Here is a 139,404-nt window from a genome sequence, read left to right as displayed (position 1 = left end):
AGCGTAGGTGACTGGGGAAGGCAATGGCAAACCACCCTGTAAAAAGTCTGCCGTGAAAACATTGTGAAAGCATCGTCACCCCCAGAGTTGAAAATGACTGGTGCTTGCACAGGGGACCTTTCCTTTCCTTGATCTGGGTATCATGAATGTAAGAAAGCAATAAAACAGTAATATGTCAAAATGTGAGAATGTTAATCACTCTATTGTATAGGAAAGGAAAGGTCCCCTGTGCAAGCACCAGTCGTTTTCAACTCTGGGGTGACGTTGATTTCACAACGTTTTCACAGCAGACCTTTTTATGGGGTGGCGCAGAGTGGTAAAGCAGCAGTACTGCAGTACTGTGATCTGAACTCTCTGCTCACGACCTGAGTTCTGTCCCAGCAAAAGCTGGTTCAGGGAGCCGGCCCAAGGTTTGACTCAGCCTTCCATCCTTCCGAGGTGGTCAAATGAGTCCCCCAGCTTGCTGGGCGGGGGGGGGGGGGGGGGAGTGTAGATGACTTGGGGAAGGCAATGGCAAACCACCCCGTCAAAAGTCTGCCGTGAAAACGTTGTGAAAGCGACGTCACCCCAGAGTCGGAAACGACTGGTGCTTGCACAGGGGACCTTTCCTTTCCTCCTCCAGCTTGGTGTAGCTGAGAGCAGCAAACTCTAATCTGGAGAACTGGGTTTGATTCTCCACACCTCCTCCACATGAAGCCTGTCAGGTGTCCCTGGGCCAATCACGGCTCTCGCAAGCAGGCCTGGGGCTACAGTTTCCTGTGCCCCGGGCCGAAGCCTGCTCCTCCGCCTCCCAGTATATTTGCACGTGCCCCCGATGACATCGCTGATGATGTCATGTCACGCCGCCCTGACTTCGCCGAGGCCTCGGCAAAGTCCAGAAGAGCAGCCCGCACCCTTGGAGCCCGGGTCTGAGCACGCACGCTGCCATGCCCCTCGACTGCGCCGAGGTCTCTGGAGCCTGGGGGGGCCTGGGCAAAGTCTGCTGATGCAGGGTGTGAGGAGAGGGAGCACCTCGTGTCGCTGGCCCTGCTCACAAGGGGCCTTTTGGGGAGGGGGGGAGGGGACGAAGGGAAGGTGACTGTCAGCCACTCGGAGATTCCTTTGGGTAGTGAAGAGCAGGGCATAAAAACCAGCTCTTCTTCCATCCAAGCCCGAGGCTCTTCCCCTGCACCGGCATTCAATTCACCCACCACCCTCTCTTGCCCGTGTTTTAAGCCTTGGTCTGGAAAAGAGGAGAGGAGGGCCTGTCTCCAGTTGCCTAAAACCCCAGCAGTCTTGCCACTCGCCTCTCCTGGCCAGACACAAAGAGACGCGCAGAGTCACGGGTGTTTGTCTGCCCCGGATCCTCTGTCTGTGTGCATCAGGGCACGGGAGGGGGGTGCTCCCTCTGCCCAGGAACTCCTGCCCCCCCCCCCCCGCTGGCCGGGCTGTCTGGCTACCTCCAGCTGCTCTCCCCTCCTGAGCTAATCAGCAAACAGGATTAGGTTTCTCCCTTTGCATCCTCCGCTGAGGCTTATTAGCTGCCTTCGCCTCGTCACACATAATCTTATTGCTACGGCTGCAGAGGAGGAGATAAGACAGGGCTTCCCCTGCCCGCCTTGGCCCAGCCCAGGAGAGCCGTGCCCCACGGGGGGGGGGGGGGATGCACTGCGGATAGGGTTGCCAGCTCTGGGTTGGGAAATTCCTGGAGATTTTGGAGGGTGGTGCCTGGGGACGGGGGGATCTCAGCTGGGCATAGTGCAACACAGCCCACCCTCCGCAGCACCCCCTTTCTCCCCTGGGGAACAAGGCTCCCTCTAAGCTGCAGAGTCTTGCGAGCACAAATTCTACTTTGTGAGCCACTGGCATTCAAGCGGTGAGCTACTACCCTTCACCCTGACTCGGAAACTACAGCTAGTGCAGAACGCTACTGCTAGGGGAGGGACAGTGGCTCAGTGGAAGAGCATCTGCTTGGTAAGCAGAAGGTCCCAGGTTCAATCCCCGGCATCTCCAAAAAAAGGGGTCCAGGCAAATAGGTGTGAAAAACCTCAGCTTGAGACCCTGGAGAGCCGTTGGCCAGTCTGAGTAGACAATGCTGACTTGGATGGACCCAGGGGGGTCTGATTCAGTATAAGGCAGCTTCATATGTTCACGGCTGCTAATGGGGTTCCCTCGATTGGAGCACATTCAGCCAGTGCTGAAAGAGCTGCACTGGCTACCTATTGTGTTCCGAGTCCATTTCAAGGTGTTGGTATTGACCTTTAAAGCCCTTTATATTCAGGGACCTGCCTATCTACGGGGCCACCTTTCTCCGCATGTTCCCCAGAGAGCACTGCGCTCAGGGACACAAAATCTACTGTCCATTCCTGGACCAAAGGAGGCCAGGTTATGCTCCACAAGGGCCAGGGCCTTCTCGGTGGCAGCACCAGGAATGTGGAATGCCCTAAGACCATAAGGGCCCTGCGGGATCTCTCTACCTTCCGCAGGGCCTGCAAGACTGAACTGTTCCAACAGGCCTTTACCATCTAAGCCGGGAGGGGACAGCCAACCCACATCGCTAAAGAGCTACGATCACTAGACGATCACCATTAGGAAAGGAGAGCCCACCGATATTGAAGTGGTACGGTGCCATGGGATGTTTTAATTGTAATTGTATTTTATTGGTTTTAAATTGTAAATATAAACGTCTGAACTTACTGTTAGCCACCCTGAGTCCACTTGCGGAGAGGGCAGGATAGAAATTTACTGTTAGCCACCCTGAGTCCACTTGCGGAGAGGGCAGGATAGAAATTTTAGGTAATAAACAAACAAGTGTGCTCTGGGGCCATTTTTCCTGAGCTGACAAAAATGTGTGAACTGGAGGCTAAAAAACTGAGCTAGCTCATGCTAACTCGGCTGAGAGGGAACACTGCTGGGGAACGGATCTTTGTTACCTGAGCATCAATTGTAATCTCAGCTCTCCGGGCCTCACCTGGAGGTTGGCAGCCCCTGCCAAGGAGACCTAAGTAGGGTATGAGCCAGCAATGGCATTGCACAGATGCATCGTGGGATGTTGCCTCGGAGGGACAGAGACTTCCTGGTCCAGCTTCAAACGACCTCTCCTTGCTCTCTGGAGGTCTGTGACGGCAGGACGCCCCATCCCCTTTTAACTCTCTAGCCAGCTGTGCTCCTGGAGAGAGCATGCCCCATCTAGCAACAACCCCCTGGGAGTGCCAGAAACCCTGCGTCGTCAAGGGAGAGCTGAGGCTGGGCGGGGACAAGGCAGCGAGCCCGAAGACTTCTCATCACACAATAGGAGCCTCCCAGCCCGAGGCTGCCAACTTAGTTTCCTGGCGGTGCTCCTCTGCTTTTAAGCCCAGCTAGGCACACTGACGCTTCGCAAATGGAAGCGCCTCCCTTTATCTTGACGTCTGTGCAGAGGACGCCTCATCTGCTTGATCGCGGCCCTTTAGGTGGCCGCTGAAGCCTCAGGACCTAAGGCACAAATGTGATGACCCTGCACAACAGCCGTCTCTTCAAGGTCATTCGTGTCAAGCCGCAAGGATGCCTCTGGCCACGAGGTGGCGGTGGTGCCCTACAATACGGCAACGGTGGGAATGAAGCCTTCTTTTTGCTGAAGCAACAGAAAAAAGCATTAATCCTTTCTCAGGCGCCTTGAAGACCAACAAAGTCGAATTCTGGGGATGGTGTGCAGGCATGCAGAATTCAACTTTGTTGCTCTTAAAGGTGCTGGACTGGATTCAAACACTGTTCAATGGATGAAACAAGACTCAGGGCTTCTTTTGTAGCAGGAACTCCTTTGCATATTAGGCCACACACCCCTGATGTAGCCAATTCTCCAAGAACTCACAGGGCTCTTTTTATAGGGCCTACTGTAAGCTCTTGGAGGATTGGCTACATCTGGGGTGTGTGGCCTAATATGCAAAGGAGTTCCTGCGATAAAAAAAGCCCTGAAACAAATTAAAACGAAAATCCAGATGAATTCTATGATACTTGCTGATAGACACAATCCGCATTGCATTGTCTTTCAGGCACTCAGTTGAAGTCTGTGAAATGAGGATTGAGTCCATCAGAAAGTAATATAGAATTGTTTGTGTTGTGTCTACAATATGGAGCAGTTAACTCCTCCACTTGCACCTGCTGAAGTGGCCTTGCGTCAGCCATAGCTCTGGCAGAGGTTGTCCTTGAAAGGGCAGCTGCTATGAGTGCCCTCTCAGCCCCACCCACCTCACAGGGTATCTGTTGTGGGGAGAGAAGATATAAGAGATTGTAAACCGCTCTGAGTCTCTGATTCAGGGAGAAGGGTGGATTATAAATCTGCAATTCTTCTTCTTCTTCTTCTTCTTCTTCTTCTTCTTCTTCTTCTTCTTATTATTATTATTATTATTATTATTATTATTAAAAGCAGACTGCAAGGCATTTTTGTCCAAATTTGGTGAGAGGAGTAACACTTGAATATAGATTGCAGTCCATTATTAGAAGACGATTATACAAAATGAAGAACACATTCTGGAGTGGAAGGAAGGAAGGAAGGAAGGAAGGAAGGAAGGAAGGAAGGAAGGAAGGAAGGAAGGAAGGAAGGAAGGAAGGAAGGAAGGAAGGAAGGAAGGAAGGAAGGAAGGAAGGAAAGTTTACACTTGACTAATCACCTGGTGCTGAAGTTTCCAATTTTTCTCCACGGCAGAAGGCACACTGTTCTTTCAGTTCTCACTTTTGGGACAGGCTGAACCTGGTGAAACGGACAAATTCAGTCGGCTGGGGCAAATGCAGTGTTTAGTTGTTAATGTGTTATATTCAGTGTTCCCTGGAAGCTGAGTTAGTGAGCTAGATCACAATTTTTTAGCCTCCAGCACACACATTTTGGTCCTAGCTCAGGAAAAATGGCCCCAGAGCAAACTAATATATGCAGTAGCTCACAATTTGAATGCCAATAGCTCACAAAGTAGAATTTTTGCTCACAAGACTCTACAGCTTGGAGGGAACATTGGTTGTATGAACCTTTATTTTATCAAATTGCTTTATACTCTTTTTACATTGTTGTCACCGGTCTTAGGTCCTGGGAGAAAGGTGGATGATATATAAATATTCTGAATAAACAAATTTTAAAAGTGGATGTTCTCAAAGTCTCCTTTTTTTACGCAGTCCCAGCCAGCTGGGGTTGGTACAAATCGTTTCAACGCCCGCTGTGAAGACATCGAACGCCACGGAGCTCTGCAGTTCCTGACTGTCACTCGTGGACGATGAATTCCTTGTCAAAATAGAAGCTCCACCTACAAACACATCGATTGTCTTCTGTCAAATGCAGAAGCAGAGTCTGAAGCCTGCCTATTTGTGTAGCTGCCCTTGAGGAGAGGCCGGACTTGGTGTGTGTTTGTGTGTGTGTGTGGTTGTCTTCGAATGGAGGAGCAGAGGGCTCAAGGCCCTGCAGAATAGGAGTTTGGTGCGTGTGCTGCTGCTGAGCAGAGCTGGCTTAACAATTAGGCCAAGTAGGCACTGGCCTATAGGCCCTCACAGCTTTAGGGGCCCTGGGCCAGCTTCCCCCCTTGGTTTCCCCCCTGCTTGCAGCCCTTCCAGCAACTGAGCCGTTCTTTGCCCAGCTTGCCTGGTGTGGCTGCTGCTGGTGTCGTCACCAAGCTTGCCTCTCTCTGCCTCTCCCCCATAGCTTAGGAAAAGGGGCTTTTAAGAAGGTGCTTGCAGGCTGCAGCAGGGGCTGTGGGTGGTGGGGCGGGCCCTCAGACCCTGAGATAATTTGAGAGGGGGGGGCAAGATTTGGGCTGCCTAGGGGCCTCCACAGGGTTTAATCCAGCCCTGCCGCTGGGAAATAAAGTTCAAAGGGAGCCACCTTCGTTTTAGCAAACTCACAGGAGTCCTCTTATTGCAAGGAACTCCATTCCAAGCGGGATCGGGTGGAGACAGCCTCCTGACCAGGGCTTTTTTTTTTTGCAGAAAAGGCCCAGCAGGAACTCATTTGCATATCAGGCCACACCCCCTGATGCCAAGTTGGCCGGAACTGTGTTCCTGTGCGTTCCCGTTAAGAAAAAAAGCCCAGCTCCTGATCTATTCTTCTGATCTATTCTCCTGATGCTAATTTCCTGCCCGCACCCATTTCCCCTCTGCTGTCACCCAGCTGACTACAATACGCAGGGCACCTTGGCATCCTTTTTAGAAGAGAGGAAAGATGTGTTGCAGATGGCCAATCTCCAGTTAATTCAGGATGTGGCATCCCCCATGACGGTGTACTACAACTACAACTAGGATATACATGTCCTTTTGTGATTTATTTAGATTTGCAGAAACACCGTTTGGCAGGGCACTTTATTACCTTTTATGGCTCTCCAGACCAAATGGCCAAGCCACGCTGTTTTATGTGACCATGTGATCGATTAGTTTGCCCTCTTAATCAACAAGCTGCATGTCTTCCAGATGTACAAACTGCATGTATTCCAGCCACAATATCTGATCCCCTCGTCTGATGAAGTGTGCTTAGAGAGCACACGAAAGCTGACGTTCTCAATAAAACTTGGTTGGTCTTAAAGGTGCCACTTGACTCCTGCTTTGTTCAGTTGTGCACTGGAAAGAAAGCTGGGCAATGAAGAAAGTTGGCTCACTGGAAATGTGGCGTCGTAGGAGAGTTTTACAGACCCGGTGGGCTGCCAGAAAGACAAAGAAGCGGGTTCTAGAGCAGATCAAGCTTAAACTCTTCTTGGCAGCTAAAATGACCACACTGAGGCTACAGCACTTTGGTCATGTTATAAGAAGACACTGGAAAGGCCAGTCATGCTGGGGAAAGCGGAAGGCAGTCAGAAAAGAGAAAGACCCAACAGGCAGTGGGTGGACTCAACCAGGGGTGGCCAAACTTGCTTTATGTAAGAGCCACCTAGAATAAACATCAGATGTTTGAGAGCCACAAGACATGAACGTCAGTTGCTACAAGATAAGGAGAGAAGGAGGCAGGAAAATATATGGGAGGAAGGGGGGAAAGGTAGAAAGAAAGCAACTTTAACTTTAAATGCATTCTCCAAGCCACCAGCTCTGTATCTGTGGTTGGTTGCTAGTTCCTGCCTGGCTCACTGGAGCCTTGAGGACTGAGCTTGGGGGGCTTGGAACAATGGGAAACAGGATCTAAATCTCTGCTTCCTCGGACCAATCACCAGCCCCCTGTCAGTTCAAACGACCCAATGGCGTTCTAGCACGGGAACTTTGCAGTGTATATATTTGGCCCCATTGGCCCAGTTGAGCAGTCTCAGTTTAACCGTTACCATGCTATCACCGAATAGAGAGCTTTGATCCCTGCCGCTTGGCCTCTTCATGTATCAAACCCACTATTTGACAAGTAGAAAGGAAGGCTACCGAGGTCCTCTCTGGCTCTCTATAGTCCTCCTCTGAAGTGTGAGACTGGCAGTGCAAAGACCTTCACTTCCAACATGATGAAGAGGTGGCCGTGGGGGAGACGGAAAGATCTGACCCTTGGGGCACAATCCACAGAGAAATCCTTCTGCACAACAGAATGGCTGAACACGAACACGGCAGTTCATTGGAACAAAGCAGGAGACAAGTGGCACCTTGAAGGCCAACTAAGTTTTATTAAGAATGTAAGCTTCCATATGCTCTTAAGCAGTCTTCATCATTTTGATGATCATCTGATGAAGTCTGCTTAAGAGCATACGAAAGCTTACATTCTTCGTGTAAAAACAATTTTATTGTAATGTAATATATTGTCATACAATCATTGGTTATTAAAAATTAAAACAAATACATTATATTTTCTCTACACCTCCCCCCTTTCCGTGACCCCCGGCAGTGCAGATTTTACCCCTTTTACAAACTGTTCCTTATTGCTGTTTTCTTTAACTTGTTATAAGGTAATAAACTCTATCTATTAGAGAATCTTTTTTCGTAAAAAAAAAAAGCATTAAAGGAAAAAAACCCATATTTGTAATCCAATTTGGTAATAATCCTTTTTAGTCCTTCACAAAGAAACAAAAAATATATAATCCAATAATCTCAAACTTTTCTTAATTCATATAAATACTCTGGTTTCTCTTCAGATCGCATAAATCTTTCGCCTTTTACGAAAACGTACATCCTTAATGAAACTTAGTTGGCCTTAAAGGTACGCTTGTCTACTGCTTTGTTCTATTGCTTCAGACCAACCCGGCTGCCTACTGGGATCTAACGACAGTTCATTGTTGACTGTTCCCTGTAGCCGTGCATGCACAGCTGACTTTCCTGGTGGATTGGGTTCCATGCTACTTGGGGAAGGGGGTGGGGAATGCCCCTCAGAGTTTGTTCCCACTGCAGACAACAAAATATGCAGCCCACCCAATGTACAGGCAGCATCTCAAGGCCTTCGGAACCCATTCGTCACCACAAGTGTGTTGGGCAAAGTCTTTCCATGGAGAAATCTATTTTTACTGCCCCCCCCCCGCCTCGGCCTTATCTGAGCGCAGCGTCCATCAAAGAGGCTGCTGTCTTTGGGGGCTCCAGCCCTGGGAGGGCCTTGACATTCTCCGGGCTCAAGGGTGTTACAGGCTGAACGAGATCTCTGCTCACGTCAGACTTCAGCCGCTAAACCCCTCGCTCAGCCGGAAGCACCCAGGCTGGGCTTCGACAAGCTGCTTTCCCTCTCTTCCAACCTCCTGTCCTCGAAAGGAAGATTAGTACAGTCAAGGCCAACCTCACAGGGCTGTTGTAGACATTATGGTGTAGGTTGCCACATCCGGATTCGGCAATTCCTGGCCGTTTGAGAGCGGAGCCTTGAAGGCGGAGTTTGGGGAGGGAAGGGCCTTCCTCCGCAGGGTATCATGCCATGAAGTTATGGTTGCCAAACTTTAGGTGGTGGCTGGAGATCTCCTGGGGTTACAACTGATCTCCAGGCAACAGAGATTGATTCACCTGGAGAAAATGGCTGCTTTGGAAGGAGGACTCTCTATGGTCTTAGACCCCACTTAAGTTGCTGCTCTCCCCAAAACCTGAACTCCCCCAAACCTGCCCTTCCCAGACTCCACCCCCAAAATAAGAACACAAGAAGAGCCCTGCTGGGTCAGACTAGGGAGGGTCCGTTTAGTCCAGCCGTCTGTCTCACACAGTGGCCAACCAGTTCCTCTGGAGGACCAACAGCAGGGAAGAGAGGCCGAGGCCTTCCCCTGAGAAGAGCATCAGAAGAGCCCTGCTGGATCAGACCAGTGAGGGTCCATCTAGTCCAGCCTCCTGTCTCACACAGGGGCCAACTAGTTCCTCTGGAGGGCCAACAGCAGGGCAGAGAGGCCGAGGCCTTCCCCTGAGAAGAACCTGAGAAGAGCCCTGCTGGATCAGGCCAGTGAGGGTCCATCTAGTCCAGCCTCCTGTCTCACAGTGGCCAACCAGTTCCTCTGAAGAGTCAACAACAGGGCAGAGAGGCTGAGGCCTTCCCCTGAGAGGAACATCAGAAAAGTCCTGCCAGATCAGACCAGGGAGGGTCCATCTAGTCCAGCCTCCTGTCTCACAATGACCAACCAGTTCCTCTGAAGAGTCAACAACAGGGCATAGAGGCTGAGGCCTTCCCCTAAGAACATCAGAAGAGCACTGCTGAATCAGACCAGTGAGGGTCCATCTAGTCCAGCCTCCTGCCTCACACAGTGGTCAACCAGTTCTTCTGGAGGGCCAACAACAGGGCAGGGAGGCCAAGGCCTTCCCCTGAGAAGAACATCAGAAGAGCCCTGCTGGGTCAGACCAGTGAGGGTCCATCTAGTCCAGCCTCCTGTCTCACACAGTGGCCAACCAGTTCATCTGGAGGGCCAACAACAGGGCAGAGAGGCCGAGGCCTTCTTCTGAGAAGAACATCAGAAGAGCCCTGCTGGGTCAGACCAGGGAAGGTCCATCTAGTCCAGCCTCCTGTTGCACACAGTGGCCAGCCAGTCCCTCTGGAGGGCCAACAACAGGGCAGAGAGGCCAAGGCCTTCCCCTGAGAAGAACATCAGAAGAGCCCTGCTGGGTCAGACGAGGAAGGGTCCATCTAGTCCAGCCTCCTGCCTCACACAGTGGCCAGCCAGTCCCTCTGGAGGGCCAACAACAGGGCAGAGAGGCTGAGGCCTTCCCCTGAGACAAGAGCCCTGCTGGGTCAGACCAGGGAGGGTCCATCTAGTCCAGCCTCCTGCCTCACACAGTGGTCAACCAGTTCCTCTGGAGGGCCAACAACAGGGCAGAGAGGCCAAGGCCTTCCCCTGAGAAGAACATCAGAAGAGCCCTGCTGGGTCAGACCAGTGAGGGTCCATCTAGTCCAGCCTCCTGTCTCACACAGTGGCCAACCAGTTCATCTGGAGGGCCAACAACAGGGCAGAGAGGCCGAGGCCTTCCCCTGAGAAGAACATCAGAAGAGCCCTGCTGGGTCAGACCAGGGAAGGTCCATCTAGTCCAGCCTCCTGTTGCACACAGTGGCCAACCAGTTCCTCTGGAGGACCAACAACAGGGTTGAGAGGCCAAGGTCTTCATAATACCATCAGAAGAGCCCTGCTGGATCAGACCAATGAAGGTCCATCTATTCCAGCCTTCTGTCTCACACAGTGGCCAGCCAGTTCCTCTGGAGGGCCAACAACAGGGCAGAGAGGCTGAGACCTTCCCCTGAGAAGAGCATCAGAAGAGCCCTGCTGGGTCAGACCAGTGAAGGTCCATCTAGTTCAGCCTCCTGTCTCACACAATGGCCAACCAGTTCCTCTGGAGGACCAACAACAGGGTAGAGGGACGAAGGTCTTCATAATACCATCAGAAGAGCCCTGCTGGATCAGACCAGTGAGGGTCCACCATGTCCAGCATCCTGTCAAAGTCTGGAATCTGTGAATGAAGAAGGCTTCTTCCTGAAGCAATATCCTAGAGGGGAAGAAGAAGAACTGGAGGCAGTTTAATAACTCCAAGGGCTGGGTTAGAAAACACCTGGAGGTTTTGGGGGTGGAGCCGGAAGAGAATGAGGTTTGGGAAGGGGAGGGACATCAGCGTGGTCCAATGCCAGAGTCTGCCCTTTGAAGCAGCCATTTTCTCCAGGGGAGCTGATCTCTGCCAGCTGGAGGTCAGTTGTAAAAGTGGGACATCTCCAGACCCCACCTGGAGGCTGGCAACCCTAGGCAGGGAGAGAAATCCAAACACCAAAGGTCCCGCCCTCTTCCTGGGTCCATGTCCGTGTCCAGCAATCCTGTGCTAAGAAATGCTCACCACTTGGCTCAGCCCCCCCCTTCCGTTATGGTTGCCATCTCTGGGTTGGGGTATTCCTGGAGAACTAGGGGTGGAGCCTAGGGTCGCCATGTCCAATTCAAGAAATATCTGGGGACTTTGGGGGTGGAGCCAGGAGACATTGGGGGTGGAGCCAGGAGCAAGGCTGTGACAAGCATAACTGAACTCCAAAGGGAGTTCCGGCCATCACATTTAAAGGGACAGCACACCTTCTAAATGCCTTCCCTCCATTGGAAATAATGAAAGATAGGGGCACCTTCTTTTGGGGCTCATAGAATTGGACCCCTTGGTCCAACCCTTTTGAAACTTGGAAAGTCTTTTGAGGAGAGGCATCGGATGCTATGTTGCAAATGTGGTGCATTAGCCACAGTGTGTGTGTGTGTGTATTTTCGCCACTGTGTGACACCGAGTGTTGGACTGGATGGCCATTGGCCTGATCCAACATGGCTTCTCTTATGTTCTTATGCCTCTGTCTCAAAACACAGCCTCCCCAGAGCCCCAGATATCCATGGATCAATTCTCCATTATACTCTGCGAATGAGTCTCTATAGGGAATAATGGAATGGCCAGCAGACATCTCCCTCCCCCCACTGCTTTCTGATGACCCTGAAGCGGGGGGGGGGGGAGGGCCTCCAAACCGGGGGTATCCCCCGCCCTCACCTGGGGATTGTGCGATCCAAATAGAGAATCACGGCTGAGAGAAAAAGGAAAGTTTCGATTGACACGTCTTGCCTGTCAATCGAAACTTAACTGTGTACCAAAACTGTGGAATCTCGCCATGCTCTGATATTGTTTGAAAAGCTAGTTAAAGCTTTTATCGAAACGGGGGGAGATAAAAGTACTACCTCGTCGCTGTGTTGCTGTGTTTATGAGACTACTATGCAAGACAGCCAAACGTCGTAAGAAACTTCATTGCCGTATGGTTTCCTGCGTGGAATTGAACGGGGGACTTTTGCTTCGAGTTTAAGGACCTTTCTGCTGCATCCTTGAATTGGACTGTATATATGAGTATTTGGGGTCCTTCTTTTGTGCACAGGTGTTTGAACAGGTGTTTGCACAGGTGTTTGTTGTCAGGATAATGCAGGGGATGGAGAAAGTAGAGAAAGAAGTCCTTTTCTCCCTTTCTCACAACACAAGAACTCATGGGCATTCGATGAAATTGCTGAGCAGTCAGGTTAGAACGGATAAAAGGAAGTCCTTCTTCACCCAAAGGGTGATTAACATGTGGAATTCACTGCCACAGGAGGTGGTGGTGGCGGCTACAAGCATAGGCAGCTTCAAGAGGGGTTTAGATAAAAATATGGAGCAGAGGTCCATCAGTGGCTATTAGCCACAGTGTGTGTGTGTGTATATATATATAAAAATTTTGCCACTGTGTGACACAGAGTGTTGGACTGGATGGGCCATTGGCCTGATCTAACATGGCTTCTCTTTATGTTCTTATGTTCTTATGACTTGTGAAATACATTGTATGTGAGAGTGATTAGATTAAATGCATTTTGATATAAGTACTTGAACCAGTTTTCTTTCTTTAAGAGGTTGGTCGTCACGGAAAACCCCGTGGGGGTTTCTTTCCTTTTACTCACCTGGGATTGGCAACCCTGGTGGAGCCTGGGGAACACAGCATTTGGGGAAGGCAGGGAAATCAGCAGGGATGGAATTTGAGGAAGCCCCCCCCTCCACACTTGCCATTTTCTCCAGGGGTGGGGGGGACGTGATTGCCTGCAGTCTGGATATCTGCTGCAATTTGTGGAGTTCTTCAGGTCCTGCCTGGAGGCTGGCAACCCAACCTCCCACCCCTTCTCAACACCCACGAGAAGCCAGCCCTTGCCTTAGCCCAGCTCTGGGCAGGATCCTGGCACTTCCTGGCATCCAGCTGCCCCCTGCAGTGCTAGAAATAGATAAGAGGGGAAATTCCCCCCCACAGCACCCGCCGTCCTTGCCCTTCTGGGTTTTGGGGCTATTTTTAGTTCAGAGGCAACGAATCGTGTGACTGACGTCACTCCGTGTTCTGCTGTTGGCTGGATTTCACTCTCCCCCCCATGCTGGGTTTCTTCCCAAATGCCCCCCTCTTTACTTTGAGGAGATCCGGGAAATTACAGGCCAGTCAGTCTGACTTCAATACCGGGAAAGTTGGTAGAAAGCATTATCAAAGACAGAATGAGTAGGCACATTGATGAACACGGGTTATTGAGGAAGACTCAGCATGGGTTCTGCAAGGGAAGATCTTGCCTCATTAACCTGTTACATTTCTTTGAGGGGGGTGAACAAACATGTGGACAAAGGAGACCCGATAGATGTTGTTTACCTTGACTTCCAGAAAGCTTTTGATAAAGTTCCTCATCAAAGGCTCCTTAGAAAGCTTGAGAGTCATGGAGTAAAAGGACAGGTCCTCTTGTGGATCAAAAATTGGCTGAGTAATAGGAAGCAGAGAGTGAGTATAAATGGGCAGTCTTCGCAGTGGAGGACGGTAAGCAGTGGGGGTGCCGCAGGGCTCAGTACTGGGTCCCCATGCTCTTTAACTTGTTCATAAATGATTTAGAGTTGGGAGTGAGCAGTGAAGTGGCCAAATTTGTGGATGACACTAAATTGTTCAGGGTGGTGAGAACCAGAGAGGATTGTGAGGAACTCCAAAGGGATCTGTTGAGGCTGGGAGAGTGGGCGTCAACGTGGCAGATGCGGTTCAATGTGGCCAAATGCAAAGTAATGCACATTGGGGCCAAGAATCCCAGCTACAAATACAAGTTGATGGGGTGTGAACTGGCAGAGACTGACCAAGAGAGAGATCTTGGGGTCGTGGTAGAGAACTCACTGAAAATGTCAAGACAGTGTGCGTTTGCAATAAAAAAGGCCAATGCCATGCTGGGAATTATTAGGAAGGGAATTGAAAACAAATCAGCCAGTATCATAATGCCCCTGTATAAAACGATGGTGCGGTCTCATTTGGAGTACTGTGTGCAGTTCTGGTCGCCACACCTCAAAAAGGATATTATAGCATTGGAGAAAGTCCAGAAAAGGGCAACTAGAATGATTAAAGGGCTGGAACACTTTCCCTATGAAGAAAGGTTGAAACGCTTGGGGCTCTTTAGCTTGGAGAAACGTCGACTGCGGGGTGACATGATAGAGATTTACAAGATAATGCATGGGATGGAGAAAGTAGAGAAAGAAGTCCTTTTCTCCCTTTCTCACAATACAAGAACTCGTGGGCATTCGATGAAATTGCTGAGCAGACAGGTTAAAAACGGATAAAAGGAAGTACTTCTTCACCCAAAGGGTGATTAACATGTGGAATTCACTGCCACAGGGAGGTGGCGGCGGCCACAAGCATAGCCACAATCAAGAGGGGGTTAGATAAAAATATGGAGCAGAGGTCCATCAGTGGCTATTAGCCACAGTGTGTGTGTGTGTGTGTGTATTTGGCCGCTGTGTGACACAGAATGTTGGACTGGATGGGCCATTGGCCTGATCTAACATGGCTTCTCTTATGTTCTTATGTTCTTATCCTGTGAGGTAGCTGGGGCTGAGAGAAACTCTCCCAGAAGCTGCCCTTTCAAGGACAACCTCTGCCAGAGCTATGGCTGCCCCAAGGCCATTCCAGCAGGTGCAAGTGGAGGAGTGGGGAATCAAACCTGGTTCTCCCAGATAAGAGTCCGCACACTTAACCACTACACCAAACTGGCTCCCCCCACCCCCAGCAGACACCCTGTGAGGTGGGTGGGGCTGGAGAGGGCTCTCCCAGCAGCTGCCCTTTCAAGGCCAACTCTGCCAGAGCTATGGCTGACCCAAGCCCATGCTAGCAGGTGCAAGTGGAGGAGCGAGGAATCCAAACCGGTTCTCCCAGATAAGAGAGCTCTGGCTGACCCAAGGCCATTCCAGCAGGTGCAAGTGGAAGTGTGGGGAATCAAACCTGGTTCTCCTAGAAAACACTTAACTACCACACCAAACTAATAGAAATAAAGTTCTATTCTTTCTCTACTTTCTCTACTTTCTCCATCCCATGCATTATCTTGTAAACTTCTATCACGTCACCCCTCAGTCGACGTTTCTCCAAGCTAAAGAGCCCTAAGCGTTTCAACCTTTCTTCATAGGGAAGGTGTTCCAGCCCTTTAATCATTTTAGTTGCCCTTTTCTGAACTTTCTCCAATGCTATAATATCCTTTTTGAGGTGCGGTGACCAGAACTGCACACAGTACTCCAAATGAGACCGCACCATCGATTTATACAGAGGCATTATGATACTGGCTGATTTGTTTTCAATTCCCTTCCTAATAATTCCCAGCATGGCGTTGGCCTTTTTTATTGCAAACGCACACTGTCTTGACATTTTCAGTGAATTATCTACCATGACCCCAAGATCTCTCTCTTGGTCTGTCTCTGCCAGTTCACACCCCATCAACTTGTATTTGTAGCTGGGATTCTTGGCCCCAATGTGCATTACTTTGCACTTGGCCACATTGAACCGCATCTGCCACGTTGACGCCCACTCACCCAGCCTCAACAGATCCCTTTGGAGTTCCTCACAATCCTCTCTGGTTCTCACCACCCTGAACAATTTAGTGTCATCCGCAAATTTGGCCACTTCACTGCTCACTCCCAACTCTAAATCATTTATGAACAAGTTAAAGAGGATGGGACCCAGTACCGAGCCCTGCGGCACCCCACTGCTTACCGTCCTCCACTGCGAAGACTGCCCATTTATACTCACTCTCTGCTTCCTATTACTCAGCCAGTTTTTGATCCACAAGAGGACCTGTCCTTTTACTCCATGACTCTCAAGCTTTCTAAGGAGCCTTTGATGAGGAACTTTATCAAAAGCTTTCTGGAAGTCAAGGTAAACAACATCTATCGGGTCTCCTTTGTCCACATGTTTGTTCACCCCCTCAAAGAAATGTAACAGGTTAGTGAGGCAAGATCTTCCCTTGCAGAACCCATGCTGAGTCTTCCTCAATAACCCGTGTTCATCAATGTGCCTACTCATTCTGTCCTTGATAATGGTTTCTACCAACTTTCCCGGTATTGAAGTCAGACTGACTGGCCTGTAATTTCCCGGATCTCCTCTGGAACCCTTTTTAAAGATGGGGGTGACATTTGCTACCTTCCAGTCCTCAGGAATGGAGGCAGATTTCAATGAAAGATTACAGATTTTTTTTTTTTAGAAGATCCACAAGTTCAACTTTGAGTTCTTTCAGAACTCTCGGATGTATGCCATCCGCACCCGGTGACTTATTAGTTTTTAATTTGTCTATTAGTGGTAGGACCTCCTCTTTTGTCACCTCAATCTGACTCAGGTCTTTCAACACCCCTTCCAATATTAGTGGTTCTGGGGCGGGCAAACACTTCTCATCTTCCACGGTGAAGACGGAGGCAAAAAATGCATTCAGCTTCTCAGCCATTTCCCCATCCTCCTTCAGTAATCCTTTTACCCCATGGTCATCCAAGGGCCCCACTGCTTCCCTGGCTGGTTTCCTACTTCTAATATATTTGAAGAAATTTTTATTGTTGGTCTTTATGTTTTTTGCAATATGCTCCTCATAGTCCCTTTTTGCCTGCCTGATCACAGTCTTGCATTTGATTTGCCACTGCCTGTGTTCCCTTTTATTAATCTCACTTGGACTGGTTTTCCACCGCTTAAAGGAGTCCTTCTTACCTTTTACAGCTTCCATTACTTTGTTTGTTAACCATGCTGGCCTCTTCTTATACCTGTTTGTGCCTTTCCTAACTTGTGGTATGTATTTTATCTGAGCTTCTAGGATTATAGTTTTAAATAGTCTCCAAGCTTCCCCAAGGGTTTTGACCGTATTTACCTTTCCTTTCAGTTTCCTCCTCACATGCCTCCTCATCTCAGAGAATTTACCCCTTTTAAAGTTAAATGTGGTTGTGGCGGTCTTTTTGGGCAACTCCCTATTTATACAAATGGTGAAATCAATAACATTATGGTCACTGTTCCCAAGCAGCGCAATCACTTTTACGTCTCTCACCAAGTCTTGGGCATTACTTAGGACCAGATCCAGGATCGCCCCACCCCTGGTAGGTTCTGAGACCATCTGCTCCATAGCACAGTCATTGAGAGCATCAAGAAACTCAATCTCTTTCTCTCGACCAGAACACATATTGACCCAATCAATCTGCGGGTAGTTAAAATCACACACCAACTCTGACTCGCTTTCTTTTCCCGCAGCTGTACAAATGCCAGGTGAAAGGAGGCCCAAGCCGGGGACAGCTCAAGGGTTGCCTCCGATGCCCGCCCTGTTGGAATGGAAGGTCCCGGGCCTGAGGGGCTGTTGGGGTGACCAGATCCCTCCCTGGTCCAGGGCAGTTGCAAAAGACGTGTCTTCCAGACTGGCATTTTATTGCCTGTGCTGTGTGGATTTGGACACCACGCAGACCCAAGGGGGGATCTGCCCCTAGGCTGTCATGCCCCCCCTCCCATTTCTGGGGAGTTCAGCTCCTTCTCTGTTGAGGGGGAGGGGCACAAGCCCTGTCTTGGACTGGGGTCTTCCGGGGGAGGCACGGCTGCTCTGGCTGGCAGGCTGCAGGAGACAGGGGAATGTTTGCTTTGCTTCCCGGAGAGAGGGAGAGAGGGGGAGGGGGGTGCCCTGCGTGCCTGGCCTTGGCAGGGGGGAGCACCAGCAGGGATATAAGAGCTGTCCCCAGTCTCCCCTTGCAGAGGGACAGGCTGAGTCAGGCGCTGGCGAGAGGCTGGGCTGGGCCGCAAGAGAGGGGCAATGGGAGCCAGCAGCCGGCTGAGCCCCCTGGCAGCCCGGGGCACCATCTCCCGCTCCTTCTGGACCGGCCGGGCCTGCCGGGCAGTGGCCCCAGCGGTGGCCGCTGAGCCGAGCCCTTCCAAGGTGCTGCCCTTCGAGGCCATTCCCCACAGCGGCCCCAATGCCTGGCTCAAACTCTATCGCTTCTGGAGGACCAACAGCTTCCAAAACCTCCACTACATCATGCAGAAGAACTTCCAGCGCTTGGGACCCATCTACAGGTGAGGCTGGCTGGCCTGGCTGTAGGGCCTGACTCCCGCCCCCCACCTCCAGTCACTGGGCCCGGGAGGGCTGGGCTGCCTAGGTGGGGCCCTTGACCCTTTGGACTGCCTCCCCCTGCACTCTCACCCCAGCCCATTGGGAGATTCTGCAGGCAGGGCTCCAAATGCAAAGGCTGGCACCTGCACCACACATCCACGGAAGGGGTTGGATCCTGCCAGTTTTTCACCCTTTTCAACTGGACTTGTACATGCAGGTCCTTTTGTTCTCAGCCCTTCAACTGGACCGTGCCGGCGGCTTTATTTGCACCCTCCAGGGGAGGGAGAGAGAGAGAGAGAGTCACCGAGGGCAGCTGTGTTGGTCTGCAGGAGCACAGAGCCGGATTTGAGTCCAGGAGGCTTAAATTCTGAGAAAGGGAAATTTGCTTTATATGGAGACCAGTCTAAACCATTTTTGGGAGACTGACCCTTCTGTAATGATCTGATAAAGCAAAGAGCAAGCAGAAGCCTCAGGGCTGCTTAAAGACGTAATGAGATTTCTCCCGGCGTAAACTGTCCTGTGCTAGAACCCCACTTGGTCCAATGCAGTCCAAGAAAGTGAGTTTCCAGTGGAACAAAACCGTCTTGTTCTTTAGGGCGCTACCAGGCTCCTAATTCTTTCCTGTCGCTGTTTCATCAGTGGGATTGACTTGGCAGGAAATGTCCTCCAAATTGCCGGGAACTGAGTTTCAAAGGGTAGCCATGTTGGGGTGAAGTGGGACCACTAAAGCAGGGGCGGCCAAACTGGAGCTCAGGAGCCGCATGCGACTCTTTCACAAGTATTGTGAGGCTTCCGGAGGTCTCAATGCAGGCTTGCTCTCAAGTTAGCGCTGGGACCTCAGTCGGCCTCTCAGCACTGACCCAGAGGTAGTCGATTATTCCCTCTGTGTCTGAAGTGGGGTTTGGAGGAGAAATAGGCAGGCTTGCAAGCTTTTTTCCTCCACCACAGAGGTCACCTGGAGACCCAGAGCAGGGAAAGAGGGTGCAAGAGCCAAGGGGGCCACTGGAAGGAGGGAAAGAATTAAAGTGCTGTGCAGGATCTCTCCTTCGTTTCATAGCTCTTGTAGGAGCTGTATTTATTAACCTTGGTGTCAAGGCAAATAGAGATGCATAATGATGCAAAGGGTCTTTTGCATTTGGTCTATCATCGGACTCCTGAGGGAGGAGACACTTGGAGTCAGTGATTTATGTGCTGCATTTCTATTTCCTTCTCCCATTGGTGCCAACAAACCATTCCTTAGCCTTTCCCTGTGCTAGTCTTATGGGGACTGTTGCTCCCAGCTTTTTTTTTTTTTTTTTAATTTTAAACAAAGGTCATGTTGTGAAGTGCATACATATGCATCTTTCTGTGCAAAGAAAGTATTAACCCTGTGGTGGAGGAGAAAAGCTTGAAAGCCTGCCTATTTCTCCTCCCAACCCGACTTCAGACACAGCGAATAATCAACTTCCTATGGGCCTTAATCTTTCTGTGCAAAGAAAGTATGAAGAGTTTAAATAAAGGCGTGTGTATAATATCCGTTTATGCCTTGCGGCTCTCAAACATCTGACGTTTATTCTATGCGGTCCTTATGTTGAGCATAACTTAAAGACCAACAACATTTTCATAGTAGGAGCTTTTGAGAGTCAAAGCAAGGGGACCTTGGACTCTTGAAAACTTATATCATGAAGCTTTTGTTGCTCTCAAAAATGCTACTTGGATTCAAACCCAGCAGTTTTTAGGATGTGACACTTGCATGTTTGTGAATTTGAGAAGGTGACACTCCTCAGAGCTCAAGGGAGGGATGAGGATGAGAAATAGTTTGGGAGCTGTGTTGCAAGTTGAACGGGAAGCAATTGGGGGGGGGGGTCTGGAGCTGAGAGGTGGGTGCTGGCAGAACCTCCCCCCCCCTGAATCAGACCCAGGGTTAGTAGATTGGCTCCCTGCTAGAGGAATGCCTCTGCTTCTTTATTCGAAAACAGAAACGCTGTCTCAAAGTCTCTGGTCCTCTGAGGAACCGGGGCTGCCTCGGGCTGTTCTCTCCGGCTGGGAAGCTGGGAGCCCTGAGCATTATTGATAACGGTGTCAGCTCATTCAAAGCTGATGTTCTCTGCCCAGGAATCTTTTTGTAGAAAAAGCCCAGCAGGGGCTCATTTGCGTCTTAGGCCACACCCCCTGACACCAAGCCAGCCGGAACTGTGCTCCTGTGCGTTCCTGCTGAAGAAAAGCCCTGCCTCTCTGCTGATTCCAACCTTTCTTCTCCAGTCTCAAGTCACTGTTGAAAATATCAAATAGAAAGGGCTTGGGAAGTCTGATCCCTACGGGATGCCTCTAAGTTCTTCGCACTTTGAGAGCCAGTTTGGTGTAGTGATGAAGTGCGCGGACTCTTATCTGGGAGAACCGGGTTTGATTCCCCACTCCTTCACTCGCAGCTGCTGGAATGGCCTTGGGTCAGCAATAGCTCTGGCAGAGGTTGTCCTTGAAAGGGCAGCTGCTGTAAGAACTCTCTCAGCTCCACCCACTTCACAGGGTGTCTGTTGTGGGGGAGGGCCTATTTAGTGTAGTGGTTAAGTGTGTGGACTCTTATCTGGGAGAACAAGGTTTGATTCCCCACTCCTCCACTTACAGCTGCTGGAATGGCTTTGGGTCAGCCACAGCTATTGCAGGAGTTGTCCTTGAAAGGGCAGCTTCTGAGAGAGCTCTCTCAGCCCCACCCACCTCACAGGGTGTCTGTTGTGGGTGGGGGGGGAAGGTAAAAGGAGACCGTGACCGCTCTGAGACTCTGAGCTTCAGAGTGTCGGGCAGGATATAAATCCAATATCATCTTCTTCTTTTTCCCAGCCAGTTTGGTTGTAGTGGTTAAGTGTGTGGACTCTTATCTGGGAGAACCGGGTTTGATTCCCCACTCTTCCACTTGCACCTGCTTTGGGTCAGCCAGAGCTCTGGCAGAGGTTGTCCTTGAAAGGGCAGCTGCTGTGAGAGCCCTCTCAGCCCCACCCACCTCACAGGGTGTCTGTTGTGGCGGAAGAAGATATAGGAGATTGTAAGCCACTCTGAGTCTCTGATTCAGAGAGAAGGGCGGGGTATAAATCTGCAATTCTTCTTCTTCTTCAATGGGCAAGTTTTCCGGTCTCAAGTGCCTTTTGGGTGCTGACCTCACTGCAATATATGCTTCGGAGGAGACTATACTAGTTGAGCCAAACCCGCCACATATCCCTGATGCTGTTCAGTTCTGCTCTGTAAAACCCTTAGGAGACTCATTCACGATTTTGGAATTGGGGCTCATCGAAATGCTGACCACGGCCAGCTCTAGTTCTCCTTGCCTCAACCCCCTGGTGATGCCACTGCCTCACCGCTGTGGTCAAGGGCCTAACCATCAATCCACTCAGGAGCTGGACTCTAGGACTGCCAGCCTCTAAGTGAGGTCTGGAGATCTCTTGGAATAGTAGCAGATCTTCAGCCTACAGAGATCTGTCCACCTCCCCCGCCCCCCCAAGGAAAGAGCTGCTTTTAGGGGTGGGGGCAGGGGATCCCCCGGTTTGGAGGCCCTCCCCCCGCTTCAGGGTCATCAGAAAGCGGGGGAGGGGAGAGAAATGTCCGCTGGGAACTCTATTATTGCCTATGGAGGCTTATTTCCATAGAAAATAATGACAAATTGATCCATGGTTATCTGGGAGGCTCGGTGGGGGGGCTGGTTTTTGAGATAGAGGCTCCAAATTTTCAGCATAGCATGCAGTGCCTCTCCCCAAAATGCCCCCCAAGTTTCAGAAAGATTGGACCAGGGGGTCCAATTCTATGAGCCTCCAAAGAAGGTGCCAATCCCTTGGTGGGGGCAGGGGATCTCCCAGTTTGGAGGCCCTCCCCCCACTTCAGGGTCATCAGAAAGCAGGGGGGGAGGGGAGGGAAAAGTCTGTTGAGCACTCCATTATTCCTTATGGAGGCTTATTCCCATAGAAAATCATGGAGAATTGATCCATAGAAAATCATGGAGAATGGTTATCTGGAGGCTCTGGGGGGGCGGGGCGGCTGGTTTTTGAGGTAAAGGCTCCAAATTTTCAGCATAGCATCCAGTGCCTCTCCCCAAAATGCCCCCCAAGTTTCAAAAAGTTTGGACCAGGGGATCCAATCCTATAAGCCCCGAGAGAAGGTGCCCCTATCCTTCATTATTTCCTATGGAAGGAAGGCATTTGAAAGATGTGCGGTCCCTTTCAATGCGATGGCCAGAATTCCCTTTGGAGTTCAATTGTGCTTGTCACACCCTTGCTCCTGGCTGCACCCCCAAAGTCTCCTGGCTCCGCCCCCAAAGTCCCCAGATATTTCTTGAATTGGACTTGGCAACCCTAGCTGCTTTGGGGGTGGGCATTCGACCCTCCCTTCCCTTCTGCCCCCAATTCTCCAGAATTTCCCAACCCAAAGCTGGTAGCTCTAACGGACTCCCCTTTGGCAGGGAGACGGTGGGCACCCACAGCAGCGTGAACGTGCTCCTGCCCCGCGATGCCGCCCAGCTGTTTCAGTCGGAGGGGATCTACCCACGCCGAATGGGCATCGATTCCTGGATTGCCCACCGGGTCCTGCGGAACCACAAATGTGGCGTCTTCCTGTTGTGAGTGAGGGCAAGGCAGGGGCGGTACGGAGGACGACCCACTTCCCCCCTTCACGGCTCAACGCAGGGGCTCATTTTTTTTGCACTTATCTCTTTAGGACAACGCGGACACCCTGCCTTTGGTTTGTGGAGTGCATGGGTTTACAGTCCCAAGATTAAAATCATCCATCATACACTAAAAAAAAACCCCTATTCCTTCCCACTCTCCTTAATAGAGTTCCCAGGTCTATTAGACTTTGGGGGTGGATCTGGGAGAGGGCGGGTTTGGGGAGGGGAGGGGCCTCAGCATGGTCCAATCCCATGGTCCAATCCCTTCATTTTTCCCATGCTGAGGCCCCTCCCCAAACCCCGCCCTCTCCTGGATCCACCCCCAAAGTCTCCAGGTACCTAGTAACCCTACTTTGCACACTTTCTCTTCGCCAGGTGGATGGGAGGAAAGAATAAAAGGCCTAGTTACAGACAGGGAAGTATTCTCTTTAGAAAGGCTGCAACAGGAGCGTTCCCTCAACCAGGGGGTGGTGAGTCTGTAGGCACTAGGGGAAGGGAATGTTTAGTTAGTCATATCAGGGTCTAATTTTCTTTGCACCACCTTTTATTGTTTTTTTTTCCCACTGTCACCCCTTTTACAACTCACTTGTTTGTTTTTGAGCATTCACAATAAATTCGTTATTGTTATCCTGCCTGGGTTCTCGCTCTTCCATCATGGCTGGAAGGTGTTCTGTTAAGAAGGAAGACACAGGTGGGTAGTCTGGGCCCTCCTGGACAGACCCTTGCCAGGGGTGGCAGCCAGAAGAAGGCCTTCCCTGGTCCCCCACTGTGTGACAGAGGAACAGCTCGGTCTCAGTGGTAGCCCCCCCTCACAATAAGAAAGCCCAAGACTCAGCTCCTGGCATTTCCTGTTAAGAAGGTATTTTGGATACCTGGTAGGGTTGCCAATCCCCAGGTGGGGGCGGGGGATCCCCTGGTTTGGAGGCCCTCCCCCCGCTTTAGGGTCGTCAGAAAGCGGGAGGAGGGGAGGGAAATGTCTGCTGGGAACTCTGTTATTCCCTATGGAGATTTATTCCCATAGAAAATCATAGAGAATTGATCCGTGGGTATCTGGGGGGGGCTCTATTTTGGGGTAGAGGCACCAAATTTTCAGTATAGCATCTAGTGCCTCTCCCCAAAATGCCCCCCAAGTTTCAAAAAGATTGGACCAGGGGGCCCAATTCTATGAGCCCCCAAAGAAGGTGCCCCTATCCTTCATTGTTTCCTATGGAAGGAAGGCATTGAAAAGGTGAGCCGTCCCTTTAAATGTGAAGGCCAGAACTCCCTTTGGAGTTCAATTATGCTCATCACGGCCTTGATCTTGGCTCCACCCCCAAGTCCCCAGATATTTCTTGAATGGGATTTGGCAACCCTAATACCTGGGCTTGGGAAAATCCAGGAAGGGAAGCCAAGACAGCACAGGGGATTGAAATGGATGCTGGTGGGGAGGAGTGGGGGGCTTCCCGTTGCATCTTCTGGGCCAGCCTCCCCAGCATCTTCCTCACCTCGATGCTTTCACCCTGCAGGAACGGGGAGGACTGGCGCGCCGACCGGCTGGTCCTCAACAAAGAGGTGATCAGCCCTGCCAGCACCCACAAATTCCTGCCCTTCCTCAACACCGTGGCAGAGGACTTTGTCGACTTCATGCACCGGCGGGTGAGGAAGAACACACGGCGGCTGCTCACGGTCGACCTTTACCATGACCTCTTCCGCTTCACCTTGGAAGGTAGGCCGAGTGCCCCCTCCCACTGTCCCGCAGCCCTCCCAGTGCTGGCCACTTCTCCACCCTGCACTTCTCTCCAAAGCTCTTGCCAGCTTCTCAACCAGACCGGGCAACACACCCACCTCCTGGCATGCCCTTTAACCCCTCTGAGCTGCTCCAGGACGGCTGCCATCTTTGCAGGATAGCCACTTGATGGAGTGCCCCCCGCAAGGGCACCTGCTCCCTCCTCTGCTTCTGTGCCAGTGGCTGGCTGGGGTGAGGTGCCCACTCTTGCTCTAGCTGGCCAGTCTTGATTCCCTACATTTCAGATAGGGTTGCCAAGTCCAATTCAAGCAATATCTGGGGACTTTGGGGGTGGAGCCAGGAGACAGTGGGGGTGGTGTCAGGAGCAAGGTTGTGACAAGCATAATTGAACTCCAATGGGAGTTCTGGCCATCACCTTTAAAGGGACTGCACACCTTTTAAATGCCTTTCCTCCATTGGAAATAATGGATAGGGGCACATTCTTCTGGAGCTCATAGAATTGGACCCCCTGGTCCAATTGTTTTGAAACTTGGGGGGTATTTTGGGGAGAGGCACTGGATACTATACTGAACATTTGGTGCCTCTACCTCAAATAACAGCCCCCCAGATACCCGCAGATCAATTCTCCATGATTTTCTGTGGGAATAAGCCTCCATAAGGAATAATGGAGTGCTCAGCATACATTTCCCTCCCCTCCCTCCCCCTGCTTTCTGATGACCCTGAAGTGGGGGGAGGGCCTCCAAACTGGGGGATCCCCTGCCCCCACCTGGGGATTGGTAACCCTAGTTACAGAGTCTGTTACAATTTTGCTCTGATCTGAATAGTCCAGGCTGGCCTGATCTCCTCAGATCTTGATGGGGGACACCACCAAGGAGGTCTTGGGTTGCTACCCAGAGGAAGGCAGTGGCCAACCACCTCTGGGTGTCTCTGGCCTCAAAAACCCTTTGGGGTTGCCATAGGTGTTCCCTCTAAGCTGAGCTAGTGTGAGCTCGCTCACAGTTTTTTAGCCACCCATTTTTGTCTTCGCTCAGGGAAAATAGGCCCAGAGCAAACTAATTTATGCAGTCACTCAGCACTTGAATGCCAGCAGCTCACAAAGAAGAATTTTTGCTCACAAGACTCCACAGCTTCGAGGGAGTATTGGTTGCCCTAAATGAGCCAGCATGGGTTAACAGCGGCTGACTCTAGTCTGGAGAACTGGGTTTGATGTCTGCCCTCCTCCTCCACATGCAGCCAGCTGGGTGACATTGGGTCATTCCCAGTTCCCTCAGAATTCTCTCAGCCCCACCTAGAATTACAGAGTTGGAAGGGACCTCCAGGGTCATCTAGTCCAACCCCCTGCACAATGCAGGAAACCCACAAATACCTACTCCTAAATTCACAGGATCCTCATTGTTGTTAGATGGCCATCTAGCCTCTATTGAAAAACCTCCAAGGAAGGAGAGCCCACCACCTCCCAAGGAGGAAGCCTGTTCCACTGAGGAACTGCTCTAATGGTCAGGAAGTTCTTCCTAATGTTGAGCCGGAAACTCTTTTAATTTAATTTCAACCCTTTGGTTCTGGTCCTACCTTCTGGGGTCACAGAAAACAATTCCACACCATCCTCTATATGACAACCCTTCAAGTACTTGAAGAGGGTGATCCTATCACCTCTCAGCTGCCTTCTCTCCAGGCTAAACATGCCCAGCTCCTTCAACCTTTCCTAATAGAACTCGGTCTCCAGACCCCTCACCATCTTCATCGCCCTCTTCTGGACCCATTCCAGCTTGTCTAGATCCTTCTTAAAATGTGGTGCCCAATACTCCAGGTGAGGTCTTACCAGAGCAGAGTAGAGCGACACCATCACATCACGTGATCTGGACACTACACTTCTGTTGATACAACCCAAAATTGCATTTGCCTTTTTAGCCGCCACATCACGCTGTTGACTCGTGTTCAGCCTATGATCCACTAAGACCCTTTGATCCTAACTTACAAAGTGCCTTTTGTGGGGGGAGGAAGGGAAGGAGATTGTAAGCCACTTCAAGACTCCATGAGGTACAGAAAAGCTGGGTATAAAATCCTCCTCCTCCATCATCTCCATGGGCTACAGCTCGACAGCAATCCCCTCAGGAAGAAGAGGAAAGGGTGATGGGATCTGTGTTAAGGACTGCAGCGGAAGACTCCACGGTCCACCGCCTGAGCCAAGGCTGACCCCCTGCCATGGCAGGACCAGAACACGGAGGCGCCAGGGCTGTGACCCGACGGAGGGACCCTTCCCCACCCTGCTGGGGGAACATTTGGAAATCCTCTGGGTGGGATCGTGACGCTCTGCAAGTGGCCTGTGGTGCCCACGTTTGGCAGAGCAATGGCCCCAAGGAGTGGCCACCTGTTCAGCCCCACGGCCCTCCTGACTCTGTCCCTCTGCTTCTCCCCACAGCCAGCAACTACACCTTCTACGGGGAGCGCCTAGGCCTTCTGGAGGAGAACTCCAGCCCGGAGTCCCAGCGCTTCATCCATGCCCTGGAGACCATGTTGCAGACCACCTTGCCACTGCTCTTCATCCCGCCAGAAGTCATGCGCTGGGCCAACCACAAGCTCTGGCAAGACCACATGGACGCCTGGGACACCATCTTCCAGCACGGTCAGCCCCAGAGTGGGAGAGCCCCCCTCCTGCCTACAGGCTGCTGAGGGGCTTCGAGGTGCAGAAGGAAGCAGGGGTTCCGGGTCCCCTCGTCCACCAGCAGAAGATGGGGGGTAGGGTTGTGTTACACAGCAGGGGGCCAGCAAGGGCCTTCTACTGGCTGCCACCACTTAAGGGTCTTTCTGGGACGACCCAGAACACCCTCCCGACCCCCGGGTCTTCCTTCTTAACAAAACAAACTGGCTCTCCAGAGCACACTGCAGAGCCAGTTTGGTGTAGTGGTTAAGTGTGCGGGCTCTTATCTGGAAGAACCGGGTTTGATTCCCCACTCCTCCACTTGCACCTGCTGGAATGGCCTTGAGTCAGCCATAGCTCTCTTATCTGGGAGAACCGGGTTTGATTCCCCACTCCTCCACTTGCACCTGCTGGAATGGCCTTGGGTCAGCCACAGCTCTAGCAGAGGTTGTTCTTGAAAGGGCAGCTTCTGTCAGAGTTCTCTCAGCCCCACCCACCTCACAGGGTGTCTGTTGTGGGGGGAGAAGATATAGGAGATTGTAAGCTGCTCTGAGTCTCTGATTCAGAGAGAAGGGCAGGGTATAAATCTGCAGTCTTCTTCTTCCCCACTCCTCCACTTGCACCTGCTGGAATGGCCTTGGGTCAACCAGAGCTCTGGCAGTGGTTGTCCTTGAAAGGGCAGCTTCTGTCAGCGCTCTCTCAGCTCTATCCACCTCACAGGGTGCCTGTTGTGGTGGGGGGGGGGGAGGTAAAGGAGATTGTAAACCGCTCTGAGACTCTGATTCAGAGAGAAAGGCAGGGTATAAATCTACAGTCTTCTTCTTAGGTTCAAAGACAGCATAGTAAACAAAAGAGAGCCAGTTTGGTGTAGTGGTTAAGTGTGCGGACTCTTATCTTCCCCACTCCTCCACTTGCACCTTCTGGAATGGCCTTGGGTCAGCCATAGCTCTGGCAGAGGTTGTCCTTGAAAGGGCAGCTTCTGTATCAGCCCCACCCACCTCACAGGGTGTCTGTTGTGGGGGGAGAAGATATAGGAGTTTATGAGCTGCTCTGAGTCTCTGATTCAGAGAGCAGGGTGGGGTATAAATCTGCAGTCTTCTTCTTCCCCACTCCTCCACTTGCACCTGCTGGAATGGCCTTGAATCAGCCATAGCTCTGGCAGAGGTTGTTCTTGAAAGGGCAGCTTCTATCAGAGCTCTCTCAGCCCCACCCACCTCACAGGGGTCTGTTGTGGGGGGAAGGTAAAGGAGAGGATGAGCCGCTCTGAGACTCTGAGATTCGGAGTGGAGGGCGGGATATAAATCCAATATCTTCATCTTCTTCCTCTGCTATCCATGACTGAAGAGACAGGAGGATCCAGGCATTATACGTAGGGTTGCCAGGTCCAATTCAAGAAATATCTGGGGACTTTGGGGGTGGAGCCAGGAGACATTGGGGGTGGAGTCGGGAGCAAGGGTGTGACAAGCATCATTGAACTCCAAAGGGAGTTCTGGCCATCACATTTATAGCGGCCGCACACCTTTTCAATGCCTTCCCTCTACCGGAAATAATGGATAGGGGCACCTTGTTTTGGGGCTCATAGAATTGGAGCCCCGAAACATTTCCCCCCCCCTCTCGCTTTCTGATGACCCTGAAGCAGGGGGAGGGCCTCCAAAGCGGGGGATCCCCTGCCCCCACCTGGGGTTTGGCAACCCTAAGTATAACAATAATTTTATTGTAAGTGCTCAAGAAGAAGGAGTCTTGCTTCCTTCGGTCCCTCAGCTGCAGAGGTTGCTCAGAGTCATTTTAAGTCCAGACCCACAACAACTTATTCCTGGCCTCCTGTGGTGTTGCAGTTTTGTGGTTGTGTTCTCTGCATTCTTTGACATATGTCAGATCCCTTTTTGCGCTGTTTCGAATTGTTGTAACGCTAGTCTTGCTGCACCCTGACTTGGATATCCTGGGTTAGCCTGATCTCGTCAGATTTCGGAAGCTAAGCAGGGTGGTCCGTGGCGAGTCCTTGGGTGAGAGACCACCAAGGAAGTCCAGGGTTGCAACCTAGAGGCAGGCAATGGCAAGCCACTCCGTTCATCTCTTGCCTTGAAAACCCCGTGGGGTTGCTGTAATTCAGCGGTGAAAGAAAGAAAGTGTAGAATCCTAGCGTTGGGAGGGAGCTCCGAGGTCATCTAGTCCAACCCCCTGCACAGTGCAGGAAACTCACAAATGCCTCCCCCTAACAGGAACCTCACAAACACCTCACAGGATCTTCATTGCTGTCAGATGGCCATCTAGCCTCTGTTTAAAAACCTCCAAGCAAGGATAGTATAGAAAAGTATAGAACTCCAGGCTTTTTGGGGGGCGGGGGAGGGGGGGGGAGAATGAAAAATTGTGAGTTTGTTTTGTTGAAGTTTCAGACATGGGGACATTGATCTGAGATTTATGTGAGCTGAAGACTAAGACTCCTTGAAACTGTACATTATCGATTACCGGTACAGCTCTGCTTTCTTAAGGTGGTCAAATCTGAAGTGGCCAGGGAAGAATACTGTTGGCCGAGCCACAGTTTTGGACTAGCTTGACATCTATTTGTTAAGAGCAACCTGCATTAGCATTGAGTTACTGCACTGTGTCACACTGCGTATTGTATTACTCGGTTGTTTGTACATAAATCCAGGTGGGCAGCCGTGTTGGTCTGAAGCAGTTGAACAAAGCAGGAGTCAAGCGGCACCTTTAAGACCAACCAAGTTTTATTTAGAACCTAAGCTTTCGTGTGCTCTCTAAGCACCCTTCATCAGACGAGGGGCTCAGGTATTGTGGCTGGAACACATGCAGTTTGTACATCTTCCTTGTTAAAATGGGCTTTGCCACTTTACATATTGTTCTCAATTACAGAGGTTAATTACTTTAAAGTTTTGTTAAGTACGTAAGTCTTTTGTCACCCTGGGGCTTTTCTTTCATTCTTTAGCCATATAATTACCCCCTTTGCTTGTTGGTAACTCAGTGGTGACCTGACGATGGGACAAAAAGTACTATTGCATTCATTAGATCTCTCATGCTGTCGTGCTATTGGGTTGCTCTGCTTTATACCCTTCAACCCGCCTTGAATCTCAGGGCAAAACGTAGACTGTAAAGAAGGTTAAAAGAACATGCCATCCAAACCTGGTCTCAAGGCTGGCAGGGACTTCCCCACGGCCTGCTGTGATTTCATCCCCGTCTCCTTGCTTCCACAGCGGACAAGTGCATACAGAACATCTACCAGGAATTCTGCCTGGGGAAGCCCCGCAAGTACTCTGGGATCATGGCCGAGCTGCTGCTGAAAGCCGAACTGCCCCTGGACTCAATCAAGGCCAACATGACGGAGTTCACAGCCGGGGCTGTTGACACAGTGAGTTCAGTGCCTGGCAAAGCTGGCTCCGGAGCCACCATGGCAGAACTAAATAGTTCCTAGGGGCAGGGTGTGGCAAATGGCCACCTAAGCAGTAGGTTTGCCCTCTGCAGGTACCCTTCCAGGTGTGGGAGGGAATCAGAGACGTCCCTGCCGCGGGTACCTTCATGCTCAGAGGAAGAACAACCTCTAAGGACAGCGCTGCTTCCATCTAGAGCCAGTTTCAGGAAAAAAATTCCCTGGGACTTTTCTGTTTAGAAAAGAGACAGCTAAGAACATAAGAGAAGCCCTGTTGGATCAGGCTGATGGCCCATCCAGTCCAACGCTCGGTGTCACATAAGAACATAAGAGAAGCCCTGTTGGATCAAGCCAGTGGCCCATCCAGTCCAACGCTCGGTGTCACATAAGAACATAAGAGAAGCCATGTTGGATCAGGCCAATGGCCCATCCAGTCCAACACTCTGTGTCACATAAGAACATAAGAGAAGCCATGTTGGATCAGGCCAGTGGCCCATCCAGTCCAAAGCTCGGTGTCACATAAGAACATAAGAGAAGCCCTGTTGGATCAGGCCAATGGCCCATCCAGTCCAAAGCTCGGTGTCACATAAGAACATAAGAGAAGCCATGTTGGATCAGGCCAATGGCCCATACAGTCCAACGCTCGGTGTCACATAAGAACATAAGAGAAGCCGTGTTGGATCAGGCCAATGGCCCATCCAGTCCAACGCTCGGTGTCACATAAGAGAAGCACTGCTGGATCAGGCCAGTGGCCCCTCCAGTCCAAAACTCTGTGTCACACAGTGGCCAAAAAACCAGGTGCCATCAGGAGGTCCACCAGTGGGGGAAGGACACTAGAAGCCCTCCCACTGTGCCCCCCAAGCACCAGAAATACAGAGCATCACTTGCCCCAGACATAAGAACCTAAGAGAAGCCATGTTGGACCAGGCCAGTGGCCCCTCCAGTCCAACACTCTGTGTCACATAAGAACATAAGAGAAGCCATGTTGGATCAGGCCAAAGGCTCATCCAGTCCAACACTCTGTGTCGCATAAGAACATAAGAGAAACCGTGTTGGATCAGGCCAATGGCCCATCCAGTCCAACACTCTATGTCACATAAGAACATAAGAGAAGCCCTGTTGGATCAGGCCAATGGCCCATCCAGTCCAACACTGTGTCGCATAAGAACATAAGAGAAACCATGTTGGATCAGGCCAATGGCCCATCCAGTCCAACACTCTTTGTCACATAGGAACATAAGAGAAGCCCTGTTGGATCAGGCCAATGGCCCATCCAGTCCAACACTTTGTGTCACATAAGAACATAAGAGAAGCCATGTTGGATCAGGCCAAAGGCTCATCCAGTCCAATACTCTGTGTCACATAAGAGAAGCCCTGTTGGATCAGGCCAATGGCCTCTCCAGTCCAACACTTTGTGTCACATAAGGACATAAGAGAAGCCACGTTGGATCAGGCCAATGGCCCATCCAGTCCAACACTCTATGTCACATAAGAACATAAGAGAAGCCCTGTTGGATCAGGCCAAGGGCTCATCCAGTCCAATACTCTGTGTCACATAAGAGAAGCCCTGTTGGATCAGGCCAATGGCCCCTCCAGTCCAACACTCTGTGTCACAGAAGAACATAAGAAAAGCCCGGTTGGATCAGGCCAATGGCCCCTCCAGTCCAACACTTTGTGTCACAAAAGAACATAAGAGAAGCCCTGTTGGATCAGGCCAATGGCCCATTCAGTCCAACACTGTGTCACATAAGAACATAAGAGAAACCATGTTGGATCAGGCCAATGGCCCCTCCAGTCCAACACTCTGTGTCACAGAAGAACATAAGAGAAGCCCTGTTGGATCAGGCCAATGGCCCCTCCAGTCCAACACTTTGGTCGTTTTCGCACTCACCTTAATCAGCAGCGATGACCCTCTTCACCGCGCAGGATCTGTGCGGATTTCGCACTAATTGCCGCGGAGCACCCAGAAGAGTCGGAAAGTCCCGGCGCTTTTGCGACGCAAACGGAAACCGGCAAAAACCAGTTTCCGTTTGCGCCGGAAAAGCGCCGGGACTTTCCGGCTCTTCTAGGTGCTCTGCGGCAATTAGTGCGAAATCCGCGCAGATCCTGCGCGGCGAAGAGGGTCGTCGCTGCTGATTAAGGTGAGTGCGAAAACGACCTTTCTGTTACATAAGAACATAAGAGAAGCCATGTTGGATCAGGCCAATGGCCCATCCAGTCCAACACTCTGTGTCACATAAGAACATAAGAGAAGCCACGTTGGATCAGGCCAATGGCCCCTCCAGTCCAACACTCTGTGCCACAGAAGAACATAAGAGAAGCCCTGTTGGATCAGGCCAATGGCCCCTCCAGTCCAACACTCTGTGTCACATAAGAACATAACACAAGCCCTGTTGGATCAGGCCAATGGCCCATCCAGTCCAACACTCTGTGTCACAGAAGAACATAAGAGAAGCCCTGTTGGATCAGGCCAATGGCCCATCCAGTCCAACACTCCGTATCACACAGTGGCCAATATAAGGAAGGAACGTGATAGAGGTTTAAAGAGGGATCAGACAGAGGCACAAAGGGAGGTCTCTCCATGGCTTTGGTGACTGTGGGGAACCTTCATGTTCACAGACAGAAGAGATTGAATTTCTATCCTGCCCTTCGATCGGTGTCTCAGAGCGACTTACAATTTCCTTTCCCTTCATCTTCCCACAACAGACACCCTGTGAGGGAGGTGGAGCTGAGAGAGCTCTTTTGACCTCTGAATCCAAATGCCAGGAATCAGCATCAGGGGAAGGCCTCAGCCTCTTTATGCCCTGTTACTGGTCCTCCAGAGCAACTGAATGGCTGCTGTGTGAGGCAGGAGGCTAGACTAGATGGACCCTCACTGGTCTGATTCAGCAGGGCTCTTCTGATGTTCTTATGAAGGCCTCAGCCTCTCTGCCCTGCTGCTGGTCCTCCAGTGGAACTGGTTGGCCACTGTGTGAGACAAGAGGTTGGACTAGACAGACCCTCCCTGGCCTCATCCAACAGTGCTCTTCTGATGTTCCTATCAGGGGAAGGCCTCATCCTCTCTGCCCTGTTGTTGGCCCTCCAGAGGAACTGGTTGGCCCCTGTGTGAGACAGGAGGCTGGACTAGATGGACCTTTCCTGGTCTGATCCAGCAGGGCTTTTCTAATACTCTTCTCAGGAGAAGGCCTCGGCCTCTCTGCCCTGTTGTTGGCCCTCCAAAGGAACTGGCTGGCCCCTGTGTGAGACAGGAGGCTGGACTAGATGGACCCTCCCTGGTCTGACCCAGCAGAGCTCTTCTGATGTTCTTCTCAGAGGAAGGCCTCGGCCTCTCTGCCCTGTTGTTGGCTCTCCAGAGGAACTGGCTGGCCACTGTGTGAGGCAGGAGGCTGGACTAGGTGGACTCTCCCTGGTCTGACCCAGCAGTGCTTTTCTGATGCTCTTTTCAGAGGAAGGCCTTAGCCTCTCCGCCCTGTTGTTGGCCCTTCAAAGGAACTGGTTGGCCACTGTGTGAGACAGGAGGCTGGACTAGATGAACCCTCCCTGGTCTGATCCAGCAGGGCTCTTCTGATGTTCTTCTCAGAGGAAGGCCTTGGCCTCCATTCCCTATTGTTGGCCCTTCAAAGGAACTGGCTGGCCACTGTGTGAGACAGGAGGCTGGACTAGATGAACCCTCCCTGGTCTGATCAAGCAGGGGTCTTCTGATGTTCTTCTCAGGGGAAGGCCTTGGCCTCTCTGCCCTGTTGTTGGCCCTCCAGAGGAACTGGTTGGCCACTGTGTGAGGCAGGAGGCTGGGCCAGATGGACCCTCCCTGGTCTGATCCAGCAGGGGGAACCCATCAGCCAGCATGGTGGTTCTGACAATGTCTTTTCCTTTCCCTCTCAGACAGCCATGCCTCTGCTCTTCACTCTCTTTGAACTGGCCCGCAACCCATCCGTCCAGACCGCAATTCGGGAAGAGGTCAAGGCTGTGGAGGCCCAGGGGCCCAAGGAGCCCTCCAAGCTCCTGAACTCGGTGCCGCTCCTCAAGGCGGCCATCAAGGAGACTCTCAGGTAAGGGGGACGCATCACACTCCACATCTTCTCCCTCCCGGAAGCTTCAGGGCCTTCGCTCGCACTGGGTCCCACCTTTTGAATCCCATCTTTCCTCCCTTGATTCTGATAATGCAAATCAGACCATTGTGAGTTCTGTTCTTTGAACTAAAACTGGCAAACCAGGCGGAGAACCTTCAGAGACTTTATTTTTAATTGAAAAAAGAAATAATTTGCAAGATGCTGGAAAATACAAGCATGTGAGAATGAACCCTATAGCTCAGGGTTGGCCAAACTGTGGTTCAAGAGCCACATGTGGCTCTTTCACACATATTGTGTGTGAGAGAGCCGGTTTGGTGTAGTGGTTAAGTGTGCGGACTCTTATCTGGGAGAACCGGGTTTGATTCCCCACTCCTGCACTTGCACCTGCTAGCATGGCCTTGGGTCAGCCATCGCTCTGGCAGAGGTTGTCCTTGAAAGGGCAGCTGCTGTGAGAGCCCTCTCCAGCCCCACCCACCTCACAGGGTGACTGTTGTGGGGGAGGAAGGTAAAGGAGATTGCGAGCCGCTCTGAGACTCTTCGGAGTGGAGGGCGGGATATAAATCCAATATCTTCTTCAATTGTGTGGCTCTCGAAGCCCCCACTGCCCTGTCAGCTGGCTTGGAGAAGACATTTTTCTCTAAATCATTTCTCATAGCCAAGCCAGCCAGCGGCTTGGAGAATGCATTTAAAGTTCCTTCCTTCCTTCCTTCCTTCCTTCCTTCCTTCCTTCCTTCCTTCCTTCCTTCCTTCCTTCCTTCCTTCCTTCCTTCCTTCCTTCCTTCCTTCCTTCCTTCCTTCCTTCCTTCCTTCCTGTCTTGCGGTTCTCAAACATCTGATATTCATGTCTTGCAGCTCTCAATCACCTGACATTTATTCTACGTTGCTTTTAGTCTTAGGGGAAGTCTTATTCTACGTTGCTTTTAGTCTTGGGGAAGTCGACGAAGTCCTCTCAACTGTACGCCCTACAACTTGCGACCTTGACCCATGCCCTTCCTGGCTAATTAAATCCTGCCAGAGGGAGCTTAGATATCCTATACGGATATCCTATACGGGATATCATAAATAGATCCCTCTTGGAAGGGCAATTTCCAACATCTTTGAAAGAGGCCATGGTCCGCCCTCTCCTAAAAAAGAGTACAGCAGACCCGGCCGAATTGGCAAATTACCGGCCGGTCTCGAACCTACCATTCTTAGGTAAGGTTATAGAGAGGGCAGTGGCGTTACAGCTGCAGAGTTTTTTGGATGACACTTCCGCCTTAGACCCTCACCAGTCCGGCTTCCGTCCGGGTTATGGGACGGAGACAGTGCTGGTCACCTTGGTGGATGACCTCCAGCGGCATCTGGATCGAGGCGGCGTGGCGGTGCTGATATTGTTAGATCTGTCGGCCGCATTTGATACGGTTGATCATCAGTTACTGGCCCGCCGCCTCGCCGACACGGGGATTGGGGGATTGGCCTTACAGTGGCTTTCCTCCTTCCTCGAAGGACGGGGACAAAGGGTGGCCATTGGGGGGGAACGGTCCCGGAGGCACCCACTAGTATGTGGGGTCCCACAAGGGGCAGTTCTCTCCCCGATGTTATTTAACATCTATATGCGCCCCCTTGCCCAGATTGCCCGGAGGTTTGGACTTGGGTGCCATCAATATGCTGATGACACCCAACTCTATCTGCTAATGGATGGCCGGCCTGGCTCCGTCCCAGAAAGCCTGGACCTAGCATTGCAAGCCGTGGCAGGCTGGCTCAGACTGAGTGGGCTGAAGTTGAATCCAACGAAGACAGAGGTCCTGTGCTTGGGTCGCGGTGCCTTGGGAGGGGAAATCCCCTTGCCAGTCCTTGACGGTGTGCAGCTTAAAGCGGCACACAGGGTCAAGAGCTTGGGGGTTCTTCTGGAGCCTTCATTATCAATGGAGGCACAGATAGCGGCCGCTGCCAAGTCCGCGTTCTTTCATCTTCGTCGGGCGAGGCAGTTGGCCCCCTTCCTGGAGCGCCGTGACCTAGCAACAGTGATCCATGCTACGGTCACCTCGAGACTGGACTACTGCAACGCCCTCTACATGGGGCTGCCCTTGTGCCGAATTCGGCGGCTGCAGCTGGTGCAGAACGCGGCGGCTAGGCTGTTGTTGGGGCTCCCAAGGTGGGAGCACATACAGCCAGGGCTGCGCGGACTGCACTGGTTGCCAGTGGCATACCGAGTTCGCTACAAGGTGCTGGTTATTACCTTTAAAGCCCTATATGGCCGGGGACCTACCTACCTAAGGGACCGTCTCTCCCCATATGAGCCCCAGAGGGCACTGAGGTCATCTGGGAAAAACCAGCTGAATATCCCTGGGCCAAGGGAGGCCAGACTGAAAGCCACCCGGGATCGGGCCTTCTCTATTACTGCTCCACTACTGTGGAACCAACTTCCTGAGGAGGTGAGGGCCATACGATGTTTAGAGGGATTCCGTAGGGCCTGCAAGACCCACCTTTTCAGGATGGCCTTCAACTAGCGAAAATTAGTGGAAAACTGTGACAAAACTAGATATGCTGCTAGAAATGCTTTTACTCTTGAAATGTTTCTACTGCTGAAATTTATTGAAATCTGTTATAACGCCATATTATCATGTGAATTTTAATATTTTGTAATTGTTTTAACCGTGTTTTATAATTGCAACTGATGTAATGTGTGTTTTATGCTGTGAGCCGCCCTGAGCCTGCTTCGGCGGGGAGGGCGGGATAGAAATAAAAAATTATTATTATTATTATTATTTTTATGTTAAGCAAGTTTGGCCACCCCTGCTACAGCTATTGTAGATATGAGTGCTAAAAGTATCAAGAAAATAAAATTACAGTAAGTTATATTTTAAAACAAACCCAGTTTCAGGTTATTGTCTCAAGCTGCTCTTAGCGATAGATTCAGGCGGGCAGGTGTGTTGGTTTGAAGCAGCAGAACAGAATTTGAGTCTAGTGGCCTAACAAAGTTTTATTCCTGGTATAGGCTTTTGTGTGCATGTGAAAGTGTGCATGCACCCAAGAGGGTTATACCGAGGTTATACCAGGAATAACACTTTGTTGGTCTTAAAGTTGCTGATAGACTCAAACTTTGTTCTGCTTTTAGTGATGTTCATATAAGCCCCGGTTCCTCCCCCCCCCCCCCCCACAGAAATGAACTGAGACTTCCATCCAGAGAAATCGGATTTGCTTATGACAGTAATGCGTTTTTGTAGAAAAATATCTTGTCTTACTCTAAATCTCTTCTGTTTCTATAATGTGATTGTTATCTAGATAAGTGCAGGGGGTTGGACTAGATGACCCTGGATGTCCCTTCCAACTCTATGATTCTAGATAACCCTGGAGGTCCCTTCCAACTCTATGATTCTAGATGACCCTGGAGGTCCCTTCCAACTCTATGATTCTAGATGACCCTGGAGGTCCCTTCCAACTCTATGAGTCTAGATAACCCTGGAGGTCCCTTCCAACTCTATGATTCTAGATGACCCTGGAGGTCCCTTCCAACTCTATGATTCTAGATGACCCTGGAGGTCCCTTCCAACTCTATGAGTCTAGATAACCCTGGAGGTCCCTTCCAACTCTATGATTCTAGATGACCCTGGAGGTCCCTTCCAACTCTATGATTCTAGATGACCCTGGAGGTCCCTTCCAACTCTATGATTCTAGATGACCCTGGAGGACCCTTCCAACTCAATGATTCTAAGTGATTGGTTTTCACTATGCATGATATTATCAGTCGCTGCATATGAGATAACCACACAGGTGCATCTAAGAATATATCTGATATGCCCTCATTATCTTTTCTAAAGCAAGATAAGAAGGACAAGCTGAACTCTTCATGCCTATTAAAAGGCAATCAGTCTAATATTTCTGGAACCGTTTTGATTAACTGTCAAAGCTTAAAGTCAACCTTATGCAACCAGAGTTCCCCGATAGCTGAACCTTCCATGAAATCACAGACTTCAGAGAAATATGCCTGAGCAGCAAGAAAGGTGGTGACATCATAAACATACGGCTACAGGATCTTGGAAATTAAGCAGGGACACCAGTGAGGAAGTCTAGAGTTGCTACGCAGAGGCAAGCCACTGCTGAACATCTCTTGCCTTGAGAAGAGTTGCCATAAGTTGGTTGCAACTTACCATCTATTGGTTGATGGCCTCTGCAGGACAGTTACCACAGCAGTCTGGTGCAGAGTTCTCCTGCTTCTTCATGCTTCGGCTCTCCATGTAGTGTTTAAGTGTGCAGACTCTTATCTGGGAGAACCGGGTTTGATTCCCCACTCCCCCACTTGCAGCTGCTGGAATGGCCTTGGGTCAGCCAGAGCTCTCTTATCTGGGAGAACCGGGTTTGATTCCCCACTCCCCCACTTGCAGCTGCTGGAATGGCCTTGGGTCAGCCAGAGCTCTCTTATCTGGGAGAACCGGGTTGGATTCCCCACTCCTCCACTTGCAGCTGCTGGAATGGCCTTGGGTCAGCCAGAGCTCTCTTATCTGGGAGAACTGGGTTGGATTCCCCACTCCTCCACTTGCAGCTGCTGGAATGGCCTTGGGTCAGCCAGAGCTCTGGCAGAGGTTGTCCTTGAAAGGGCAGCTGCTGTAAGAGCCCTCTCAGCCCCACCCACCTCACAGGGTGTCTGTTGAGGGGGGAGGAAGATAAAAGGAGATCATGAGCCACTCTGAGACTCTGATTCAGAGAGAAGGGTGAGGTATAAATCTGCAGTCTTCTTCTTCTTCAATCTCCTTTATCTTCCTCCCTCACAACAGACACCCTGTGAGGTGGGTGGGGGCTGAGAGGGCTCTCACAGCAGCTGCCCTTTCAAGGACAACCTCTGCCAGAGCTATGGCTGACCCAAGGCCATTCCAGCAGGTGCAAGTGGAGGAGTGGTGAATCAAAGCTGGTTCTCCCGGATAAGAGCCCGCACACTTAAGCACTACACCATACTGGTTCTCTTCCTCCCCCACAACAGACACCCTGTGAGGTGGGTGGGGCTGAGTGAGCTCTCCCAGAAGCTGCCCTTTCAAGGACAGCTCTGCCAGAGCTATGGCTGACCTAAGGCCATTCCAGCAGGTGCAAGTGGAGGAGTGCGGAATCAAACCCGGTTCTCCCAGATAAGCGTCTGCACACTTAACCACTACACCAAACTGGCTCTCTTTAACTTCTCTCCCCACCCCAGCTTACAATCTCCTTTCCCTTCCTCCCCCACAACAGACACCCTGTGAGGTGGGTGGGGCTGAAAGAGCTCTCCCAGAAGCTGCCCCTTTCAAGGACAACCTCTGCCAGAGCTCTGGCTGACCCAAGGCCATTCCAGCAGGTGCAAGTGGAGGAGTGGGGAATCAAACCCGGTTCTCCCAGATAAGTGAGCTCTGGCTGACCCAAGGCCATTCCAGCAGCTGCAAGTGGAGGAGTGGTGAATCAAAGCTGGTTCTCCCGGATAAGAGCCCGCACACTTAACCACTACACCAAACTGGTTCTCTTCCTCCCCCACAACAGACACCCTGTGAGGTGGGTGGGGCTGAGTGAGCTCCCCCAGAAGCTGCCCTTTCAAGGACAGCTCTGCCAGAGCTATGGCTGACCTAAGGCCATTCCAGCAGGTGCAAGTGGAGGAGTGTGGAATCAAACCTGGTTCTCCCAGATAAGCGTCTGCACACTTAGCCACTACACCAAACTGGCTCTCTTTAACTTCTCTCCCCACCCCAGCTTACAATCTCCTTTCCCTTCCTCCCCCACAACAGACACCCTGTGAGGTGGGTGGGGCTGAAAGAGCTCTCCCAGAAGCTGCCCTTTCAAGGACAACCTCTGCCAGAGCTCTGGCTGACCCAAGGCCATTCCAGCAGGTGCAAGTGGAGGAGTGGGGAATCAAACCCGGTTCTCCCAGATAAGAGAGCTCTGGCTGACGCAAGGCCATTCCAGCAGCTGCAAGTGGAGGAGTGGGGAATCAAACCCGGTTCTCCCAGATAAGAGTCCGCACACTTAATCACTACACCAAACTGGCTCTCTGGAACACCAGAGCAACACTTCAACTATCAGGAAGGGAATGGGAGGGCTTTGGGCTTGCTGCAGTGAAATGTCTGCCTTTCTCAGGTGCTTCTTGACTGGGGGGGGGGGGGCATCTGTATTACTTGTTGTTGTGAGAAACTCCCCAGATGCTGGCTTCCCTGACTGCCTTCCGTGAAGACTGAGAAGCAGCCAACAGCACTGTTTCTGTTGCAGGCTCTACCCTGTGGGCATCACAGTCCAGCGCTACCCGACACAAGACGTGGTGATTCAGAACTACTGCGTGCCAGCTGGTGTGAGTATTCCCTGGCTTACAGGGCCTGAGCATTTCCCACCAGCCAGAGCTGCTTCTCTTGCATTTGAACATTACACAGAGCTGCCTTGTACTGACTCACGGCAGCCTTGCCCCCTTAGACTGGCAGCGGCTCTCCAGGGTCTCCGGCTGAGGTCTTTCCCATCACCTCCTGCGTGGTCCTTAATCGGAGATGCCGGGGATTGAACCTGGGACCTTCTGCATGCCAAGAAGATGCTCAATCAAGGGGGGGGGGGCAGTTCAGGGACGGTGGCTGGGTGGGCCTTTGAGGCTTCCTCACCTGTCAGTTTGTTTTTAAGCTCTTTAAGTTTTGCACATCATTTTTCAGTTCAAGTTGACAGGGGATAATTCCATCCCTCAGTCACCCTAAGGAACATTCCAGTATAGCAACAGAAGCAGAATTTCCACCCATCAATTGCATGTAGCAAGAACTAGCTAACATACAATGTATTTATACCATAAAACCCATGTTTTGCATAACCTTTATGAACACTTAAGGGTGACCAGGTTAAAATGGGGGATGGGTAATCTCTTAGGAAAGGAAAGGTCCCCTGTGCAAGCACCAGTCGTTTTTGACTCTGGGGTGATGCTGCTTTCACAATGTTTTCACGGCAGACCTTTTTACGGGGTGGTTTGCCATTGCCTTCCCCGGTCGTTACACTTTCCCCCCAGCAAGCTGGGGACTCCTTTTACCGACCTCAGAAAGATGGAAGGCTGAGTCAACCTCGAGCCAGCTTCTGCTGGGATCGAACTCAGGTCGTGAGCAGAGGGCTCTGACTGCCGTACTGCAGCTTTAACACTCTGCGCCACGGGGCTCTTTTTTTCCTCTTAGGGCATGTGCCAAATCTCTTCTGTGAGCCAACAAACTATTAAAAAGAATTTTGTGCAGCTTCAATTTGCATCCTTGCCTTTACCCGGTTAGTATTTGGATGGGAGTACTTATGCAGGGTACTTATGCAGAGAAAGGCAGTGAGAAACCACCTCCCTATGTCTTTTGCCTTGACCTCTGTGACCCGGGCTAGCCCCCCTCCCCATATTTCAGGAGCCAAGCAGGGTCATCACTGGGTGAATACTTGGTCAGGAGACCACCACGGAAATCCCGGGTGGCTACCAGGAGGCTGGCAATGGCAAAATCACCTCAGAATGGCTTTTGCCTTGAAAAACCTATTGGGGGTTGCCAAACGTTGCTGCCACTGGACATCCCTTTCCTCCACCACTGAGTGGCACCCTTCTTTTGTCAGCTGTTGAAATTTCCCCGACATGGGTAAAACGTTGGTCAGCTTTATCTGAAAGGAAAACTCACTTTGCTTTGAAAATAAATTCATGGAGGATAGGTCTACTGCTAGCTCTGGTGACTGAGGGGAATGTCCACTATCAGAGGTACAAAACCTCTGAACCCCAGAACAAGGAGGCAACCTCAGAGGAAGGCCTTGGCCTCTTTATGCCCTGCCGTTGGCCCTCCAAAAGAATTCGGTCACTGTGTGAGACAGGAGGATGCTGGGCTCAATGGCCCCTCTCTGGTCTGATCCAGCAGGGCTCTTCTGGTGTTCTTATGAAGGCTGTGGCCCACGTGCCTTGTTGTTCGCCCTCCAGAGGAACCAGCTGGCCCCTGGGTGAGACAGGAGGCTGGACTAGATGGACCCTCCCTGGTCTGATCCAGCAGGGCTCTTCTGAAGTTCTTCTCAGGGGAAGGCCTCAGCCTCTCTGCCCTGTTGTTGGCCCTCCAGAGAAACTGGTTGGCCTCTGTGTGAGACAGGAGGCTGGACTAGAGGGACCCTCACTGGTCTGATCCAGCAGGGCTGTTCTGATGTTCTTCTCAGGGAAAGGCCTCGACCTCCATGCCCTGTTGTTGGCCCTCCAGAGGAACTGGTTGGCCACTGTGTGAGGCAGGAGGCTGGACTAGAGGGACCTTCACTGGTCTGACCCAGCAGGGCTTTTCTGATGCTCTTCTCAGGAGAAGGCCTCATCCTCTCTGCCCTGTTGTTGGCCCTCCAGAAGAACTGGTTGGCCACTGTGTGAGGCAGGAGGCTGGACTAGAGGGACCCTCACTGGTCTGATCCAGCAGGGCTTTTCTGATGTTCTTCTCAGAGGAAGGCCTCGGACTTTCTGCCCTGTTGTTGGCCACCGTGTGAGACAGGAGGCTGAACAAATAGACCTCCCTGGTCTGATCCAGCAGGGCTGTTCTGATGTTCTTCTCAGGGGAAGGCCTCAGCCTCTCTGCTCTGTTGTTGGCCCTCCAGAGGAACTGGCTGGCCACTGTGTGAGACAGGAGGCTGAACAAGATAGACCCTCCCTGGTCTGATCCAGCAGGGCTGTTCTGACGTTCTTCTCAGGGGAAAGCCCCAGCCTCCATGCCCTGTTGTTGGCCCTCCAGAGGAACTGGTTGGTCACTGTGTGAGGCAGGAGGCTGGACTAGCTGGACCCTCACTGTTCTGATCCAGCAGGGCTCTTCTGAGGTTCTTCTCAGGGAAAGGCCTCAGTCTCTCTGCCCTGTTCTTGGCCCTCCAGAGGAACTGGCTGGCTACTGTGTGAGACAGGAGGCTGAACAAGATAGACCCTCCCTGGTCTGATCCAGCAGGGCTCTTCTGAGGTTCTTCTCAGGGGAAGGCCTCGGCCTCTCTGCCCTGTTGTTGTCCCTCCAGAGAAACTGGTTGGGCCCTATGTGAGGCAGGAGGTTGAACAAGATGGACCCTCACTGGCCTGACCCAGCAGGGGTCTTCTGATGTTCTTCTCGGGGGAAGGCCTCGGCCTCTCTGCCCTGTTGCTGGCCCTCCAGAAGAACTGGGTTGGCCGCTGTGTGAGACAGGAGGCTGGACTAGATGAACCCTCCCTGATCCAATCCAGCAGGGCTCTTCTGATTTTCTTATGAAGGCCTCAGGCTCTCTGCCCTGTTGTTGGCCCTCCAAAGGAACTGGTTGGCCACTGTGTGAGGCAGGAGGCTGGACTAGATGGACCCTCCCTGATCTGATCCATCAGGGCTCTTCTGATGCTCTTCTCAGGGAAGGCCTTGGCCTCTCTGCCCTGTCGTTGACCGTCCAGAGGAACTGGTTGGCCACTGTGTGAGACGAGATGCTGGACTAGATGGACCCTCCCTGGTCTGATCTGTTCTGTTTGGAATACTGTGTGCAATTCTGGTCACCACACCTCAAAAAGGATATTATAGCACTGGAAAAAGTGCAGAAAAGGGCAACTAGAATGATTAAAGGTTTGGAATACTTTCCGTATGAAGAAAGGTGAAAACGTTTGGGGCTCTTTAGCTTGGAGAAACGTCGACTGCGGGGTGACATGAGAGAGGTTTACAAGATTATGCATGGGATGGAGAAAGTAGAGAAAGAAGTGCTTTTCTCCCTTTCTCACAATACAAGAACTCATGGGCATTCAGTGAAATTGCTGAGCAGTCAGGTTAGAACGGATAAAAGGAGGTGCTTCTTCACCTAAAGGGTGATTAACATGTGGAATTCACTGCCACAGGAGGTGGTAGCAGCTACAACCATAGGCAGCTTCTAGAGGGGATTAGATAAAAATATGGAGCAGAGGTCCATATTTATATATATAAAAATTTTGGGGCCACTGTGTGACACAGAGTGTTGGACTGGAGGGGCCATTGGCCTGATCCAACAGGGCTTCTCTTATGTTCTTATGTGTGACTCAGAGTGTTGGACTGGAGGGGCCATTAGCCTGATCCAACATGGCTTCTCTTATGTGACACAGTGTTTGGACTGGAGGGGCCATTGGCCTGATCCAACAGGGCTTCTCTTATGTTCTTATGTGACACAGATTGTTGGACTGGAGGGGCCATTGGCCTGATCCAACAGGGCTTCTCTTATGTTCTTATGTGACACAGAGTGTTGGACTGGATGGGCCACTGGCCTGATCCAACATGGCTTCTCTTATGTTCTTATGTGCCACAGAGTGTTGGACTGGAGGGGCCATTGGCCTGATCCAACAGGGCTTATGTGTGACTCAGAGTGTTGGACTGGAGGGGCCATTGGCCTGATCCAACAGGGCTTCTCTTATGTTCTTATGTGACACAGAGTGTTGGACTGGATGGGTCACTGGCCTGATCCAACATGGCTTCTCTTATGTTCTTATGTGACACAGAGTGTTGGACTGGAGGGGCCATTGGCCTGATCCAACATGGCTTCTCTTATGTGACACAGAGTGTTGGACTGGATGGGCCATTGGCCTGATCCAACATGGCTTCTCTTATGTGACACAGAGTGTTGGACTGGATGGGCCATTGGCCTGATCCAACATGGCTTCTCTTATTTTTATGTGACACAGAGTGTTGGACTGGAGGGGTCATTGGCCTGATCCAACATGGCTTCTCTTATGTTCTTATGTGACACAGAGTGCTGGACTGGATGGGCCATTGGCCTGATCCAACATGCTTCTCTTATGTTCTTATGTGTGACACACACCGATTGTTGGACTGGATGGGCTATTGGCTGATGCAACATGGCTTCTTTGATGTTCTTATGTCTGGGGCAAGTGATGCTCTGTATTCTGGGTGCTTGGAAGGGCAATAGTTGGAGGGCTTCTAGTGTCCTGGCCCCACTGGTGGACCTCCTGGTGGCACCTGGGTTTTTGACCACTATGTGGCGCAGAGTGTTGGACTGGATGGGCCATTGGCCTGATCCAACATGGCTTCTCTGATGTTATGGTCTGGGGCAAGTGATGCTCTGTATTCTGGGTGCTTAAGTGGGCACAGTGGGAGGGCTTCTACCCCCACTGGTCAATCTCCTGGTGGCACCTGAGTTTTTGGCCACTGTGTGGCACAGTGTTCGACTGGAGGGGCCAATGTCCTGATCCAGCATGGCTTCTCTCATGTTCTTTTTCTCTCCTGACAGACGCTGTGCAGGTGGGCTCTACGCGATGGGCCGCAGCCCGGAAGTCTTCCGAGACCCCGAAGTCTACAATCCCAAGCGCTGGCTGGGCAAGGAAGACAACAGCTTCAAGGCCCTGGCCTTTGGCTTTGGCGCACGGCAGTGCATTGGGCGGCGCTTGGCCGAAGCAGAGATGACGCTCTTTCTCTTCCATGTGAGTTCAAGGGAAGAGGGCAGGCACGAGGGATGGGAAAGAGCCCTCTTCTGGACCAACTGGGGCTGGCGGTGAACCAACAAAATCAAGGGGCTTAAACGGCTACATCTCTGCATAGGACCACGCGCATGTGGGCAGTACCATGCCTCAGCTCCCTTGCAATGGTGAAGCGTGCAGACTCTTATCTAGGAGAACCGAGTTTGATTCCCCACACCTCCACGTGCACCTGCTGGTGACCTTGGGTCAGCCACAGGTTCACACAGAGCTGTTCTGCTCAAGAGCAGTTCTCAGAGCTCTCTCAGCCCCACCTACCTCACAGGCAATGTTCCCTCTAAGCTGAGCTAGCGTGAGCTAGCTCACAGATTTTTAGCCTCCAACTCACACATTTTTGTCTTAGGAAGCTAAGGAGGCCCCCCCAGAGTGCAATAATTGATGCAGGAGCTCACAACTTTAATGCCAGCAGCTCACCAGCAGGAGCTTTAACAGCAGTAGCTCACCAAGTAGAATTTTTGCTCACAAGACCCTGCAGCTTAGAGGGAACCTTGCTCCCAGGGCGTCTGTTGTGGGGAGGGGAAGGGAAAGGAGATTGTGAGCCGCTCTGAGACTCCTTTGGGTAGTGAAGGGCGGGATAGAAATCCCATCTCCTCCTCCTCGCTTGGCATGAGGCATCCTGCTCTCTCTGCCTTTGCAGTTTGCAGAACAGGAAGTGCTTTCAGAGCAAGACGGGTGAGGAGGAAGTGCCCCCCCTTCCACCTGAAGCTTCACTCAGCCCAAACTCCTCCAGCCTCACCTCCTTTGTGCTTGTTGTTTCAGATGCTGCGGAACTTCAAAATCGACACAGTTTCCAAGGCGGACATTAAAACCGTTTTTGGCTTCATCCTCATGCCAGAAAAGCCCCCTCTGCTCACCTTCCGGCCCATCGACTAGGCCGGGCCCCCTCTGTCCTCCCGCCTTCCACGTTGTCATGTGACCACCTGGCCTGGCCATTAGCAGATGTCCTCCCCCCCTCCCCCATGCTCAACTGCAGCTTCAAGCCACGCCTCCTGGAGAGGGGAGATGGGGATCGAACCGCCTTTCATTCCCCACATAGTTCTGCAAAGGAAAACAAGCCTTTAAAGAAAGAGCCCCGTGGCACAGAGTGGTAAAGCTGCAGTACTGTAGTCCAAGCTCTCCGCTCACGACCTGAGTTTGATCTCGGTGGAAGCTGGGTTCAGGTAGCCAGCTCAAGGTTGACTCAGCCTTCCATCCTTCCGAGGTCGGTCAAATGAGTCCCCAGCTTGCTGGAGGGAAAGTGCAGGTGACTGGGGAAGACCCCATAACAAAAAGTCTGCCATGACAACGTTGTGAAAGCAACGTCACTCCAGAGTCGGAAATGACTGGTGCTTGCACAGGGGACTGACTACCTTTACCTATTTTTTTTTTTAAAGGGGGCGGGGGACAACTTTATACAGAAGAGGGAGAGATACATTTATGAATGACAACCAGAAATAGGTCAGAGGTATTTATTTCCTGCCGGACAGCTTCCCTTTGCTTCTGCTCCAAGGCCTCCTTCAGCCCAACCAAGGAAGTCTTTCCTTTTGGCCAAGGCAAGAAGCGTGGCTGGGGGGGGCGGGGCGGGACGAGCATTTCAGGCTGGGGAGCTGGCCTCCCCACCCCCCCCCCCCATCGGCACCCCACCACTCCCTCTGGCCACAGTTAAGGGACCTGCTGAAATGTCCCATGGGAGGGAGGGGGGAAACTACCAGTTCAGCAGCTGTGTTCAGAAAGGACAAACTTGGTTTCACTCACACCTTCCAGCCCGCTGGGGCAAACTTGGGGACGCTGGGCTGCTGCTGCAAGTCACCACGTTTCACATTCTTGTGCACGGAAAACCCAACCAGGGCTCGATCCAGATGGTGCCGTAGCGGGCACAAAGGAGCCACCAAGAGACCTCCTTCGAATCCAGGGGCACAGCTCAGAACGGAGCAGACTCGGAAGTCAGCAGAGGAGTCCAACACTGTTCCTCCGGCAGCTTAAGGCGTCCTTAGGCAGCTGAAAGACCAATGCTGTCCATTTCAGATTCCATAGCACTGTGCCTCTCATCTGCCTTTTCCTAATAAATAACGATTTGCAAGCATGTTCTGGTTTTTCTCCTGGGCATTTGGAAGTTCTGTCCCTGCTTTGCCTAAACTGTAAGCGGTTGGGGGTGGGTGGGCTGACATGGAGCTGCTTGTTCAGGGTAACTATCCCTTGGAACCTCTAGCTGCGGCCACTGGCTTGGAGGCTGCACACCGCACGAGTAGGCCAGTGGCAGGCACGGTGGGCATGTCTTGACGGCTCCTGGGCTTGAGCTTCCTTCATTCCTCCAGCCAGTTTGGTGTAGTGGTTAAGTGCGCGGACTCTTATCTGGGAGAATCGGGTTTGATTACCCCCTCCTCCACTTGCAGCTGCTGGAATGGCCTTGGGTCAGCCAGAGCTCTCTTATCTGGGAGAACCGGGTTTGATTCCCCACTCCTCCACCTGCAGCAGCTGGAATGGCCTTGGGTCAGCCAGAGCTCTCTTATCTGGGAGAACGGGGTTTGATTCCCCACTCCTCCACTTGCACCTGCTGGAATGGCCTTGGGTCAGCCAGAGCTCTCTTATCTGGGAGAACCGGGTTTGATTCCCCACTCCTCCACTCGCACCTGCTGGAATGGCCTTGGGTCAGCCAGAGCTCTCTTATCTGGGAGAACCGGGTTTGATTCCCCACTCCTCCACTCGCACCTGCTGGAATGGCCTTGGGTCAGCCAGAGCTCTTTTATCTGGGAGAACCGGGTTTGATTCCCCACTCCTCCACTCGCACCTGCTGGAATGGCCTTGGGTCAGCCAGAGCTCTCTTATCTGGGAGAACCGGGTTTGATTCCCCACTCCTCCACTTGCAGCTGCTGGAATAGCCTTGGGTCAGCCAGAGCTCTCTTATCTGGGAGAACCGGGTTTGATTCCCCACTCCTCCACTTGCAGCTGCTGGAATGGCCTTGGGTTAGCCAGAGCTCTCTTACCTGGGAGAACCGGGTTTGATTCCCCACTCCTCCACTTGCACCTGCTGGAATGGCCTTGGGTCAGCCAGAGCTCTCTTATCTGGGAGAACCGGGTTTGATTCCCCCCTCCTCCACTTGCAGCTGCTGGAATGGCCTTGGGTCAGCCAGAGCTCTGGCAGAGGTTGTCCTTGAAAGGGCAGCTGCTGTGAGAGCCCTCTCAGCCCCACCCACCTCACAGAGTGTCTGTTGTGGGGGGAGAAGACATAGGAGATTGTGAGCTGCTCTGAGACTCTGTCCTTGAAAGGGCAGCTGCTGTGAGAGCCCTCTCAGCCCCACCCACCTCACAGAGTGTCTGTTATGGGGGAGGAAGGTAAAGGAGATTGTGAGCCGCTCTGAGACTCTGAGATTTGGAGTGGGGGGTGGGAAAGAAATCCAGTATCTTCTTCTCTGCTTGCATCCAGCATTGTGCATTGCTAAGAGTGCTGGACTAGGGCCTGGAAGACCCAGGTTCAAAACCTCACTCTGCTTGCTGGGTGACCTTGCCCTCAGTCTAGCCCACTCTGCAGGGCTGTTGTGAGGATAAAAGGGAGCTGAAGAGAAGGAGGTGAACTGCTTTGGGTCCCCTGCGGGGGAGAAAAATGGGGTATATAATTAAGACAGCAAGTGAATATATAAACCTTTGCTCAGGGGAAAGAGAGGGCTGCAGACATTCAGGCAAGAGGCACAGACGGCTGCCCTGTGCTGATAGATGCCCGAAGCGGAAGGTGAAGTTGATGCCACTCCAAGAACACAAGAGGAGACCAAAGGCTGCTTCAGAGGTTCCGGATCTCACCCTCCTGCCTAGCAGCCTCGAGGCGCAGAACACACTCCTGCTCCATACAAAGGGGAGGGTCAGCTCTGGCTGATGCACCCCATAGTCTTATAGTCAGGCACCGGGGTCTACTCACAGACAAGCTGCCCCCCAGACCTCTCCTGCAAGGAAGCTGCCTGTGCAGCTGTGACCTTGGGAGAGGTTAAGTCCTGGTCCTTCTGGACTCTTTTCAGATAAGCAGCGAGAAGCTGGGCAGACAAACACACACGCCCAGGCAGAAGGGCAGGGTCTACAAGTCCAGAGCCCGCAAGGAAGCCAAGCTGCTGGCCTGCCGTCCTCAGTAAGCAGTGCCCAGGCTGGGCCGTGCGCCTGGGTTTCGGCTGCCCTGCGTCCTTCAGAGCATTCCGGTCTCCCTGGCACAGAGCCGCGCTGGTTGCTCCCTGCAGACATTTCAGCCAGCTGCCGCTAGAAGAGCTGCAGGAGGAACTCGGGGGCCCACTCCAAGGCCGTCTGCGTGACAGCCAACGCGGCTGCCCCCAGGGTGGCGGTGAGGCCCCAGACTGCCGCCTTCACCAGGGGGCTGTGCTCAGTGGGGGGAAGGAGCAGCTCCATCTCTGTCCCGCCGGGTGCCAAATGCTCCTGCTGCTGTCTAAGGATGGCATCTGGGCGCTGGCGGGAGGCGGCCTGCTGGAACTCCAAGAAAGAGCCGATGGCGATGCTGGAGGGGAAGAGAGAAAGATGGAAGCCCCTTTGAGTGAAGGTCTGGAAGAGGCATCTAAATCTCAGAGAGCCAGGGCAAAAACGCCTTTCGAGATGGGGTCTTGGGGGGCTGTTCTCAGCCCAGCACTCCCCTACACAGACCACCTCTCCTAACCAGGGGTGGAATTCCACCAGGAGCTCCTTTGCATATTAGGCCACTGTGGAGAAATGCCATTTTAGTCTATAGCTATCTGGGAGTTGGCAGGAAGAGGCCATCAAACTGGAGTCAGGCTTCGGCCTAGTCTCTTCCTCCTCCTCCCCCCCTCCCCTCCGGTCTGGAAGCAGCAATTCTGAGGAGGCCTCCTAGAGAGACAGGAAGTCTTTCAGGCTGGTCTCCCAGAAGGCTGCAGGAGGGAAAACCAGTTCCTGGGTTTTATATTAGTGATTTTTGGTGGAAAGCCTTCAGTTTGAGTTGGGATTAGGGCTGCCAACCCCCCGATCCGGGCTGAGAATCTCCCACCCGGTTCGTTCTCAACCTGCGTCGCTGGCGCAATGACGTCACCCGGAAGTGACTTCATCAAAATGGTGGCGCCCGTACGGGGTCGCTCTAGGCGTTTCCAGAGACACTCTATGGTTTTTCCTGGACGCTCTAGCCATTTGGGAGGTAAAACTCTATGGTACAATAGGTGTCATAGAGTTTTACCTCCCAAATGGCTACAGCATCCGGGGAAAAACCACAGAGTTTTCCCGGAAACACCTAGAGCAGCCCCGCACGGGATTCCGCCATTTTGATGATGTCACTTCCGGGAGACGTCATTTCGTCACGTGGCACACAGCAGAGGACTTGGCAACCCTAGTTGGGCTCTGAGTTCAGTTACTTGGGTTGATGAGTCTGTCTGTGCTGGATGGTATGGTCAGGGCAAGTATTGTACGATAGGGAAAGAAGGAGCGTTTTCCCCTACTTTGATTTATTTCTTCTGCTCACTATTTTAAAATGCCTGCATATAGTTGTAAATTTTAAATAAATGTTTCCCCAACCACCTTAGACCATGCTACTGCAAGGGGGGAGTCCTGGGAAGGGGGAAGGCATGCAGGTGGCAAGGGTGCCAATCCTCCAGGGGTCTCCCAAAGAAGGACTTTGGTCTCTGTCATAACCAGGTGCTGGGTTGGCAGAGGACCTTGAGGCCAGGCCTCAGAACTGGCAGGAAGGAGGATTGGGAGCCCTGTTCCTCTCAGTCAGCAACCCCTAAATTGAGCAGGTGGTGGCAGCGTGCCTTAGTGGGCGGGAAGAAGATAAGCTCCCTTCAGGAATTGGCAACTCAAAAGGGAGTTGACGGGACCAGGTTTGAAGGCAGAATTGGGCCAGTTCCGTCACAGCCACACCCCCTTGCTGTAGCCAATCCTCCAAGGGTTTGCAGGGCTCTTAGTGAAGGCCCTACTGTAAGCTCCAGAAGGACTGGTTACATTAGGGGTGTGTGGCCTAATAGGCAAAGGAGTTCCTGCTATGAAACAAAGCCCTGCTCCTAAATGAGATTTTAAATGGTGGTCTTTTATGTGTTTTTGCAATTGCTTTATTGACAATCTAAGCAATACTCCCTCTAAGCTGTGGCATCTTGTGAGCAAATATTCAACTTTGTGAGCCACTGCCATTAAAGTAATGAGCTCCTGCATAAATAAACAAGCTGGAATGGGTCCAGAGGAGGGCGACAAAGATGGTGAGGGGTCTGGAGACCAAGTCCTATGAGGAAAGGTTGAAGGAGCTGGGGACGTTTAGCCTGGAGAGGAGGCGGCTGAGAGGTGATAGGATCACCATCTTCAAGGACTTGAAGAGCTGTCCTAGAGAGGATGGGGTGGAATTGTTTTCTGTGGCCCCAGAAGGTAGGACCAGAACCAGTGGGTTGAAATTAATTCAAAAGAGTTTCCAGCTCAACATTAGGAAGAACTTCCTGACCCTTAGAGCTGTTTCTCAGTGGAACAGACTTCCTTGGAGGTTTTTAAACAGAGGGTAGATGGTCATCTGACAGCAATGCAGATCCTGTGAATTTAGGGGGGAGGTGTTTGTGAGTTTCCTGCATTGTGCAGGGGGTTGGACTAGATGGCCCTGGAGGCCCCTTCCATATGATTTTGACAGGTTCCTCAGTGGAACAGGCTTCCTCCAGGGGAGGTGGTGGGCTCTCCTTCCTTGGAGGTTTCTAAACAGAGGCTAGGTGGCCATCTGACAGCAATACAGATTCTGTGAATTTAGGGGGAGGGGTTGGTGAGTTTCCTGCACTGTGCAGGGGGTTGGGCTAGATGACCCTGGAGTTCTCTTCCAATTCTATGATTCTATGACTGTTAAGAGCGGTTCCTCAGTGGAACAGGCTTCCTCCTTGGGAGGTGGTGGGCTCTGCTTCCTTGGAGGTTTTTCAACAGAGGCTAGATGGCCATCTGACAGCAATTAAGATCCTGTGAATTTAGGGGGAGGTGTTTGTGAGTTTCCTGCATTGTGCAGGGGGGTTGGACTAGATGGCCCTGGAGGTCCCTTCCAACTCTAGGATTCTATGAAATTCATTTGCTCCAGGGCCATTTTACCCAAGCGAAGACAAAAAAACTGGTGAGCTGGAGACCATAAAACTGAGAGTGGGCTCACACTAACTCAGCTCAGCTTAGAGAAGACACTGCTCCTAACTTCTACCTTGAGTTCTGCAGGTAGAAAGATGGCTCAAAAAGGCTTTGGCTATCTAAAGCAAGGGGACAGAAAAAGCCACCCATGCAGTTGGGAGGGCTCCTGCCCCTCCTCCCCCTCCGCTCTTCTTGGGGCTGCTTCAGCCCACAAAAAGACCACCTGGAGCGAGGTGGCCATGGAGGAGGAGGAAGGGGCCACTCGGAACTTGAAGTGGGTCTCGCCCCCAGAGAAGGGGACCAAGCAGCAGCCTCCAGGATCAATCCCCCCGCCCGTAGCCACAGGGGGGCCTGTGGGGCCACTGCCCCCTGACTCCCAGGAAGGGCCCCAGGGGGCAGCCTGCTTTTTTCTTTGCGCCATGCCTGAGCCGCTGAAGCAGCAGCAGGAGGAACCAGGAGAGCTGAGCAGGGCACAGTGCACTGCAGCAGCAAAAGCAGCAGGCGGAGAGGAGGGAGGCGGAGCAGTGGGAAGTGGAAGAAGCCGTGTGGAATGGGGGGACAGATGGAGCTGCTGGCTGCAAAGTGCCAGGGCGGGAGAGAGGGAGGTGGAAGGAAACCCCCCTGCTAGCATGCAAGCTGCAGTCCCTTCTTGACTCATAGAATCCTAGAGTGGGAAGGGACCTCCAGGGGCATCTAGTCCAACCCCCTGCACAATGCAGGAAACTCACAAACCCCTCCCCCTAAATTCACAGCATCTTCATTGCTATGAGATGGCCATCTAGCCTCTGTTTCAAAACCTCCAAGGAAGGAGAGCCTACCACCTCCCAAGGAGGAAGCCTGTTCCACTGAGGAACTGCTCTAAGTGTCAGGAATCCTAGAGTGGGAAGGGACCTCTAGGATTATCTAGTCCAACCCCCTGCACAAGGCAGGAAACTCACAAACACCTCCCCCTAAATTCACATGATCTTCATTGCTGTCAGATGGCCATCTAGCCTCTGCTTAAAAACTGAGAATCCTAGAGTTGGAAGGGACCTCCAGGGTCATCTATCCAACCCCCTGCACAATGGAGGAAACCCACGAACACCTCCCCCTAAATTCACAGGATCCTCATTGCTGTCAGATGGCCATCCAGCCTCCATTTCAAAACCTCCAAGGAAGGAGAGCCCACCACCTCCTGAGGAAGCCTGTTCCACTGAGGAATCACTCAAACGGTCTGGAAGTTCTTCCTAATCATAGAATTAAAGAGTTGGAAGGGACCTCCAGAGTCATCTAGTCCAACCCCCTACACAGTGCAGGAAACTCACAAACCACTCCCCCTAAATTCACAGGATCTTCATTGCTGTCAGATGGCCATCTAGCCTCTGTGGAAAAACCTCTAAGGAAGGAGAGCCCACCACCTCCTGAGGAGGAAGCCTGTTCCACTGAGGAACCCCTTTAAATTCACAAACCCCTCCCCCTAAATTCACAGGATCCTCATTGCTGTCAGATGGCCATCTAGCCTCTGTGGAAAAACCTCCAAGGAAGGAGAGCCCACCACCTCCCAAGGAGGAAGGCTGTTCCACTGAGGAACTGCTGTAAACTAACAAATCCCTCCCCCTAAATTCACAGGATCTTCATTGCTGTCAGATGGCCATCTAGCCTCTGCTGAAAAACCTCCAAGGAAGCAGAGCCCACCACCTCCCGAGGAGGAAGCCTGTTCCACTGAGGAACCGCTCTTAACAGTCATAGAATCATAGAATTGGAAGAGACCTCAAGGGTCATCTAGTCCAACCCCCTGCACAATGCAGGAAACTCACAAATACCTCCCCCTAAATTCACAGGATCTTCATTGCTGTCAGATGGCCATCTAGCCTCTGCTGAAAAACCTCCAAGGAAGGAGAGCCCACCACTTCCCAAGGAGGAAGGCTGTTCCACTGAGGAACTGCTGTAAACTAACAAATCCCTCCCCCTAAATTCACAGGTTCTTCATCGCTGTCAGATGGCCATCTAGCCTCTGTGGAAAAACCTCCAAGGAAGGAGAGCCCACCACCTCCCGAGGAGGAAGCCTGTTCCACTGAGGAACCGCTCCAACGGTCAGGAAGTTCTTCCTAAAGTTGAGCCGGAAACTCTTTTGATTTAATTTCAACCCGTTGGTTCCGGTCCTACCTTGCAGGGCAACTCCAAAGTTTTAAGGTTGGCCGCCTCGACTTGGCCATTTTCAGAGCCTCCAGCTTCTGCCCCTCCCCCAGAAAGCCTCTGAGAAGCAACGAGGCCCACAATGGATGGGAAAGGGGGCCCCCTGACTTTTAAAAAATTCCCCCAACTTTTAAAATCCTGGCTGTGGCCCTGCCCCCCTCCCCCCCCGCCGCTCTCACCTCTTGTGATGCTGAAGGGCTGCCTGTCTGGCCAGCTCGGTGTGGGGCAGGCGCAGGAAGAGCTGGTGGGCTCGGGCAACGAGGGTCTCATAAGGCAGATCTGGAGGGATGTCTGACAGGAGCTGGTGGACACTGGGCATGTCACAATCACACGCCAGCACCTCCTCCTCCCGGTACAGGACAATCTGAGGGGGGGGGGGGGAGAGACACGAATGATTGAAGCCTCTTTTTCTCACCTTGCCCCCTTCCTGTGCTCCCTGAACACATTCTGGAGACCTCGCTCTTTTTCTTTTAAAAGCTGGAACTCTCAGGTTGTTGAACTAACAGCCAGTTTGGTGCAGTGGTTAAGTATGTGGACTCTTATCTGGGAGAACCAGGTTTGATTCCCCACTCCTCCACTTGCACCTGTTGGAATGGCCTCGGGTTAGCCAAAGCTCTGACAGAGCTGTCCTTGAAAGGGCAGCTGCTGGAAGAGCCCTCTCAGCCCCACCCACCTCACAGGGTGTCTGCTGGGGGTGGGGGGAGCCAGTTTGGTGTAGTGGTTAAGTGAGCGGACTCTTATCTGGGAGAACCAGGTTTGATTCCCCACTCCTCCACTTGCACCTTATGGAATGGCCTTGGGTCAGCCATAGCTCTCTTATCTGGGAGAACCGAGTTTGATTCCCCACTCCTCCACTTGCACCTGCTGGAATGGCCTTGGGGCAGCCAAAGCTCTGGCAGAGTTGGCCTTGGAAGTGCAGCTGCTGGGGGAGCCCTCTCAGCCCCACCCACCTCACAGAGTGTCTGCTGGGGGTGGGGGGAGCCAGTTTGGTGTAGTGGTTAAGTGTGCGGACTCTTATCTGGGAGAACCAGGTTTGATTTCCCACTCCTCCACTTGCACCTGCTGGAATGGCCTTGGGGCAGCCATAGCTCTGGCAGCTATGGCCTTGAAAGGGCAGCTGCTGGGAGAGCCCTCTCAGCCCCACCCACTTCACAGGGTGTCTGTTGTGGGGAGGAAGGTAAAGGAGATTATGATTGCTATGGGACTCCGAGATTCAAAGCATAGGGTGGGATATAAAGCCAATATCGTCTTCAAAAAAAAGAAAGCCAGTTTGGTCCAGTGGTTAAGTGTGTGGACTCTTTATCTGGGAGAACCGGGTTTGATTCCCCCCTCCTCCACTTGCAGCTGCTGGAATGGCCTTGGGTCAGCCAGAGCTCTTGTAGGAGTTGTCCTTGAAAGGGCAGCTGCTGTGAGAGCCCTCTCAGCCCCACTCACCTCGCAGGGTGTCTGTTGTGGGGGGAGAAGATATAGGAGATTGTAAACTGCTCTGATTTAGCGAGAAGGGCGGGGTATAAATCTGCAGTCTTCTTCTTCTTGAACGGCATCCTGCACTTAAAGGAGCGCAACCCCACCCAACAGCACGTGTGCATTCCATCTCTAGCGCAGCGCCCCCCGTTGCCAGTCTTTGACATACCACCGCGGCAAAATAGACTGCCATGAGTGGGTGGGAGGCCAGGAAGAAATCGTAGAGGCGCAGGATGTGGTGGAAGTTGGACAGGACGTGGCCATACCAGGTGATCAGCCAGCTCAGGGCAAAGATCGTTCCCACCTCCGCTCTGCAAAAGGAAAAAAAACCAGGGGTGGGGCCACTCATGAGATGCAGCCCGTCTCCGCCACGTCAGGCCCTGCCCTCAACACACACTCAAGCCTGAACCCCCCAATCTACATCCCTTATTACTAGTCTCTTTGGCTTGCATGATATCAGAGATATGCATCTGTATATCTCTTCAGCCACCCAATGAGAAGGGAGCACTCCCTGGAGAAGACCCGGATGCTGGGAAAGACAGAAGACAAAAGAAGAAGGGGGTGGCAAAAGAGGAGATGGCTGGACAGCGTTGCTGATGTAACAAACACGAATTTGAGCAGACTTCGGAGGATGGTGGAAGACAGGCGGGCCTGGCGTGACTTGGTCCAGGGGGTCGCAAAGCGTTGGACTCGACAGTGCGACTGAACAACAACAACATCTGACAATGTGACTCATCAAAGTTCAGACACTGGAACGGCCTTCCTGAGGCCAGGAGGACTCCAAATCTTCTGCCCTTCCACAAACCTCTGTTTTGAAACAGGCTAGATGGCCATCTGACAGCAATGAAGATCCTGTGAATTTAGGGGGAGGTAGAGTGTTAAAGCTGCAGTACTGCAGTCCTAAGCTCTGCTCACGACCTGAGCTCAATTTCCGGTGGAAGCTGGATTTTCAGGCAGCCGGCTCCAGGTTGACTCAGCCTTCCATCCTTCTGAGGTCAATAAAATGAGCCCCCAGCTTGCTGGGGGGAAAGCGTAGGTGACTGGGGAAGGCAATGGCAAACCACCCCGTAAAAAGTCTGCCGTGAAAACGTTGTGAAAGCAACATCACCCCAGAGTCGGAAACGACGGGTGCTCGCACAGGAGACCTTTCCTATTTGTGAGTTTCCTGCATTGTGCAGGGGGTTGGACTATATGGCCCTGGCGGGCCCTTCCAACTCTATGATTCTATGAAACCATGTAAAATCTGGAGCTGAGTTGTTATTCCAGGGGATCCCCAGGTGCCCTCTGGAGGCTGGCCTCCCTTTACAAGGGGCTACTGTCCATTTTGAGGGTGCCCTCTCACAACAATGCACAGGCCTGAGAATATATTTACTTATAAGGATTCTCCAGGGCTAGGAGAAAACTACACCTCCTCCACCACTAGTGCCCTAGGGGCCCTTGATGCATACCACATGCACACATCCATGCACACATGCCATGAGAAACGGGTACCTGAGCATGAAGTCATGGAGCCGAGGGCTCTCCCGCTGCAGGAGGGGCATCAGGTAGTTGAGGATGTGCTTGGTGCTGTCCATGGTGGGGTCCATGAAGTCCCTAGGAAAGGCAGGAGGGCGCGCTGCATCACCCCACACACAGACACCGGTTCCTCCCAAGACTTTGCCCCACGCAAAGGGAACGAGTGCTCACGGCCCAGCGGCAAGGCTCTTGACCCAGCTGGGAGGTTTGGCCTCCTCTCCCCAGTCGGGGCCCAGGAGATCTCCCCCCCACCCCCCCGCCGCCGGCCCCCCATGTCAAACCCTCCTGGCCATCACTGGCACTATCTCACACATCACACCTACCACACAGAGTCAAATCCAAGACCCCTTTTTAGCTCAAACTCCATCTTTTGGGAGTGACCAGCCAGGTCTCCCCAAAGACTAGAACTCGAGGGCATCCCATGAAGCCGATGGGCAGGAGGTTCAGGACGGACAGAAGGAAATATGACTTTACACAGAGAGGGATGAAAATGTGGAATTCACAGCCAGAGGATGTAGTGAGGGCCACTGGAATAAACAGCTTTAAAAGGGGATGAGACAGATTCATAGAGAACAAGTCCATCTGTGGTTACTAACCACGGTGATAGAGGGGAACCTCCACACCCAGAGGCGCTAATCCTCTGAATCCCAGAGCCGGGAGGCAACCTCAGGGGAAGGTCTTGGCTTCCTTATGACCTGTTATTGGCCATCTGGAGAAACTGGCTGGCCACTGTGTGAGACGGGATGCTGGACTAGATAGACCCTCACTGCTCTGATCCATCAGGGCTCTTCTGAAGTTCTTATGAAGACCTTGGCCTCTCTGCCCTGTTGCTGGCCCTCCAGAGGAACTGGTTGGCCACTGTGTGAGACAAGAGGCTGAACTGGATGGATCCTCACTGGTCTGATTCAGCAGGGCTCTTCTGGGGTTCTTCTCAGTGGAAGGCCTCAGCCTCTCTGCCCTGTTGTTGGCCTTGTGTGAGACAGGAGGCTGGACTAGATGGACCCTCACTGGTCTGATCCAGCAGGGCTCTTCTGACGTTCTTCTCAGGGGAAGGCCTTGGCCTCTCTGCCCTGTTGCTGGCCCTCCAGAGGAACTGGTTGGCCACTGTGTGAGACAGGAGGACGGACTAGATGGACCTTCACTGCTCTGATCCATCAGAGCTCTTCTGAAGTTCTTATGAAGGCCTCGGCCTCTCTGCCCTGTTGCTGGCCCTCCAGAGGAACTGGTTGGCCACTGTGTGAGACAAGAGGCTGGACTAGATAGACCCTCACTGCTCTGATCCTGCAAGATTCTTCTGATGTTCTTATAGATTCATGGAAGTTAGGTCCATCAGGGGCTACTAGACATGGTGAATGTGGGGGACCTCCACATTCAAAGGCACTCATTCTCTGAATCTCAGAACCACGAGGCAACATCAGGGGAAGGCCTTGGCCTCTGTGCCCTGTTGTGGGCCCTCCAGAGGAACTGGTTGGCTACTGGGTGAGACAGGATGGTGGACTAGATGGACCCTCACTGCTCTGATCCATCAGGGCTCTTCTGAAGTTCTTATGAAGACCTTGGCCTCTCTGCCCTGTTGCTGGCCCTCCAGAGGAACTGGTTGGCCACTGTGTGAGACAGGAGGATGGACTAGATGGACCCTCACTGCTCTGATCCATCAGGGCTCTTCTGATGTTCTTATGAAGGCCTTGGCCTCTCTGCCCTTTTGCTGGCCCTCCAGAGGAACTGTTTGGCCACTGTGTGAGACAGGAGGATGGACTAGATGGACCCTCACTGCTCTGATCCATCAGGGCTCTTCTGATGTTCTTATGAAGGCCTCGGCCTCTCTGCCCTGTTGCTGGCCCTCCAGAGGAACTGGCCGGCCCCTGTGTGAGACAGGAGGATGGACTAGATGGACCCTCACTGCTCCGATCCAGCAGGACTCTTCTGATGTTCTTATAGATTCATGGAAGTTAGGTCCATCAGGGGCTACCAGACATGGTGAATGTGGGGGACCTCCACTTTCAAAGGCACTCATTCTCTGAATCTCAGAACCACAAGGCAACATCAGGGGAAGGCCTTGGCCTCTGTGCCCTGTTGTGGGCCCTCCAGAGGAACTGGTTGGCCACTGGGTGAGACAGGAGGCTGGACTAGATGGACCCTCCCTGATCTGACCCAATAGGGCTCTTCTGAAGTTCTTCTCAGGGGAAGGCCTCGGCCTCTCTGCCCTGTTGCTGGCCCTCCAGAGGAACTGGTTGGCCACTGTGTGAGACATGAGGACGGACTAGATGGACCTTCACTGCTCTGATCCATCAGAGCTCTTCTGAAGTTCTTATGAAGGCCTCGGCCTCTCTGCCCTGTTGCTGGCCCTCCAGAGGAACTGGTTGGCCACTGTGTGAGACAAGAGGCTGGACTAGATAGACCCTCACTGCTCTGATCCTGCAAGATTCTTCTGATGTTCTTATAGATTCATGGAAGTTAGGTCCATCAGGGGCTACTAGACATGGTGAATGTGGGGGACCTCCACATTCAAAGGCACTCATTCTCTGAATCTCAGAACCACGAGGCAACATCAGGGGAAGGCCTTGGCCTCTGTGCCCTGTTGTGGGCCCTCCAGAGGAACTGGTTGGCTACTGGGTGAGACAGGATGGTGGACTAGATGGACCCTCACTGCTCTGATCCATCAGGGCTCTTCTGAAGTTCTTATGAAGACCTTGGCCTCTCTGCCCTGTTGCTGGCCCTCCAGAGGCACTGGTTGGCCACTGTGTGAGACAGGAATATGGACTAGATGGACCCTCACTGCTCTGATCCATCAGGGCTCTTCTGATGTTCTTATGAAGGCCTTGGCCTCTCTGCCCTTTTGCTGGCCCTCCAGAGGAACTGTTTGGCCACTGTGTGAGACAGGAGGATGGACTAGATGGAACCTCACTGCTCTGATCCATCAGGGCTCTTCTGATGTTCTTATGAAGGCCTCGGCCTCTCTGCCCTGTTGCTGGCCCTCCAGAGGAACTGGCCGGCCCCTGTGTGAGACAGGAGGATGGACTAGATGGACCCTCACTGCTCCGATCCAGCAGGACTCTTCTGATGTTCTTATAGATTCATGGAAGTTAGGTCCATCAGGGGCTACCAGACATGGTGAATGTGGGGGACCTCCACTTTCAAAGGCACTCATTCTCTGAATCTCAGAACCACAAGGCAACATCAGGGGAAGGCCTTGGCCTCTGTGCCCTGTTGTGGGCCCTCCAGAGGAACTGGTTGGCCACTGGGTGAGACAGGAGGCTGGACTAGATGGACCCTCCCTGATCTGACCCAATAGGGCTCTTCTGAAGTTCTTCTCAGGGGAAGGCCTCGGCCTCTCTGCCCTGTTGCTGGCCCTCCAGAGGAACTGGTTGGCCACTGTGTGAGACATGAGGACGGACTAGATGGACCTTCACTGCTCTGATCCATCAGAGCTCTTCTGAAGTTCTTATGAAGGCCTCGGCCTCTCTGCCCTGTTGCTGGCCCTCCAGAGGAACTGGTTGGCCACTGTGTGAGACAAGAGGCTGGACTAGATAGACCCTCACTGCTCTGATCCTGCAAGATTCTTCTGATGTTCTTATAGATTCATGGAAGTTAGGTCCATCAGGGGCTACTAGACATGGTGAATGTGGGGGACCTCCACATTCAAAGGCACTCATTCTCTGAATCTCAGAACCACGAGGCAACATCAGGGGAAGGCCTTGGCCTCTGTGCCCTGTTGTGGGCCCTCCAGAGGAACTGGTTGGCTACTGGGTGAGACAGGATGGTGGACTAGATGGACCCTCACTGCTCTGATCCATCAGGGCTCTTCTGAAGTTCTTATGAAGACCTTGGCCTCTCTGCCCTGTTGCTGGCCCTCCAGAGGCACTGGTTGGCCACTGTGTGAGACAGGAGGATGGACTAGATGGACCCTCACTGCTCTGATCCATCAGGGCTCTTCTGATGTTCTTATGAAGGCCTTGGCCTCTCTGCCCTTTTGCTGGCCCTCCAGAGGAACTGTTTGGCCACTGTGTGAGACAGGAGGATGGACTAGATGGACCCTCACTGCTCTGATCCATCAGGGCTCTTCTGATGTTCTTATGAAGGCCTCGGCCTCTCTGCCCTGTTGCTGGCCCTCCAGAGGAACTGGCCGGCCCCTGTGTGAGACAGGAGGATGGACTAGATGGACCCTCACTGCTCTGATCCAGCAGGACTCTTCTGATGTTCTTATAGATTCATGGAAGTTAGGTCCATCAGGGGCTACCAGACATGGTGAATGTGGGGGACCTCCACTTTCAAAGGCACTCATTCTCTGAATCTCAGAACCACAAGGCAACATCAGGGGAAGGCCTTGGCCTCTGTGCCCTGTTGTGGGCCCTCCAGAGGAACTGGTTGGCCACTGGGTGAGACAGGAGGCTGGACTAGATGGACCCTCCCTGATCTGACCCAATAGGGCTCTTCTGAAGTTCTTCTCAGGGGAAGGCCTCGGCCTCTCTGCCCTGTTGTTGGCCCTCCAGATGAACTGGCTGGCCACTGTGTGAGACAGGAGGTAGCTGGACTAGATGGACCCTCACTGTCTGATCCAGCAGGGCTCTTCTGATGTCCATATGTACCGCAGTGGTTGGTTGTGGAGTTAGTTATCAAGACACCATTTACAAGCAAAGCACCTGCCAGGGTCATTCTTAATAGTAGGCGGAGGTGGTTTCTTTTCAAACAAGGAATATGCCCCTCTGGCTATCTAGACTATGATTTTACACTATAAGAATCCTACAGCTATTTTAACTACATTTTTTACAAGCCAATTTTATTTGGCCTGCTGCTGCTCTACTGTACCAGGTCATTAAGCAGACAATCTAATTACCATTTTCCTTCCAGGGGACCATATTAAATGATTAAGTGGCTTTAAAAAAAAAATAACCATGAAGACTAGGTTATGGATGATTAAAGAATAACGTTAGCCAAATATGCACACCATTAATTGTGTTAGTGGCTGTATTTGCAAGAAACCGGCAGATCCTGTAACAAACAAAATAGCTGAACTGCAAGCCATTTTTGCACGTGGAAGATAAATCTACCATCTTCCTACCCTTATGCCTGTCAGTGGCAAGAGCTAGTCCCAGGATCATGCTGGAGTTTCTGCATCCCCCGTGAGGCAGGAAAATATTTGTGCATAAGAACGTAAGAGAAGCGCTGTTGGATCAGGCCAATGGCCCCTCCAGTCCAACACTCTGTGTCACATAAGAACATAAGAGAAGCCATGTTGGATCAGGCCAATGGCCCCTCCAGTCCAACACTCTGAGTCACACAGTGGCCAAAAAATGCAGGTGCCATCAGGAGGCCCACCAGTGGGGCCAGGACACTAGAAGCCCTCCAACTGTGCCCCCCACCCCAAGCACAAGAATACAGAGCATCACTTGCCACAGACAGAGAGTTCCAACAATACGCCAAGGCTAAGAGCCACGGATGGACCTCTGCTGCAGATGCTTATGCAGCTCCATATGTTTCTGTGGAGCTTCTCTTTAGGAAAGGAGAAAGGGAGGCCTCGCACCTGAGGTGGAGCATGGAGAGCCTCTCCAGCAAGGCAATGCCCATGCGCTCCCCGGAGACCAACAGCAGCGTCACGGCAATGTCGTGGTACCCCTGGTAATAGTGCAGCTCCGGGTGGGCCCTCAAGACATGCAGTATGACATCCATCAGCTGCTCCTGCAGGACCTGCCGCTGCTCTGGGCGCATGCCTGCAGGGGGAGAGAGGCAGGCGGCCCCAGTCACACCCCACACCCAGCCTCTCTACCCTCTGCCCCCCCAGCTCTTTCAGCCCCACAACAAATTCCACCCGGAGGAACTCCATTCGTAGAAAGAGAAGCATAGGGGCTGATTTGCTGGATTGGACTTCAGCTTGAGGAAACGCTAGTTCACTACAGTTTGGTGTGGTGGTGAAGTGTGCAGACTCTTACCTGGGAGAACCAGGTTTGATTCCCCACTCCTCCACCTGCAGCTGCTGGAATGGCCTTGGGTCAGCCAGAGCTCTCTTATCTGGGAGAACCGGGTTGGATTCCCCACTCCTCCACTTGCACCTGCTGGAATGGCCTTGGGTCAGCCAGAGCTCTCTTATCTGGGAGAACCGGGTTTGATTCCCCACTCTTCCACTTGCACCTGCTGGAATGGCCTTGGGTCATCCAGAGGTCTCTTATCTGGGAGAACCGGGTTGGATTCCCCACTCCTCCACTTGCACCTGCTGGAATGGCCTTGGGTCATCCAGAGCTCTCTTATCTGGGAGAACCGGGTTTGATTCCCCACTCCTCCACTTGCACCTGCTGGAATGGCCTTGGGTCAGCCAGAGCTCTCTTATCTGGGAGAACCGGGTTTGATTCCCCACTCCTCCACTTGCAGCTGCTAGCATGGCCTTGGGTCAGCCATAGCTCTGGCAGAGCTGTCCTTGAAAGAGCAGCTGCTGTGACAGCTCTTCCAGCCCCACCTACCTCAAAGGGTGTCTGTTGTGGGGGAAGAAGATAAAGGAGATTGTAGGCCGCTCTGAGACTCTGATTCAGAGAGAAGGAAAGGTCCCCTGTGCAAGCACCAGTCGTTTCTGACTCTGGGATGCTGCTGCTTTCACAACGTTTTCACGGCAGACTTTTTACGGGGTGGTTTGCCACTGCCTTCCCCAGTCTTTTACACTTCCCCCCCAGCAAACTGGGGACTCATTTGACCGACCTCAGAAGGATGGAAGGCTGAGTCAACCTTGGGCCGGCTACCTGAAGCAGCTTTTGGTGGGATAGAACTCAGGTCGTGAGCAGAGAGATATTGGGGGGGTCTGATCAGGGAGTTTGTAGCGCTGGTTGGTCCCTTTGCGCAGAGATGCAGGATAGTTTTCACATTTGGAATCAAGTATTTTGTAAGCTGTGCCCACATGCTAAAAATCAGAGAGGAAAGGAAAGGTCCCCTGTGCAAGCACCAGTCGTTTCCGACTCTGGGGTGACGTTGCTTTCACAACGTTTTCACGGCAGACTTTTGACGGGGTGGTTTACCTTTGCCTTCCCCAGTCTTTTACACTTCCCTCCCAGCAAACTGGGGACTCATTTTACCGACCCCGGAAGGATTGAAGGTTGAGTCAACCTTGGGCCAGCTACCTGAACCAGCTTTCGCTGGGATAGAACTCAGCAGAGAGTTCAGATCACAGTACTGAAGTACTGCGGCTTTACCACTCTGCGCCACGGGTATAAATCTGCAGTCTTCTTATTATTATTTTGCTTTTTAAATTTTTCTCCCAGGATGCTAACTCTCCACAGCCCTGCTGCTGGCCTAAACTACCTGGGATTTGCAAGCCAGACACAGCCCACCAATAGCGAAGAAATTTTACACTTTGGCAAGGTCCAGTGATGCAAGCCCCAAAGCACAACTTGTGGTCTGGCAAGCGCCTCCAGCTGCCTCCATGTCCCAACAGCAACAGGCTCAGTGCGGAAGGCGAGGGAGGGCCTTGCAGTGGGGTGGGGAGCTGGGGCTAAGGGAAGAGGATGGCCACACGGCCGAGGCTGGGTACCTTGCAGTGGGGCAGGCAGCTCCCCTGAGGCAGCACAGAGAGGCAGATCCAACAGGCCAGGTGGCAAAGAAAGAAAAAGGAGGAGTTACCTGAATACTTCAGCACCCTCCACCTGGCTGGCCTGCCATCGAAATGGGGCACAAGTTGGGGGGCAGGGCATTTGGGGCACCAGGAACCCAGGAGAGGAAACCTTCAGCTCTGCTCCCATGCATGTGTCACTCTGGGGCCCAACGAACACTGGGCTTTGTAGCACCCAGTGCCCACAGGGCGATTCAGAGCACTGGCCGGCCAGCGCACCAGGCTGTGATTTTGGAGTGAGGTCCCAGCTTCTTGGGAAAGCTGCCTCCCCACTCCCACCTGGAGACTGATCAACAGCCACAAAAACGCACTCTGCACACGCTCTCATGTCACCGGCTCAGCTCACCTGGGGGGAAACGGCGCGAGGAACGACGCACATCCAGGAGGACCTGGTTGTAATCCTTGTGGTTCTGGCGCACTTCCCACCCTGGCAGAAAGAAAAGGAGGTGAGGTAGAGTTGCCAAGTCCAGTTCAAAAAATATCTGGGGACTTTGGGGATGGAGTCAGGAGACACTGGGGGTGGAGCCAGGAGACATTGGGGGTGGAGCCAGGAGCAAGGTTGTGACAAGCAGAATTGAACTCCAAAGGGAGTTCCGGCCATCACATTTAAAAGGACCACACACCTTTTAAATGCCTTCCCTCTACTGGAAATAATGAAGGATAGGGGCACCTTCTTTTGGGGCTCATAGAATTGGACCCCCTGGTCCAATCTGTTTTAAACTTGAAGGATATTTTGAAGAGGGGCACTGGATGCTGTGCTGCAAATTTGGTGCCTCTACCTAAAAAACAGCCCCCCCAGAGCCCCAGATACCCCCGGATCAATTCTCCATTATACCCTGTGGGAAGTGGTCTCCGTAGGGAATCATGGAGTGCCCAGCAGACATTTCCTTCTCTCCCTGCCCCCTTTCTGATGACCCTGAAGTGGGGGGAGGGCCTCCAAACCGTGGGATCCCCTGCCCCCACCTTGGGATTAGCAACCTTAAAGCGAGGGGGAGAACCACGGGGGGGGGGGCATACGGACCATGTGTTCCTGGGAGAGCCATACCTGGCTTGGGTGGGAGGCTGTACACGTTCACGCCCAGCAGTTTGGGCCAGACTTTCCTGCGGATCTCATCCGTTAGCAGCCCCCCAGGGCTGAGCGCTGCCGCCCGGAGCCTCTCCACGTCAACCGGGTCTCTGGTGAGGGCCTGGTGGATCAGCAGCCGCTTCTCCTTCTTCTGTGAGCCCTGGAACTCTGCCCAAAGGGAAGGGGGGGCAGGATGAAGGGGCTGGCTGCTGCGAAGACTGACCTCACAGCTGGTCAGCAGCACCGGCCTCCTCCCCCCACCCAAAGGGCAAGCAGAGACCCTCGTCTGGAGGCTGATCCCCAGCTGGCTGGTGAGTGGCGTCTTATTCCACGTGCCTGCAATGGAAACTCTCCTGCCTTTCTGGTTTGGCGGCCTTCCCACGCAGCAGAACTCCCCTGTGGGTTTCCCCCACACTATAAGGGGAGGGTTGTTTTGGGGAGGGGGGAGCTGTGTTGGAGAGGAATAGGAGCAGAACAAGGGAGGGACGGAACAGTGGCTCAGTGGTAGAGCATCTGCTTGGGAAGCAGAAGGTCCCAGGTTCAATCCCTGGCATCTCCAACTCAAAAGGGTCCAGGCAAGTAGGCATGAAGAACCTCAGCTGGAGACTGGAGAGCCATGAATGGGACTGTGGCTCAGTGGTAGAGCATCTGCTAGTAAGCAGAAGGTCCCAGGTTCAATCCCCGGCAACTCCAACTAAAAAGGGTCCAGGCAACTCCTTGAAAAACCTCAGCTTGAGACCCAGGAGAGCCGCTGCCAGTTAGGGGAGGGATGGTGGCTCAGTGGAAGAGCATCTGCTTGGTAAGCAGGAGGTCCCAGGTTCAATCCCCGGCATCTCCAACTAAAAAGGGTCCAGGCAAATAGGCGTGAAAAACCTCAGCTTGAGACCCTGGAGAGCCGCTGCCAGTCTGAGGAGACAAGACTGACTTGGATGGACCAAAGAGGGTCTGATTCAGTATAAGGCAGCTTCATATGTTCAAAACCCAGGTCCATCCCAGCATCCCCTCAAAGACCAGCCCACTTTCCGGGGGTCCCAGCGGGATCTCCCCTTGGATCTGCTTGGGCTTGCAGCATCAGGATTCTTGTTTTTATATCAGTTGGCAATTCCAGCTGGACTCAGCAGAACATTCCCAGCCACTCCAAAGCCTCCAGGTAAAAAAAAAAAGGTAAAGGTGAAAAAGTCCCCTGTGCAAACAGCAGTCGTTTCCGACTCTGGGGTGACGTTGCTTTCACAACATTTTCACAGCAGACTTTTTAATGGGGTGGTCTGCCATTGCCTTCCCCAGTCATCTACGCTTCCCCCCGTGGGAATGACAGTGGCTCAGGGGTAGAGCATCTGCTTGATAAGCAGAAGGTCCCAGGTTCAATCCCCGGCATCTCCAACTAAAAAGGGTCCAAACAAGTAGATGTGGAAAACCTCAGCTGGAGACCCCGGAGAGCCGCTGCCAGTCTGAGTAGACAATACTGACTTTGATGGACCGAAGGTCTTATTCAGTAGAATGAAGCTTCATATGTTCATATATATATTGATTTGAACCTGGCTTTAAGGAAGGGACAGTGGCTCAGTGGCAGAGCATTTACTTGTTAAGCAGAAGCTCCCAGGTTCAATCCCCGGCATCTCCAACTCAAAAGGGTCCAGGCAAGTAGGCATGAAAAACCTCAGCTGGAGACCCTGGAGAGCCGCTGACAGTCTGAGTAGACGACTTTGAGGGACCGAGGTGGTCTGATTCAGTATAGGGCAGCTTCATATGTTCAGTTTGTTTCTCTTTAGGGGAGGGACGGTGGCTGAGTGGTAGAACATCTGCTTGGTAAGCAGAAGGTCCCAGGTTCAAACCCCGGCATCTCCAACTCAAAAGGGTCCAGGCAAGTAGGCGTGAAAAACCTCAGCTTTAGAGCTTGGAGAGTTGCTGCCAGTCTGAGTAGACAAGACTGACTTTAGGGGGGGACAGTGGCTCAGTGGTCGAGCATCTGCTTGGTAAGCAGAAGGTCCCAGGTTCAATCCCTGGCATCTCCAAAAAAGGGTCCAGGCAAATAGGTGTGAAAAACCTCAGCTTTAGAGCTTGGAGACCTGCTGCCAGTCTGAGTAGACAATGCTGACTTTGATGGACTGAGGGGGGTCTGATTCAGTAGAAGGCAGCTTCAGATGTCCATATATGTGCACCCCCCGCCGCTGCACAGCCCGGAGCAAGCAGCAGCAACCGGTCCGGCCTCTGCACCCCTCCCCGCGGAAAAACAGCTGCCTGCCAGTGCCAGGCTGGCAGCCGGGGCAAGGCAGGCACTGGAAGGACAAGCTATGCAAGTGCCCGGGCTGCTTGCTGGGGGCCAGGGAGCTGCAGCAGCATGTCGTCCCCCACCCCGCGGCCGCTGCTCACCTCCCCGGGCCCGACCGCCCGGGCTCCGGCTCCGGCTCATCTCCCTCCTGGACAGCAGGGCAGCGGCAGCGTGGGACCCCGGGGAGAGAGCCCCGCCTCCGGCCGTTCCCCATTGGACAAGCGGACTCTTTTCCAGCGTCCCATTGGTCTTCGCCCCGTCAGTCTAAATCAGGAAATGGGACGAGGCTTTTGCGGCGCAAGGCTCCTCGGGAATTGTAGTTCTCGGCGGATGTGCCGTCCAATGGAGAAATCTCATCGCCGCCGGGGCTGCTGCGAGTTCAGGCCAGGTTGGGCGGCCGCTGGCTGAAGCCTCCTGGGAAGGGGGTCGTCGGGCCTCGCCCGCTGTTGCCACGCATCGGACAGGGAACCGGCGGAAGGCATCTCGCCCATTGAAGCTGATCAATGCACGTGTATCGATAATCGATCTCACCAGGGGTCGTTTTGTAGAAAAATAGGAGATGGAGCTCATTAGCAGAACTCATTAGTATATGCGACCGCCCCTTCACCAGCCAAAAGCAACCTGATGCAAGAAAGGAGAGCCCCGGGTGAGAGAGGCCTGCTTGGGCTGGCTAGGGATCATAAGAACATAAGAGAAGCCCTGTTGGATCAGGCCAGTGGCCCCTCCAGTCCAACACTCTGTGTCACATAAGAACACAAGAGAAGCCCTGTTGGATCAGGCCAGTGGCCCCTCCAGTCCAACACTCTGTGTCACATAAGAACATAAGAGAAGCCCTGTTGGATCAGGCCAGTGGCCCCTCCAGTCCAACACTCTGTGTCACATAAGAACATAAGAGAAGCCCTGTTGGATCAGGCCAGTGGCCCCTCTAGTCCAACACTCTGTGTCACATAAGAACATAAGAGAAGCCCTGTTGGATCAGGCCAGTGGCCCCTCCAGTCCAACACTCTGTGTCACATAAGAACATAAGAGAAGCCCTGTTGGATCAGGCCAACGGCCCCTCCAGTCCAACACTCTGTGTTACATAAGAACATAAGAGAAGCCATGTTGGATCAGGCCAGCGGCCCATCCAGTCCAACACTCTTTGTCACATAAGAACATAAGAGAAGCCCTGTTGGATCAGGCCAGTGGCCCCTCCAGTCCAACACTCTGTGTCACATAAGAGAAGCCCTGTTGGATCAGGCCAGTGGCCCATCCAGTCCAACACTCTGTGTCACATAAGAACATAAGAGAAGCCCTGTTGGATCAGGCCAGTGGCCCCTCTAGTCCAACACTCTGTGTCACATAAGAACATAAGAGAAGCCCTGTTGGATCAAGCCAGCAGCCCCTCCAGTCCAACACTCTGTGTCACATAAGAACATAAGAGAAGCCCTGTTGGATCAAGCCAGCAGCCCCTCCAGTCCAACACTCTGTGTCACATAAGAACATAAGAGAAGCCCTGTTGGATCAAGCCAGCAGCCCCTCCAGTCCAACACTCTGTGTCACATAAGAACATAAGAGAAGTCATGTTGGATCAAGCCAGCAGCCCCTCCAGTCCAACACTCTGTGTCACATAAGAACATAAGAGAAGCCCTGTTGGATCAGGCCAGTGGCCCCTCCAGTCCAACACTCTGTGTCACATAAGAACATAAAGAGAAGCACTGTTGGATCAGGCCAGTGGCCCCTCCTGTCCAACACTCTGTGTCACATAAGAGAAGCCATGTTGGATCAGGCCAGTGGCCCCTCCAGTCCAACACTCTGTGTCACATAAGAACATAAGAGAAGCCCTGTTGGATCAGGCCAATGGCCCCTCCAGTCCAACACTCTGTGTTACATAAGAACATAAGAGAAGCCATGTTGGATCAGGCCAGCGGCCCATCCAGTCCAACACTCTGTGTCACATAAGAACATAAGAGAAGCCCTGTTGGATCAGGCCAGTGGCCCCTCCAGTCCAACACTCAGTGTCACATAAGAGAAGCCCTGTTGGATCAGGCCAGTGGCCCATCCAGTCCAACACTCTGTGTCACATAAGAATATAAGAGAAGCCCTGTTGGATCAAGCCAGTGGCCCCTCCAGTCCAACACTCTGCGTCACATAAGAACATAAGAGAAGCCTTGTTGGATCAGGCCAGTGGCCCCTCCAGTCCAACACTCTGTGTCACATAAGAGAAGCCCTGTTGGATCAGGCCAGTGGCCCCTCCAGTCCAACACTGTGTGTCACATAAGAACATAAGAGAAGCCCTGCTGGATCAGGCCAATGGCCCCTCCAGTCCAACACTCTGTGTCACACAGTGGCCAAAAAACCCAAGTGCCATCAGGAGGTCCATCAGTGGGGCCAGAACTACTAGAAGCCCTCCCACGGTTGCCCCCCCCCCAAAACACCAAGAATACAGAGCATCATTACCCCAGATATAAGAACATAAGAGAAGCCATGTTGGATCAGACCAATGACCCATCCAGTCCAACACTCTGTGTCACGCAATGGCCAATATGTGTGTGTGTATAAAGTCTTACAAGCCCCAGGGAACGTTGACCCATTCAGGAGGCCAGAACACCCCACCCTCTTCTAGAGATTCAACACTCCACAGCATTGTCAGCAGCATTTGCATGGATTAATTGAGCCTCTCCTTTTTCTCCCCAGCCGGAATGCAAAGCAGCTTTCAGAACGAGGCTCCCCCCTTTCCCATCTCTTCACGACAACCCCGTGAGGGAGGCCAGGGTGAGGGTTTGTGGCTGGGCCCAAGGGGTTCAAACCCAGGTCACCTGGGGTCCTCCTCGGTCCGCTACTCTGTCCATTGCACCACCCTGGGGGACCTTGATTGGCAGTGTGGGCTCCCTATCGAAGACACAGGTTGTCATGGGTAGGCGGGTTCTAACCCATGGGAGGACTGGCAGACCAGAACCAGCAGTAGAAGCCAGAGAGGTCCCTTGCAAGGTCTCATGCTCCTTCCTGCCATTGACTCTCGTGGGAAAGAGCCTCGCTCAGCTGGAGTTGTGCTGGAGCATTTGGCAAGGGGCTCTGCGGGAGTCTGGATTTCCTGGAGACCTGCTTGTGAGCCTCCCAGAGAAGCACCGCTCACTGCCGTCTCCTCTCCCTCTCTCCCTCTCAAGCAATTCTCAGAAGCTCAGTTCTGTGGAGCTTGCTAGGTTTCTTCCGCTGCTTGTGAAACTTCTTTTGCAACCAGAGAAAGGCCTCTGAAGCCACCTGCCCAGCTGGTCTCTCCATAATTCTGGGAGGAGAACAAAGGATTTCCTCAGTTGTTCAAATGAACTGAAAAAAAAAAGACATGTAGCACCTTGAAGACCAACAAAGTTTGATTCGGAATGTCGGCTTTCGTGTGCATGCAGGCTTCTTCAGACGAGGGAATGGGGTACAGTGAGCAGAATTTACATACCCACCAGCTATATGTAGTTCTGCTCACTTTGTCCCATTCCCTGGTCTGAAGAAGTCTGGATGCATCCGAAAGCTTACATTCTGAATAAAACTTTGTTGGTCTTCATGGTGATACTTGACTCCTGCTTTGTTCTACTGCTTCAGATCAACAAGGCTGCCCACCTGGATCTATGAAAAAAGGCATGTTCTCAGTTTAATCCAGACGTGTAAGCAACGGAGCAATTAACAGACTCCTTTTATTGCCTTATGACACTCTCGCCATCATTCTCCCATTCTGACATGTTACTGCTTTATTGGTTTCCCGCGCCAATGCTATCCAGACCAAATGTTCTTTCAGTTTGTTTATTTCACTGTTTTGTCATTGAATCCTAACTTTTTTGGGACCACTTTACATGCTTAACCCCTGCCCCCCAGCTACAGAGTAACTGCACTCGGGCCTTCTCTGCTGTGGCTCCACGCCTATGGAACCAGCTTCCGGAGGATATGCGGGCCCTGTGGGACTTTGAACAGTTCCGCAGGGCCTGCAAGACCATCCTTTTCCGAACGGCCTTCACCGACCAAGAGAAAGACTGCTGAGCAAGCTTACCATCTGTATAATAGCACCAACATATTAGTTAATTTTATTGCTTTTAGAATTTTAATAGAGTTTTAATAAATTGTTGAATTGTATTCTACTCTTAAATATTGTACAATGTAAATTATTGACTTGTGTTGTTGGCCGCCCTGAGCCTGCCTCGGCGGGGAGGGCGGGATACAAATAAAAATTGATTGAATTGATTGATTGATTAAAGCTTGCCAGAGGGCGCTTAGGCGTCCTATATGGGACATTGTAAATAGATCCCTCTCGGAGGGACTTTCCAACACCGCTTAAAGAGGCTGTGGTCCATCCTCTCCTGAAAAAGGCTACATCAGATCCGGCCGAATTGTCACATTACCGGCTGGTCTCAAAATTGCCCTTTTTGGGCAAAATTATTGAGAGGGCAGCAGCGTTACAGTTGCAGAGTTTTCTGGATGACGCTTCCGTCCTAGATCCTCACCAGTCCGGGTTTCGCCCAGGTCATGGGACGGAGACAGTGCTGGTCGCCCTGGTGGATGATCTCCAGCAGTATATGGATCGGGGCGGCTCGGAAGTGCTGATGTTGTTAGACCTATCGGTTGTGTTCAATACAGTCGACCATCAGTTACTGATCCGTTGCTTCGCCGACGCGGGGATTCACGGGCTGGCCTTGCAATGGCTTTCCTCTTTCCTTGATGGTCGGGGACAAAGGGTGGCAATTGGGGGAGAACTGTCCCAGAGGCACCCACTTAATTGTGGGGTGCCACAGGGAGCTGTCCTCTCCCTGATGTTGTTTAACATCTACATGTGCCCCCTTGCCCAGATTGCCCGGAGGTATGGGCTGGGCTGTCTCCAATATGCTGATGACACCCAACTCTATCTACTGATGGCCGGCCTGGCTGCGTCCCAGAAAAGCTGGACCTGGCGTTGCAAGCCGTGGCAGGATGGCTCAGGCTGAGTAGGTTGAAGTTGAACCCAGTGACAACAGAGGTCCTTTGCCTGAGCCGTGGCTGCCTGGGAAGGGAAATCCCCCTACCAGCTTTTGATGGTGCGCCATTGGATACGGTGCACAAAGTCAAGAGCTTGGGGGTGCTACTGGAGCCTTCCTTGTCAATGGAGGCCCAGATAGCAGCCACTGCTAAATCCGCCTTTTTTCATCTTAGGCGGGCGAGGCAGTTGGCCCCCTTCCTGGAGCGCGACGACCTGGCAACAGTGATCCCTGCAACAGTCACCTTGAGGTTAGACTACTGTAATTCCCTCTACATGGGGCTGCCCCTGTGCCAAACCCGGAAACTGCAGCTAGTGCAGAACGCGGCAGCCAGGCTGTTACTGGGGCTCCCTATGTGGGAGCACATACAGCCGAGGCTGCGGGAACTGCACTGGCTGCCAGTTGTGTACCGGATTTGTTACAAGGTGCTGGTTATTACCTTTAAAGCCCTATATGGCCGAGGACCTGCCTACCTTAGGGACCGTCTCTCCCCATATGTTCCCCAGAGGGTACTGAGATCTGGTTTGCAAAACCTATTGACGATCCCTAGGCCAAAGGAGGCCAAACTGAAAGCTACAAGAGAAAGGGCCTTTTGGATCAAAGCTCCCCACTGGTGGAACCAATTACCAGAAGAGATGCGGGCCCTGCAGAGATTTGCCCTGCAAGACTACCCTCTTTCAGCTGGCTTTTTCTTAATGTGGAATGTATTGTACCATTGTCATGGAAAAATTGTAAGATGGGTAACATTGAGACTGTAGCACCAAACTAAATCGCTGGAACTGAATTTGATGGTTTTAATTAGATGTTTTTAATGTAATAGTATATATAAGTGAGTTGTGATATGTAACATGTTGTGTAACCAGTGTGCTTTTATTATTGTAATGTCTGTATTTTATTTTATGCTCTGTGAGGCACCTTGAGCCTGCTTTGGCAGGGTCCGGGGAGGGCGGGATACAAATTAAATATTATTATTATTAAATATTATTATTATTATCTACGGCTCCGAATCGTGGGTTTTATACCGTCATCACCTGCGACTCCTTGAGCGTTTTCATCAGCGCTGCCTTCGCACCATCCTCAACATCCACTGGAGTGACTTTGTGACCAACACTGAAGTCCTCAAGAGGGCGGAGGTTACAAGCATCGAGGCACTGCTGTCGAAGACACAGCTGCGCTGGGCAGGGCATATTTCTAGGATGGAAAACCACCGCCTTCCCAAGATTGCTCTGTATGGCGAACTTTCCACCGGCCATCGAAATAGAGGGGCACCAAAGAAGAGGTACAAGGACTCCTTGAAGAAATCCCTTGGCACCTGTCACATCAACCATCACCAGTGGTCTGACCTAGCCTCAGATCGCAAAGCATGGAGGCACACCATCCACCAGGCTGTCTCTTCCTTTGAGAACGCACGCATAGCTGGTCTTGAGGACAAAAGGAGATTGAGGAAGAATCGCACTGCTACAGCACCAACCCCAAAGCAGACTTTTCCCTGCAGCCACTGTGGCCGGATCTGCCTGTCCCGCATTGGTCTTGTCAGCCACCAGCGAGCCTGCAGCAGACGTGGACTACTGCACCCTTCTTAAATCTTCGTTCGCGAAGCCAAGCCAAGAGAGAGAGATTATTAGAATTAGACCTTGTTGGTCTTAAAGGAGCCCCTGGACTCAGGTTTGGTTCTATTGCTTCCGACCAACAGGGCTGTACCCAGTTGAATCTATCTTAAAGGGGGTACAGCCCTGGGGAGGGGCGGGATTAGGCAAAATTAGGTTTCTAACCGACGTCATGCCAAAACAGCTTCTCTTGCAATGTGCAGCTGTGGCACTAGGGGGCGGCAGGCGCGCAGCTTTCCCCGGGCAGCAGCTGCTCCGTCGGGGCCCGGCAAACACGCTCGGCTTCTCCCCCCTTGCTCAGCCACCGCTTTTCAGTGGGTCGTCGAAAAGGCGATCGACCCAATGGGCCTGCCGCGAGGAGAGCGAGATCGATTTGCCTAATGCATGGTTGTAATGCACGTCACCATCACACTCACACACACACGAAGCACTCTTGATGTGAAAGCCCTCTCTGGCCTATTGAAAACCTTCAAATTGCCGGCTGGGAATTGCAGCTTGGAATGTGTAGAACAGCGGTGGCCAAACTGTGGCTCGGGAGCCACATGTGACTCTTCCACACGTGTTGCGTGGCTCTCAAAGCCCCCAGCGGCCAGCTTGGAGAACGCATCTCTCTCTTTAAATCACTTCTCCAAGCCAAGCCAGCTGGTGGCAGTTGAAGTTAAAGTTGCTTTCTTTCCACCTCTCCCTCATTATCTAAATTATCTATCTAAATTATCTATCTCATCTATTTGCCTTCCTTCCTTCCGGCTCTCAAACATCTGGCATCTGTGTCTTTGCTGCAGCTCTCAAACATCTGGCGTGTATTTTGCGTTAAGGAAGTTTGGCCATCCCTGGTGTAGAACAAAAGGCACATCTGTCGGGGCAAGTGCGTCTCATTCATACAGAGCGGGAAAGCACGAATGTTTTGCACACTGGAATCCTAAATTGGCCTTCTCATAAGCAAGCCTCGTGTCATTCAATGCACCTTACTCCCAGGGAAGCGCCATTAGGATTGCAGCCTTAACATGCGAGGGAGGATTTTACATTGCCCTTCCCAGATTCCTTTTGTTTTGTAATATACGGCCTGCAGCAGAGTTCTGCTGAGCTGGAAAGCTGGCACACTGCGACCGTCCTAACAGCCGGCATGACACAGATTAAGTTCTTGGGGTTTGGGTCTTCACCTGTGCACCTGTCCGGGCCGGCTCTGAACAAGACATTTCTCATTGTCAAGATGGGTAAGTACCCTGCGTGTCTGTCTGTAGCGGTGGAAAAGGGGTCGTGGCTCGGCCTGCAGAAAGTCCCAGGTTCAATTGTCACCCCATGCAGTTAAAACGGGAGGAGATGTGCAGGAGGAGGGGGCTGTGCACGGCCCTCTCTGCCGGAGACGCTGCAGAAAGAGCTGCTGCCAGTCTGAGTAGACAAGACTGACCTTGCTGGAGGGACCAGAAGGCCTGATGCAGTATAAGAAAGCTTCACGGGTGAGCGATTTAAAGACCGAGAAAAGCTGCGGCAGGGCGGGAGCTTTTTGGAGCCACCACTGCCTATTGCAAAGCTGCGGCCCCGAATCCTCTTAGTCGTTAAGGTGTTCGTTCTCAAGGGCAGTGGCCCCACGGCGCAGAGTGGGAAAGCAGCAGGACTGCAGTACTGTGGTCTGAGCTCTCTGCTCACGACCTGAGTTCGATTCCGGCGGAAGCTGGTTCAGGTGGCCGGCCCAAGGTTGACTCAGCCTTCCAGCTTGCTGGGGGGAAAGCATAGATGACTGGGGAAGGCAATGGCAAACCGCCCCGTAAAAAGTCTGCCGTGGAAACGTTGTGAAAGCAACGTCGCCCCAGAGTCGGAAACGCCTGGTGCTTGCACAGGGGACCTTTGCTTTCCTTTCAAGGGCGTTCTTGGCCCCGGGCACTACAACTCCCAACAGCCTCTGCGCTGAACTGGAGGGCGAACGGCCTGACTACATCTCCCGGCAGGCGCAGCGGCGCGCTCGGCGGCCCAAAAGGGCGCCCTCGGGCGGCTCGGGCCTCGCTGTTTGCGGCGCTTGAGCGGGGACTCGGTTTCCCGTGGTGCTCGGCGCGGGCCGAGGCGGCTACGGTGTCCGCGGGGCGCCATGCAGGCTTCCGAGGGGGCGGGACCCGGCGCGCTGCTGCTAACGGCGGCGGCGGCGGAGGAGGAGGCGGCAGCAGCAGCGGTGGCGGCGCCGGGCGAAAGCGGGGAGCGGCGGGCGGCTGCGAGCCCCGGCGGCGGGATGGCGGCGCGGCGGAGGCGGCAGGAGGAGCCCCGGGGCGGGGGACGGGGGGGCGCCGGGGATGCTGCAGACCACGAGCCCGGAGGAGCCCCCTCGGCCGCCGACTTCAGGTACCGCCGCTCCGGGGAGGGGAGGGAGGCGTTCTCACGCGCTCTCGGACACGTGTCGCTGCCCCGCGTGCGCCGCCAGCCGGACTTTGCCCGCCCCCCCCCCCGGACCTTTGGCCGGCCCGCCCGCCCGCCGACGCCCCTTGCCTCTCCCGCCTGCCCGGCAGAGGGAGCCCGCGAGGGAGGGGGCGGCACCGGCTTCCCCTGCCCCGCAAGACAGCCCCATCCCCGCCCTGGCAAGCCCGGTCATCTCCCCACATTTGGAAACTGAGCGGCGCTGGGCTGACCCGGGCGAGCGCTGAGATGGGAGACCTCCTGGAAAGACCAGCAGTCGGGAAGCAGAGGTGGCCTTTCTTCAGCCACCTCCTCGGTGGTGCCCACACACACACACACTTACTTTCAGGTGCCCACACACACACACACACACACACACATACTTTCAGGTGCACACACACACACACACTTACTTTCAGGTGCCCACACACACACACACACACACACATACTTTCAGGTGCACACACACACACACACTTACTTTCAGGTGCCCACACACACACACACACATACTTTCAGGTGCACACACACACTTACTTTCAGGTGCCCATACACACATACACACACATACTTTCAGGTGCCCACACACACACACACACACACACACACACATACATACTTTCAGGTGCCCCCCCCCACACACACATACTTTCAGGTGCCCACAAACACACACACACACATACTTTCAGGTGCCCACACACACACACACACACTTACTTTCAGGTGCCCACACACACACACACACACACTTACTTTCAGGTGCCCACACACACACACACACACATACTTTCAGGTGCACACACACACACACACACTTACTTTCAGGTGCCCATACACACACACACACACATACTTTCAGGTGCCCACAAACACACACACACACATACTTTCAGGTGCCCACACACACATACTTTCAGGTGCCCACACACACACACACACACACACTTACTTTCAGGTGCCCACACACACACACACACACACACACTTACTTTCAGGTGCCCACACACACACACACATACTTTCAGGTGCCCCCCCACACTTTCAGGTGCCCCCCTCCTCACACAAGATATATACCTGGTGTGGCCAAACTGTGGCTCTGGAGCCCCACATGTGGCTCTTTCACACACATTGTTTGGTTCTTGAACCCCCCACTGCCCCATCGGTTGACTTGGAAAACGCATTTCTCTCTTTAAATCACTTATCTGATTCAGAGAGATGGGCGGGGTATAAATCTGCAGTCTTCTTCTTCTCCAAGCCAAGCCAGCCGCTTGGAGAATGCATTTAAAGTTGCTTTCTTTCCACCTCTCCTTCCCCTCCCTTTCCTTCCATCCATCCATCTATCTTGCAGCGCTCAAACATCTGAGGTTCATATCTTGCAGCTCTCAAACATCTGGCATTTATTCCGTGTGGCTCTTACACTAACCAAGTTTGGCCACCTCTGATATATACCGTTAACAAATACCAAAAAGAAAAAGAGAGAGCTGCATTCTTGCCGAGGCCAGACCCAAGCCAGCTTCTGGCTGCCAGCTCAGCTTGACTCCTGCTTGTGAGTCATCCGGTCTCTTCAGGTCAGACCGTCGTGCCTGCCTGCCCTCCCCCTCCTTCTCTCAACTAAGCCCTGCACGGCCCACCCCACAGCTCCTTTTGGTGCCGGGTGCAGGCCTGGGCCTGGAGCTGTGGCCCCCAAGGGTTCCCCATGACAACTCCAGCCGCCTCCGCTCCAGGCTAAACATCCCCAGCTCTTTGTGAGGAAGAATCTGTGTCCATGCTGGTTCCGTATCGGCTCTTTGCAGCAGCCCTGTGTGATGGAGCTGAGGCTGGATTGGTGCGTGAACACGCATGTACGTGAGCACACGTGGAATTGCCTTATCCTGGATCCGAATAGCGTAAGGATGTCTTCTGTGTCGTCTGCTGCCTGTTGGATGGAGATGCTGGGGATTGAACCTGGGACCTACTGCATTCCAAGCAGAAGCTGTTCTGCTGAGCCCACAGCCCCGCCCTCATAGGGAAGCTGCTTAATACTGAGTCTGCCCCTTGGCCCATCAAGCTCAGACTGGCAGCTGTGCTTCAGGGTCTCAGGCAGAGAAAGGTCTTTCCCATCCCCTCCTGCCTGGTCCTTTCAGCTGGAGGAACTGGGAACTGAACCTGCGCCCCATCGTTGAGCCACAGCCTCTCTCTGCAAGGCCTGCGTGGACCATGCTCAAAAATTTAGGGGGTGGGGGGGACGATCTACCGCGGTCTTGCTTCTAGGAGAGCCAGTTTGGTGTAGTGGTTAAGTGTGCGGACTCCTATCTGGGAGAACCGGGTTTGATTCCCCAATCTTCCACTTGCACCTGCTGGAATGGCCTTGGGTCAGCTAGAGAGCCAGTTTGGTGTAGTGGTTAAGTGTGCGGACTCTTATCTGGGAGAACCGGGTTTGATTCCCCACTCCTCCACTTGCACCTGCTGGAATGGCCTTGGGTCAGCCATAGCTCTGGAAGAGGTTGTCCTTGAAAGGGCAGCTGCTGTGAGAGCCCTCTCAGCCCCACCCGCCTCACAGGGTGTCTGTTGTGGGGGAGGAAGGTAAAGGAGATTGTGAGCCGCTCTGAGACTCTTCGGAGTGGAGGGCGGGATATAAATCCAATATCTTCTTCTTCATCTTCTTCTAGAGCTCTGGCAGAGGTTGTCCTTGAAAGGGCAGCTGCTGTGAGAGCCCTCTCCAGCCCCACCCACCTCACAGGGTGCCTGCTGTGGGGGAGGAAGGTAAAGGAGATTGCGAGCCGCTCTGAGCCGCTTCGGAGTGGAGAGCAGGATATAAATCCAATATCTTTTTTTCTTCTTCTCTGATGCCTTTGAAGATGGGTGGGTGGAACCAGATAAAATTCCACGGTGTGCTGAACAGCTTGCAGTTTCAGGAAAGGCATCTAGTTCTCCTGCCCCGTTCAGAGTGTTCTTGAGGCAGCCGTAACACAGGACCCAAACAGCAGGTGTTGGGGGGGGGCAGGGAAGCTGAAGGGCCCATTCATAGGCCACCCCGTCGTCTGCCAGAGGAGCTGGGCTCTCTAGCGCAAGGGAAGGCAGGCCTCGCCGAAGCTTTGGTGACTTCCCTGGCCCTCATTTGCCATTACTGGGATTTCAGCTTCCTGAAGACCTCCATCCCGTCTCTGTGGAGCACGAAATGGGTTGGGTGCCAGCAGCTGGGAGCACAATACTGTGTCGCATTTCATGGGGGGGGGGGTAGGTTTGTGCCGGTCTTGGGTTGAGCAGGTGCCTCTCTTGGTGCCTCTGTGGTGACCACTTCTTTTTGCCTGCTTCCTTGTCTCCTGTTGCCCACACTTTGCCGGGCAGAGGTGGCCTTGTCTGCTGTTGCTTGCTGTTCTGGGCTCCTGGGAGAGTCTTCAGAGACTTTTCTGTGCCCGGTGACCAGAGAATTGGCCTTTCCAGGGCAGCAGCGGCTCTCCCATAAGAACCTAAGAGAAGCCATGTTGGATCAGGCCAGTGGCCCCTCCAGTCCAACACTCTGGGTTACACAGTGGCCAAAAGACCCCAGGTGCCATCAGGAGGTCCACCAGTGGGGCTAGAAGCCCTCCCACTTTGGGGGGGCCCCCAGCACTCAGAATTCAGAGCATCACTGTTGCACTCAACCAATGTTGCGCTGTCGCCTCTGTAGCAATTCTTCCTGGTTCTATTCCAGCCAGGGCAGCGTGGTGCTTATTGCTGAGCACGCATGCATGGGCCCTCTCATGTCTAATGGTGAGGCATCAGGTGCAACGCCAATGCAAATCTCATTTGTGGCTGGAAGGAGACTGCTCCTGTCTTCTCATGGGGTTGTTCCCAGGGGCAGCTGCAGTTCCTGCCCGGAGCTGATACAGAACCGGTGTGCTGTTTAGGGGGCTGGATTTGGACATTGTCTGCATGGGAAGAAGAGCCAGTAGCCCTCACAAGGTTCTGTGTGTGTGTGTGTGTGGGGAAAATAAGCTTTTGAAAGTCAGAGCTCCGTCCCGTCTACTCTTTGGTCCTTCTATCTGATAACGAGAGCTTTTGCTCTTAAAAGCTCACACCACGACGATCTTGTGAGTTTCTGAGGGGCTCCCAGATTTAGTTGAGAAAGTGACCGGCTAAAGGTCCTCTAGTGAGCTGCAGGGCAGGGATTTGAACTCTGGGTATCAAGCGCTGTCAAGTCAAGCTGACCTGCGGCAACCCTGAGAGTTTTCAGGGCGGGAGATGCGCAGAGGTGGTTTTGGTATTGCCTGCCTTTGCTTAGCGACCCTGGACTCCCTCCGTTGGTGGTCTTCCCTCCAATGCTAACCGGGGCCGACACCCTGCTGAGAAATGAGGAGACTGGCCGTTTGGGCAGGTGTGTGAAGTGCCGTGGAGGGAGGGAGGGGAGAGGACCCAGCTGGATATTAGGGAAATCTTCTTTACAGTCAGAGTTGTTCAACAGTGAAATTAGCTCCCGAGGGAGGTGGTTGAGCTCCCCTCACTGACAGTCTTTAAGCAGCACAACTGAAGTTATAATAATAATAATAATAATAATAATAAATTTTATTTGTACCCCGCCCTCCCCTGCCGAAGCAGGCTCAGGGCGGCTAACAATACGGTGACCAATGGTGCACCAACAATAAAACAGTTACATTAGAAACATTAAATTAAACATTAAACATTAAACATGACCGAATAACTGAGAATGTATAGAAACAAAATCATGGAGAGATAATAATAATAATAAACGCCCTCCCCACCGAGGGAGGCAGGCTCAGGGCGGCTAACAACATATCAATACAATAAATTATACAATAGGTATTAAAAACAGCATTTAACCTTAAAACATTCCAGTTTAAAATTAAACATTAAACATTTCTGGTGCCATTCTGTCAGTAGATGTGATGGCGGATCTCACTTAAGGCAAATCCATCAATCGTTCAGTCTGGAAAAGGCCATCCTAAAAAGGATGGTCTTGCAGGCCCTGCGGAACTGTTCGAGGCTCCGCAGGGCCCACACTTCTTCCGGGAGCTGGTTCCATAGGTGTGGGGCTGCAATAGAGGTTCGTATATGGGTGTTCTGTAGTTTTGCCTCCCTGGGCCCAGGGATAGTCAGTTGGTTCTTCCCCGCTGACCTCAGTGCTCTCTGGGGTTCATATGGGGAGAGACAGTCCCTCAGGTAGGCGGGTCCTCGACCATATGTTCAATAGAAGACTAAATTGCAATAACGATCCCCCCAAAGTTTCCCAGTTCCATCCAAGGAGTCTCAACGAACAGGAGGTCGACTTGATTATTGCTGCTTCGAATCCTCTTCTAGCCTAGGGGGCTCCATCCGCATCTCTCAACCAAAGGCGAAAGCTCAGGAAAAAATGTCAGCGTTTCTGATGCATCAATAAGTTGCAAAACCCACAAGTTTCTTTTTCAGCGCGTCCAAAGACTGCACATAGAATCCGCAATGGACAAATGGGACAGAAAGTCTCCAGTAAGATTTCAGAACGGCACTAACCTCCAAAAGGCTCAAGGCCTTTAGTTGAGAGATGTGGAACTGTGAAACTTTGGGGCTGTGCTATCTTCAGTCTTTCAGCAGCGGCTGGGCGAGCGCTTGTCAGGGATGCTCTAGGCTGATCTTGCATGAAGCTGGGGGTTGGACTGGATGGCCCCTTCCAGTTCTGCGATTCTAGAATTCTGAGTTTCTTCTGACTGATGGCGACTCTATGAATTAACATTCTGCCATCGTCAGCTGCCATTCTCAAAGTCTTGCAAAGGGAGGGCCAGGTGGCTTCTTTTCTTGAGTTCATCCATCCCATGCTGAGCCTTCTGCTTTTCCTTCCATTACTGTCTAACCTGGGCCATCCATGTCAGGCCAGTCGGCACTCTGACCATTGGGAGGGGGGTGGGGTGGGGGTCAGCAATGCTCCCTCTAAGCTGTGGAGCCTTGTGAGCAAAAAGTCTACTTCGTGAGCTATTGCCATTAAAGTTGTGAGCGCCTGCATAAATTAGTTTGCTCCGGGGCCATTTTTCCTGAGCTAAAGCAACAGCTCACACTAACTTGGCTTAGAGGAAACATTGGTCTCCAGGTGCTGTAGCGTTCCCTCCTTCCGGCACCTTGCTGAGGGAGACCACGAGAGTCCTGCTTTGGGTCTGTTCTCGGATTGGTGGCTTGCAGAGCGAGTGAACAACGGAGGAGGGCCTTTGTGCACACGGCGGCTGGACTTACATAGGGCGCAGCTGCTTCTGAGAGGGCGCCTCCAGGCTGGGATGCTGGCAGAGACCGGGGCTTACTGGGGAATCCCAGAAGCTGGTGGGGAGGGAGGGCCCAGGCAGAAACAGTGAGAGGCAGAGAGTAGGCGCCTGTGTGGTTTTCAGTGCCAAGGTGCCCTGCTGGGTAATGCAAAGGAGGGTGGGCTCTCTGCCCTTTGGAGAGCTGCCGCCGCCAAGGTCCTGGTCCAGGTGGGCCCGTACTCGAAGCGGGCTGTTCATAGAGCGGCACTTCAGGGCATCTCAGTGCCAGGGCTGCTCAGATAAGCCGGCCTCCTCCACACTTCGGCCTCCTGCTTGGAAGTGAAGGTGGTTTTGCCAGTGGGGGGGAGTCTGGACAAGCAAAGGTTCTGGCTAACGGCAAGGTTCAGCTGGCTGGGCCTCGCCTCCTCTTCAAACAGAAGGGGTGTTCCCGCTTTCTCGACTTGGGAACTCTTTGTCTCCTTCTGTGAAAGCTGGCCCAGAGTTGTGGGTGGGGCACAGCGCCTGGCAACCTCCTCGGCCTGACCTGCCTGGAGACAGAGGGGAGCTTGGGAGGATGAACAGGGGGGTGGACTAGAGTAGGAGAGGCCAAACAGTGGCTCGGGACCCACATGTAGCCTTTTCGCATACATTGTGTGGCTCTTGGAGCCCCCACCACCCCATTGGCTGGCGTAGAGAATTACTTCTTGGAGAATTGCTTCTCCTAGCCAAGCCAAACAGCGGCTCGGAGAATGCATTTAAAGTTAAAGTTGCTTTCTTTCTGCCTCTCCCAGCCAGTTTGGTGTAGTGGTTAAGTGTGTGGACTCTTATCTAGGAGAACCGGGTTTGATTACCCACTCCTCCGCTTGCAGCTGCTGGAATGGCCTTGGGTTAGCCATAGCTCTAGCAGGAGTTGTCCTTGAAAGGGCAGCTTCTGTGAAAGCTCTCTCAGCCCCACCCACCTCACAGGGTGTCTGTTGTGGGGGGAGAAGATAAAGGAGATTGTGAGCCGCTCTGAGTCTCTGCTTCAAAGAGAAGGGGGGGTATAAATCTGCAATTTTTCTTCTTCCCTCCCTCCCTACATCTGACATTCATGTGCAGCTCTCAAACATCTGATGTTTATTCTATGTGGCTCTTGGTGTAGTGGTTAAGTGTGCGGACTTTTATCTGGGAGAACCAGGTTTGATTCCCCACTCCTTCACTTGCAGCTGCTGGAATGGCCTTGGGTCAGCCAGAGCTCTCTTATCTGGGAGAACCGGGTTTGATTCCCCACTCCTCCACTTGCACATGCTGGAATGGCCTTGGGTCAGCCATAGCTCTCTTATCTGGGAGAACCGGGTTGGATTCCCCACTCCTCCACTTGCACCTGCTGGAATGGCCTTGGGTCAGCCAGAGCTCTCTTATCTGGGAGAACCGGGTTTCATTCCCCACTCCTCTACTTGCACCTGCTGGAATGGCCTTGGCTCAGCCAGAGCTCTCTTATCTGGGAGAACCGGGATTGATTCCCCACTCCTCCACTTGCACCTGCTGGAATGGCCTTGGGTCAGCCAGAGCTCTCTTATCTGGGAGAACCGGGTTTGAGTCCCCACTCCTCCACTTGTACCTGCTGGAATGGCCTTGGGTCAGCCAGAGCTCTGGCAGAGGTTGTCCTTGAAAGGGCAGCTGCTGTGAAAGCCCTCTCAGCCCCACTCAACCCCTCTCAGTGTCTGTTGTGGGGGAGGAAGGTAAAGGAGATTGTGAGCCGCTCTGAGACTTTTGAGTGGAGGGCGGAATATAAATCCAATGTCGTCTTCTTCAATGTCTTCTTCTTACGTGAAGCAAGTTTGGCCACCTGGACTAGAGGGCCTGTGGTGGCCCGTTTCAACTCTGAAATTCGAAGAGCAACTGAGCCTGCATGCCTGCCGTCTCTGCCCTCCACTCGTCAGCCTCCCTTGAAGTTGCCCAGCTAGGACAACGGCATGAAAGACAGGCTTGCACGGTGGTGAGCATAGCAGGCAAGTCCTGGCAAGACCCGAGTTCGTGTCCCCGCTAGACCAGGAAGCTTCTTGGGTGAATTCAGACTGTTTGTTTCCTCTGGACGCAACCGGCCTGTTGGGGTTGTGGCAATGAGCGAAGCCCAGGACAGGAGAACTAGGCGTGCCGCTCTGAGCTTCTCCAGGGTGGGGATTCCTCTTCAAGAAGCAAAAGCTGTGCCATTTCAAAGTGCTAGTCTCTAAAGGTGAGCGGGGAGGGGGCAGGCTGCCCCAGAGGCTGAGGGGCCCGGAGGCTGCTGCCTGCCCCCCTCCCCCCCCCGAAGAAGGACCCTTTGCCTCATTGGTGGCCACCCAGGAGCATGTGGGACTTGCCCCCAGGAATTCCCGGGAGCCCATTTTTGCTATTGTTTCTCAGGGAAGGGGCAGCTGCTTCCCCCCACCCCCCCAGTGGCCCAGGATCACTCCCAAGCCACAAGCCTGATTTTTTGGGGAGGGGGTGGTGGTGAATGCAGCCTCCCTCAAGGTAAGACTGTATATCCCACCCGTGATTTTTTTGCCCAGAGTGCTTCTGTTTTGTCTAGATTCAGCTGCCGCAGGAAGCTCAGGGACAGAGTTGGAGTCCAGGCAGGCACCTTTAAGTCCAACAAAATTTAATTCTGGGTAGAAGCGATGGTGTGTGCGCGCACTCTCACTGAATCAGGACCCCCCCCCCCCTTGGTCCATCAAAGTCCGTCTTGTCTGTTCTGACTGGCAGGGTCTCTTCCTCTAGGCCCTTCATATCATTACTACCTCCTGAAGAAGAACAAGAAGAGGAGATTGGATTTATACTCCTCCCTTCACTTGGAGTGGCTTCTTATCTCCTTTCCCTTCCTCTCCCCCACAACAGACACCCTATGAGGCAGGTGGGGCTGAGAGAGCTCTCCCAGAAGGTTCCCTTTTAAGGACAGAGTTTCAGAGTGGCCTACAATCTCCTTTCCCTTCCTCCCCCACAACAGACCCTCTGTGAGGCAGGTGGGGCTGAGAGAGCTCTCCCAGAAGCTTCCCTTTTAAGGACAGAGTTTCAGAGTGGCCTACAATCTCCTTTCCCTTCCTCCCCCACAACAGACCCTCTGTGAGGCAGGTGGGGCTGAGAGAGCTCTCCCAGAAGCTTCCCTTTTAAGGACAGAGTTTCAGAGTGGCCTACAATCTGGTTAAGTGTGTGGACTCTTATCTGGGAGAACCGGGTTTGATTCCCCACTCCTCCACTTGCACCTGCTGGCATGGCCTTGGGTCAGCCATAGCCCTGGCAGAGGTTGTCCTTGAAAGGGCAGCTGCTGTAAGAGCTCTCTTAGCCCCACCCACCTCACAGGGTGTCTGTTGTGGGGGAGGAAGGTAAAGGAGATTGTGAGCCGCTCTGAGACTCTTCGGAGTGGAGGGCGGGATATAAATCCAATATCTTCTTCTTCTTCTTCTTCTACAATCTCCTTTCCCTTCCTCCCCCCACAACAGACCCTCTGTGAGGCGGGTGGGGCTGAGAGAGCTCTCCCAGAAGCTGCCCTTTCAAGAACAGAGGCTCAGAGAGGCCTACAATCTCCTTTCCCTTCCTCTCCCCATAGACACCCTGTGAGGCAGGTGGGGCTGAGAGAGCGTTCTCGGGAACTGCTCTTGAGAGAACTGCTCTGTGAGAATTTGTGACTGACCTAAGGTCACAGCAGCAGCTGCAAGTGGAGGAGGAGTGGGGAATCAAACCCGGCTCTCCCACATTAGAGTCTGCACTTTTAGCCACTCCACCAAACTGGCTCCCACTGAGCCTGGGCCCCATTGCCGATCGTGGATGTCGGTTCTGTCCCCCTCAATGTTCTGAACTTGATGAGAAGAGGGCAAGAGTTGGGCATAATAATAATAATAATAATAACTTTTTATTTCTATCCCGCCCTCCCCGCCGGGGCAGGCTCAGGGCGGCTTACAACATAAAATACATTATACATCAGTTTACTTATAAAATCACAGTTAAAACAATTTACAATTATTAAAATTAACAATAGCAATATCAACATGGTACTAAGCGTTAGGCCTTCAGCAGAATTCAGTAATTAAAAGCATTTTCAATGGCACTTCCTGGTTTGTCATTGGTTGAAGGCTATTTTGAAGAGGTGGGTCTTACAGGCCCTACGGAATTGATCTAAGCATCGTAGGGCCCGCACCTCCTCCGGGAGTTGATTCCACAGCAGTGGAGCAGCAATAGAGAAGGCCCGGTCTCGGGTGGCCTTCAATCTGGCCTCCCTTGGCCCAGGGATATTCAGCTGGTTTTTCCCAGCTGACCTCAGCGCTCTCTGGGGCTCATATGGGGAGAGACGGTCCCTCAGGTAGGCTGGCACTGCAGTTCTGCTCCTTTTCTCTGGGCAGACCTTAGATATTAAGCAGTGCCTGGGATAAAAGAGATCCCCGTGGGGCCCCACAGAGGATGGGAGCTGAGTGTCTTTTCCTGGGCCTACTTCACTATCAAGAGGGTGCCCCAGACCCACCCTGGCCAGGCAAAAGACAGGGACTCTGTGGTGGTCGGCAGTGCCCGAAGCAGCCAGGGGTGCCGTCTGAGAGCTCTCTCAGCCCCACCTGCCTCACAGGGGAAGGGAAGGAGATGCTGCATCCTTGGCCGGTGTCCGGCGGCAGCGGAAGGGATCTGTCTGGACCCCTGGCCTCTTGGGGTCTCTGGAGGCTGCGCAGAGGCAGCTTACAAAGATGGGCAGCAAAGGTGGCGAGGGGTCTGGAGACCGAGCCCTGTGAGGAAAGGCTGAAGGAGCTGGGGATGTTTAGCCTGGAGAGGAGGCGGCTGAGAGGATCACCATCTTCAAGCACTTGAAGGACTGTCCTATAGAGGATGGGGTGGAATTGTTTTCTGTGGCCCCGGAAGGTAGGACCAGAACCAGTGGGTTGAAATTAAATCAAAGGAGTTTCCGGCTCACCGTTAGGAAGAACTTCCTGACCGTTAGAGCGATCCTCAGTGGAACAGGCTTCCTCCTTGGGAGGTGGTGGGCTCTTCTTCCTTGGGGGTTTTAAAACAGAGGTTAGATGGCTATCCAACAGTAATGAGGATCCTGTAAATTTAGGGGGAGGGGTTTGTGGGTTTCTTGCATTGTGCAGGGGGTTGGACTAGATGACCCTAGAGGTCCCTTCCATATGATTCCATGAGGTTCCCCAGTGGAACAGGCTTCCTCCTCGGGAGGTGGTGGGCTCTCCTTCCTTGGGGGTTTTTAAACAGAGGCTAGATGGCCACCTGACAGCAATGAAGATCCTGTGAATTTAGGGGGAGGGGTTTGTGAGTTTCCTGCATTGGGCAGGGGGTTGGACTAGATGACCCTAGAGGTCCCTTCCATATGATTCTATGAGGTTCCCCAGTGGAACAGGCTTCCTCCTCGGGAGGTGGTGGGCTCTCCTTCCTTGGGGGTTTTTAAACAGAGGCTAGATGGCCATCTGACAGCAATGAAGATCCTGTGAATTTAGGGGGAGGAGTTTGTGAGTTTCCTGCATTGGGCAGGGGGGTGGACTACATGACCCTGGAGGGCCCTTCCCACTCTGATTCTGTGATCACACCCAGCAGAGCTACACCAAGTTTTCATTCTCGTCTTTAGGGTGAAAAGTAGGCTTGCCAAGCTGCAGGTGGGTTGTGGAGAGCTCCTGGTTTTACACCCGACCTCCAGACCACGGAGAGCAGTTCCCCTGGAGGAAAGGGTTACTTTGGAGGGTGGGCGCTCTGGATCTGGACCCCAAACCTTATTCTCCCCAGGCTCTGGCCCAAGTCTCCAGGAACTTCTCATCCCTGAATTGGCAACCCGTGTGGAAAGTGACACCCCATTTAACACGCTGTGGAAGCACTTATTTTTTTGATGCACAGCTCCAGAATCCATTTTTAGTAGCTTTTCCCTGAGTTTGTCCCACCTCGTCAGAGACTGCCAAAAATAGCTGTGTGATGGTGGTGTTCACCATCACGCCCTCTGTGTGAAGCCAAAGCCGAGCGTGGGCAGTGCTTCCATCCCTCACTCTGAATGGGCACCCAGGTGTGTGCCTTGTGAAGGCCCCTGAAGGGGTATTGATGGTGCCCCTTTGCCCCTTCCTGCTTCAGTCCTCTCCGAGCTGCTCACTGTTCCACGGGGCGGCTGCAGATGTTGGGGCTGCTTTCGAGGAAGTGCTGGGGAGAGGCCCGTATTTGGCAAACCGATTCTCTGTAGCCGGGCAGGGGATGCCGGTCTCCTCTGCTTTGCTGGCCCTAGTGGATGGGGGCACCGCTTGAGTCTCAAGCTACCCTGTCAGGTTGCCACTTTTGTGTAGTGGTGAAGTGCGTGGACTCTTATCTGGGAGAGCCGGGTTTGATTTCCCCCCTCCTCCACCTGCAGCTGCTGGAATGGCCTTGCTCTTGCAAAGCTGTCCTTGAAAGGGCAGCTTCTGTTAGCGCTCTCTCAGCTCCACCCACCTTACAGGGTGTCTGTTGTTAGGGGGGAAGGTGAAGGAGATCCTTGGGAGGACAGCTATGGCAAACCTGGGCAGTATAATAAAAAGTAGAGACATCACCCTGCCAACAAAAGTCCGTGTAGTCAAAGTGATGGTATTCCCAGTAGTAACGTATGGCTGTGAGAGCCGGACCATAAGGAAGGTCGAGCGCAGAAGAACAGATGCTTTTGAGATGTGGTGCTGGAGAAGACTCTTGAGAGTCCCTTGGACTGCAAGAAGATCCAATCAGTCAGTCCTAAGGGAAATCAACTCAGACTGTTCACTGAAAGGTCAGATGCTGAAGCTGAAGCTCAAATACTTTGGCCACCCGATGAGAAGGGAGCACTCCCTGGAGAAGACCCTGATGCTGGGAAAGACAGAAGGCAAAAGAAGAAGGGGACGGACAGCAAAAGAGGAGCTGGCTGGAGAGTGTTACTGATGTAACAAACACGAATTTGAGCAGACTTCGGAGGATGGTGGAAGACGGGAGGGCCTGGCGTGACTTTGTCCAGGGGGTCGCAAAGAGTTGGACTTGACTGTGTGACTGAACAACAACAACAACAACAGAGATTGTGATCTGCTCTGAGACCTGGAGTGGAGGGTGGGATATAAATCCAATATCACCATCTTCTTGTCCTGCTGCCCTTGCGAGTGAGGTCTTTGAGTTGCCGGGGCTTTGGGTGGAACTCGGATGGCTCCAGCCTTGTTTGCTGAGCTGCTTAGTTCCCAAAGGTGGCCTCAGTGCTCTGCTGAAGACCGGATTCCAGTGTGGCGGACCCCTCCTGCTCTCATCGGAGATCCTGGGAGGCAGATTGGTGGGTGCTTCCGCAGCTGCCTCTCTTCCTTGGGGAGCAGGCATAACACGCGCGAGGAAGGCTGGGGCCCCTCGGTATAAGCACAGCTGCTGGAGGTTGTCGCCCGGCTGGAAAGCACTCAGCCGGGTGATCTGATCAAAAGAGTGGATCAGAGAGGCTGCCTGCTGCACTCCCAAGGACAGCTCACGTGGGCGCTGTGTTGCGACTTCAATTCAGCTTTTCTGTTAGAGCAGCAGGAAGCCTTGCTGTGGGCCTGGGGCTTGGATCAGAGGCTCCTGGGAAGCAGAGGGGCTGAGGCCTTGTCGTCCTCTGCGGCGTCTGGGCCAGCACCACTGCCTTTCCTGGCTGTGCTAAGTTCTTAAAGCCTGTCTGGAAGTGCCGGGGCCTTCTCAATGCAAAAGCAATTGCTCCAGCAGCTCCTCAATGGAACAGCAATCATCTATCGTTATTGACTATATTTCCAGATAAATTAAGATGGGTAGCCAACCGTGTTAGTCTGTCTGTAGCAGAAGAGCCAGATGTTGTTGATGGCTTTCACGGCCGGAGTCCATTGACTGTTGTAGATTTTCCAGGGTTGCGTGGCCGGAGTCTTGGCATTGGGCGACCTGACGTTTCGCCAGCAGCTGTGACTGGCATCCTCAGAGGTGTAACCCAGAAAACTGGAGTTCTCTCTGGGTCACATTGAGAAGAAGATGGTAGGCAGGTAATTTATATCTGCTCAGGCAGGTGGAGCAGGGCTGAGTCATTATCTTGTCATTATACCCAGGAAGCTGCCACAAGATAATGGCTCAGCCGTCCCCCACCTGCCTGAGTAGATATAAATGACCTGCCTGGGAGGGACGGTGGCTCAGTGGCAGAAGGTAAGCAGAAGGTCCCAGGTTCAATCCCCGGCATCTCCAACTAAAAAGGGTCCAGACAAATAGGCATGAAAAACCTCAGCTTGAGACCCCGGAGAGCTGCTGCCAGTCTGTGTAGACAATACTGACTTTAGGGGAGGGGAGGGGGCTCAGTGGCAGAGCATCTGCTTGGTAACCAGGAGGTCCCAGGTTCTGTCCCCAGCATCTCCATCTAAAAAGGCTCCAGGCAAATAGGCGTGAAAAACCTCAGCTCGAGACCCTGGAGAGCCGCTGCCAGTCTGAGAAGACAATACTGACTTTGATGGATCGAGGGTCTGATTCACTAGAAGGCAGCTTCATATTTTCATATGGCTACCAGCTTCTCAGTTTGACCCAGAGAGAACTCCAGTTTTCTGGGTTACACCTCTGAGGATGCCAGTCACAGTTGCTGCTAAAACGTCAGGTTTCACAGTGCCAAGACCCCGGCCACGCAGCCGGGAAAATCTCCAACCACCAAAAGAGCAAGAGTCCAGGAGCACCTTCAAGGCTAACAAAATTTGTGGCAGCTTTGTGAGTCACTTCTCCCTTTTTCAGATGCATCTAGAATGCAAGTCCATCTGTCCTATATGTTGGAAAGTGGAATGATTTCAGCTGCTGATTGACGTTAGCAGGGAAATGACAACAGCTGATAAATGACAATAGCAGGTGTGATTAAGTTAGGTGTGAGATGCAGATTGTAGGTGTGGAGGAATCAGTATTGGTAACAAGACAGGAAACCTAGGTCTTGATTGAGCCCAGGTGGATGCCTTGTCTTGAGCTTCATTATGAGTTGCAGTTCAGCCGTCTCTTTCCAATTGCAATTGATAATGAAGCTCAAGGCAATGCATCCACCTGGACTTAATCAAGACCTTGGTTTCCCGTCTCATTACCAATGCTGATTTCTCCACACCTACCCCTCTGCATATCACACCTAATCTAATCCCACCTGCCTACTAATGAAACTGCTCCACTTTCCAATATACAGGACAGACGGACTCCCATTCTAGCTGTATCTGAACAAGTGTGCAGTGACTAAAACTCATCCCCTGCCCCAGATTTTGTTAGTCTTTAAGGCAGGGGTGTCAAACTCATTTGTTATGAGGGCCAGATCTGGCATAAATGAGACCCTGTTGGGCTGGGCTGTGTGTGAACCTGTTTAAGTTTAGGTAGCAGAGATATAAACTTTATAAAGGACACAGATGAACACAAAGATTTTTTTTCAAAAATTGAAAACATGCTTAAAACATTAGCACTCCTTGGTCTTAAAGGTGCTTTCTTTGTATCTCTCCCCTGGGATCCAGGGAACTGGGCAAAGGAAGCTCTGGCTCTTTCCTTCCTTCCCCAAGGAACAGGAGGAGGAGGTGCTTCAGCCAATAGAAGGAAAGAGAGGCTTGGCTCAGTAGCTCTGCTGTGTGATTGAGAGAGCCTGGCAAAGCAAGCTCTGCCTCCGCCCCTTCCTCCCCAGGGGAAGAGCCTCAGCAAATGGAGAAAATAGGGCTTCGCTCTGTAACTCCTGTGCAGTTGAGCAAGCCTGGCAAAGCAAGCTGTGATGCAGAAGGAAGGAAGAGAGAGGGAGAAGAAAGCAGATGACAACCAGTAGCTCGAGGGCCGAATCCCACATGTTTGACACCCCTGCTTTAAGGTCCTCCCAGACTCTTGCTGTTTTTTGTTGTTCAGTTGCACAGTTGAGTCCGACTCTTTGCGAACCCATGGACAAAGTCACGCCAGGCCCTCCTGTCTTCCACCACCCTCCGAAGTCCACTCAAATTCATGTTTGTTACATCAGTAACGCTGTCCAGCCATCTCCTCTTTTGCCTTCCGTCTTTCCCTTCTTCTTTTGCCTTCTGTCTTTCCCAGCATCAGGATCTTCTCCAGGGAGTGCTCCCTTCTCATTTGGTGGCCAAAGGATTTGAGCTTCAGCTTCATCATCTGACCTTCCAGGGATTTCCCTTAGGACTGACTGATTTGACCTTCTTGCAATCCAAGGGACTCTCAAGAGTCTTCTCCAGCACCATAGCTCAAAAGCATCTATTCTTGCTGTTTACTACAACCATATTTCCGGTGACTCTTCTGTCTGCCTTCCTTGTCTGACCAAAAGAGAAATCTTGGAGTCGTGGTAGATAACTCATTGAAAATGTCGAGACGGTATGCAACTGCAATAAAAGCCAACGCCATGCTGGGGATTATTAGGAAGGGAATTGAAAACAAATCAGCCAGCATCATAATGCCCCTGTATATATCAGTGGTGCAGCCTCATTTGGAGTACTGTGTGCAGTTCTGGTCACCACACCTCAAAAATGATTACAGCATTGGAAAAAGTCCAGAAGAGAGCAATTAGAATGATTCAAGGGTTGGAACCCTTTCCCTATAAAGAAGGTTAAAGTGCTAAGGGCTCTTTAGCTCAGAGAAATGTCGAATGAGGATTGACATGGTAAAGGTTTACAAAATTATGCATGGGATAAAGAAAGTAGGGAAAGAGGTACTTTCCTCCCTTTCTCACAATACAAGAACTCATGGACATTCAATGAAATTGCTGAGCAGTTGGGTTAGAACAGATAAAAGGAAGTCCTTCACCCAAAGGGTGATCAACACGTGGAATTTACTGTGAGGGGAGGTGGTGGCAGCTGCAAGCATAGATGTCTTCAAAAGAAAGAAGTACTTTTCTCCCTTTCTCACAATACAAGGACTCGTGGACATTCGATGAAATTGCTGAGCAGACAGGTTAAAATGGATAAAAGGAAGTCCTTCTTCACCCAAAGTAGCCACAGTGTGTGTGTGTGTGTATATATATATATATAAATTTTTTTTGGCCACTGTGTGACACAGAGTGTTGGACTGGATGGGCCATTGGCCTGATCCAACATGGCTTCTCTTATGTTTTGGGGCCAGAAAGCAGCATGGGTATCTACCACCAGAGAATGAGGTGCATTCAGCTCCCAGAGGGTGTCCCCTGTGCAGGGGGTCTGGGCAGGTGACATTCCCACCTTCTTCTGGGTGGGCTTCACCACATACAGAAGCTTCCAGAACCCAGCAGTTCTAAGGAGCTGCTAAGGCCGCCCCCTCAGCTATTCTAGAGCTGACTCACATTTGTTGTTTTGGAGACAATGCCAAAGTGTCTCCCATTATTTATTTAAAGCGTTTATAAATCACCGTTTTACCTGGCAGTAACTCAAGGTGGCTTATGGTCCATTTGGAACCAGTTGCCTGGGGCTGGCTTGGGCAGAAAGGAGTGTGTGTAGACATCTCACAGGAGAAGAGGGAAGCTTGCACCCCTCTTGCTCAGAGTGCCAGTTTGGTGTCGTAGTTAAGTGCACGGACTCTTATCTGGGAGAACCGGGTTTGATTCCCCCCTCCTCCATTTGCACCTGCTGGAGTGGCCTGGGGTCAGCCATAGCTATTGCAGGAGTTGTCCTTGAAAGGGCAGCTTCTGGGAGAGCTCTCTCAGCCCCACCCACCTCACAGGGTGTCTCTTTTGTGGGGGGGGGGAGAAGGTAAAGAGAGCCAGTTTGGTGTAGCGGTTAAGTGTGCGGACTCTTATCTGGAAGAATCAGGTTTGATTCCCAACTCCTCCACTTGCAGCTGCTGGAATGGCCTTAGTTCAGCCATAGCTCTCAGAGGAGCTGTCCTTGAAAGGACAGCATCTGTCAGAGCTCTCTCAGTCCCACTCACCTCACAGGGTGATATTTGAGAGCCAGTTTGGTGTAGTGGTGAAGTGTGTGGATTCCCCACTCCTCCACTTGCAGCTGCTGGAATGGCTTTGGGTCAGCCATAGCCCTCACATTGTCCTTGAAAGGGCAGCTTCTGTGAGAGCCAGCTTGGTGTAGTGGTGAAGTGCGCGGACTCTCATCTGGGAGAACCAGGTTTGATTCTTCACTCCTCCACTGGCAGCTGCTGGAATGGCCTTGGGTCAGCCAGAGCTCTGGCGGAGGTTGTCCTTGAAAGGGTAGCTTCTGGGAGAGCTCTCTCAGCGCCACCCACTTCACAGGGTGTCTGTTGTTGGGGGAGAAGATATAGGAGATAGTGAGCCGCTCTGAGTCTCTGATTCAGAGAGAAGGGCGCGGTATAAATCTGCAGTCGTCGTCATCTTCTTGGACCGCTCATTCTTTCTTTCCCGGGCTAATGGGTAGATGGTGGGGTGGGAATAATATCACCCTGGGAGATCCTCCAAAGGAGAACGGGATGTAGGTTCAGTGGCTGCCCAGGGAGCCTTGCGGGGCAGGAGCGGCCCCAGTTGCCTGGATGGGCTCCCAACGTAATTGAGCGGGAGGGGCAGAAGTCCTTGTTCTGGTTGGCTGGGAGAACCTGCAGGGCTTGGGTGGGCCTGGCCAGAGAGTTTTGGGGAAGCTCTTTTGCGGGGCAGGCTCACAAAAGGGGCGAGGAGGAAGAAGCGTCCCGGTTTTTGTGGGAGTGCGTTAATGAAGCGCACGGCTTGGCTGGGGCCGGTTTCTGTGCTTCCGTGTGCCGGCTTGGTTCAGCTTCTCCAGTGATGGATGCCGTTCAGACCAGTTGGTGAATCCTGGCATGGAAAGGCCTCGTTTTGATGTGGTTCCGTGGCCCAAAGCAGTTGGCCGAGGTGTGGAAGCAGCCGTGCTCCTTCCCCCCCTCCAGAAATGAGTAGCTTCCAGGTTGTCCGAGAGCTGGGGAGAAGAGACTTGCGCAAACATGTTAAGGAGCTGCAAAGTATATTTAGAGCACCAAGGATCGGCTTTTTGCCCTGGGAGTTTATCGTCATTAGGACCAATCCGCCATCATCGACACATTAACACAGGTGTGGCCTAACTTGCTTAGTGAAAGAATCACATCGAACAAATTTCAGCTGTCTGAGAGCCGCAACACATGAATATCAGATGTTTGAGAGCCTTGAGTCAGGAAGGCAGGCAGGCAGGCAAATATATGGGGGGAAGGTGGAAGGAAGGAGAGGTGGAAAGAAAGCAACTTTAACTTTAAATGTATTCTCCAAGCCATCAGCTGGCTTGGCTTGGAGAAGTGATTTAAAGAGAAAAATGTCTTCTCCAGTCTGGTAGAGAGGGCGGTGGGGGCTTCCGGAGCCTCACAATATGTGTGAAAGAGCCACAGTTTGGCCACCCCTGCGTTAACATAGTCTTTCTGAGATCGAAATAGCACCCAATACTGTTTGTTTTCTACTCTGTGTTTTTATATTTTAGTGATTGTATCGATAACTGGTTTTTATATGACTTTTACGGAATGTAAGCCGTCCTGAACCTGGCTCGGCGGGGAAGGTGGGGTATAAGCTGAAGAAATAAATAAATAATCTGATGGAGGGGCTGCTCCAATGAACCCCTCCATGCATGGCCTGGAAGTAGAGTATGACTTCCCAGGAGGAGGCAGAGAAACCCCCCCCCCCACAATGTGCCAGAGACAGAGGAAAGGGGCAGTCAGTGTTGAAAATGTTCAGCCTTCAGTCTGCTGGCTGAAGGGGGAGGCAGAGAGATGGTGGAGCCGGAGAGAGAAACAGGGCGGGTCCGAGGGCAACGAGCGCCTTTCCCTGGCAGGGCTGGGTAGGAGCTTCTAGAGAGACCCTGTGGGTACCTGTTCCTTTCACTCTTGCTATGGTCTGGGGACCTGCTCTGGAGCAATCTGCAGAATTCTGTTTGGGATGTGATTGCAGCTGTACCTTAAGAACCATCAGAAGAGCCCTGCTGGATCAGGGCCATCTACTCCAGCACCTTGTCTCACTTACTGACCAACCAGTCCCTCTAGACAGCCATCAACAGGGCATAGACTAGAGAGTGAGGCCTTCATAAGAACATAAGAGGAGCCCTGCTGGATCAGCCCGGTGAACCAGCCTCCTGTCTCACACAGAGGCCGACCAGTTCCTCTGGAGGGCCAGCAACAGGGCAGAGAGGCCGAGGCCTTCCCCTGAGAAGAACATCAGAAGAGTCCTGCTGGATCAGACCAGGGAGGGTCCATCCAGTCCAGCCTCCTGCCTCACACAGTGGCCAGCCAGTTCCTCTGGAGGGCCAGCAACGGGGTAGAGAGGCCGAGGCCTTCCCCTGAGAAGAACATCAGAAGAGTCCTTCTGGGTCAGACCAGGGAGGGTCCATCTAATTCAGCCTCCTGTCTCACACAGAGGCCGACCAGTTCCTCTGGAGGGCCAGCAACAGGGCAGAGAGGCCGAGGCCTTCCCCTGAGAAGAACATCAGAAGAGTCCTTCTGGGTCAGACCAGGGAGGGTCCATCTAATTCAGCCTCCTGTCTCGCACAGAGGCCGACCAGTTCCTCTGGAGGGCCAGCAACAGGGCAGAGAGGCCGAGGCCTTCCCCTGAGAAGAACATCAGAAGAGTCGTTCTGGGTCAGACCAGTGAGGGTCCATCTAATTCAGCCTCCTGTCTCACACAGAGGTCGACCAGTTCCTCTGGAGGGCCAGCAACAGGGCAGAGAGGCCGAGGCCTTCCCCTGAGAAGAACATCAGAAGAGCGCTGCTGGATCAGCCCAGGGAGGGTCCATCTAATTCAGCCTCCTGTCTCACACAGTGGCCAACCAGTTCCTCTGGAGGGCCAGCAACAGGACACAGAGGCCGAGACCATCCCCAGATGTTGCCTCCTGGCTCTGAGAATCAGAGGTTTAGTGCCTCTGAATGTGGAAGTTCCTTTTAATCACCACGGATAGCAGCCGTTGATAGACTTCATGAATCTATCTGATCCCTTTGTTTATTCTGGTGCTCTTTTTCTTCTCCTCCTCCTGGCATCTAATTCCATATTCGAATCACTCTCTGTGTCAAGCAGTATTTCCTTTTGACCATCCTGAACCTCCTGCCCATCAGCTTCATTGTGTGCCCATCTGTTCTCTTCTAACCATCGCAGGCTTTGGGGAGGGACGGTGGCTCAGTGGCTGAGCATCCGCTTGGTAAGCAGCAGGTCCCAGGTTCCGTCCCCAGCGTCTCCAACTGAAAAAAGGGTCCAGGCAAATAGGCTTGGAAAAACTCAGCTTGAGACCCTGGAGAGCCGCTGCCAGTCTGAGTAGACGAGTGACTTTGAGGGACTGAGGGTCAGATTTAGTATAAGGCAGCCTCGTATGTTCATATTAGGGGAGGGATGGTGGCTCAGTGGCTGAGCATCTGCTTGGTAAGCAGAAGGTCCCAGGTTCAGTCCCCGGCACCTCCAACTAAAAAGGGTCCAGGCAAATAGGCTTGGAAAACCTCAGCTGGAGACCCTGGAGAAAGAGCCGCTGCCAGTCTGAGTAGACAAGACTGACTTTGATGAGCCGAGGGGTGTCTGATTCAGTAGAAGGCAGCTTCAGATGTTCATATAATAATATAACACTGATCTTCACCCCCACCCGCAGCAGCTTCTCTAACCTCTCCATCTTTTGTTCAGGTGCCACAGACTTCAGGATTCCCTGCTCAGCTCGGCCAGCGGCTATAGCAACTACCGGGGAATCTTGAACTGGTGTGTCGTCATGCTGGTGAGTTCCAAGCGTGGCCCTTTCCTCTCACCACCACCCCCCCTCGCTCCCCCGACCAGCGTTTTGAGGCCCCCCCCCCAATCAGGTTAGTTGTGAGGCCCTCAGCTGGATGCATGGCTCCACTTTAATTCAGGAGGGAATAGCAGCTGGAGCTTCTCCTTGTAAAAGTGGAATGTTGAATGTGCAAATGTGTGAAAACGTAAAGTGGTTTATGTCCTGCTCAAATGTGTTGAAGTGTGTGGCTAAAATACACTAAACAGGATCAAGGAAAGAGTGAGAATTCACTGGTGGAAAAGGTTTTTGTCTGGTGCACCTATGTGGGCTGCAGTGGTCGTGGGCAAACCCCCCTCCCCTTGGAGAGCTAGTTTGGTGTATCGGTTAAGTGTGTGGACTCTTATCTGGGAGAACCGGGTTTGATTCCCCACTCCTCCACTTGCAGCTGCTGGAATGGCCTTGGGTCAGCCATAGCTCTCTTGCAGGAGTTGTCCTGGAAAGGGCAGCTGCTGTGAGAGCCCTCTCAGCCCCACCTACCTCACAGGGTGTCTGTTGCAGGGAAGAGCCAGTTTGGTGTAGTGGTTAAGTGCACAGACACTTATCTGGGAGAAATGGATTTGATTCCCCCCTCCTCCACTTGCATCTGCTGGAATGGCCTTGAGTCAGCCATAGCTCTAATAGAGAGCCAGTTTGGTGTAGTGGTTAAGTGTGCAGGCTCTTATCTGGGAGAACCGGGTTTGATTCCCCCCTCCTCCACCTGCACCTGCTGGCATGGCCTTGCAGAGGTTGTCCTTGAAAGGGAGCTGCTGTGAGAGCCCTCTCAGCCCCACCCACCTCACAGTGTATCTGTTGTGGGGGAGGAAGGTAAAGGAAATTGTGAGCAGCTCTTAGACTCTTCGGAGTGGAGGGCGGGATATAAATCCAGTATCTTCTTCTTCTTGGGAAAGAGTGTTGGAGGGGTGTTCTCCCAGGAGCGAAAGCCCCATCTCTGGTCATCACTGAATTGATGGACTTCGGGGTGGGGGGAGAAATCCTGGGAAGGACCTCTAGAGAGAGTCTTTGTGATGCCGCCCATCTCTGGTGCTTGAGCAGTAGGGGCCAGATGGGTCAATGTCCTAAAGATATGGGAGATGATTATGTCTATAGGGCCTTGCTTACAGAGCCAGTTTGGTGTGCTGGCAAAGTGTGCGGACTCTTATCTGGGGGAACCGGGTTTGATTACCCACTTCTCTACGTGCAGCTGCCGGAGCGGCCTTGGGTCAGTCACAGTTTAATTTAATTTTTTGATCTCTATCCCGCCCTATCCCACAAGCGGGCTCAGGGTGGCTTACAACAATAAAACAGGAGAGTTAAAATAATATCATAAAAACAAACATTACAAAACAGGAGCAGCAAAACACAGACGTAGGCGGTAAGCAGCTTGTGACTGATGGCTGACAGCATAACATAACACCATAATGTTGAGATGCTGGGGGAAGTGATGGCTTCCAGAGGATGCCCGCTGGATGAATTAGAAGCCTGGTGGAAGAGCTCTGTCTCACAGGCCCTGTGAAACCTTGATAAGTCCCTCAGGGCCTGCGTCTCCAGCGGGCGCTCATTCCACCAGGTAGGGGCCCAGACCGAAAAGGCCCTGGCCCTCATTGAAGCCAGCCAGGCATCTTTAGGACCAAGGACTATGAGGAGGTGTTGAGCAGCAGACCTCAGAGCCTGGGGTGGGGCTCATATGGGGAGATGCAGTCCCGAAGATATGCAGGCCCTTGGCTGTAAAGGGCCTTAAAGGTAAGGACCAACACGTTTAAGAGAAGAAGAATTGCAGATTTATACCCCGCCCTTCTCTCTGGATCAGAGACTCAGAGCGGCTTACAATCTCCTATACCTTCTCCCCTCACAACAGACACCCTGTGAGGTGGGTGGGGTTGAGAGAGCTCCCACAGAAACTGCCCTTTCAAGGACAGCTCTGCGAGAGCTATTGCTGACCCAAGGCCATTCCAGCAGCTGCAGTGGAGGAGTGGGGAATCAAACCCGGTTCTCCCAGATATGAGAGCTCTGGCTGACTCAAGGCCATTCCAGCAGGTGCAAGTGGAGGAGTGGGGAATCAAACCCGGTTCTCCCAGATATGAGAGCTATGGCTGACCCAAGGCCATTCCAGCAGCTGCAAGTGGAGGAGGGGGGAATCAAACCCGGTTCTCTCAGATAAGAGAGCTCTGGCTGACCTGAGGCCATTCCAGCAGGTGCAAGTGGAGGAGTGGGGAATCAAACCCGGTTCTCCCAGATAAGAGAGCTCTGGCTGACCCAAGGCCATTCCAGCAGCTGCAAGTGGAGGAGTGGGGAATCAAACTCAGTTTTCCCAGATATGAGAGCTCTGGCTGACCCAAGGCCATTCCAGCAGCTGCAAGTGGAGGAGGGGGGAATCAAACCCGGTTCTCCCAGATAAGAGAGCTCTGGCTGACCCAAGGCCATTCCAGCAGCTGCAAGTGGAGGAGTGGGGAATCAAACCCGGTTCTCCCAGATAAGAGAGCTCTGGCTGACTCAAGGCCATTCCAGCAGCTGCAAGTGGAGGAGTGGGGAATCAAACCCGGTTCTCTCAGATAAGAGAGCTCTGGCTGACCTGAGGCCATTCCAGCAGGTGCAAGTGGAGGAGTGGGGAATCAAACTCAGTTCTCCCAGATAAGAGAGCTCTGGCTGACCCAAGGCCATTCCAGCAGGTGCAAGTGGAGGAGTGGGGAATCAAACCCGGTTCTCCCAGATAAGAGAGCTCTGGCTGACCCAAGGCCATTCCAGCAGCTGCAAGTGGAGGAGTGGGGAATCAAACCCGGTTCTCCCAGATAAGAGTCTGCACACTTAACCACTATACCAAGACTCAAGTTTGGAATTGAGTCCAGGAACACCTTTGAGACCAACCAGATTTGGGGGGTTGGGGGGTGGGTGGGATCTGTTTTCGAAAGTCGAAGCTCCCTTGGTCAGATATCTGGGAGTTTCTCCTTTCAGACCCACGTGCCTCAAATCTTGCTGGCCTCAAATCTGATCATGAGGCTCACGGAAGTAGAGCTGGGCGGGGAGGGAGCTGGGTCAAGACTGGCGGGTCTGGAAGCCAATGTCCTGCTGCCCCAGTGTGGTGGATGGGCTGCCTGAGGTCTCCCTCCAGTTCTCTTCCCCCCAGCTGCGCACAGGAGCTCCTGTGGCTGGGTGCGTCTTCAGCAGGGGCCTCGCTGGAGGCTGCGGAGTCACCCGGCGCTCATGCTGATACATGCCGCAGTTTGTCAGGGCATGAGGACTGTGGCTTCGTGTGGCAAGGAGATGATGTCACCTGGCCTGGGCAGTGACGTGGGTGGTGGGTGCATGCGCTGAAAAGGGGTCTCCTTAGGTTGGCACCGGGGGGCACCCTGCGATCCAGCTGAACTTCATACAGAGTTTGCCCGACTTCCCTCTTCCTCTCGCTGACGCCATTGCAGGGAGGAAACCCCTCACATGCTGTGGTGTGCGCTTGCGACAGAGCTGCAGTGAAGCTCTCCCCTCCCATTCCTGCCGTTTTTGCCAGCCCTCGTGACTCCTCTGGGAGCCGGGAGTTCGTTCTGCATGGCTCCTCTTGACAGTGCTGGCGGCAAACTTTGGGCAGAGCCAGCCTGGTGCAGTGGGCAGCGCACTAGCTGGATTAACAATTAGGCCAAGTAGACACCAGCCTATGGGGCCCCATGCCTTTAGGGGCCCTGGGCTGGTTTTTTTCTGCCAATTTCCCCCCTGCTTGCAGCCGTCCCAGCCTGCATGCGCAACCAGCATCTGAGCTGTTCTTTGCCCGGCTTGCCTGATGTGGCTGCTGCCGGCGTCGTCGCCCAGTTAGCCTCTCTCTGCCTCTCTCCCGCGGCTTTGTCCAAGGGGCTTTTGAAGAAGGGGCCTTCAGGCTGCAGTGGGGGCCGTGGGTGGCGGGGCGGGTGCTCCGACTCTGAGATAATTTGCAAGGGCCCTCCTAAAATTTCGACCGCCTAGGGGCCCCCGCAGGGTTTAATCCGGCACTGTGGGACCGAGGTTCGAATCCCCACTTCTGCCGTGGGAAGCTCGCCGGTGACCTTGAGCCTATCACAAGCTCCCAGCCTGGCCTGCATTGCAGGGTTGTTGGGAGGACATGGAGGAGGAGGAGAAAAAGCCGGATAGAAATAAATGGGCCAACTGAACTCTCTCTGCAGATGTCTGAAGGGCTGCGGGGAGGGAACAGGAAGAGAGACCCGCGCTTCTCCGGTTCTGGTCCTGAAAGGCTCAGGGACAAGAACTGATGCGGATGCTGCCAGATTATAAATAGGGCTTTGTGTTGGCTTCAGGTTACTCCGTCGCCTTTAGAAGTGCCGCCCTTGAGAGAGAGAGGGGCACCCCGAGTATCAGCTTGCAGCTGCCCTGCTGCCTGCCCCCCTCTCCCTGGAGCTGGCGGCCTGGGGGATGGAGCAGAGGAGCCCTCTGCCACAGCTGGCTGGCGCTCTGGGCCGCTGGGACTGCTTTCACTGGAAGGAGAGAAGGGTCTCGTGTGGCTGGATGCCCCATCCTCACCGCCTTCCTGTAAAGGGTGCAGCTGGTTTCGGCCTGGAGGGCTGAATTTTTAGGCATGGGGGCAGGATTTTTCTATTCCAGCTCTCTTGGCAGTTCAAAGGAAGTTCGTCTTAGCAGCCTGGGTTCTTTCCCCTGTCTGGTACACTTGCACTGTGTGTGTGTGAGAGACAGAGAGAGAGAGAACAGACGACTTCTGCTTTTATGCAGGGGGCCCCTGTTTGCGTGGCTGTGAGGCCCTTGAGATGCAAGGGGGTGAGCTTCTCCCCAAAGCCCGGGCTTTACCCGCGGATGCCCTTCCTCGCAGTCCTTTACCCATGGATGCCCTTTCTCGCAGACCACTTTGTTCTTTGCCAGTTGGAAGCCAGGCTTGCCGGACTGCTGGGAAGCAGCCAATCCACAGCTGCCTTGGTGGGAGGCAGAGAAAGCTGCTCACCCCCAGTCTCCCAAACACCCAAAGTCTGCCCAAGGTCAAGTTTCCTTGAAACCCGGGAACTGGGCAGCCTTCGCCTCTGTGCCTGGCACCCGAAGGCACCTCTCCTGCACCCAAGGGCACCGCCGAGCACTTGTGCCAGATCGCTATCGAGGCGACACCTTCCACTTGCCCTCTGCCCGCCGCGCCTCCAGAACGGCACTGCGCACGGTGCAAGGTGAGCTGCCAGCGCCAGATGTTTTGAAAGGATTCATTTTGAGGTTGTTTTAATGGTTGTGTCAATGTTGTGAGCCGCCCTGAGCCTGCTTCGGCAAGGAGGGCAGGAGATGAATCCCACTAAATAAATAAAGAGCAAGAGCCCTTCCCTGCAGACGGGAGAGGCTGAGCCGCTGTGGGGGAGGGAGGGGGCTGCTGCGGCCGTCACCTCTCCTTCCTCTTTGCTTCTGTAGCCTTTGCCCAGACCTTACTGCTAAGCCCTCGATTGGGAAAGCAACCCAGGCATTGAGCAACTTCCCGGCAGCTCCTGAGCCCTGAGGATGCGGTTCTGCTCAGGGTGGAGGCGGCCTTGGGGAAAGCCGTGCAGCAGCCCAGAGGGGCCAAGTGGTGCTCTGAGGCTTCATTGTGCCCCCTTCAGGCAACAGTGGAAAGTGCAGTGGGGGAGGCTTCTTTGGAAACACATCCTTGCGTTTCTGTCCGTAACCCAGCCAGAGATCTGGGGGCTCACCGGGTGAGTGAGGCAGAACGCTGGGAGCACAGAGCTGCTGGCCTGCTCTCCAGCAGCGCTCAGGAATTATGTAGTCCCCTGTGCAAGCACCAGTCGCTTCCGACTCTGGGGCGACGTTGCTTTCACAACGTTTTTACAGCAGACTTTTCCCGGGGTGGTTTGCCATTTCCTTCCCCGGTCATCTACGCTTTCCCCCCCAGCAAGCTGAGTGCTCGTTTGACCCTCCTCGAAAGGATGGAAGGCCGAGTTGACCTGGAGCCGGCTACCTGAAAACCCAGCTTCCGTCGGGATCAGGTTGTGAGCAGAGAGTTTGGACTTCAGTACTGCAGCTTTACCACTCTGCACTACGGGGCTGCAGGAGTGATTAGGCACCTGTTTTTGCTCCTGGCCATACTGGAAGCCCAGCCATTCTGCTCGATTGTCAGCTTTCATTCCTGGGACTTGCGTAAGCATTGGACTCCCCCCCCCCCCTTGTCCTCCACAGCACACCCGAGCTGCAGAAATCCTGAATGTGCCCTTGAGGCTGAGACCAGTTGGTGCAGAACACCTCAAGGGCCCCTATGCATTCGGTGCTTGCGTGGATGCAAGCAGCAGCCTCTGTCATGTGTGAATCTGTCCCCTTGAGTCTCCCTTGTAGACCCCTGACTGCTAGGACAGCCCCCCGTGTCTGCTTCCAGGAAACAGCTGGACTGGAAGGTGTCTATCATCCTGCTGATGGGGAAGAGTGGGCAGTAGACCCCTCCCCCAGGTGTTCTGTTGGCAGGGAATCCCTCTTCTGCCTGGCTCTCACCGGGGAGAGAAAACAGGCCACACAGAAGGTGGTTTTCCAGAGAACAACTGGCTTCTAGAAACAGAAGCTATGAATTACGTGCATTGATCTAAGTTTAAAATATATGTACTGTGGCTCTGTGAAACAGTGTTACTGAGAGAACAGGCTGAAGAAGACGATGATGATATTGGATTTATATCCTGCCCTCCACTCCGAATCTCAGAGCGGCTTGCAATCTCCTTTTTCTTCCTCCCCCCCCCAACAGACACCCTGTGAGGTAGGTGGGACTGAGAGAGCTCTTCCAGAAGCTGCCCTTTCAAGGACAGCTCTGCTAGAGCGATGGCTGACCCAAGGCCAATCCAGCAGCTGCAAGTGGAGGAGTGGGGAATCAAACCCGGTTCTCCCAAATAAGAGTCCGCACACTTAACCACTATACCACACTGGTGCTCTCAAGCAGACAGATTCCCACATTACAGAGGCTGGTGCTTGCACTCACAGAAGCACAGAAGGACTGGAAATACGAAACCGTGGAAAAGTCCTAGGAGTGCGGTCCCATATTCTCTCCTTTGGGATATTGTCTTTCCAGTTGAATACTGGAGGGTTCCACCCAGAATCTTAAACAAGAGGAACAGACATTACCGAGGCATTCAGCCCACTGGAACATTTTACGAACTTTGGAGGAGGTCTCTTGGAGACTATATAAGAGAACCTTGAGTCTACTGTTGAAGCTGCTGTGTTCAAGGAGAAAGGAAATGTGTAGTTTGTTGTAATGAATGCTTAATTGAATAGTACTGAATAGAGTATATACACACGTAACAATATGGAAGTTTAATCATTTCCCGGTGATTATTGTTAGCTTCTGGCTCTCCTTGCGCTGTGCGCAGTACCGTTTTGGAGGCGTGGTGGGCAAGAGGGCAAGTGGAAGGTGTCGTCTCGATAGCGATCTGGCGTGGGTGCTCCGTGGTGCCCTTGGGTGCCGGAGAGGTGCCTTTGGGTGCCAGGCACAGAAGCGAAGGCTGCCCAGTTCCCAGGCGTCGAGGAAAGCGACCTTTGGCAGACTTCTAGGAATTGCCATAGCACGGCGGGTGATGATTGTTTTGTTTGGGAGACCTGGGATGAGCAGCTTTCTCTGCCTCCCCCTTCCCCGGTGCGTGCCGGAGTCTCCAGGCTGCTCTTTCAGGCTCTGAATGCTGGAAAGAGCTTGGTGCCTCCTGGATTGAGACTCAGGTGCGATACCTCCCACCAACACCAGGGGCAGCCCATTCCTGCGGCTTTCTGATGACCACTGATGGAGTTGTCATATCCACCTAGGGTTGCCAATCTCCAGGTGGGGCCTGGAAATCCCCCAGAATTACACCTGATCCGCAGATTACAGATATCAATTTCCCTGCAGCCAGTGGCAACATTGGAGGGGGGGGGAACTATGGCACTGTCCCCTGCTAAGTACCCTTCCTGAGCTCCACCCCCGCCCCCCCCCCCCGATTTCTGAGAATTTCCTAACCCAGGGTCGGCAACCCCATCTCTGCCTCTTAGAGTCATAGAATGATAGAGTTGGAAGGGACGTACAGGGTCATCTAGTCCAACTCCTGCATAATGCAGGAAACCCACTAACACCTCCTCATTGCTGTCAGATGACCATCTAGGCTCTGTTTAAAAACCTCTAAGGAAGGAGAGCCCACCATCTCCCGAGGAGGAAGCCTGTTCCACTGAGGAATCGCTCTAATGGTCAGGAGGTTCTTCCTAATGTTGAGCCGGAAACTCTTGGATTTAATTTCAACCCAGTGGTTCTGGTCCAATTCCACACCATCCTCTATAAGACAGCCCTTCAAGTATCTGAAGATGGTGACCCTATCACCCCTAGCAGGGCTCTTCTGATGCTCTTCTCAGGGGAAGGCCTCGGCCTCTCTGCCCTGTTGTCGGCCCTCCAGAAGAACTGCCTGACCACAGTGTGAGACAGGCGGCTGGGCTGGATTGACCCTCACTGGTCTGACCTAGCAGGGCTCTTCTGGGGTTCTTCTCAGGGGAAGGCCTCGGCCTCTCTGCCCTGTTGCTGGCCCTCCAGAGGGACTGGCTGGCCACTGTGTGAGACAGGCGGCTGGGCTGGATTGACCCTCACTGGTCTGACCTAGCAGGGCTCTTCTGGGGTTCTTCTCAGGGGAAGGCCTCGGCCTCTCTGCCCTGTTGTTGGCCCCTGTGTGAGACAGGAGGCTGGACTAGATGGACCCTCCCTGGTCTGACCCAGCAGGGCTCTTCTGATGTTCCTCTCAGGGGAAGGCCTCAACCTCTTTGCCCTGTTGTTGGCCCTCCAGAGGAACTGGCTGGCCTCTGTGTGAGACAGGAGGCTGGACTAGATGGACCCTCCCTGGTCTGACCCAGCAGGGCTCTTCTGATGTTCCTCTCAGGGGAAGGCCTCAACCTCTTTGCCCTGTTGTTGGCCCTCCAGAGGAACTGGCTGACCACTGTGTGAGACAGGAGGCTGGACTAGATGGACCCTCCCTGGTCTGATTCAGCAGGGCTCTTCTGAGGTTCTTCTCAGGGGAAGGCCTCGGCCTCTATGCCATGTTGCTGTCTGTCCAGTGGTTGGCCACTGTGTGAGGCAGGAGGCTGGGCTAGATATGCTGATCCAGTAGGGTTCTCTGTATGCTCTTATGAAGGAGTGCAGCATGGGCTCATCCCTGGTGATGCAAACCGCCACTTCCGTTCCTGCTCCTAACTCTGCCTTTCTGCTGCAGGTCCTGAGCAACGCCCGCCTCTTCCTGGAGAATCTCATCAAGTAAGTGGTGGTTGGGCTTGCCTGGTGCTTGGGGGGGGGGGAGACTCTGCAGCCCTGCTGTGTAGCACCCGCTCCCTGCATGCTCTCCGCCTTTCCTTGGGTTGTGGAGGGACGGTGGCTCAGTGAAAGAGCATCCACTTGGCACACAGAAGGTCCCAGGTTCAATCCCCGGCAGCATCTCCAGCTAAAAAAAGACCAGGCAGCAGGTGATAGGGATGCCTGAGACCCTGGAGAGCCACTGCTAGCCTGTGTAGGCAGATGCTGACTTTTCAATCTTACTATATATGACTTTATACAGAAGAGAGCCAGTTTGGTGTAGTGGTGAAGTGTGTGGACTCTTATCTGGGAGAACCAGGTTTGATTCCCACTCCTCCACTTGCACCTGCTGGAATGGCCTTGGGTCAGCCAGAGCTCTCTTATCTGGGAGAACCGGGTTTGATTCCCCCCTCCTCCACTTGCACTTGCTGGAATGGCCTTGGGTCAGCCAGAGCTCTCTTATCTGGGAGAACCGGGGTTGATTCCCTACTCCTCCACTTGCACTTGCTGGAATGGCCTTGGGTCAGCCAGAGCTCTCTTATCTGGGAGAACCGGGTTGGATTCCCCACTCCTCCACTTGCACTTGCTGGAATGGCCTTGGGTCAGCCAGAGCTCTCTTATCTGGGAGAACCGGGGTTGATTCCCTACTCCTCCACTTGCAGCTGCTGGAATGGCCTTGGGTCAGCCAGAGCTCTCTTATCTGGGAGAACCGGGTTGGATTCCCCACTCCTCCACTTGCAGCTGCTGGAATGGCCTTGGGTCAGCCATAGCTCTCTTATCTGGGAGAACCGGGCTTGATTCCCTACTCCTCCACTTGCACTTGCTGGAATGGCCTTGGGTCAGCCAGAGCTCTCTTATCTGGGAGAACCGGGTTTGATTCCCTACTCCTCCACTTGCAGCTGCTGGAATGGCCTTGGGTCAGCCATAGCTCTCTTATCTGGGAGAACCGGGTTGGATTCCCCCCTCCTCCACTTGCACTTGCTGGAATGGCCTTGGGTCAGCCAGAGCTCTCTTATCTGGGAGAACCGGGTTTGATTCCCCACTCCTTCACTTGCAGCTGCTGGCAGGGCCTTGGGTCAGAAAGAGCTCTCTTATCTGGGAGAACTGGCTTTGATTCCCTACTTCTCCTCCACTTGCACCTGCTGGAATGGCCTTGGGTCAGCCATAGCTCTGGCAGAGGTTGTCCTTGAAAGGGCAGGTGCTATGAGAGCTCTCTCAGCCCCACCCACCTCACAGGGTGTCTGTTGTGGGGGGAGAAGATACAGGAGATTGTAAGCCTCTCTGATTCAGAGAGAAGGGCGGGGTATAAATCTGCAATTCTTCTTCTTCTTCATCTTACTATATAGCAGCTTTGTGTTTTGGGCTCAGTCGTGCTTTGCATGCAGAAAGTCATTCCCTGGCACCATCTCTAGTTGAAGGGGCAGGGGGTGATGAGAGAGGCCTCTGCTCGAGACCCTGGCCTGGACCAGTGAACTCACTGCTAAGCAGGGGCCTGTTTTAGGCTCCACGTTAGAGCCTCTGCTAGGCATGCAGAAGGCCCCGGGTTCAAGGCCCGGCATCTCCAGTTAAGAGGACCAGGCAGCAGGCGGTGTGATCAACGTCAGCCTGAGACCCTGCTACTCTAAGTAGACCAACTGAGCTTGATGGATCCTGGTCTTTCCCCAGGATGTGGGGGGTGGGGGGGTGAGACTCCCAGCAGGGGCCTCCAAAGCAGTCTGACTGGAGTGAGGATTGTGGCGATGTCCGGGTGGCTTTCCTGCAGGGGCTGATGGCGGCAAGGTGCCGTTTTGTCCCTTCCTCACAGGCCTGCTGGTTGGAGCTCTGAGGCGCCACTGTGCCAGGCCCGGAGCAGTGGATGAAGCTCAGAAGAGCCCTGCCTGCCTGGCCTTCTGTGGTGTGAACCAGAGAGTTGCAGAGAGCCTCCTTGGGCCACTTTTGGGGTGGTCAAGGAGGTGCTGCCACCTCATGGCTCAAAAGGGACACTGCGCTTCGCACAAATGAACCCGTATCGACCCAGGCGGGCAGCCGTGCGGGTCCGAAGCAGCGGAACAAAGTGTGAGTCCAGCCAGGCACCTTTAAGACCAACAAAAGTTTTAGTCAAGCTACGAGCTTTCGTGGGCATGCACGCTTCCTCAGGTACATTGAAATGCAAGTTACCAGTCCAAACATATACCGTTCCCCAGGGCTTTTTTTGTAGCAAGAACTCCTTTGCATATTAGGTCACACCCCCCCGATGTAGCCAATCCTCCAGGAGCTTACCGGGCTCTCAGCAGAGGGCCTACTGTAAGCTCCAGGAGAACTGGCTACATCAGGGGTGTGTGGCCTAAGATGCAAAGGAGTTCCTGCTACAACAACAAACCCTGCCGCTACCTATATGTACAGACTGGTAACTTCCATTTCAGTGGATCTGAGGAAGTGAACCTTGGCTAAAATGTTGCTGGTCTTAAAGGTGCCACTGGATTCAGACTTTGTTCAAACTAACCCGTAGTCTGCTTTTTGGACGCCGCCCCCAAAGGAGCTGGCAGTCTTTGCAAATCAGGGTTTCTGTTTTTTTAAAAAAATTTAAAATTTAATTTAGAGATTTATCTTACTGCCCCATTTTGCAAGCAGGCTCAGGGCGGCTTACGACAATAAAACGACAGAGTTAAAATAATATCATAAAAACAGACAATTACAAAACAGGAGCAGCACAGTAAGCGACCTCACAGACGTAGGCGGTAGACAGCACGCGGCTGGTGGCTGCCAGCATCGCATAACACCAGAATGTTTTAAGAAGGGCTTGCATTTTTGTAGCGAAACTAAAGATTGCAAAAGAAAGAAGGAGGGGTTTGCTGTGGCTCAGTGGAGGGCCTCTGCTTGACATTCTGCCTGAGACCCTGGATTCCCACCGCCATTCCGAGTAGACCTTATTGAACCGGATGGACTAAGGGCTGGCTTCAGTCTCAGGCAGCCTCACATGTTACGCCCCACAAAGGAACACAGACGTGGGTTTCAGACAGAGCAGGTTTCTCTTTACCCCTCCCCTCTTTAACACGCGCAGACACGAGTCACTTGTCTGGATACAGCAGTAGCCCGGCCAGAATCGTGTCTGGGTCTGGCTTTGCTTGGCAGGGAGCCGGGAGAGCCCCTAGATGGACGGCATCTTCACAGCGCTTGGCCTTCCCCCCCCTGCAGGTACGGCATCTTGGTGGACCCCATCCAGGTCATCTCCCTGTTCCTGAAGGACCCCTATAGCTGGCCCTCCCCGTGCCTTGTCATTGGTGAGTTGGGGGGCTTTGCGCTGAGCAGAGGAGTTCTGAAGCTCTGCCTGCCACGCTGTGCCAGGTGACCAGTGGGTTTGTTTTTTGTTTGTTTCCAGCGGCCAATGTGTTTGCGCTGGCGGCTCTGCAAATAGAGAAGAGGCTGGCCACGGTAAGTGCCGTCACGTGGCCCTTCCAGCATCCGACGGGGGATCCTGAATATCCTTTATGATGCTGGCCCCCCTGGTCTGGAGAGCCAACCCTTAGTGGCTCAGCGGGAGAGCCTCTGCTTAGCATGCGGACGGTCCCCGGTTCAATCCCCAGCTGCATCTCTAGTTGGAAGGGCTAGATAGGCGGTGGTGTGGAAGACCTCAGCCTGGCCCTTGGAGAAGCTGTGCAGCGGTCAAGGCTGGCCTTGATTTCATGGGCTGGGAGCCTGATGCAGCAGAAGGCAGCTTTCTGTGTTCGAGCTGCTGTCCACACTGGTCTTTCCCCAGCATCAAGGGGGTGGGGTCTTGGTGGCATCTTGGTGGACCCCATCCAGGTCATCTCCCTGTTCCTGAAGGACCCCTATAGCTGGCCCTCCCCGTGCCTTGTCATTGGTGAGTTGGGGGCTTTGCGCTGAGCAGAGGAGTTCTGAAGCTCTGCCTGCCACGCTGTGCCAGGTGACCAGCAGGGGCCTCCAAAGGAATTTTAGAACACAAAGGGGCCAAAGGTAGTTATAGACGGGGCTTTTTTTGTAGAGAAAGCCCAGCAGGAACTCAATTGCACCAAGCTAGCTGGAACTGCGTCGCTGTGCGTTCCTGCTCAAAAAAAGCCCTGGTTATAGACAAAAAGTACATGCTTTTATTTTTTTTTAAAAAAAACCAAGCATATAAAAACCTCGAAGACTCATGAAATCATCAAAGTGAACTGCGCAAGAAAACTACATCACCTGTGACCTGATGTGTTTCAGGCTGGAGAGGCCTTCAGAGGTCAAACACAACAAATCTGTTTGTCCCAGCTACACTTTCAAATCAATAAACAGTTCACCTGGGACCCCAAATGGAAAGTTCTGATATGGAAATGAGTGACAGAAGTTTTGGAAGGCCACAAATGTGTCTGGCCTTACGTCAGCGGAAAATTGGGTACAAAGATGCACCTTCCAGTTGAGATCCTGAGAGTGAAATCCCCTTACGAGGGCCAGTGGAACCTCAGGCCTGCCCTTGTTTCTTGCAGGGCTGCTTGTCCGAGCGCAGCGGGGCCGTCCTGCACACCGTCAACCTCCTGACGATCTTGTGCTTCCCGGCACTCGTGGTGCTGGCGGTGACGTCAATCACTCCAGGTGAGAGCTCCCTTGTGAGCGGGGCGGGGTGAGCTGGGGGTCCCTCGAAATGCAGGGAGGAGAGCTGGCCCCTTGGCTGCAGCGGGCTGGAAAGATGCCTGCAGAGCATGAGGCTGCTGGGCCTTGAGCCTACACCGGTGGACGTCCCCAGTGTGGTGTGGCTCTGCTCAGCCTGCAAAAGCCGCCCCCCCCCCCCCGGTTCAGTCTCTGGCAGCATCTCTACTTCGAAGGACCAGGCAGGAGGGGAAGGGAGACCCAGTTTGGTGTAGTGGTTAAGTGCGCAGACTCTTATCTGGGAGAACCGGGTTTGATTCCCCACTCCTCCCTTTGCACCTGCTGGAATGGCCTTGGGTTAGACATAGCTTTCCTTGAGTTGTCCTTGAAAGGGCAGCTGCTGTAAAAGCCCTCTCACCCCCACGTACCTTTTGAGACCCAGTTTGATGTAGTGGTGAAGTGTGCGGACTCTTATCTGGGAGAACCGGGTTTCATTCCCCACTCCTCCACTTGCACCTGCTGGAATGGCCTTGGGTCAGCCAGAGCTCTGTTATCTGGGAGAACCGGGTTTGATTCCCCACTCCTCCACTTGCAGCTGCTGGAATGGCCTTGGGTCAGCCATAGCTCTCTTATCTGGGAGAACCGGGTTTGATTCCCCACTCCTCCACTTGCACCTGCTGGAATGGCCTTGGGTCAGCCAGAGCTCTCTTATCTGGGAGAACCGGGTTTGATTCCCCACTCCTCCACTTGCAGCTGCTGGAATGGCCTTGGGTCAGCCATAGCTCTCTTATCTGGGAGAACCGGGTTTGATTCCCCACTCCTCCACTTGCACCTGCTGGAATGGCCTTGGGTCAGCCAGAGCTCTCTTATCTGGGAGAACCGGGTTTGATTCCCCACTCCTCCACTTGCACATGCTGGAATGGCCTTGAGTCAGCCAGAGCTCTCTTATCTGGGAGAACTGGGTTGGATTCCCCACTCCTCCACTTGCAGCTGCTGGAATGGCCTTGGGTCAGCCACAGCTCTCTTATCTGGGAGTACCAGGTTTGATTCCCCACTCCTCCACTTACAGCTGCTGGAGTGGCCTTGGGTCATCATAGTTCCCTTATCTGGGAGAACGGGGTTTGATTCCCCATGCCTCCACTTGTAGCTGATGTAATGGCCTTGGGTAGCCAGAGTTCTCTTATCTGGGAGAACTGGGTTGGATTCCCCACTCCTCCACTTGCACCTGCTGGAATGGCCTTGGGTCAGCCAGAGCTCTCTTATCTGGGAGAACCGGGTTTGATTCCCCACTCCTCCACTTGCAGCTGCTGGAATGGCCTTAGGTCAACCATAGCTCTCATAGGGGTTGTCCTTGAAAGGGCAGCTGCTGTAAGAGGTCTCTCAGCCCCACCCACCTCACAGGGTGTCTGTTCTGGGGGGAGAAGATATAGGAGAGTGTAGGCTGCTCCAAGTCTCTTGAGATTCAGAGTGGATGGCAGGGTAAAAATCCAATATCATCTTATAGTATCTTCTTTCTCTGCCTGAGACCCTGGAGAGCAGCTGCCAGTCTGAGTAGACAGTGCTGACCTCGATGCCTCCACCAGTGGTCTGATTTGGTGGAAGGCGGTTTTGTGTCTGTGTCCACGCGCTGACTCCCCTTCCCCGCCCTCTTTGTCTCTCCAGTCGGGGCCGTGTTCACTCTGGCCGTCCACACCATCCTCTTCCTCAAGCTCTTCTCCTTCAAGGACGTGAACAGCTGGTGCCGGCAGAGGCGGCCGGCCAACGGGGTCTCCACACATTCCAGCTCCGGTGAACCCTGCCTTCTGGGAGGTGGGCTCAGGGAAGTGGGGGGGTGGGGGGGAGAGACCCTGTTGATGCCGAGCTAGAGTGGGGCGGAGTCTGGCACTTCTAGAAGTGCCATTGGTCCTGGGGAGCTTCGCAGAGGTCTATATCCCAGGGGTGGCCAACGGTAATTCTCCAGATGTTTTTTTTGCCTACAACTCCCCTCAGCCCCAGCCATTGGCCATGCTGGCTGGAGCTGATGGGAGTTGTAGGCAAAAAACTTAAGAACATAAGAGAAGCCCTGTTGGATCAGGCCAGTGGCCCATCCAGTCCAATGCTCTGTGTCACACAGTGGCCTATATATATACAGTGAATTCCACATGTTAATCACCCTTTGGGTGAAGAAGGACTTCCTTTTATCCGTTCTAACCTGACTGCTCAGCAATTTCATCGAATGCCCACGAGAAAGGGAGAGAAGGACTTCTTTCTTACGACTTTCTTCATCCCATGAATAACCTTGTCAACCTCTATCATGTCACCCCGCAGTCGACGTTTCTCCAAGCTAAAGAGCCCCAAGCCTTTTAACCTTTCTTCATAGGGAAAGTGTTCCAAACCTTGAATCATTCCAGTTGCCCTTTTCTGGACTTTTTCCAATGCTATAATGTCCTTCTGGAGAGCTACCGTTGGCCACCCCTGCTATATGCCACTCAGACCCAGGTGTGTGAAGGCAGCCTGAGGTGGAGTCCTCTGGTGGTGGGGTGGGGGTGGGTGGGAAAACCCAGTTTAGAGCAAGAAAACTTGGGGCTTGGTTATAAACTGTCATGTCCAGCAAACAGGGATTCTAGGCCCCAATTCCTTCCTGCTCCCGTGGCCTCCCTTGCACCGGTGGAGGGTGGGACTTCTCTGCGCTTTCAGTCTGCTCCAAATCCTGGGCTGTGGGATCTTTTAGTCGGAGGCTGTTCTGACCCCTCTCGTGGGCCACAAAGACGGACTTTGTGTTCTTTCCATTCCAGCTTCCGGGGTACAGAAAGCCAATGGGGACGTAGCCCCGAACAGAGTGTCTTACCCGGCAAACCTGACCCACCGAGGTAGCGTCTCCAGGGTGGCTGGGGATGGGAGGAAGAGAACGGCAGAGTCCTCGGGGCGGGCACCTGCCACCTCTTCCGTCCTGTGGGGATGCCAGGACGGGGGGAGGGGTCCGTTCAGTCTGTAGCTCCCAAGGGAGTTCCCTGCTCTCCTGCAAGGGGGGGCCCACCATCCCTCATTTCCTCCCATCTCCTTGCAGACCTGTACTACTTCCTGTTTGCGCCCACTCTGTGCTACGAACTGAATTTCCCTCGTTCCCCCCGGATCCGGAAGCGCTTCCTTCTGCGCCGGCTCTTTGAGATGGTGAGCCCTTTCTGCCCAGAGTGGGGTGGGGGGAGGGGGCTGCCTGCCCGTGTGAATCTGCTCCGGGGCCTGCAGGTGGCCCCCCAGCCTCAATCTGGGGGAAAGATTCCTTTTCATTCTGCTGATCCACAGCCAAGAGGACTGAAAACGGTGGCTCTCCATAGCCGCCCTGAGCCTGCCTTGGCGGGGAGGGCGGGGTATAAATAAAAATTTATTATTATTATTATTATTCTAAAGTTTGATTGCAGTGTTCTGCCCAGCCCTCCAAAACCCCGGGGCTCCAGTTGGCAGAACCTGTTGTAGCTTCTTCCATTGGACCTGGGAGTGTGTGTTCCTCTCAGCCAGCTGGCCCCATTCTTCCTGGGGGTGGGGAGTGTGGGATGGTGTTTGGGGGAGAGCTGATTCCAGGCCTGGCCTCTGGAAGGGGGGGGGGTCCTGAAGGCTGTGCCCGCCTCCTCTTCACACCTGGCCTTTCTCTTTCCAGCTCTTCTTCCTTCAGCTGCTCATAGGACTGATTCAGCAAGTAAGTGTGTGTGGGGGGGGGGGAAGTGTGGGGAGGGACGGTGGCTCAGTGGTAGAGCATCTGCTTGGGAAGCAGACGGTCCCAGGTTCAGTCCCTGGCATCTCCAAAAAAGGGTCCAGGCAAATAGGTGTGAAAAACCTCAGCTTGAGACCCTGGAGAGCCATGAATGGGGCTGTGGCTCAGTGGTAGAGCATCTGCTTGGTAAGCAGAAGGTCCCAGGTTCAATCCCCGGAATCTCCAACTAAAAAGGGTCCAGGCAAGTAAGCGTGAAGAACCTCAGCTTGAGACCCTGGAGAGCCGCTGCCAGTCTGAGAAGACAATACTGACTTTGATGGACCAACGGTCTGATTCAGTATAAGGCAGCTTCATATGTTCACACTGGGGTTATGATCCAGCCTGATGGGAGGGGGTGCTGGGCTCTTGTGGGGGGCCAGGAGTGAGGGGGCTGGAGCGCTCTGGCCAGAAGCGGGACTGCCATAGCCGGGGACAGGAAAAAAGGAAAAGGGAAGGTCCCCTGTGCAAGCACCAGTCGTGTCCGCCTCTGGGGTGACGTTGCTTTCATGACATTTTCACGGCAGACTTTTCCCGGGGTGGTTTGCCACTGCCTTCCCCAGTCATCTACGCTTTCCCTCAAGAAAGCTGGGTAGGGGTCTCCAAAGCCGCCTCAGCCAACAGATGGCAACAGCAGCTTCGTGGGAGCCTGGAGAGGCTTGCTTCCCCCCTCCCCCCCGGCATCCCACAGCGTGCCTGGAACAGTTTCCAGGGGGCTACAGTGGGTCATCATGGGTGGGGGGTCTGGGAAGGGCACTAGAAGTTGGGGGTGCCAAGGGAAGGCGCGGCAGGGCCCAGGGCTCCCGGGGGTGTGCCAGGCTGGAGACCAGAGGGCCTCAAGGGAGCCTCCTGGAAGCTGGTGCCTTCAGAGATCCTGGACTGACAGGGCTTTGGGCGTGTAGCACGTGGCATGGGCAGATGCCCAGACGGTCTGTCCCAAGCTTGGGGCGTGGGCAGGCACAGGTGAGTTCTGTGTCCTAGGCCTCAGTGGTCACCGAGGGCGGCTTCTAACGTAGCCAGGGGCGGGGGGGGGAGGGTTCCACTGTTCCAGGCTGCTGAGTGCGCTTAAATCGTGGTGGGAGTCTGGGAGGTGTCAGGCTAATAGGCTGGTGTGTTTTTTTTTGTTCCAGTGGATGGTCCCCACCATTCAGAACTCCATGAAGCCCTTCCGGGTGAGCAGCTCTCTTGGTCCTCCTTTCTCTGCTACAACCGGCACTTGGAAAGCTCCCTGTGGCCCCTTCCCCCCCCCCCCACACACACACACCTGGGAGCGGTCTTGTGCCTTATTCTGGGGTTGGAGCGGTGCATTTTCCAGCGTGTGTGGAGACTCTCAGAAGTTAGGGGGAAGAGCGCCCATAGTCTGTTCCTCATAAGCCTACCCACAGTCTTGGGGGTTGGCGGGGGGTGCCAGACCCTCTCCCCCCCAGAGGAGGTGCCTCAACGGGAGCAAAGGAAACCTGAGCTCTTCTTGCTGGGCCCCTCCTGCGTCGCTTCTCTGACCTTCCTTGGGGCTCTTCCCCTGCCCAACTGGGAGGGCGACAGGAGGTACGGAAGCTCCCACTCCCCCCCCCCCCCCCAAGCTGCCCCGCTGAGAATGCCCAATTCTGTTTCACAGGACATGGACTATTCCAGGATGATAGAGCGCCTCCTGAAGCTGGCTGTAAGTACTGCATGCTGGGGGCAGCGTTGCAAGCCAGGCATCTGAGGAAGGGCTGTGGCTTAAAAACCTAAGAGAAGCCCTATTGGATCAGGCCAGTGGCCCATCCAGTCGCACACTATGTGTCACACAGGGGCCAAAAAACCCAGGGGCCATCAGTGGGGCCAGGACACTAGAAGCCCTCCCACTGTGCCCCCCCAAGCACCAGGAATACAGAGCATCACTGTCCCAGACAGAAGAACATAAGAGAAGCCATGTTGGATCAGGCCAATGGCCCCTCCAGTCCAACACTCTGTCACATAAGAACATAAGAGCAGCCATGTTGGATCAGGCCAGTGGCCCATCCACTCCAACACTCTGTGTCACATAAGAACATAAGAGAAGCCCTGTTGGATCAGGCCAGTGGCCCCTCCAGTCCAACACTCTGTGTCACATAAGAACATAAGAGAAACCCTGTTGGATCAGGCCAATGGCCCCTCCAGTCCAGCACTCTGTGTCACATAAGAGAAGCCCTGTTGGATCAGGCCAATGGCCCATCCAGTCCAACAATCTGTGTCACAGAAGAACATAAGAGAAGCCATGTTGGATCAGGCCAGTGGCCCATCCACTCCAACACTCTGTGTCACATAAGAACATAAGAGAAGCCCTGTTGGATCAGGCCAGTGGCCCCTCCAGTCCAACACTCTGTGTCACATAAGAACATAAGAGAAACCCTGTTGGATCAGGCCAATGGCCCCTCCAGTCCAGCACTCTGTGTCACATAAAAGAAGCCCTGTTGGATCAGGCCAATGGCCCATCCAGTCCAACAATCTGTGTCACAGAAGAACATAAGAGAAGCCATGTTGGATCAGGCCAGTGGCCCATCCAGTCCAACACTCTGTGTCACAGAAGAACATAAGAGAAGCCATGTTGGATCAGGCCAATTTCCCCTCCAGTCCAACACTCTGTGTCACACAGTGGCTAAAAAAACCCCCCAGATTCCAGCAGGAAGTCTACAAGTGCAGCTAGACGCCTTTCACTGTGCCCCCCCACAAGCACCAAGAATACAGAGCATCACTGTCCCCGACGGAGAGTTCCATCAATGAGTTCCATCAATACCCTGTGGCTAGCAGCCACTGATGGCCCTCTGCTCCTTGTGTTTCTCCAGTTCTCTCTTGAAGCTGTCTATGTTTGTAGCTGCCGCCACCTCCTGTGGCATTGAATTCCACATGTTAGTCTCCCTTTGGGTGAAGAAGAACTTCCTTTTATCCATTTTAACCTGACTGCTCAGCAATTTCACCAAATGCCCACGAGTTCTTGTGTTGTGAGAAAGGGAGAAAAGGTCTTCTTTCTCTACTTTCTCCATCCCATGCATAATCTTGTAAACCTCTATGGTGAGCCAGTTTGGTATGGAGAGCCAGTTTGGTGTAGTGGTTAAGTGTGCGGACTCTTATCTGGGAGAACCGGGTTTGATTCCCCACTCGTCCACTTGCACCTGCTAGCGTGGCCTTGGGTCAGCCAGAGCTCTCTTATCTGGGAGAACCTGGTTTGATTCCCCACTCCTTCACTTGCAGCTGCTGGAATGACCTTGGGTCAGCCATAGCTCTCTTATCTGGGAGAACCGGGTTTGATTCCCCACTCTTCCACTTGCAGCTGCTGGAATGGCCTTGGGTCAGCCAGGGCTCTCTTATCTGGGAGAACCGGGTTTGATTCCCCACTTTTCCACTTGCAGCTGCTGGAATGACCTTGGGTCAGCCATAGCTCTCTTATCTGGGAGAACCGGGTTTGATTTCCCACTCTTCCACTTGCAGCTAATGGAATGGCCTTGGGCCAGCCAGAGCTCTCTTATCTGGGAGAACCGGGTTTGATTCCCCACTCTTCCACTTTCAGCTGCTGGAATGGCCTTGGGTCAGCCATAGCTCTGGCAGAGCTTGTCCTTGAAAGGGCAAGTGCTGTGAGAGCCCTCTCCAGCCGCACCCACCTCACAGGGTGTCTGTTGTGGGGGAGGAAGGTAAAGGAGATTGTGAGCCGCTCTGAGACTCTTTGGAGTGGAGGGCGGGATATAAATCCAATATCTTCATCTACCTCACAGGGTGTCTGTTGTGGGGGAGGAAGGGAAAGGAGATTGTGAGCCGCTCTGAGACTCTTTGGAGTGGAGGGCGGGATATAAATCCAATATCATCATCTTATGTCACCCCACAGGCGACGTTTCTCCCAGCTAAAGAGCCCCAAGCATTTAACGTGGCTTGCTTGTAGTGGCCGCTGGCTTGCTTTGGGGTGCCGCTTCATTTGGTGAAGAGGTAGTGTCAGGCTCTGTAACTCTATCATATTAAAATTATAGAATACTAACCAAATGGACTCTTCACACTAACCAAAAGCCTTTTGTTATACTGTGGCTAGCCTGCATATCAAAGGGGGGACGTTTGAAGTGTTAACTTTGTTTAGGTTGTAAAAGAAGCAAAGGAATGCAACCGTTAGTAGATACCGCGGTTGGCCAGCATCTTCCCAGAGGCAACGAGATAAGCGGAAGCTCTCGTGTGAAAGTTTGCACCTTCACTCCCTGTTGTTTTGAGAATAGTGCTTTTGTTTAGATATCGCTTTGATGTAGATTCCATAAGACTAAGAGACACCCATTCCCAGGTATTAGTCTCAACTTTTGTATCCAGCTATGAGTTTCCAATGAAGTAGACATTGTTTCAATGAATACTGCCTTGAGTCTCCATCGCCTGACAGGTAGGAGGCACCCGGGGAAGCTCTGTGCAGGGCTAGCGTGGGCTAGATTGCCTCAGCAAACGGGGGCTCTGTTTCTGGCCTGCAAAGTCAGTGGCCGTTTGCACAGCTGGAGCTTGCACCCTGTCTCCCTGCTGCCTTGCCTGGTGGGAGAGCAAAAGAACCGTGCTGATTATTGCCTTGTCTGTCCCAACAGGTCCCCAATCACTTGATCTGGCTCATCTTCTTCTACTGGTTCTTCCACTCCAGTTTGAATGTGTTAGCAGAAGTCATGCAGTTCGGAGACAGGGAGTTCTACCGAGACTGGTGGTGAGTCTAAAACAGAAAGGTTTCTTTAGTCGTTGTAGCTTTGCCGGGCTGTATGGCTGTGGTCTCAAAGAACATATTGGATTTATATCCTGCCCTCCACTCTGAAGAGTCAGAGTGGCTCACAATCTCCTTTACCTTCCTCCCCCACAACAGACACCCTGTGAGGTGGGAGGGGCTCAGAGGGCTCTCACGGAAGCTGCCCTTTCAAGGACAACCTCGGACAGAGCTATGGCTGACCCAAGACCATGCTAACAGGTGCAAGTGGAGGAGCGGGGAATCAAACCCAGTTCTCCCTGATAAGAGAGTTCTGGCTGACCCAAGGCCATTGCAGCTGCAGCTGGAGGAGTGGGGAATCAAACCCGGTTCTCCCAGATAAGAGTCTGCACACTTAACCACTACACCAAACTCGGCATTGTAGAACCTGACATTTCGCCAGCAGCTGTGAGTAGCAAAATGTCAGGTTCTACAGTGCCAAGACCACAACCATACAGTCCGGAAAATCTACAACTAACAAACTCTGGCCGTGAAAGCCTTCAACAACATATTGAAATGTTTCTGTCCTGCTTTTTTGATCCATAAGAGTGCCCAAATCTGGCTAGAAGCCAGTCACATGGAGCATTAAAATGGTGGTGAAAATGGATCATTGCAGATTCAGGAATGGAGTTCAATATTCAGCCTCCAGCAATTAGTGATTCACTGCCGCCACCCCCCCCCCACCCACCCCCCGTCCTGTGATGGGAATGGTTTGGCCTGGTGCCTGAACGAGAGGAGTAGAGCTGGGGTGTGTTCCCAAGGGGGGAGGGTTATGGGGCCAGTGCTGACAGGCCCTGGGAGGGTGGGGAGACCTGGGGAGAGGTGAATGGGGCCAGGTGGGAAGTACCCTAATCCAGGCTCTTCGAAGGCCCAGGTCAGTGCTATGAAATCAGCCCAAAGATCCTGTGTGGCAACAAGGTTCAGGAAAATATGTGTTCAAGGCCCCACTCTGCCACAGAGTTTGCTAGTGTGGAGTTGTTTTCCCTTGCCCTAGAAGGTTGGATCAGAACCAACGGGTTGAAATTAAATCAAAAGAGTTTCTGGCTGAACATTAGGAAGACCTTCCTGACCGTTAGAGCGGTTCCTCAGTGGAACAGGCCTCCTCCTCGGGAGGTGGTGGGCTCTCCTTCCTTGGAGGTTTTGAAGCAGAGGCTGGATGGCCATCTAACAGCATGACCTACTTCACGGGGTGGTTGTGGGGAGTAAAAGAGGGGGGGGGGGGAATCATGAATGCTGCCCAGAACTCCTTGCAGGGAGTCAAATAGAAATGTGATAGATAGCAACCAATTGGAAGCCACAAAGTCCTTTCAGGGTTAACTGGGAGTGGGGAGGGGAGTTCCGGGTGAGCCATGTGAGAGGGGAAGTCATTGGAGAGCCTATTTTCTTCTCCCCCCCCCCCCCCAATCCTAGGTATTGTGGCCACGAAAGAAGTGGCACACAATTCTTATAATATATTTTTGCAAACTGAAGGACGGTGTATTACTTGGTAGCTTTCATCAGTCTACTAATTAATGAGAGCCAGTTTGGTGTCGTGGTTAAGTGTGCGGACTCTTTATCTGGGAGGACCGGATTTGATTCCCCACTCTTCCACTTGCAGCTGCTGGCATGGCCTTGGGTCAGCCAGAGCTCTCGCAGAGTTGTCCTTGAAAGGGCAGCTGTTGTGAGAGCCCTCTCATCCCCACCCACCCCACAGGGTGTCTGTTGTGGGGGAAGGAGATAAAGGAGATTGTGAGCCGCTCTGATACTCTTGAGCGGAGGGCGGAATATAAATCCAGTGTCTTCTTCCAATGTCGTCTTCTACACCAAGTGCCCTTCAAGAAGTCCTCTGGGGGGGGCATGTTGCTTTGGACCTTGGTGCCTCCCGGAGTGGAGTGGATGTGCCTCCCCCAATCTCCACAGCTGCTGGGCCTGTATTTGGGCCAGTGGGAAGGGGGGTTGCTTGTGCCCCAGCCAGGGCCTCCAGCATCTCAAGCAGGCATTCGCTTTGTGGCTCTTCTGCAGGAACTCTGAATCCGTGACCTATTTCTGGCAGAACTGGAACATTCCCGTCCACAAATGGTGCCTGAGGTATGTCTTTCCCAAGCTGAAGATCCTGTGTACGTTAACCCCAATAAAACAGAAGAGCCCTGCTGGATCGGATCAGTGGCCCAGCCATCTAGTCCAGCCTCCCGTCTCCCACAGCTCCCCAGAGGGCCGACATCCGGGCACAGAGGCCAAGGCCTTCCCCTGAGGTGGCCTCCTGGCTCTGCGGTTCAAAGGTTTAGTGCCTCCGAAGGTGGCGATTCCCCTCAGCCACTGTGGCTGTAGCTATTGCTAGGCTTCTGGCTGTAGCCATAGTGAGAGCCAGTTTGGTGTGGTGGTTAAGTGCCCGGACTCTCATCCGGGAGAACTGGGTTTGATTCCCCACTCCTCCAGTTGCAGCTGCTGGCATGGCCTTGGGTCAGACGTAGCTCTGGCAGAGGTTGTCCTTGAAAGGGCAGCTGCTGAGAGAGCCCTCTCCAGCCCCACCCACCTCACAGGGTGTCTGTTGTGGGGAGAGGAAGGGAAGGCGATTGTAAGCTGCTCTGAGACTCCAAGTTAAGGACAGGGTTAAGCGCACTGACTTATCTGGGAGAACCGGGTTTGATTCCCCACTCCTCCACTGGCAGCTGCTGGGATGGCCTTGGGTCAGTCAGCCATAGCTCTTGTAGGAGTTGTCCTTGAAAGGGCAGCTTCTGGGAGAGCTCTCTCAGCCCCACCTACCGCACGTGGTGTCTGTTGTGGGGAGAGGGGAGGTAAAGGAGATTGTGACTGCTCTGAGATTCAGAGTACAGGGCAGGATATAAATCCACTGTCTTCTAAATCCAGTATCTTATCATCCAGGAACCTGTCTAACCTCCTTCTAAAGTGCTGAATCCAGGTTTTGCCTGGTTCTTAAAGAAGAGGGTTTGGAGGGGCTCCTTCAGTCATGCAGTACTGCCCTCCCACTCCATCTTGAACTGGCTGAGCTGGGCTCAGACCGGAGTCAGGCTCCATCCCATTAATACTAGTCTTTGCCGGGGGTGTGGGGAGGGAAGGTGGTGGGTTTGGGGATGTGGCCATGGCGGGGTGGTAGAACCTCTGCTTTGCATGCGGAAAGTCTCAGTCTCCAGCTAAAGGAGGACTGGGTGGCTGGAGGTGGGAACACCCACCTTGCTGGGCGGGCAGCATCGTGCGTTCAGTGGGGTGTGCTGTCGGCTCAGCGGTGGCTTCGGCCCCAGAAGGCAGCCGCTGCCTTACCGTTCCTGGAGGTAGCAGCCGAGTAACAAGCCTCTCTCCTGTGCTTCTAGGCACTTCTACAAGCCCATGATCAAGAGGGGTGTCGGGAAGTGGACCGCTCAGACGGGCGTGTTCTTGGCTTCCGCCTTCTTCCATGAGGTCGGTGTCTCTTCTCCCCCACGGTGGAAGCACTAGAGGACCCCTGCAGGGCTGAAATTAAAAGAGTTTCCAGCTCAACATTAGGAAGAACTTCCTGATCGTTAGAGCGATTCCTCAGTGGAACAGGCTTCCTTTGGAGGTGGTGGGCTCTCCTTGGAGGTTTTTCAACAAAGGCTAGATGGCCATCTGATAGCAATGAAGATCCAGTGAATTTAGGGGGAGGGGTTGGTGAGTTTCCTGCATGGTGCAGGGGGTTGGACTAGATGGCCCTGGAGGTCCTTTCCAACTCTGATTCCTGACACTTAGAGCAGTTCCTCAGTGGAACAGGCTTCCTCCTCGGAAGGTGATGGGCTCTCCTTCCTTGGAGGTTTTGAAACAGAGGCTAGATGGCCATCTGACAGCAATGAGGATCCTGTGAATTTAGGGGGAGGGGTTTGTGAATTTAAAGGGGTTCCTCAGTGGAACAGGCTTCCTCCTTGGGAGGTAGTGGGCTCTCCTTCCTTGGAGGTTTTTCAACAGAGGCTAGATGGCCATCTGACAGCAATGAGGATCCTGTGAATTTAGGGGGAGGGGCTTGTGAGTTTAGAGTGGTTCCTCAGTGGAACAGGCTTCCTCCTTGGGAGGTAGTGGGCTCTCCTTCCTTGGAGGTTTTTCAACAGAGGCTAGATGGCCATCTGACAGCAATGAAGATCCTGTGAATTTAGGGGGAGGGGTTTGTGAGTTTAGAGTGGTTCCTCAGTGGAACAGGCTTCCTCCTTGGGAGGTAGTGGGCTCTCCTTCCTTGGAGGTTTTTCAACAGAGGCTAGATGGCCATCTGACAGCAATGAAGATCCTGTGAATTTAGGGGGAGGGGTTTGTGAGTTTCCTGCATGGTGCAGGGGGTTGGACTAGATGGCCCTGGAGGTCCTTTCCAACTCTGATTCCTGACACTTAGAGCAGTTCCTCAGTGGAACAGGCTTCCTCCTCGGAAGGTGATGGGCTCTCCTTCCTTGGAGGTTTTGAAACAGAGGCTAGATGGCCATCTGACAGCGATGAAGATCCTGTGAATTTAGGGGGAGGTGTTTGTGGGTTTCCTGCATTGTGTGGGGGTTGGACTAGATGACCCTGGAGGCCCCTTCCAACTCTTATGATTCTAGGCAATGCTTCCTCTAAGCTGCAGAGTCTTGTGAGCAGAAAATCTACTTTGTGAGCTCCTGGCATGAAAGTTGTGAGCTGTTGCATTAATTATTGTGCTCTGGGGCAATCCTTCCTGAGCTAAGACAGAAACGTGTGAGTTGGAGGCTAAAAAAATCCGTGAGCTGGCTCACACTAACTCAGCTTAGAGGGAACACTTCTCTCCACCAATATTCCCTCTCAGCTGCAGAGTCTTGTGAGCAAAAATTCTACTTTGTGAGCTCCTGGCATTAAAGCTGTGAGCTGCTGCATCCACGAGTGTGCTCTGGGGCCATTTTTCCTGTGCTAAGAGAATAATGTGTGAGCTGGAGGCTAAAAATCTGCGCTCGAGCTCACGCTAACTCAGCTTTGAGGGAACACGGCTTGCAGTTCTTCCTGTCTCTCCCCCACCCCCCGCTCTTGAAAGCTGCCTGTCACACCTGTGGCTGTGCCCGCTGGCATGGCTGGCAGAGGCCGGACCTCCCAAGACACCCAAGTCCACTAAGACTGGGCATCGGAACTGGGCTTTCCAAAGAATCTGCCTCCAGGGAAGCATGGGATCCTCTGGAGGTGCTGCCCCCTTCTGGCCGGCAGACCCTGGGACTCTTCAGCCAGGAAGCCTGAGGGGACAGGGGGAGGGCTGGACTTGTCTAAAAGAAAAGGGAGAGCAGTTGCAGCAACAGAGGAGCGAGCCCCCCAAATACCAGCGGACCCAGCTCGGTGGAGGGGCCCAGGCTAGCATGGTTTCCGCGGATCACGGTTGACGGAAGTGTCCCCTTCTCTCTCCCACCCTGCAGTACCTGGTGAGCGTGCCCCTGAAGATGTTCCGGCTGTGGGCTTTCATGGGCATGATGGCTCAGGTGAGGATTCCAAATTGTGTGGCGTGTTTTCCTGCTTGGGCCGCTTGGCCGAAGGTCCTTCCCTTGCCAGAGAGGCCCTGGCTCAGAGGCGGAGCCTCTGCTTCCCCGCAGGTGGTCCCTGGTTCAATCCCCGGCAGCATCTCCAGGGAAAAGGACCGAGCAGGAGCCGTTGCGAAGGACTTCTGCTTGAGACCCTGGAGAGCTGCTGCCAGTCTGAGCAGCCAACACTGAACTAGATGGGCCATGGGGGTGGGGGGTCTGATTCAGGGGAGGCTGCATCGCCCCAAGCCTGAAGCGCTTTCTCTCACTGCTGTCCAGACTCCTTGGCTCAAGGGTCTCTTTATTCTCCACAAGAGGTCCAGTTTGGTATAGTGGTTAAGTGCGTGGACTCTTATCTGGGAGAACTGGGTTTGATTCCCCACTCCTCCACTTGCAGCGGCTGGAATGGCCTTGGGTCAGCCAGAGCTCTCTTATCTGGGAGAACCGGGCTTGATTCCCCCACTCCTCCACTTGCAATGGCCTTGGGGCAGCCATAGATCTCACAGAATTGTCCAAGAAAGGGCAGCTTCTGGAGAGCTCTCTCAGCCCCACCCACCTCACAGGGTGTCTGTTGTGGGGGGAGAGCCAGTTTGGTGTAGTGGTTAAGTGTGCGGACTCTTATCTGGGAGAACCAGGTTTGATTCCCCACTCCTCCACTTGCAGCTGCTGGAATGGCCTTGGGTCAGCCATAACTCTCACAGAATTGTCCAAGAAAAGGCAGCTTCTGGAGAGCTCTCTCAGCCCCACCCTCCTCACAGGGTGTCTGTTGTGGGGGGAGAGCCAGTTTGGTGTAGTGGTTAAGTGTGCGGACTCTTATCTGGGAGAACCGGGTTTGATTCCCCACTTCTTCACTTGCAGCTGCTGGAACGGCCTTGAGTCAGCCATTGATCTCACAGAATTGTCCAAGAAAGGGCAGCTTCTGGGAGAGCTCTCTCAGCCCCACCCACCTCACAGGGTGTCTGTTGTGGTGGGGGGGGGGGGGAGATAAAGGAGGTTGTGAACCGCTGAGATTTGAAGTGGAGGGTGGGATATAAATCCAATATCATCTTCTTCAGACACGCCCTTTGCTGTCCTACATGCATTCCTTGTGGGCAGCTGCCGGCACAGATCTAGCCAGCTTGCCCGTTGAGCTTGCTCAGCTCGAGCGCCCCGGACTTCCCTCTCCTCCACGCTAAAACGCTCCTCTTCCTTCCCTCCTCAGATCCCGCTGGCCTGGTTTGTTGGACGGTTCCTGCAGGGCAACTACGGCAATGCCGCTGTGTGGATCACCCTGATCATCGGGCAGCCAGTGGCTGTCCTGATGTACGTGCATGACTACTACGTGCTGAACTACGAAGGGAGGCAGTGACCAGGGGGGCCCTCCCTCTCTTCTGTCCTGCCCGCTTCCTCCTGGTGCCCGGTTGGCTGGCAGGTGAGGGCAGAACAGCCCCGTTTCCCTGCTCTTTCATGGGAGCCTCTCAACTCACCAGCGTGGGCAGAGATGTTGCGGTCACCGTCTTTGTCCTGGGAAGTTGCCTTGTGTGTGGACTTTTTTGTGCCTGCGTGTGTGTCTGTGTGAGAGACGGCTGCTTGCCAGCCCCTCTGTGCGTAATTGCTGGATCAATGCAATAGCCTCCAAAGACTGGCTCTTGGCTGGCTTCGGCCGACTCTCCCCCCCCCCCCCCCCCCGGGGCTTGGGAGCCAGTCACCGAGGGGTAGAGATCTCCTGCCTGCTGAATCCGTCTCATCGGAATTGGAAGGTTGGATTTAACTCCGTCCAGTAGGGGGGTGGGATCAGGTGGGGGGGAAGCTTGTATTTCCTTTCTGAGGGAATGTGAACTTCAGCCAGGAGCCTAGTGCCCCTAAGAGGCCCTGGGCTCAGCACCCCAAGGGATACTCTTTCCCCCTTTCCCCCCACTTGGTGCTGTTCCTGAAGCACTTTAAAGGTCCCTAGGTTCTCACCGGACATCCTATCAAAGCGGTTTTCTGCCAGCTCTTCCGGGATACTTCTCTTTGGTTGGCCTTTGCCCCAAGGCCTTGTGGGAAATGGGTACTGTCAGGCTCAAGGGGACCCCGTGGGCAGTTCTGGTACTGCCTTGAGGGCCGGGGTCTCGCAGGCCTCGTCTGAATTCCGTCCTGGGTCGGGAGAGCTGTCTTCGTTCTTTGCGCTACTACAATCCGCCCTGGTCTCGTGAGAGCTGAGCTCGGCAGTCCCTGGCAAACACTCCACCCCCTCCCGGGCAGCTGCCATTGTTTTGTGGTGGTCCTCCTCTCCTTGTGGTGGCAGCTGTCCTGTGACTCTTCCCGGGGCCGTCCTGATTGTGTGTGTGTGTGTGTCCTTTCCACGTTTGGTCACCTTAGCAACTTTTGTAGACTTTGCAGTCTGTATCGGCCCAGTACCAAGTGATTAAAGCATATTTTCCGAAGTGGTCTGCGTCTCTTGCCTCTGCTTTGGGGGCCCGTCCTAAGTGCAGCCTGCCGACTCCAGCTATTGTCCCGTCACACAGCAGGGGCCTCTTAAGGGCCTGGTAGGAGGCTGTATGGGAGGGCCCAGGCACCCAACCACCCTTGTCTTCCTTATTAAGAAATACTTCTTAACTGCGACCAAGGAGACATGAGAACCCAGGCAGGATAACAACAAAAAGAAGTGTATTATTAGTGCTCTAAAACAACAAGTGGGTGATAAAGATTTAGTGCTATAGTGACTATGAAACAGTAAAGGTTGATGCAAATAAACAAACACCCTGATGTGTTTAGCTATACCAGGGCTGGCCAAACTGCAGCTCTGGAGCCACATGTGACTCTTTTGCACATATTGTGTGGCTCTCTAAGCGCCTACTGCCTCATTGGCCAGCTTGGAGAAGGCATCTCTCTCTTCAAATCTCTTTGCCAAGCCAGCCAGCTGCTTAGAGAATGCGTTTTAAAAGTTAAAGTTGCTTTCTTTCCACCTCTCCCTCCTTCCTCTTGCCATCTATTTTCCTTCCTTCCTTCGACATCCGACGTTCATGTCTTGTGGCTCTCAAACATCTGACATTTATTCTATGTAGCTTACATTAAGGAGGTTTGGCCACCCATCCCTAAGCTATACGGTCCCTGCTCTAATACCAAACTCACCACCTCCCCTTGGGTGAGGGATCTTCCTACTGCCTGTTCCAGAGAGCAGTCTTTCTCTGTCTGCAACCTTCCTGCCTGCAGCCTCTCCAGGAAAGAACACCCCCTGTCTGGGCTTGGCCCTTTTCATGCTCTCCTCCCAGGCCCCATCCCTCTTCGGGCCAGTTTCCCTCCAAAACCTTGCTACTCAATCAGAGGGGATCCTGGGAAATATAGGCTTTCTATAGTAACTCCTAGGCAGGCTTCCCTGGAAATTGTAGGCCTCACTAGGCCCAAGATCATGACATCCCCCCTGAAGGAACCCATGTAAATGCACCTGTTCAGAGCAGAGGAACAGCCACGTGCCTTCTGTGGCCATGGAGAACTTCCCTGCCCCCTTCCCCTGCTCGCTTTATTACTTGCTATTTTAAAAATTCTGCAGCTTCAGTTCTGATTGGCATCTAGAGGAGTCGAGGCAGGGGCACTGCAGGAGACCAGAGGCTGCGGCTTCTGCTGGATGCTCCCTAATCCCACCTATCCTGTAAGAGCAGGGTCCTAGTCCACAAACAAACGTTCATTGGATGTAAGCTCACACAGGGAAGAGCTGCTGGGTTAGACACTGCAAGATGCCTTCAGTCACTGCTGCGCTCATCTTCTCTTGGAGGGCTGGTGTGTCTTCTGTCGCCACTGTGCGTTCTTGTCCCTCCTTGCTACCATGAACTTCAGAAAGCAAGGCCTTCTACTGGCTGCCACCAGGCCTCCAGGAAGCAGGAGGCTGGGCGTCTTCCTCCCTGTAAGCACCTACAGGGGTGTCAGACATGAGACCCAGGGGCCAAATGAGGCCCCCAAGCAACTGCCTGTTGTTTGCTTCCTTCTCCCTCTCTCTCGCTTCCGTCTGCATCACAGTTTGCTGTGCAAGGCTTGCTCAATCACACAGGAGCTACAGAACAAAACCTCTATTTTCTCCATTGGCTGAGGCTCCTCCCTTGGGGGGGAGGGGTAGCTTGCTTTGCCAGGTTCTCTCAATTGCACAGCAGAGCTACTGAGCCAAGCTTCTGTTCCTTCTATTGGCTGAGGCTCCTCCCCCTCCTGGTCCCCTGGGGAAAAAAGGAAAGGGCCAGAGCTTCCTTTGCCCGGTTCCCTGGGTCGCACATGAGAAATATAAAGAAAGCACCTATAAGATCAACATGTGCTAATGTTTTAATTTTTTTTTAAATAAAATCTTTGTGTTTGTGACTTTTATAAAGTTTATATCTCTGCTACCTAATCTTAAATAGGTACAGATATAGCCCGGCCCGACTAGGTCTCAATTTATCTCAGATCTGGCCCGCCTAACAAATGAGTTCGACGCCCCTGGCTTGCAGGCTTTGGCCCCTCGCTTCAGCATTTCCTGAGCAGTGCAGTGGCCAGCTCTCCCTTAACTTTTCACTCTGGAGTTTTCCTGGGGATGGCTGCAATGTCTAAACGCCCGTGCCCCTGCTGTTCTTTGGACGGAGAGCTCAGTTAACCGTGCAGCCAGCACAAAGCCTCTGCTCGGGATGGGACTCCTGCAAAGCACGCCTTTTTCTTACTCCCGAAGGGACCCGAAATCAAACTGCGTAGTAACTGCTGCCCCCAGCAGATCGGAGAGTTACTTCCTGTTGGACAGGTCTGTGCAGTCGGCACTTTGTGTACCTGGATTGTGTTTAGAGGCTCCACCTCGCTGCTGCCAGCTGGCTCTCAAGGTCATTCAGTTGCACTTTTGAACTTCTGAGCTATTGATCTCCAAAGGATGGGGAGCTCCCACACTGCCCTTCCCATTTATCACATCTTGCTATAACAAGACTTAGCAGGCTCCGTAGAGGTCCACAGATCATGCTTCCAGCATTCAAAATGCACCATTTTTTTTTAAAGAAAAAAAGTGGTCTTTTCAAGCATCTGGCTGAAGAAAAGGCAAACCAAAAAATGTAATCCTTCTTGCCGTCAATTACATACTTATTCCTAGTGATGTTTTTACTCAGGTAGGCAAGTAAGATTTGACGTAGCAGCATTTAAGAGTCCACCATTTTCTCTGGGAAAACCTGTTACAAGACAGACCCCAAAAAGACAAAGACCAACAGCACTAGTGGTCACACACAACTCTCAACTGAAAACAGCTCAACGCATCATCATCAACTTAAAACCTCTATTGGGCAGTGACAGCTCTCTTTCAAAAGTACTGGGGTGGGGGGTGGGGTAAACCTTTTCTTGCACACAGACAGCCCCCTAATCTCAACTCCTCACCCACAACAATACAGCATCTCACCTGAGCATGGGCACTGGTACCAGAGCATGCAATAAACCCAAGTGCCAACTTTGCTGCCACGTACACCCAGACGACCCAATCACTCGACCTAACAGCATTAACTACACCGTCTCAGGTTCATTCACTTGCTCATCCTCCAATATTATGCCATTAAATGCCAACAATGCCCTTCAGTTCTCTACATAGGGCAAACAGGACAAACCCTAGGCCAAAAGATAAATGGACACAAGTCTGACATCAGGAATTACAAAATTGAAACCAGTGGAAAAGCCTCTACTTTGCATGCAGAAGGTTCCAGGCTCAATCCCCAGCATCTCCACGTAAAAGGACCGGGCAGGTGATGGGAAAAACCTTTCTCTGAGACTGGAGAGCTGCTGCCTGTCTGAGTAGAGAGCACCAACTTTGATGGGCCAGTAGACGAAAGTAGGAGCCCAGTAGCAACTTTAAGAGCAACAAAAGTTTGATTCAGAATGTAAGCTTTCATATACTTCTTCAGACAATGGAATGGGGTACAGTGCACAGAGCTACATAGAGCTGGGGGGCAGTGGTTAAGTATGCAAAGTAGGATAAAGTTAGAATCCAATGGCAAAACAGTGAAAGTAACAAGCTGAAAGGACATTTGGTCTGGATAGCATTCGCTTGGGAAACCAATAAAACAGTAACATGTCAGAATGGGAGAATGATGGTGAGAGTGTCATACAGTAGTAAAAGGAATCTGTTAATTGAGAACATGTATTTTTTTATAGATCCAGGTGGGCAGCCTTGTTGATCTGAAGCAGTAGAACAAAGTAGGAGTCCAGTAGCACCTTTAAGACCAACGAAGTTTTATTCAGAATGTAAGCTTTTGTATGTATGCATCCTTCATCAGACAATGGAATGGGGTACAGGGTCCAGGGCTACACAGAGCTGATGGGTGTGGTTAAGCATGCAAAGAAGTACAAAGTTAGAATCCAATGGCAAAGCAATGAAAGTAACAAACTGAAATGACATTTGGTCTGGAAAGCATTGGCGTGGGAAAACAACAAAGGCAGAATTGGAGAATGATGGGGAAAGTGTCACTGGGCAATATGTGCAACCTGTTAATTGCTCCTCTGGATGTAGGGTTGCCAAGTCCAAGAAATATCTGGGGACTTTGGGGGTGGAGCCAGGAGACCCTGGGGGTGGAGCCAGGAGCAAGGGTGTGACAAGCATCATTGAACTCTAAAGGGAGTTCTGGTCATTACATTTAAAGGGACCACACACCTTTTAAATGCCTTCCCTCCACTGGAAAGCGTGAAGGATAGGGGCACCTTCTTTAGGGGCTTGTAGAATTGGACTCCCTGGTCCAATCTTTTTGAAACTTGGGGGGTATTTTGGGGCGAGGCACTGGATTCTATACTAAAAGTTTGGTGCCTCTACCTCAAAAAACAGTGGCCCTCCCCAGAGCCCCAGATACCCGTGGATCAATTCTCCCATTATTTCCTATGGGCATAAGCCTCCCTAGGGAATAATGGAGCAGACATTTCCCTCCCATCCCCCCCCCCCCGCTTTCTAATGACCCTGAAGTGGGGGGAGGGCCTCCAAACCGGGGGATCCCCTGCCCCCACCTGGGGATTGGCAACCCTAAATCTGGATGGGTTTAAACTGAGAACTTTCCCAAGAGGAAATGAGGCTCTCCAGATTTTTTTTTTGCCTATAGCTCCCCTGGCCAATGGCTGCGGCTGATGGGAGCTGCAGGCAAAAAACACCTGGAGAGCCACTGTCCCGCACCCTGCTAGAGGCTCTTCCTCGTGCCCTTGGGGGCCTCTGCTTCTCCTAGCTCCCCTTTCGGGGGGGGGGGGAGAGAGAGAGAGAGAGAGAGTATAGAATCCAGTGCCTCTCCCCAAAATACCTGCCAAGTTTCAAAAAGATTGGACCAGGGGGTCCAATTCTATGAGCCCCCCAAAAAGGTGCCCCTATCCTTCACTATTTCCTATGGAAGGAAGGCATTGAAGAGGTGTGCCGTCCCTTTCAATGTGATGGCCGAACTCCCTTTGGAGTTCAATGATGCTTGTCACAGCCTTGATCTTGGCTTCACCCCTAATGTTTCCTAGCTCCACCCCTGAAGTCTCCTGGCTCCGCCCCAAAGTCCCCAGATATTTCTTGACTCTGCTAGAGGCTCTTCCTCGCGGCCTTGGGCGCCTCTGCTTCTCCCAGCTCCCCTTTCGGGGGGGGGGGGGGAGAGTATAGCATCCAATGCCTCTCCCCAAAATACCCCCCAAGTTTCAAAAAGATTGGACCAGGGGGTCCAATTCTATGAGCCCCAAAAGAAGGTGCCCCCATCCTTCATTATTTCCTATGGAAGGAGGGCATTTAAAAAGGTGTGCAGTCCCTTTAAATGTGATGGCCAGAACTCCCTTGGAGTTCAATTGTGCTTGTCGCACCCTTGCTCCTGGCTCCACCCCCGAAGTCTCCTGGCTCCGCCCCCGAAGTCCCCAGATATTTCTGGACTCTGCTAGAGGCTCTTCCTCGTGCCCTTGGGCGCCTCTGCTTCTCCCAGCTCCCCTTTCGGGGGGGGGGGGAGAGTATAGCATCCAGTGCCTCTCCCCAAAATACCCCTCAAGTTTCACAAAGATTGGACCAGGGGGGCCAATTCTATGAGCCCCTAAAGAAGGTGCCCCTATCCCTCATTGTTTCCTATGGAAGGGAGGCATTGAATAGGTGTGCCGTCCCTTTAAATGTGAGGGCCAGAACTCCCTTGGAGTTCAATTATGCTTGTCACAGCCTTGATCTTGGCTCCACCCCTAATGTCTCCTTGCCCCACCCCCAAAGTCTCCTGGCTCCACCCCCAAGTCTCCTGGCTCCGCCCCCGAAGTCCCCAGGTATTCCTTGACTCTGCTCGAGGCTCCTCCTCGCGGCCTTGGGCGCCTCTGCTTCTCCCAGCTCCCCTTTCGGCGCAGCTTCTCAGGGCGGGGGGGGGGGGAGAGGGCGCCCGCTGCACCTGTTGAACCGCGGCCTGTCCAGAGCAGGGAAGCGGGGGGGGGGGGAGAGAGAGAGAGGAGGCGTCGCTATGGCAGCGCCGGGCCAGAGCGGGCGGAAGGGGCGTCGCGCTCGGGCTCCCCCTGGCGGCCGGCGGGGGCACCGCAGCCTCTCCCGCTCTCCCCTCCGAGGCGCCGCCGCCATCTTGCCACCCCCCCCGCGGACCGAGGAGAGGCCTCCGCCCCCTCCCTCCCTCCCTCCCTCCGGCGCGGACCCGGCGGAGACCTGCCCCTCCCTGGCGCCCTCGTCGCCGCCGCCGCCGCCGCCTCCGCGGCCCGGCGAGGTAAAGGCCCGGGGGGAGGGGAGGGAGGGGAGGGCAGGCCCGGGCCGGGGGGGGGGCTAGAAACGTCTCTCCCTCCCTCCCTCCCTCCCTGCCCCCCCCCCACTGAGGCCTGCCGCCTGCCTTGCTTGCGGGCCCGGCTGCCTGGCTGCGGGGCGGGAGGAGAGGCTGCTGCTGCGGAGCCCCCATTCGACTCCCCCCCCGCAAGGCTGGCTGCAGATGGGAGGGGGCTGGGTCTTCTTGCTGCTTCTGGGGGGAGCCTGGCCCCACACCTGGGCCCGGAGTCCTTTGGCTGCTGTAGATTTTCCGTGGCTGGGGTCTTGGTATTGGGACGGTGGCTCAGTGGTAGAGCATCTGCTTGGGAAGCAGGAGGTCCCAGGTTCAATCCCCGGCATCTCCAACTAAAAAGGTCCAGGCAAGTATGTGAGAAAAACCTCAGCTGGAGACCCCGGAGAGCCGCTGCCAGTCTGAGTAGACAAGGCTAACTTTAGGGAGGGATGGTGGCTCAGTGGAAGAGCATCTGCTTGGGAAGCAGGAGGTCCCAGGTTCAATCCCCGGCATCTCCAAAAAAGGGTCCAGGCAAAGAGGTGTGAAAAACCTCAGCTTGAGACCCTGGAGAGCCACTGCCAGTCTGAGGAGACAAGACTGACTTTAGGGAGGGACGGTGGCTCAGTGGTCGAGCGTCCGCTTGGTAAGCAGAAGGTCCAGGTTCAATCCCTGGCATCTCCAAAAAAGGGTCCAGGCAAATAGGTGTGAAAAACCTCAGCTTGAGACCCTGGAGAGCCACTGCCAGTCTGAGGAGACATGACTGACTTTACGGAGGGACGGTGGCTCAGTGGTCGAACATCTGCTTGGGAAGCAGAAGGTCCCAGGTTCAATCCCCAGCATCTCCAACTAAAAAGTGTCCAGGCAAGTAGGCGTCAAAATCCTCAGCTTGAGACCCTGGAGAGCCGCTGCCAGTCTGAGAAGACTGACTTTGATGGACTAAGGGTCTGATTCAGTATAAGGCAGCTTCATATGTTCATTGGGGGACCTGATGTTTCATCAGCCACTGCAACTGGCATCCTCAGAGGTGTCGCCCGGAAAACTGGCGTTCTCTCTGGGTCAAATTGAGAAGAAGATGGTAGGCAGGTAATTTATATCTGCTCATGCAGGTGGGGTAAGGCTGAGTCCTTCTCTGGTCCTTATACCCAGGAAGCTCCCACAAGATGATGGCTCGGCCCTCCCCCACCTGCCTGAGTAGATATAAATGACCTGCCTGGGCGGGATGGTGGCTCAGTGGCAGAGCATCGGCTTGGTAAGCAGGAAGTCCCAGGTTCAGTCCCTGGCATCTCCAACTAAAAAGGGTCCAGGTAAGTAGGCGTGAAAAACCTCAGCTGGAGACCCTGGAGAGCCACTGCCAGTCTGAGTAGACAATTCTGACTTTAGGGAGGGATGGCGTCTCAGTGGTAGAGCATCTGCTTCGTAAGGAGAAGGCCCCAGGTTCAATCCCCGGCATCTCCAACTAAAAAGGGTCCAGGCGTGGAAAACCTCTGCTTGAGACCCTGGAGAGCTGCTGCCAGTCTGAGTAGACAAGACCGATAGACCGAGAGGGATCTGATTCAGTAGAAGGCAGCTTCATATGTTCCTATATTCAGTCTGGGGTGGGCTCTGGGCTTTGCCTCCCTTGCTGGGGCTGCTGGCCATGGTGGCTGAGGGGAGGGAACCTCCACACTCAGAGGCAGTCAACCTGAGGAAGGCTTCAGCCTCTCCACCCTGCTGTTGACCCCCAGAGGAGCTGGCTGGCCACCATGTGAGGCTGGACTAGATGAACCCTCCCTGGTCTGATCCAGCAGGACTCTTCTGATATTATCATGGGAAGGCCTTGGCCTCTCGGCCCTGCTGTTGACCCCCAGAAGAGCTGACTGGTCACCATGTGAGACGGGATGCTGGACTAGATGGACCCTCACTGGTCTGATCCAGCAGAGCTCTTCTGAGGTTCTTCTCAGGGAAAGGCCTCGGCCTCTCTGCCCTGTTGTTGGCCCTCCAGAGGAACTGGTTGGCCCCTGTGTGAGATAGGATGCTGGACTGGATGGACCCTTCCTGGTCTGACCCAGCAGGGCTCTTCTGATGTTCTTAGTAGGGCAAGGCCTTGACCATTCTGCGCTGTTGTTCATCCTCCAGAGGAACTGGTTGGCTGCTGTGTGAGATAGGAGGATGCTGGGCTTGATGGCCCCTCAGTGGTCTGATCCTGCTTGTATCTTCTTGTGTGGTGTGGCCCAGAAGAGACTGGAGGAGATGCCCCCTGCAGTATAGAGGGCCGCTGTTGGCCCTTCCCTTGTAGCCCCTGTTTGCACATTGCAGGGAACACATTTATGTTGATGATATTTAGTCTGGAGAGACTACTGAGAGATGATATGATCACCATCATCAACTACTTGAAGGGCTGTCCTATAGAGGATGGTGCAGAGTTGTTTTCTTTTGCCCCTGAAGGTCGGACCAGAACCAAGAGATTGAAATTAAATCAAAAGAGTTTTCGGCTAAAAATCAGGAAGAACTTCCTGACCATTAGAGGAATTCCTCAGTGGAAGAGGCTTCCTCCTGGGGAGGTGGCGGGCTCTCCTTCCTTGGAGGTTTTTAAGCAGAGGCTAGATGGCCACCTGACAGCAATGAAGATCCTGTGAATTTGGGCAGATCATAAGAAGGAGGTTAGGAAGGGCTGCATCAGTGCTTCATTCTCATGGCCCCTTCTTACACGCCCAGGGAAATGCTGGTTGCCACTTTGGGGTCAGTCAGCAGTTTTTCTCCAGGCCAATTTGGCCAGGGATCCTGGAGGGGTTTTTTCTTTCTTGCTTTCTTTGTTTTTGCCATTGTCTAAGCGTGGCACAAGGGTCACTGTGGGTATTTGGGGGAGAGGTGTTTGTGAGTAGGAAAAGAGCCTTGCAGGAATCTCTGGGACCAGAAGAACAGGCCAGTGGTCCATCAACGGCCTGCAGTTCCTTTCCAGCCCACCCCTGGTCTAGAATGTATTCTAGACCAGCTTGGTGTAGTGGTTAAGTACGTGGACTCTTATCTGGGAGAACCGGGTTTGATTCCCTGCTCCTCCACTTGCACCTGCTGGGATGGTCTTGGGTCAGCCAGAGCTCTCTTATCTGGGAGAACCGGGTTTGATTCCCTGCTCCTCCACTTGCACCTGCTGGAATGGCCTTGGGTCAGCCAGAGCACTCTTATCTGGGAGAA

At 53.1% G+C, this 139,404-nt stretch overlaps 3 protein-coding genes across 3 annotated transcripts; 2 read left to right on the top strand and 1 right to left on the bottom strand.

Moving 5' to 3' along the window:
• Positions 1-17,906: 17,906 nt before the first annotated feature.
• LOC132574807 (cytochrome P450 11B, mitochondrial-like) lies at positions 17,907-46,912 on the top strand. The gene is made up of 10 exons (XM_060243042.1): positions 17,907-18,166; positions 22,627-22,782; positions 24,336-24,535; positions 26,976-27,179; positions 30,401-30,555; positions 34,456-34,622; positions 40,845-40,923; positions 41,557-41,569; positions 45,803-45,981; positions 46,795-46,912. The coding sequence occupies exons 1-10, from the start codon at positions 17,907-17,909 to the stop codon at positions 46,906-46,908; spliced, it is 1,527 nt and encodes a 508-aa protein (XP_060099025.1). The 3' UTR covers positions 46,909-46,912.
• A 3,233-nt stretch (positions 46,913-50,145) lies between these two features.
• On the bottom strand, positions 50,146-77,830 carry LOC132574806 (TBC1 domain family member 20-like). The gene is made up of 8 exons (XM_060243040.1): positions 77,680-77,830; positions 66,876-67,310; positions 66,177-66,257; positions 63,764-63,950; positions 58,219-58,320; positions 56,897-57,038; positions 55,443-55,627; positions 50,146-50,506 (listed from the first exon to the last, which is right to left on the bottom strand). Exons 1-8 carry the CDS (start codon positions 77,828-77,830, stop codon positions 50,254-50,256), a joined length of 1,536 nt encoding a protein of 511 aa, XP_060099023.1. The 3' UTR covers positions 50,146-50,253.
• DGAT1 (diacylglycerol O-acyltransferase 1) lies at positions 77,829-129,960 on the top strand. The gene is made up of 17 exons (XM_060243039.1): positions 77,829-78,076; positions 99,770-99,857; positions 109,043-109,083; positions 112,294-112,379; positions 112,478-112,530; positions 113,577-113,682; positions 115,339-115,464; positions 116,451-116,525; positions 116,723-116,826; positions 117,311-117,349; positions 118,531-118,572; positions 119,016-119,060; positions 121,963-122,075; positions 124,110-124,175; positions 125,417-125,504; positions 127,454-127,516; positions 128,757-129,960. The coding sequence occupies exons 1-17, from the start codon at positions 77,829-77,831 to the stop codon at positions 128,901-128,903; spliced, it is 1,530 nt and encodes a 509-aa protein (XP_060099022.1). The 3' UTR covers positions 128,904-129,960.
• The last annotated feature ends 9,444 nt before the right edge of the window (positions 129,961-139,404 follow it).

This window comes from Heteronotia binoei, chromosome 7 (genome assembly GCF_032191835.1).
Source record: "Heteronotia binoei isolate CCM8104 ecotype False Entrance Well chromosome 7, APGP_CSIRO_Hbin_v1, whole genome shotgun sequence".
NCBI lineage: Eukaryota > Metazoa > Chordata > Lepidosauria > Squamata > Gekkonidae > Heteronotia > Heteronotia binoei.
The sequence above is the reverse complement of the archived record's forward strand: the minus strand, read 5'-3'. Positions and strand labels throughout refer to the sequence as shown.

Excerpts from the sequence above, each read along its gene's own strand:
- LOC132574807 (XM_060243042.1), top strand. The coding sequence starts at position 17,907 with ATGGGAGCCAGCAGCCGGCTGAGCCCCCTGGCAGCCCGGGGCACCATC. Across the intron at positions 24,536-26,975 it reads CTTCCGCTTCACCTTGGAAG|CCAGCAACTACACCTTCTAC; the intron begins GTAGGCCGAGTG and ends TTCTCCCCACAG. Across the intron at positions 34,623-40,844 it reads GCCATCAAGGAGACTCTCAG|GCTCTACCCTGTGGGCATCA; the intron begins GTAAGGGGGACG and ends TTTCTGTTGCAG.
- LOC132574806 (XM_060243040.1), bottom strand. The coding sequence starts at position 77,830 with ATGGCGCCCCGCGGACACCGTAGCCGCCTCGGCCCGCGCCGAGCACCA. Across the intron at positions 58,321-63,763 it reads CTCTCCATGCTCCACCTCAG|GGACTTCATGGACCCCACCA; the intron begins GTGCGAGGCCTC and ends TGCCTTTCCTAG. Across the intron at positions 50,507-55,442 it reads GCCCTTCAGCATCACAAGAG|CATCGCCATCGGCTCTTTCT; the intron begins GTGAGAGCGGCG and ends CTTCCCCTCCAG.
- DGAT1 (XM_060243039.1), top strand. The coding sequence starts at position 77,829 with ATGCAGGCTTCCGAGGGGGCGGGACCCGGCGCGCTGCTGCTAACGGCG. Across the intron at positions 78,077-99,769 it reads CCCTCGGCCGCCGACTTCAG|GTGCCACAGACTTCAGGATT; the intron begins GTACCGCCGCTC and ends TCTTTTGTTCAG. Across the intron at positions 109,084-112,293 it reads TTCCTGGAGAATCTCATCAA|GTACGGCATCTTGGTGGACC; the intron begins GTAAGTGGTGGT and ends CCCCCCCTGCAG.